The sequence below is a fragment of the Malus domestica genome, chromosome 04, assembly GCF_042453785.1.
Source record: "Malus domestica chromosome 04, GDT2T_hap1".
Lineage (NCBI taxonomy): Eukaryota > Viridiplantae > Streptophyta > Magnoliopsida > Rosales > Rosaceae > Malus > Malus domestica.
The window spans coordinates 2419527-2558530 of NC_091664.1; the positions used below are offsets into that span (position 1 = coordinate 2419527).

At 38.2% G+C, this 139004-nt stretch overlaps 15 protein-coding genes, 1 long non-coding RNA gene and 1 other non-coding gene across 24 annotated transcripts in view; 6 read left to right on the top strand and 11 right to left on the bottom strand.

The window, feature by feature from the left end:
* Window positions 1–295: 295 nt before the first annotated feature.
* LOC103400612 (uncharacterized) lies at window positions 296–3394 on the bottom strand. The gene is made up of 2 exons (XM_008339263.4): window positions 3043–3394; window positions 296–2442 (listed from the first exon to the last, which is right to left on the bottom strand). Exon 2 carries the CDS (start codon window positions 2403–2405, stop codon window positions 435–437), a length of 1971 nt encoding a protein of 656 aa, XP_008337485.1. The 5' UTR covers window positions 2406–2442; window positions 3043–3394; the 3' UTR covers window positions 296–434.
* A 3803-nt stretch (window positions 3395–7197) lies between these two features.
* Window positions 7198–15080, top strand: LOC103400610 (protein transport protein SEC23 E). Its single transcript, XM_070820404.1, has 12 exons — window positions 7198–8348; window positions 8463–8636; window positions 8980–9141; window positions 10643–10785; window positions 11450–11525; window positions 11653–11825; window positions 11946–12027; window positions 12719–12796; window positions 13204–13365; window positions 13482–13745; window positions 13834–13938; window positions 14253–15080. The coding sequence occupies exons 1-12, from the start codon at window positions 7593–7595 to the stop codon at window positions 14397–14399; spliced, it is 2322 nt and encodes a 773-aa protein (XP_070676505.1). The 5' UTR covers window positions 7198–7592; the 3' UTR covers window positions 14400–15080.
* A 607-nt stretch (window positions 15081–15687) lies between these two features.
* LOC103400691 (protein PUTATIVE RECOMBINATION INITIATION DEFECT 1) lies at window positions 15688–21928 on the bottom strand. Its single transcript, XM_008339355.4, has 9 exons — window positions 21386–21928; window positions 20625–20734; window positions 20353–20528; window positions 19439–19750; window positions 18028–18994; window positions 17212–17923; window positions 16856–17133; window positions 16104–16773; window positions 15688–15953 (listed from the first exon to the last, which is right to left on the bottom strand). Exons 1-9 carry the CDS (start codon window positions 21872–21874, stop codon window positions 15711–15713), a joined length of 3957 nt encoding a protein of 1318 aa, XP_008337577.1. The 5' UTR covers window positions 21875–21928; the 3' UTR covers window positions 15688–15710.
* A 1719-nt stretch (window positions 21929–23647) lies between these two features.
* LOC103400609 (probable phosphoribosylformylglycinamidine synthase, chloroplastic/mitochondrial) lies at window positions 23648–36972 on the top strand. Of its 4 annotated transcripts, none has more exons than XM_070820405.1 (4): window positions 23648–23957; window positions 24055–24118; window positions 24261–28486; window positions 36687–36972. In XM_070820405.1, the coding sequence occupies exons 2-3, from the start codon at window positions 24074–24076 to the stop codon at window positions 28455–28457; spliced, it is 4242 nt and encodes a 1413-aa protein (XP_070676506.1). In that variant the 5' UTR covers window positions 23648–23957; window positions 24055–24073; the 3' UTR covers window positions 28458–28486; window positions 36687–36972. The 4 variants fall into 4 exon arrangements, with proteins under 4 accessions (XP_070676506.1, XP_070676508.1, XP_070676509.1 ...); XM_070820407.1 differs by having other exon boundaries at window positions 36692–36972; XM_070820408.1 differs by having other exon boundaries at window positions 23661–23962; window positions 36692–36972.
* Window positions 36973–37695: 723 nt separating this feature from the next.
* LOC103415797 (70 kDa peptidyl-prolyl isomerase) lies at window positions 37696–41262 on the top strand. The gene is made up of 12 exons (XM_008354082.4): window positions 37696–38347; window positions 38454–38540; window positions 38790–39050; window positions 39149–39223; window positions 39317–39397; window positions 39500–39694; window positions 39785–39871; window positions 39961–40136; window positions 40219–40341; window positions 40445–40591; window positions 40684–40811; window positions 40929–41262. The coding sequence occupies exons 1-12, from the start codon at window positions 38143–38145 to the stop codon at window positions 41065–41067; spliced, it is 1704 nt and encodes a 567-aa protein (XP_008352304.1). The 5' UTR covers window positions 37696–38142; the 3' UTR covers window positions 41068–41262.
* Window positions 41263–42600: 1338 nt separating this feature from the next.
* LOC103415813 (disease resistance protein RPV1) lies at window positions 42601–48929 on the bottom strand. Its single transcript, XM_029100821.2, is given in 5 exon segments — window positions 42601–44108; window positions 44111–45433; window positions 45526–45834; window positions 45961–47047; window positions 48432–48929. Coding segments are annotated over 5 exon segments (4353 nt in total). The 5' UTR covers window positions 48632–48929; the 3' UTR covers window positions 42601–42674.
* A 1782-nt stretch (window positions 48930–50711) lies between these two features.
* Window positions 50712–56202, bottom strand: LOC103415796 (U11/U12 small nuclear ribonucleoprotein 35 kDa protein-like). 3 transcript variants are annotated; one of them, XR_011579875.1, is made up of 10 exons: window positions 54174–54551; window positions 53969–54066; window positions 53762–53813; window positions 53503–53573; window positions 53011–53101; window positions 52851–52926; window positions 52680–52758; window positions 52130–52507; window positions 51092–51261; window positions 50712–51006 (listed from the first exon to the last, which is right to left on the bottom strand). XR_011579875.1 is itself a non-coding variant. In XM_029100825.2 (10 exons), exons 3-10 carry the CDS (start codon window positions 54328–54330, stop codon window positions 52193–52195), a joined length of 939 nt encoding a protein of 312 aa, XP_028956658.2. In that variant the 5' UTR covers window positions 54331–54830; window positions 54980–55087; window positions 55527–56202; the 3' UTR covers window positions 51841–52192. The 3 variants fall into 3 exon arrangements, 2 of the variants coding, with proteins under 2 accessions (XP_028956658.2, XP_070676511.1); XM_029100825.2 differs by lacking the exons at window positions 50712–51006; window positions 51092–51261 and adding exons at window positions 54980–55087; window positions 55527–56202 and having other exon boundaries at window positions 51841–52507; window positions 54174–54830; XM_070820410.1 differs by lacking the exons at window positions 50712–51006; window positions 51092–51261; window positions 53011–53101 and having other exon boundaries at window positions 51841–52507; window positions 52680–52762; window positions 52851–52923.
* Window positions 56203–60878: 4676 nt separating this feature from the next.
* On the bottom strand, window positions 60879–70838 carry LOC103431518 (disease resistance protein RPV1-like). Its single transcript, XM_070820409.1, has 4 exons — window positions 70235–70838; window positions 68348–69437; window positions 67858–68211; window positions 60879–67765 (listed from the first exon to the last, which is right to left on the bottom strand). The coding sequence occupies exons 1-4, from the start codon at window positions 70735–70737 to the stop codon at window positions 64412–64414; spliced, it is 5301 nt and encodes a 1766-aa protein (XP_070676510.1). The 5' UTR covers window positions 70738–70838; the 3' UTR covers window positions 60879–64411.
* Window positions 61334–64295, bottom strand: LOC103445265 (disease resistance protein RPV1-like). Its single transcript, XM_070820928.1, has 2 exons — window positions 61738–64295; window positions 61334–61646 (listed from the first exon to the last, which is right to left on the bottom strand). Exons 1-2 carry the CDS (start codon window positions 64293–64295, stop codon window positions 61334–61336), a joined length of 2871 nt encoding a protein of 956 aa, XP_070677029.1.
* Window positions 70839–74758: 3920 nt separating the features above from the next.
* LOC103400617 (small ribosomal subunit protein eS8) lies at window positions 74759–77431 on the bottom strand. The gene is made up of 5 exons (XM_008339268.4): window positions 77257–77431; window positions 77096–77168; window positions 75910–76243; window positions 75260–75429; window positions 74759–75172 (listed from the first exon to the last, which is right to left on the bottom strand). The coding sequence occupies exons 1-5, from the start codon at window positions 77258–77260 to the stop codon at window positions 75088–75090; spliced, it is 666 nt and encodes a 221-aa protein (XP_008337490.1). The 5' UTR covers window positions 77261–77431; the 3' UTR covers window positions 74759–75087.
* A 2227-nt stretch (window positions 77432–79658) lies between these two features.
* LOC103400616 (cysteine proteinase inhibitor B) lies at window positions 79659–80338 on the bottom strand. The gene has a single exon (XM_008339267.4). The coding sequence runs from the start codon at window positions 80229–80231 to the stop codon at window positions 79860–79862; it is 372 nt and encodes a 123-aa protein (XP_008337489.1). The 5' UTR covers window positions 80232–80338; the 3' UTR covers window positions 79659–79859.
* Window positions 80339–81542: 1204 nt separating this feature from the next.
* LOC114824664 (U6 spliceosomal RNA) lies at window positions 81543–81646 on the bottom strand. The gene has a single exon (XR_003772937.1). It is a non-coding gene; the product is annotated as a U6 spliceosomal RNA (small nuclear RNA).
* A 2837-nt stretch (window positions 81647–84483) lies between these two features.
* On the top strand, window positions 84484–92545 carry LOC103400615 (kinesin-like protein KIN-12B). The gene is made up of 16 exons (XM_008339266.4): window positions 84484–84967; window positions 85852–85989; window positions 86070–86153; window positions 86253–86378; window positions 86478–86537; window positions 86631–86684; window positions 86773–86865; window positions 87445–87540; window positions 87709–87851; window positions 88359–88508; window positions 88603–88732; window positions 88827–90068; window positions 90170–90268; window positions 90356–90508; window positions 90612–91409; window positions 92037–92545. The coding sequence occupies exons 1-16, from the start codon at window positions 84671–84673 to the stop codon at window positions 92346–92348; spliced, it is 3975 nt and encodes a 1324-aa protein (XP_008337488.3). The 5' UTR covers window positions 84484–84670; the 3' UTR covers window positions 92349–92545.
* Window positions 92546–103262: 10717 nt separating this feature from the next.
* On the bottom strand, window positions 103263–106359 carry LOC103400618 (transcription factor bHLH77). Its single transcript, XM_008339269.4, has 8 exons — window positions 105040–106359; window positions 104725–104910; window positions 104541–104606; window positions 104354–104422; window positions 104183–104254; window positions 103845–104072; window positions 103668–103746; window positions 103263–103572 (listed from the first exon to the last, which is right to left on the bottom strand). Exons 1-8 carry the CDS (start codon window positions 105892–105894, stop codon window positions 103535–103537), a joined length of 1593 nt encoding a protein of 530 aa, XP_008337491.1. The 5' UTR covers window positions 105895–106359; the 3' UTR covers window positions 103263–103534.
* Window positions 106360–114386: 8027 nt separating this feature from the next.
* On the top strand, window positions 114387–115198 carry LOC139195119 (uncharacterized). The gene is made up of 2 exons (XR_011579758.1): window positions 114387–114633; window positions 114943–115198. It is a non-coding gene; the product is annotated as an uncharacterized lncRNA (long non-coding RNA).
* Window positions 115199–119388: 4190 nt separating this feature from the next.
* Window positions 119389–129646, top strand: LOC103400621 (DNA topoisomerase 3-beta). 2 transcript variants are annotated; one of them, XM_008339272.4, is made up of 15 exons: window positions 119389–119608; window positions 119760–119816; window positions 120842–120945; window positions 121531–121624; window positions 121717–121816; window positions 122400–122640; window positions 123616–123778; window positions 123861–123980; window positions 124954–125033; window positions 125706–125984; window positions 126737–126905; window positions 127212–127340; window positions 127454–127666; window positions 127928–128107; window positions 128877–129646. In XM_008339272.4, the coding sequence occupies exons 1-15, from the start codon at window positions 119585–119587 to the stop codon at window positions 129510–129512; spliced, it is 2589 nt and encodes an 862-aa protein (XP_008337494.1). In that variant the 5' UTR covers window positions 119389–119584; the 3' UTR covers window positions 129513–129646. The 2 variants fall into 2 exon arrangements, with proteins under 2 accessions (XP_008337494.1, XP_008337495.1); XM_008339273.4 differs by having other exon boundaries at window positions 119485–119608; window positions 121536–121624.
* Window positions 129647–134909: 5263 nt separating this feature from the next.
* Window positions 134910–139004, bottom strand: part of LOC103400620 (coatomer subunit beta-1) — a 7463-nt gene continuing 3368 nt past the window's right edge. For both annotated transcript variants that reach the window (XM_008339271.4, XM_070820412.1), the window contains 3 exons: window positions 137705–138214; window positions 136649–136734; window positions 134910–135565 (listed from right to left, as the gene is read on the bottom strand). In XM_008339271.4, coding sequence (XP_008337493.2) covers window positions 135361–135565; window positions 136649–136734; window positions 137705–138214 — 801 coding nt within the window. In that variant the 3' untranslated portion in view covers window positions 134910–135360. The remainder of the gene's footprint in view (window positions 135566–136648; window positions 136735–137704; window positions 138215–139004) is intronic.

Consider the following 139004-nt stretch of genomic DNA (forward strand, 5'->3'; position numbering starts at 1 on the left):
ATAAAAAATTTCCGAATTTGAAAATTGCGATCCGATATTATATGATTCGTCGAAAATCCACCTCTATGCCTGTCTGTTTTACTCTGTCCAAGGAAGTAAGACATAGGTTCAAACCTCAGATTTAGTCTCATTTGGGTCTAGGATTGTATCGGAACCCGCTATATTCAAGTTCGCCATTTCTTTTTTCAACATACCTTACCTTGATTATAGCGGGTTATACATTCCAATTCAATCTTAGACCGCAGCGTTTTTTTATCTCTCTGCAAAAATGCATAAAACTATCAAAAGAAGAAAGTACCAAGCAAAAGACTCAGGGATGCTTTTCTACTGAAAGGTTATCCACCAACAAGGAACACTGTAGCATCAACAGCAACATCAAATCCACGCACAATTTTTCGTCTTCTTTTTTAATTTTATTCATTGAAATACTTTGCTCACCTAGGGGAAGAAGAAACAAACTGTCTGGGTAAACTAAAAAGATCCTCTCCTTCGAATGGCGAAGTCCACTCTCGGGATGCCGCGGCTGATGCTTCACCATTAGCAGCTCCATCCTGCAGTCCCACAAAGGAGATGCCGTTCATGTTAGAGGAAGCCGCTCTCATTCCAGGCTGTGCACCCATACCAGTAGGCTTTGGATCATAAAAGTTGGGATTGCTCTTCATGATAGAAGGCAGTCCTGTCCACAGCCCATTGGGCCTTGGCGCAGACAGACCTCTATCCAAACTCCAGTCAATGTTGGTGTAATCTATCTGTCCAGATGAGCCGCCACCTGCGTTCCAGTCTGCCGGAGAAGCTGCCCCTGATGAGCCAACTGAACTCAACCCTGAGAAAAGTCCAAGGGAGGAAGCAGCAGCAAGTGTCGGAGATGCACCTGCCCTACTCCATAGATTATTCCCTCGGCTTGTTCCAGGGGATTCAGCTGGGCTGCTTCCAGGAACAAAATGCTGCTGCTGTTGCTGTTGATACTGAAACTGGTGGTACATCTGATTTGAACTCAAATTACTAGGGCTTGGACTTCTATTGCTAGGCATGTGGGGCATATAACCACTGGCCCTCATAATCTCAACACTAGTAGAAGGATACCAATTGGCAGCGGATCCAGGAGGCGATGAGCTCATACTGGTGGCAGGGGCCTGCTTTATATTGACAGATTGAGGGCGCTGCATCATAATAACCGGTTCCCTTACTGTTCCAGGCTGAAGGTTCTTCGACTCACCCCCTACAGCTACATAACGAGTTTCTGTCTTGACTGGTGGAGTTAAGAGCTGCAAAGGTGATGCCAAAGAATAGGAAACTGAAGGATTCGATCCCGAATTTGTCAACCTTCTCTCAGCCAGAACTGGTGTTGGTTGGGGTTTCGCCCACTCCAACTTTGGCTGTCCTCTCTTCAGAGGCTGCAGAGTTTTGCTTGCAGATTCTAAAGATCCTCCAACTGCAGCTGCTTGTTTTGTGTAATTAAAGTCCTTGTCATCCCTTCTTTGTTGTATAGTTGGAGGAGGATTGGGTTTTGTTTGTGGCCTCAAGTTATGGCTAACAGCAACAGGAAGCTTGCCATTAGAACCAGTTGGAGGATCACCAGTTTCTTCAGGCTTCAGTGATACAGAGGGTGATTCTTGCTTTGATGCTCTTAAGCTTTCAGCAGCCTTCTGAAGATCACCCTCACAGGCTACAATAGCTCTTTCAACCTCCTGCTTTGAGCACTTGAACTGTGTTTCCAAATCAGCAATCCGCTCAAGTTCTTCTGATATGTCAATTTTCAAATTACCCTCACCAAAGTTTTGATCCCTTGGTTTATCTGTATCTTCACCACCTTCAAAAAGCCATGCTACTGATTCCTCTACTCGGCCTTCATTCAGTATGAGAGCCATGGTTGCCCGTTCTTGTGAAAACCCCATTGCCACAAGCTGTTGAGCAAGTGCCTCAAGCTTTCTTGACATGAGATAACCACTGCATCGTTCATGCAACTCCTGAGCTCGCCGCTCTTTCTGTCGCTGATGCTTCCTCTCATTCTTCTGACGGATTTTCTCTCGCTTGTCATTGTCAGCTCCTGGCACTGCTTCCTGCTTGGTAGGAGGATTAGATGTCTTATCTTTATGGTCTTCCGACTCACCCGACCAGCTACCATTATTGGAAACAGAATCATACTCCACTCCGGTAGCAACAGAGCCCCCAGAATGGTCATCTGTTTCATCTATGTTGCGGAAACGACCATTGCTGTGAAGAGGCGACACAGAAGATGTTGGGGATAATTCAAGGGCATGGAATGTTCCTAAAAGTGGATTGTATGCACTAGCTGGGATCCCACTACCTGCATTAGCAGGCCCCGTCGAAGGCTTTATAGGTGTCTGGGTTTCTTTGCCAGCCTTCTTGTCCTTAGACTTAGATCTGGATGATGCTGGAGACATCTCCTCGAAACTTGAAAGCAAGCAAGCAAAGCAATTCCTGCAGCGTTTCAGATATAGGATTCATGCGTTCAGTACAAACAAAATTGTATCCTGCCACATGTTGTTTCTAACAAATTGTTCTACGAAAGTAGCATTTTGATACGAAACCAAAATAACCCATCACACATAAATAATCAAAGAATTGCAAACTTGAGTTCCAGTTACACTTTCTCAAACATTTAAGCAAACTTCCTACCAAACCCACATTTTCTTGGCAAAATTCAAGAACATTAATAAATTGGGTGCGAGAACCGATTCAAACCAATCAAATCCGCGGTCAATTTGAATTGGCATAGAACAAATCATGAATTAAACGGTTCAAATCTTAAATAAAATCCGACCCAAAACACCCAACTAGTCAAATTTCCATTTCTCGAACCAAACAATTGCAAAACCAAATCAGAGAATACCCCAGGCAATTCAATCACAACATCAATTGAAACAAAAACAAGAACTGGAATTCGTAAAAGCGGAATTCAATACAAATGTAACAAAAAACAAGAATTGCAATTCGTAAACAAGAAATTCAACAACAACAAACGACGGCAATTGAAGAACCAAAAGGAGAGGGCAGTGGGAATCGATTTGAGGAGCGTACCTCTCTGCGTTAGGTGATCGCCGTCGATCTCAAGAGGCGGTGCAAATCGGGTTTCTGGGTTGGAATGCAAGAATCTGACGCAATTGTGTTCAACGATTAAGGCGAATCAGAGGCCCAGATGGAGGGAGGGAGAGAGAGAGAGAGAGAGAGAGAGAGAGAGAGGGCGCAGCGGTTTGGGCGATGAGTTGGGGGCTTAGGGTTCGGAATTTTAATTTTTAATTTTAAATGTTTTTCGATTTTCTGGTTTTTTGGGTCAAGAGAAAATAGTTAGGGTTAAAAGGATCGGGAGACTTTTAAACTTTGGGGGAATGATTTGGTGCTTGGGTGCCACAGCGACAACCACAGCCACCACACCCGTTTCGGAGATTTTTTTTTTTTAATTTTATTTTCCATTTTAAATAACGAACTATTTGGTAGTTTTATTTTTACTTTGTTACAACAAACTTTTGAGTATTTTTTACCCAAACAACTTTTTTCTGCAGATATTATTTAGCCGGATCTTCCCAAAAATAAACAAAACTAGAATCACATTTATATTTTAATTATATTGGATTAATTACTTAGGCCAATTGGACATGTTTTAATTAAATAAGTTTGAGCTTTATCTACACTATTATTAAGAGAAGAGCCCTTGTTAATTTTTTTTCGCCAGCTTTTTTCAATTTTGCCCTCACTTTTGAATACATAATATGAGGAGGGCAAAATAGTAATTTTGTACCTTTTGACAAAATGACAACCATATCTCTTTTTTTACTATTTTACCTTTTTTTTTTTTTGAGATAATGACAATCATATTTTTCCAATTTACTCACTTTTGATGCACAATATTTACATAAAAAGGACAAAACAGTAATTATGTAATATTAAAAAAAATATGCACTTATTAAGAAAAATTGTCCACACACACATAAAGTGTGTGCTCTCTGCTAATTTAATTAAAAGGATCCGATGGCAAATGAAGAAGGGCTTGGCACATGGGATAAAGCGGAAGAGGATCCTCTCCTGAGCTAAGGATGGAGATCTTTCTAATTAGCTCATTTGGGCCGTTCAAATTTAATACAACTATTCCAAACAGGGGGCCGTCTAAAAATTATAATAATTGCAACCGTTGGATTAAATTTGAACGACCCATATGGACTGGTTAGAAGGATCCCCCTTCTGAGCTCAAGATGATCCTCTTCGAGATAAAGCCCATGGCGTTAGAACCTTAGTGAATAAGAGAAAGAATGCAAGAATGCAAGAATGCAAGTACAAGGATGATCTTACAAAGTGATGATCATGTGGCTAAGGATATATGTGAGTGATCTCTTTGCTGTCCTTCTTTGTTGTTTTATCGTTCGCAACCAACTGATATATAATTACGATAACATGTTGTCCGTTATTTATTATTTTTCTGTTGCGTATTTAATTATTCGAATTAAATATCTAAATAATATGCCCACAAAGCCAACATAGTGTGCACCCCCACCGCTTTATGGCCTGGGTGGTTATTATATTTTTTTGACGTCAGGCAATATTAGCATATAGTGATGGTCTTCTTAACATTACTCATTTTTCAAAATTTGTAGTATAAAAAATTGTGCCTAGTACTTAATAGTGTCTCCAAGAAAACGTCAAAAGTACAATGGGGATTGTTTAGACCAAAAAAAAGGTGGTTTTCTAGTACCTAAAGAGATGCCAAAATCCTGCATAGATTGACATTCTCCATTTTTTGCTGCCAATTTAAAATGCGATGTCAAAATACTTGTCCATTTTGCTGCCAAATTTAAATGCAGTGTCAAAATATTTGTCTCATTTTAATCTCACCCATAAATCTCTCTTATTGGGGGTGGAGGTTAGTTTTTTTTTGTTGCTTATTGGTTTAATTGGGGGCTGGCCTACGTTGTGGTAGGTGATTGAGCCCTTCGATGACCTTTGGGTGTTTGATTCTTGAGCCTATGTGGATAGATTTTTCTCAATGTTGCATCAAGAAGTCTTGACAGTAATCGTAAACGACTCTTGATCCTTCCATTCCTTTTGCAAGAAGATGTCTTCCTTCGTTTATCTTGCTTCGGTTTAAAGCAATTGGGTTGAGAGAAGTCTCATATTGATCGATATCTTTGGTGAGAAGGTCATTCCTCATTAAGAACGTCCATGTTAAAGACGGGAACTCTTGCGTTGATGGGTACTTATGTGGTGATCCACAGTCATAGGGTGCGATAAGCTCATAAGACTGAGTATGTCTAGCCTTATGGAGCATCTTGAAGAGCTTATCATATTGTTCTGGAGGATCTCATTTTTTTATTGCTATCTTGTTGTTATGAGTCTTTAGCTCTTCGACATTGGCCTAGAAGGCAAACTTCTTTCTTTCCTTCCTTCGCTGCCTCACACTAAGCACAAGAGGGGTGTCGTTCTACACGGTGTGGCTTCTTTCGTTATCCACGTTGGAGAGAGATGCCTTATCAAAAGAAAGTACACGAACAACCAAAATCAGCTTGACGAAACTGGTGGGAGTAGGAATAAGGAATAAGTGTCATTCCCACAAACAACGCCAAATGTTGATGCACAAAATCAACGAGACTTTGAAACAACGTAAAGTGTCAAGTTTGTAACATTCACTCAACTGCTCTGGTCACCTAGTGATGATAGTATGTAAAGAGATAAAGATAGGGAAGCAACACACAATATGTACGTGGGTCACCCTTAGTTTGGCTACGTCTATGAAGGAGTACTCATTAATAATGAAGGGTTTACACAAATACATAGGTTCAAGCATAATCATCATTAGTGGGTTCTAATGGCGAGTTTAAATAAAATAATGAAATTATGAATTAATTGTATGAGCATGTTCTTCTTTTATAGTTGAGGAGAGTCTCCGACTTTCGTCCGCAGTTGATGTAGGACTCCATGAGCTTTATTCTGATGTTGACATATGTCATTGATAAATTATTTTTAGCAGGATTTTGGAATAACTAATGAGCCTACAAGTGCTATATGTACTTATCTTCATTTGAAGAAGGTTGAAGGCTAATTCTCACAAGGTTGATAAACTACATAGGTTTGAATCTTTTGTCCATTGGGAAATTCCTCATCCGGATTAGTTTAAGCTTAATGTTGGTGGTTGTAAGAAGGGAAGTAACAATTCTATTGGAGTAGGTGGTGTTTTTAGAAATTCTGATGATAAATGGATTTATGAATTTTACGCCAATTTGGCTACATGTGGGATTCTTAGTGTTGAGCTATGAGGTTTTTACTTGGGCTTACAATTAGAATGAAGATTACGGATTAATAAATTACTTGTGGAATGAGACTTTGTAGTCACTTCATTTGGTGTTGCAAGCAGCGTGCAATAATCATCCTTTAGGTCCCCTTGTTTTGACATGCCTAGAATTTCTTTCAAGATCTTAGCAATGCGAACTTCAGCATGGTTGCAGATAATATATATATATATATATATATATATTGTGTGGCAAACAGTAACTATAGTCTTGATTTAGATTTAGGTAATTTTTCTTTTGACACTCCTTCTTATTCAGTTAGTTTTATTTGTAAAGATCAATTTGTGTTGTTCGGTCTAAATTTATTGTTGAGTAGGTTTGTTTGGGTTCTTATTCCATTTTTTTTTCAACCAAAAAAAATCCACATATTTCTTTATTTTTTCAATTACTAATTATTTTATCGTTAAATTTAAGAGAAAATTATAATAATGGACCCTCAATTTTAGAGAAAATTATAATAATGCTCACTCAACTAAAAATTCATGATTATTGGTCTCTTAACTCATCAAAACGTGCAGTTATGGTCATTTTCGTCAACTCTGTAAAAACTTATGTCAAAATGAGTCACGTGTCATGCACATGAGATTAGAATCAAGGGGCAAACATGGAAAAGTAAATGACAAAATTGTAGAAATTGTCAACTTTTGCCCGATTGGAGAAATGTTACATCAACTTTAATCCAATTGTGGCAATAATTCTTTTAGCATGTCTCGTTTTGACATAAGTTCTAAAACAGTTAATGAAAAGAACCATAAGTGCACATTTTAATGAATCAAAAGATCAATAATCATAAATTTTTAGTTAAAAAATCATTGCTGAGTAAAAATTAAAAAACCAATACTCCTTCATCTAAATTTTAACCCACTTAGTTTTATAAGGATACACAAAAACATTTTAATTTGACATCTGTTCGGAATAGAAAATGAATAACGGCAGCCACGCTCATACACACATACAATTTCGTATCATTCCTTGATTCAGATCATCCTCTCTCTCTCTCTCTCTCGATTGAACAGCCCCCTAAAACGCATCTCTTTAAACCCCATAACACATCCAGTTTCTCGACATCTCAGAGAGCCCCTCTCTCTCTCTCTGACCTGTGCGAATTGCGGTGACCCCTTTTCTCTCTCCTTTCTCGAGGGGTCGTCGCCTCCTCTCTTCACTCTCCTCCTCTCTCCCCAGAAAAAGGATAAAATTTTGAAAGAAAAAGAACCCAGAAAAAAAGGCTTCCAATTTCAATCCGATCAAACCCCAAAACCCCAATTCGCATTCAGGGAGCTGAGAATTTGAAAGATGTCGGAGATGGCGAACACAGACCCGGAAGGGATCGACGGAGTTCGGATGACGTGGAACGTCTGGCCGCGCACCAAGGTGGAGGCCAGCAAGTGCGTGATCCCACTGGCCGCCTGCATCTCCCCGATCCGCTCCCACCCTGACATCCCCACGCTCCCCTACGCGCCGCTCCGCTGCAAGACCTGCTCTGCCGCTCTCAACCCCTTTGCGCGCGTCGACTTCACCGCCAAGATCTGGATCTGCCCTTTCTGCTACCAGCGCAACCACTTCCCGCCTCACTACGCCGCGATCTCCGAGACCAATCTCCCCGGTGAGCTATACCCTCAGTACACCACCCTCCAATACGCTTTGCCGACGGATTCCGCTGCCCCTCAATCTCTGCCGTCCCCGGTCTTTCTCTTCGTGCTCGACACGTGTATGATCGAGGAGGAGATGGGATATGTCAAATCGGCGCTCAAAAGGGCAATTGGGTTGCTGCCCGATAATGCGCTTGTTGGGTTCGTTTCGTATGGGACCCAAGTTCAGGTCCATGAATTGGGGTTCTCTGATTTGTCGAAAGTGTATGTCTTTCGGGGGAGTAAGGAGATTTCAAAGGAACAGGTTTTGGAGCAATTGGGTCTCGGCAATTTGGGTCGGAGACCTGGTCCAATTGGTGGCGGAGGGTACCAGCTGAAGGGGGTACAAAATGGGCTTCCCAGTGCTGGTGTGACCCGGTTCTTGTTGCCCGCTTCGGATTGCGAATACACACTGAACACGGTGGGATTTTAAGTGTGATTGATTGGTTTCTGTATTTGTGTGTTGGATTCTAATAAATGGTGTTGTTGATTCTTCGGTTCTGCTAATTGGGTTTGAATTGTTGTGAATTTTCAGTTGTTGGATGAATTGCAAACGGACCAGTGGCCTGTGCCGCAAGGAAGCCGTGCTTCCAGGTGCACAGGAGTGGCATTGAGTGTTGCTGCCGGGTTACTTGGAGCTTGTGTGCCTGGAACTGGGGCTCGCATTGTAGCTTTGGTTGGCGGTCCATGCACTGAAGGGCCTGGCGCGGTAAGGCTTTAGAATTCTATTTTGTTTTCAATTTGGTGTTCAGGAATGCATGCAGATGTGAATCTAAACGTATATGATAACAAATGTTGACAGGTGTTTTTGGCTGCCTTCAGCTTCAGTTTAGCTTGCTTGCTTTTCTCTGATGATTTAACTTACAAATATTGAGTCTTTCTGGTCTTAAATTACTTCGGAAATTTACAATCGTTGTGTATTACAGTGTATGTAGGCATAATGAAGGGGATGGTTCTATTGGTGCTTATTATCACTTAGTTTTATATACTTCAGTGATGTGATTTATTCAAGTTTTAGACAATAAAGATACTGATTTACAAAAGTTATGCAGATTGTATCGAAAGATTTGTCAGACCCAGTACGCTCCCATAAGGATCTGGATAAGGATGCAGCACCATACTTTAAGAAAGCAATCAAATTTTATGAAAATCTTGCAAAGCAGCTGGTTAGCCAGGGGCATGTCTTGGACCTATTTGCATCTGCACTCGATCAGGTCTTTCTTTGTTTCAGCAATTATTCCTGTGGTTCTGGCCTTTTTTTTTTCCCAAGCATAAACTTTATCAGCAATTCAGTTATTAGGGCTTATGTTCTTGTTTGTGCATGGTTGAGCTGCATTAGCATCCCGACTGTTAACATAGCATTGTTGACCATCAATCAAATTTCCATTACTGTTGTTCATGGATTGCTTGCGTTTCTCAATCTGTATATCGCTTCTCTGAGGCATTAGGTGAACCATTTGTGATTCGATGATAGAATCAAATGAGCATTGTATTCAGCTTTGGACAATTCGACAATGCAACTTCACAATCATGTGATCGACTCCAATGCAGTCCTTAATGGCCTTCCTTGGATATTGGTGACTAGATTAAGTTCTTAAAATTTATCGCCGAACAGAAAAATTCCTGGTCAGAATACTGCTTGTTAGACTCACATTTGCTAATTTAGTGGGTTGTAATGCTTTTACTACAGAGGAAAGGTTTAATTGCAAATTGGAAATAGTAAGTTTGAAATGTAAAATGGTTGAATGCCAGGCCATGGCTTCTTCCTTATAGCTGTATGAAATCGCTAACTAAAGTAGAGCACCATTGGTACTGTGTATAGGTAGTCCATCAGTGGAAACCTAAACAAGAACAAAAGAGTCACAGATGTATACCTTTAGTTTGGGATCCTTTTTAAATTTGTCCGTGAGCTATTAAAGCTGCAAAGGATCAGATGCACTCACGTTTATATCTCAGAATATAATGTCTATTGATTTTTCTTTTCTTATGATAGTTCAGGGTTAAGATAGAAACACCACTTTTCGTGCCTCAATTTATGTTTCACTCTTTATTTGACCTCGGCAGATGATCGAGAAAAAAACAGTATATAATGGTAACTTAAAACTTCAAAGTGTGGGAAGTAAATTTTGAATTATGTTTGTTGAATGGTGAAATAGAAATATTATAATTATTGGAATGATCACCATACCCTAGTTCCTTTTCTTTTATAGGTTTGGTCATGTAATGTGAGTTCTCAGTGTGTAATTCATGAAATTTGTCTTAGTTCATTGCAGTATACACTCACACACACACATATATATATATATATATATATATATATATATATTTAACAGTCATTATCATCTGTTTTAACACTTCTGCTATAGGGTTTTCTGGAAAAATGTTGTTCTAATTCTGAGTAGAATTTTTTTTTCGTTTAATTTATTCAATGCATGTTAAAAATAATTCATGTTCTGTGTAGGACATAAACTCTAGGTTTTTTGAAACATACAGTGAGAATGCAAGGACATTTTTTTGGTGAATCTGTTAATTTTTCTTTTCAAGGAAATTTTGTTTGCTGGAATAAGAACTGTGGATATGTGCCTATGGTTCTGCAACGAATCTTAAGATATAATTAGTTTGTAAAACTAAGTATTCTTCATTTGTTTTTAAGAAATTTATGCACCTGGATTGTATTTTAATTATGCATTGACTTGAGGCAATTCATTTGTATAGGTTGGGGTTGCAGAAATGAAAGTTGCAATTGAAAGAACTGGTGGGCTTGTTGTTCTGGCAGAAAGTTTTGGTCATTCTGTATTCAAAGACTCTTTCAAGCGTGTTTTTGAAGAAGGGGAACAGTCGCTTGGCCTTTGTTTCAAGTAAGTGTAATAATCATTAAACATATCGATGATCTTTTTGTTCACATTTCACATTTTGAGTTCATTATAATTAGTTTGGCACTCAACTTTAAAGTTGTATTGCTGACCATTTAGCTGAATTTGACATGTTCTAGTGATGCTCCAAATGTGATTCTTGTAACTTGTTATTTTTGTGATACACCTTGAGCATAGTTATAGGAATGCAGCTAGGGCTTGAGAATCATATTCCTTGATTTTTGACCTTTAAGCTTGTAGAAGATGTGTTCAAATGCTAGCAATGATACTAGCTGGGTCTTTTCAGTTTCTTTTTCAATACACACGATTGTTTTTCTTGTCTTTTCCTTTTTCATTTTGGGTTGGTGGAAGAATCAAAGAATAGAGTGAGAAGGGGACCCATAAGGTAGTGTATGATTGTTAGCATTATAATATCTGAAGGTGAGTGGCTGCTTGGTATATGTACCAGTGGCCTATTTATCATTATATGGGATTCCTATTGCTTATACGGTCATATCCCTTAGGTTAGGTATTTGTACTCCCAATGCCTTTTTCATGTGCATTGACATGTTAAAAATTATTTTCCTTTTTTTACTCTTCTCTATGCTTTGACTTTTATCATTAATAAATTTGTGTTCAAACTCTAATTACATGACATTATTTGTTTCAGTGGTATGCTTGAGATCAACTGTTCTAAGGACATAAAAATTCAAGGGATTATTGGACCTTGCACATCTTTGGAGAAGGTTGGACAATTTGTTGATTTAGAGCTTGTATTTATATGCTTTTGTGGCATAATGTTTAGAGCCATTGAAATGTATTTGGTTTACATGTGTTTGGGGAGTTTGATGTTAAATTTTCTAAGCCTGGCAGAAAGGACCTGCTGTTGCTGATACTGCTATAGGGGAGGGGAATACAACAGCTTGGAAAATGTGTGGCCTTGACAAGAGTACTTGCTTGACAGTTTTCTTTGATTTGTCATCTAGTGATCAGTCAAATACACCGGGAACTGTAAATCCACAATTGTATCTGCAGTTTCTTACAAGGTATGCTTGAAGATTGTATCATGACCTTCAACGATGAAACATCTTATGGCACCCTTTGGTTAAATTTTTCTTGTTAGTTCTATGTGAAGACTGAATTTTGGGTGCTTTCTTAAATTGCAGTTTTCAAAACCCTGAAGGTCAAATGATGCTTCGAGTAACAACAATTACTAGACAATGGATAGATAGTTCAGTTAGCTCAGAGGTTATTTCAGTTTCTTTCATTTTTTTGTCAAAATATTTGTTTAGGTTGTAAAATAGTTTAGCCTTTGCTATAGCTGGTGAAGCTTGGTTCTTTTAAATTCACCTTTTTCCTTGGATATCATAAACACCCTTGTTCTCGTTGCATGATTGTGTTGTGACACATTCACACACATGTACTTCCTTTTATTTAGATAACCGAGCAAGGAAAAACTATTCTGCTTTCTCTTTTCCTTTTTAATATTTTTCTGTTAATCCTTTTATTAAGTCCAAGTAAGAGTTGGATAATGGAGAAAGAATACAAATGTTTGTAAAAAGGTATAATATGGTTTCATCATTGTGCGAAAATTGTGAAATTGGTTGGAGTGTGATGTATGAACAAGTGTGAGTATGCATTTTGAATAAACAGTACTTTTTATTTTGTTCTTAGTTGCCAATGTTTGTTGTATATCACCAAAAAGAAATGTATCATGTTCTAGCACATTGATTGGTTTCCTAGAGTTGTTGAATTGTCATTTTTCTCTTTGCTTATTAAAGCTGCTATCAAATAGTTGGCCATGTAATAGGAGCCTGAACCTTGTGTGGAATGATATGTTTTCTTCTTAGTTATATTTTCCTATGCTGCCAACTGATTATTAATTACTGAGCTTGATTGAAAGGATATCACTGACGCAGAGGGATCTTTGACTTTACAGGAATTGGTTCAAGGATTTGACCAAGAGACTGCTGCTGTAGTAATGGCAAGAAAAACTTCCTTGAAAATGGAGTCAGAGGTAGTTCACAGCCATTCTCATCTTCCGTTATCTACTTTTTCCTATTTGTTATGTTCATATCTCACAACTTCAGGTTAGAAGGTATCCTAAAGTTAAGGCCTAAATTTGATTGATATCAAATTCTTAACACAATTTATAGGTCTTGCTTTCTTAGTACGCCAATTTTTATCTCAGGACTGTTGATATATCAAACTTTTAGTCATTGTTTCTTTAATTTGATTGATAGCAAATTCTTAACAAAATTTATAGGTTTTGCTTTCTTATGAATATCTTAAGCTTTCACCCTTATATTGTAGATTACTTGTATTTTGTTGGTTCTTCACCGATGATTTTTTTTTCTTGAATTATTTTTCTTGTAATTTTCAAGTATAGAATTCTCAAAAAAGGTTTGACGTTGTTTCATATAGGAATCTTTTGATGCTACACGATGGTTGGATCGAGGACTTATTCGCCTCTGTTCGAAATTTGGTGATTATCGAAAAGATGATCCATCATCCTTTACTTTAAATCCCTCTTTCTCATTATTCCCTCAATTTATGTTTAACCTCCGACGCTCACAATTTGTGCAGGTAACCATGATTGCTCCTCTCCCTTTCATCTCTTTTGTTTTGATATTAATATTGCAAACTATTGCTAACATTTTATCTTTTTTCCCACTTTGGGATCTGAAATGGTTTGTTTGCAGGTTTTCAACAACAGCCCAGATGAAACAGCATATTTTCGCGTGTTGTTAAATCGGGAAAATATCAGCAATGCTGCTGTCATGATACAACCATCATTAATATCGTATTCATTTAATTCGCTGCCTCAGCCAGCATTGTTGGATGTGGCATCCATTGCAGCCGACCGTATTCTCTTGTTGGATTCATATTTTAGTATAGTCATTTTCCATGGAATGACAATAGCACAGTGGCGTAACATGGGATACCAGAATCAGCCAGAACACCAGGTATGAATGCTAAGTTTATGATTCCTGGACTGGTGCTGTGCAAATGTTGTTATTGTCTCAACTTACTGTGTACATATTTTGTTTCCAGGCATTTGCACAACTACTGCAAGCTCCCCACGATGATACACAATTGATTGTTCGGGACCGTTTCCCTGTCCCTAGATTGGTGGTGTGCGATCAGCATGGCTCCCAGGTTTTTAACTTTCTTAAAATCTTAGTTTTATTTTCTTGCTTCCCCAGTTGCACTGTTGATAGTTTTCATCTGGGCTCGATTTTAATTTGTTAGAACTTACAATTTAAAAATTATGGTAAACCGTTTGTGTGTAGAGTGCTAGTTTGGTATTTACTTTGTTATTGTTGGTACGAGAGGGCCAGGAGTAAAATTTTAATTTTTCATGAGTTAATCTTCGCTAGTGACAATTGTCAACTCTACTGCATTTCATGAGGGCAGATGAATTTGCACTGTATTCTGAACGCCTACTTATTTTCTACTGATATGCTCTGCAGGCAAGGTTCTTGTTAGCAAAGTTGAACCCGTCAGCAACATACAACAATGCGCATGAAATGGCTGCCGGTTCAGATGTTATCTTCACAGATGATGTAAGCCTTCAAGTTTTCTTTGAGCATCTTCAGAGGCTGGCAGTGCAATCTTGAGAGAGCCAGGTAGAATTTCGAATTCTGCAGCTATACTCGATTTTGGTGCGGGGAAACTTGGTTTAGATTTTCAACCTGCTCTCGTCATCCTGTTCCATTCAGTTGCTTTCCTTTATTTCCAATGTGTCTAAAAGCAAGAGGTCCGACCCCCCACATTCATTTAATAAGGGAAAAAAGCTCGCAACATTCTTTGGGGTGCGGGGAAGGTATTTAGTGCTTCCTTTTGTTAGAGTAAGGGACACGAAAGGCGAAATGTGTTTGATATATTTGGAAAGAAAGGTGTGTGACAGGAATTTGACTTAAAGAGCGAGCGTTCCTGCTTCGGTTGTGCAGCCAAGTCAGGAGGATATTTTGTGAGAACTTTCTTTACATTTTCTGCATTCAACGAGGTCAGGAGGTACTTTCTTGTGTGTCTTAATATTTAAGTTATATGCTCTTGTGGGTTCATGAAGCTTAGGCTGTATTTACTTTTATTTTTAACATATATTACGCCCAGAAAAGAAAGTGTTTGGATTCATTCAGGTTGAATTTGAGGGCATCAATGTTACCGGATATCTGCCGTTATATTGACTTCCCAATAGAAATGTCGTAGTTACAACAACAAAGCCTTGTTCCACTAAGTGAGGTCGACTGAAATGTTGTCGTTCATTTGCCAAATTTATGTGCGAACTGTTGAGCTCATTTCGTTTCCTCGATGTGAATTATATTTTGGTTGTTCTTTTGTTTTGTTGCCCTTTTTATGTTCTTCCATGGTGGTAGAACTTGATTCCGTCATCCTTGAATTTAAATATAACGCTCTTCAAGCTTTCCAGGAACAAAAATTCTGTGGTGCTCTGGGTTGCGATTAGGTCTTTGATTTTTGTATTTTTAATCAAAGATCTGACGGTTAAAAATCTCGTAGTATCTCACTCTGGTCGACCATAGAAAATCCTTCCAGGAATAGCAGCACTACGATGAGCTACCTCAAGCTCAGAGGTTAATCTGCTTTTTTTAACTTCCAACTTCGCTTTTTGACTCAATGCTAGACTTACCATATATTTGTACCGTATTTTAATACCATAAATAATGCTAGGCTTATTGGGTCAATTGACATGAAGAAATTAGACAAATGAGGTACTTCGAAGAATCACTGAAGTGGCTACCATTCAATCTAACAGTAATATGATTTTAGATTCGAGTGATTATTGATCGACATGATCTATGTGAGAAGGCCTAGAGATAGACGGTTAGATCGTTGAGAGCCCTACAAGGTAGCCCTGAGCTGAAGCTCACCATTTTCGCCAAGATGGATTCAGTACCGAAATAATTTTCTTAGCTTCCGTTCGTTTCTGTTTGAGTTTTAAAGAAAAGCTCTATTTCTTCCAACAATCTCTTATCCCCAACCTGTAATCCTCCTGGATCCCTATCTAGAGTCGACTCGGACGCCATCAAGTCGATGAGAAACTCACAAACTTCTCCCATGTCGTCCAGGACGGTCGCCGCCTTCGCCTTCTTTTTACCCTCTTCTCCACTTTCGCCTCGGCTGTTGCCGCTGTACTTTTGTTTTCTGCACACCTGCAATGTACCAAATAACTGCATTAACTCTCTTTCCACAGCATTTCGGGCTGCTGTTCGAAGTTTCATCTTGTTTCGTGTTCATTCTAAACCAACTGGAAAGAAGTATAATGACTCGAAAAATGCATGAGGAGAGAAAGGAATGGTCACCTGGAGCAACTGATTCACGCTAGCAATTTGTTCCGTCTTAAGGAACTCAGAGTTCAGTAAAGCTCGAAATAAAAGTACAATCTCTGTGCTCAGATTATGAGCTTCGAGGTTTTGAATTACTGCAGATATGCAAGAATCGTCAAATACAGACCTCATCCACTCAGGAACCTTCTGCCGTCTTAGCAATGTGACTGCGACATAAATTGCAGGCTTGTGAAGATTAATGAACGATTTTGATGCTAAGCTCGGGACGGCTAACGACATTGCCAGCTCTTCCACGATCATCCTGCTCCAGTTATTCTTTGTACTCGCACTTGTCCCTTGCATTCCCGCTGATTCCCACTTCAAGATCATTGATAGGCAGAGGCCACAGTTCATAGCCACTCTGAGGTCAGTGTAGAAAATAAGGCCTTCGAGGACAGCCGTTATAGACATTTGGTGCTTCATGGTGCATATAATCTCCTTCCCTGTTCTGTTCTGCTGATCGGACAATCTGTTAAACAACTCCAACAGGCAGTATGAAGAAACAAGTTTGACCGAACCAGATCCAAAATGCAATAGTCTGCAGAGGTCGTAGCAGTAGATTCCGATAAAGGAAATCGGCCGCACCCTATCTGGAGGATCAAAGAAATGTTTCCAGTCCACAATGCCAGGTAAAACAGTGTGCAAACTGGAGGAAATCAAGAAAAAAGAAAAGTTAGTTTCGAAAGAAAAATGCAATTCTATGGTTGAATTTAGTAGTAGGAACTGACCTTCTTAAAGAGAAGTAATTTAGTAGAAGCACAAAGATTAAAACTTCTCCAGAGCTCGTCTCCTCATCATGGTCAGCCAATGCCGGTCCCTTTAGACACGCTGCATGAATTATGCTATTGATTGCACAGACCAGAGAAGTACTGAGAACTATGGCTTTTGAAGGTGCCAGGAGCACTTCGTTGGAAGAATGGTGCAAAACTAAGGCAAGGATGCCTATTACTAAGAGACATTCATGATTCCACGCGTCTGGAGCTCTTGGAGTGACGATATTTATTAACTACGAAAGAAGACAAACTGTCGGATTTAATTCCTATTATGGTAACCCAACAGGTATCAGAAAAATTTAGTTAGTTACCTTCATAGTCACTGCAAGCCAAGATTCTTCATCAGAAAGAGTTCCATGGTGTACAGAGCATAAAGTTTTACATATTAAAACTAAGGCGGCTCTGGACATCTGTGGTGACTGCATATGAGTTGATTCGCAAAAGAGATTCTGGAGAGCATTTCCGATACCATGCAGGCATAACTGGTCTGAAACAGTTGGAAATATGTCGATGCTAGATGTCATTAGATTCAATACAGAAATTATGTCATGCTCGTGTCCTTTCTCGAGAAATTGTGTCAATAAGGACACCAAAAGTATTGCTGCATGATTATCTCCTCCGGCAATTAACTCTGCAATTGAATTAACATTTACCATACGACTTTTGTTTCCATGGACTATGATGTCAGAATCATTTGCTACATTCCTTCCACAAAATTTCAGAAGCTGATAAGACAATGGCCCGCTGATTTTCTCTTCTTGGAACAGCCATTTCAATGATATTGGATGAATTCTTGAAGAAGGCAAATTCCATTCAGTTTCACTTAACGTCTCGAACAGGATTCTTTCCGCTTCTGGACTGTGGGGGATTTGATAGTTAACCTTGGCAAGACCTCTATAAAGACCATAAAGATACACAAGCCTCATTACTGTGATTGGATCTGTGGCCCGACCTTGGAGATCACTACTGTTGACCAGAATATATTGCTCCAGAGAAGCTAAAACCAACTTATCATCTGCAAGTCTGGGGAGCAGAGTATTAAAGATGTGAAGAAAAGTAGGTTGCAGTTGTTAAATTTACCGTCAAACGTATAAAAATATAAGACTAGAAATCGAAAGTTCAATTACCTTTCATCATATAAGGAACTGGTGTATAAAATCAACAAGATGGCAGATTGGCAAGAAGATAATTCCAAATTACGGGAGTTCTTTTGCCCAAGTAGAAAGAGCAAATCAATGGGATCAGATGGGAGACATAAAGCCGCATCTCTAATGGGTTGCCCCGCGTCATTTCCCATAAGAACATCTACTAGTGAACTGAGCATAATATATACCCTCTGTTTCATGTTTTCTGTAGGAAATAAGCCAAGGCATCCAAATGACAAACTGAACCATGTGCTTGAAACCAGGCTGTTCGCAAGTTCCGCTGCTTGGTTATCGGAGTCCTGAAGCAGTATCAAATGAAATGTTTCCAGTACTCCAAGGACAGTATCCTCATCCATTTCATTGAAGTTGGTTACAAACCAAGGTAACAAATGTTTTGTACATACATTCACAACAAATTGTCGTATTTCCACTTTAGCAGATTCAGTAGAATTTCCTTCCTGACTGTACATATAATAAGCCTCCTTAAGCAGGAACAAGGAATGCAAAAGTTGACATGTATGCTTCTCAGAGGTACTTAGACAAGAAAAAACAGTGTGTTGCATTGCTTCTTCAATCAACGTTTGTAGATTCAAATTCGCATGAGCGGATGGAGTTCTGATGATAGATACAAGCACTGAGCAGGTCAATATAAATGTTTCCTCAACCATCCCCATCTCTCCATCAGAATGCTTTTTAAGCATCTTTGTTAGAGTAGGTACTAGCTCTGCTATATGAGAGGAGGATACCATTCCGGGGCAATCAGAAATGCAGTTCCAAATGAGCTTTAATGTCTGACTTTGAGCTGGATGGAAAGGAACATCGGCCACATAATTTAGTACTGGAACTAAAGTTGCAAACCCGACAAGAAGCCTCTGTTTGAAAGCTTGCTCAGCTTTTGATAAAATATCAAGCACCTGAACACATGATTTGACCAGTGGATCCTTGCATTCTGTTCATCAACAACACTTATAAGCTATTTTCATTTTTATTAAGGAAATGAAGTTTAACTAGGCTTATTAGCTGAAAACCAGTTTGTCAAAGAAGCACTCGATTTTTAAATATATTTAAAATGCACTTTTAGAAACTAAGATGCTTTGGGTTCAAGAAACTGGACTTTCTAAGGGCTGGACAGAATAATATTCATAAATAAATAAGACCATATAAAAGGCTTGAGCTACCTACGCTGAGAACAGTTTAAAACTTCTTAAATTCAGTAATTACTTTTGATCAATGCTGGTTGCCGACTCCTTCCTTAAAAGATAGTTTCTGGTTTCCTGATGGTTGGCAATACTCAAATGGCTACTCTAACATCCCGAAAAACATACAAGCTGACAAGCTCAGCATTTTAAGGACAGTTGTCATGGTTTTATTTGGCATGAAAAAATTTACTAACCGGACAACCTCAGTATCTCAAATACATAATCTGCAATGTTTTCTTCAAGTAGGGCTTGGAGTTCTTTGCCTGAAGTGCCTTCCCAGGACATGTAATGAAATAGTAAATCCAGAGTGCTGATCTGGACTTGGCTGTCTGTTGAAAGAAGTGGGCCTTTGATGGCCTCAGTAAATAAGACATTCATTGGATTCACATCTTTTCCTTGTTCTGCTACTTGCTCAAAGCTATCTCCTTCTGATGAATTCATGCTGTTTGAATCAAGTGCATATGCAGTCCCAAAAAGCCCTCTCTGCGTTAACACTGTCAAGAGTGCTGAACAAGTAATATGGAAAATAGTTAGTTGAGAGAAAACAGGATTGATACCAATGAGGCAATGTGCCTGCAAAGAGTAAACATTCTAAGCTGTATCAGGATGAATACCCCAAAGATTCATACATAACCCGAAAGGTTTATAACTTATACCTGTTACCGCTGCAGGGAGTCAGTTTTAAAGTCAAGTACTGTTTCTGAGAGCTGTAACATGTCTATCGTTTGTTTTAAATAAACTTAACATGCACAGAATCTTGTCATGATACAAACAGATTGATGAACTCATTAACTAGAACTGTTCAACAGTCGTTTGAACCAACAGATTGAACTGTTGAGGAGAAAAATTGTAAGGACCTTCACCTTCGTTGTGAAGATTTGGAATGAGATCAATAAGAAACAACTGTAGTGTAGCTTGGAGAGGACCTTTCCAGGCTTGGTGTCTACATATACCTATGTGCCTAAAAGGAAAACCTAAATTGACAGATAATGTAAAACGAGCTGACTAAAATGCTACTCATATCTTGCTGAACTATGGTTCTGTAAGGGCCAATGGACCCAACTTTTAAGGAACAGAAAGATAAGTAGCAAAGGAGTGGAAAACAGACCTACACAATTCAAGCGGACATCATCACTTTGGGTTTTCATGAGGGCCTCCAGAGACAAGTGCAATAGCTTGGGGCAAAAGGCAAATAAAATATCAGTTCCATCACCATCCTCTGATGCGTATTGCAGAACAGACACTTTGTATAGAACAAACAGGATTTCTCCCCGGATCTCTTCACTGTGTTAAAAGAATAGAGTTCAGAAATTGAGTTATAACGTGGTGAATGCGTTAGAAAAGGGAACATGCTCTCTTCCCGATTTCTATATTTGTTACCTTGGCAATTGAAGACCTGCAACGAGATTGGTAATGAGGCCATATTTGTCCCGAATGTGAGCATAAGGATTAGTCTGCTGGCAGTTTAACAGAACCCCTAAGCAGTGAAGCTGCAGTTAAAGAGTGAGTCATATGGTGTATGGATGCATATCATTATATTTACCAGGCACCTCATTGTGGACTCAACTATGATAAACGAGGGAAACCAAGTAGCCAAAATACATGAGAGATAAATCCACTAGTCATATTTCAAGGAAACACTAACTAATCCCCCATTTGAATTAGAAACACTAACTAATCTGTTAGGATTAATGAAATACATTTGGGTTAAGTGTCTTTGTTTGTAGTGCATTTGCAGTGATTTAGTGGTAGTTTTGTCGTGCTTAGTAGTTCATTTGTAGTGTCCGTGTAGTGCATTTGTAACGGTTCAGTCTAAAGTTCCTTCGTACTTCAAAGTTCCCGTCGTAACTTAGAACAAAGGAAAAATAAGGCAAATTTCTGGAATCTAACAAATCTAATTGAGTTCAATTTCACAAAACCGAAAAGTTCTAGCATTACCGAAAATTCTATCCAAATCTCGAAAGTAATTTGTAAGTTCCCACTAAAACAAACGAACAGAATAAATTTTGTATGCTGTTGGATTGGACAGTTTTCCTTTACTTTCTCAGCAACCAAACAGTAAATAAAGCATTAAAAGAGGTACATTTGAGTTAATTATAAAATCTAAAGAGATAATTTGATCGATCGGACGATGGAAATACCGTATAAACCTGACGGCGACTCCAGGCGAGGGAACCGGAAGAGAGGCGATCGGAAACCCTAGCGACGAAGTCAGCAGAAAGCGAGGCGCCGGCCAAATCGCAGAGAGCGGAAACGAGACGGACGACTTGTCGTGCGATGGGGTCGTCGTCGAAGGAGGAGAGAGCGTGAACGAGAGGCGAGACGAGGAAGTGAGAGTGGAAGGTGAGGAGAGATCGGAGGAAAGGGGGGTCGGAGATGGCCTGAGAGAGCTGAGAGAGGGCGTAGGACACGTGGACGGTGGGAGATTGGGGGTTGGAGATGAGGTTGGAGAAGCAGAGCAAGCAGATTGAGCCACCTTGCTTGGTTTGGAGGATGAGCGTGGATCTGTGGCCCTGCGAGCATGCAGTCGGCGACGGCGGCGACGACACCGCTGAATTGGAAACTTCATCTTCTTCTTCTTCATCGTAGTAGTGTTGAATCTGCTGTGACTGTGAGTCGTCGAAGTACATTTTGGCGAACAGTGTTTGAATTTTGGCGCCAAGAGAAAACAGAGGAATGAGGAGTGGGTGGGAATATGGCAAAATGGCCGCTCTAATTTCATATTTTACTTTATTTTCTACAATTTCACATTTTATTTTTCTCAATTGTTTTTTTTTAATTTTAAATTTACTATTCTTAAGGGGAGAGGAAAAGTTTGCAGCTATTACATTAATTTTTGGGATGGGTGAGTTTCAAATCTTTAATTGCAGAGTGTCGGCTGAGTCTAGCGGATGCGCTTGTGGCAGGTCAACTTCGGCCAAAAAAGTTCGGGATTTGTGGCTGGATCTAGATGTGGTTCTTTAACCTGCGACAAATCCCTTTTTTAGTGCGAGCATCGCTCTTTCCTTTGACTTGTCTTTTGTTGACGTAGGTATGGATAGAAACTCAACACCATATCCACTAGGATATTGGACCATATAAAAAAATTGGTCATATTTTTGTCAATTAAAAATCTTCCATAAGATTGAATAGTTCAAATGAATTGGATTGCAAATAAAATAATCTAGAAATTTATTAGAAAATTCATTGACGATAGCAAAAGATCTAGGCCTAGAAACGAGTTCCCACGACACGATCCAAGTTTGACGACCAAACCTAGAGTAGCGTTTCCCAAAGCCTGGATATTCCTTTCCCTAACCAATATAAATGTTGGATTTGATTTTTCATGACATTTTAATTTAATTATTGGATTAAAAAGTTTAATGTTTGTAAGGCAAACTTCAAAGGGTGAATTGAGCTTGAACCAAATTCAAGTTATCTCGTAAAAAGATAAAAGATGGTTGCGAGCGCTATGAGTACCATAGCTCCAACTCGGTTTGTTTTGTTGCCTTTTTTTTTTATACGTTGAAATGCCCATTATATACCTGAAAAATGACACTTCATTATTTTCCTATTCATTACCAAACATTGAAAAGAAAAAAAAAATTATTTCTCATTAATTTATTTCCAAGTATCAAATCTAGCATTTAGGGTATATATTCAATTGAGAATTTGAGAGATTTTAATAGATTTATAAATTCATAGATTTTTACGAAGTTTAACTTATTTGTAAAGATTTTATGTAAAATTTTGATTTAATTTCCTCGAAATCTCGGAGGTGTATTCAATTAGGATTTTGAGGGATTTTAATTCTTTTAATGAATTCATGGATATTCAATCATGATTTTAAGTGATTCTCTGTAATTCAATGTGTATTCAATCAAGATTTTAAGATAGTTTATTAAAATTCTTAGAAATGGTGTATTCAATTAGAATTTTAGAGAAATTTATAACATTCCAGGTGTATTCAATTAGAATTAGAATTTAAAAAATTTGGAAAAATTGAGGAATTGGAAGGAATTGATTTTGTAGTGTATTTTAAGTATTCACAAATCTCACATTTTCCCATAAGATTTCGAGGGAATTGAATGAAAATTTTACATGGAATATTTACAAATTAGTTAAACTTCATAAAAATCCATGGATTTATAAATCCATTAAAATCTCTCAAATTACTAATTGAATACACTCTCTCATAAGAAGATGTGAGATTTATGGATGCATACAATACACTATAAAATCTCTCAAATTCCCTCTACTTCCTCAACTTTTCCAAATTCTCTAAATTCTAATTCTAATCGAATATACCTAGAATGTTATAAACTTCTTTAAAATTCTAATTGAATACACCCGGATTCTAAGGATTTTAATAAACTATCTTAAAATTCTAATTGAATATCCTAGATTTATTAAAAGAAATAAAAATTCTCAAAATCCAGGTCTAATGGATGATAAAAGGGTTTCAATTTTTTCAAAAAGTAGAGTAGAATCAGGTTCTGTCTCGAGGATTGGTACTGCAAAAACTTCCCTAGCCTCTTAACTTAATCCCTCACCATCTCCATCGCGCCTCCAATCTCTCCCAAAAACCTTCCCCTGCTTTTTTCGTTCGGTCTCGGCCAAAACTTCTTCACCTGCTGCCGCCATGGCCGTCCAGTAATTACCAAACGGCCTTCTCTCTCGCTCGTCGGATACTTGTCGACTTCCTCACCCGACTGATTAGTAATCGAATTGAAGGTGAGGTGGGTTTTTTACTCTGCTTCTGTGTTTGTTTCAATGTAAAGCATACAGTTTTTTTGGAAATTAATTTTTTTATTTTTTTGTTTGTTTTTAGTTTCTTCAAGGTTGAGGTTATGGCCGGTGTTCGGGAAACAGCCGCAGCCGCCGAGTTCTTACAAGTAAGTATTCATTGTTACCATTGTTTTTAATTTTTTTATTATTGATATGAAAAATTGTAGCATTTTGGTATAAACTGTAGCATTTTGGTAGAAAATGTCGATCGAAATCGAAAGTTGTATGTTGTTTGGTTTTATTTGGCAGGGCACGAATAGGCAGAGCCTTTTTTTGCAGAGGAACTCTGTTAAAGGAAGAAGCCAGGTGCTTTGGGGCTCGCTTCACGGGCGAAGTTCAGCTCCCAGTTTTGGTAATAGGAGAGGTGTTTCTTTGAGGTGTCGTGCTCAAGAAAAGCCCAGAGCTGTGGTTTCTGGTGGTGTGAGCAGCTTGGTAGATGATGAGCAGTCAAGCTTGGTTGAGAAGCCTGCAGCTGAAGTTATTCATTTTTTCCGCATCCCGCTCATTCAGGAGAGTGCAACAGCTGAGCTTCTCAAGACGGTTCAGACGAAGATTACGAATCAGATTGTTGGTTTGAAAACTGAGCAGTGCTTCAACATTGGCCTTGACTCGCCGCTTTCCAGCGACAAGGTTTTGGTTTTGAAGTGGCTTCTTCAGGAGACTTATGAGCCCGAGAATTTGGGGACTGAGAGCTTTCTTGAAAAGAAAAGGCAGGAAGGGCTTAGTACAGCTATTGTTGAGGTTGGTCCTAGGTTGTCATTTACAACAGCCTGGTCTTCTAATGCTGTATCGATTTGTCGAGCATGTGGGTTGACAGAGGTGACTCGTTTGGAACGGTCAAGGAGGTACTTGCTATTCAGTAAGGGATCACTTCAAGATCATCAGATTAATGAGTTTGCTGCACTGGTTCATGATCGAATGACTGAGTGTGTGTATGCCCATAAGCTAGTTTCATTTGAAACGAGTGTAGTTCCGGATGAAGTTCGTCATGTAAATGTCATGGAGAGGGGTCGGAAGGCATTGGAGGAGATAAATCAGGAAATGGGTTTGGCATTTGATGAGCAAGATCTCCAGTACTACACTAGGCTATTCAAGGACGAAATCCAGAGGAATCCAACAACAGTTGAGCTGTTTGATATTGCACAATCCAACAGTGAGCATAGTAGGCATTGGTTTTTTACTGGCAAAATTATTATAGATGGACAGCCTATGGATAGAACTCTGATGCAGATTGTGAAGCGCACGTTGCAGGCAAACCCAAACAATTCTGTAATTGGCTTCAAGGATAACTCAAGTGCAATCAAGGGGTTTCTTGTGAAGCAAATGCGACCGGTTCAGCCAGGTTCAACATGTCCATTGAGCATAGCTACTCGGGACCTTGATATTTTATTTACTGCTGAGACCCATAATTTCCCATGTGCTGTAGCGCCTTACCCTGGTGCAGAGACAGGCGCAGGAGGTCGAATCAGGGATACCCATGCGACTGGAAGAGGGTCTTTTGTTGTAGCATCTACAGCTGGTTATTGTGTTGGGAATCTCAATATGGAGGGCTCTTATGCACCTTGGGAAGATCCGTCTTTTGCTTATCCATCAAATTTGGCTCCACCTCTGCAGATCCTTATAGATGCTAGCAATGGTGCATCAGACTACGGGAACAAATTTGGTGAGCCCTTGATTCAGGGCTACACTAGAACATTTGGAATGAGACTTCCAAGTGGAGACAGGCGAGAATGGTTGAAGCCAATCATGTTTAGTGGAGGTATTGGGCAGATTGATCACACCCATATAACAAAAGGTGAGCCTGACATTGGTATGCTGGTTGTTAAAATTGGAGGCCCTGCTTATCGTATTGGAATGGGGGGTGGGGCAGCATCGAGCATGGTTAGTGGCCAGAATGATGCGGAGCTTGATTTTAATGCTGTACAGCGTGGAGATGCAGAGATGGCACAGAAACTTTATCGTGTGGTCCGTGCCTGTATTGAGATGGGGGAGAATAACCCTATCATTAGCATTCATGATCAGGGGGCAGGTGGAAACTGCAATGTTGTTAAGGAAATTATATACCCCAAGGGTGGCCAGATTGATATCCGGGCAATTGTAGTTGGTGATCACACAATGTCTGTCTTGGAGATATGGGGTGCAGAATACCAGGAGCAAGATGCAATCTTGGTGAAGCCTGAAAGCCGCCACCTCTTGCAATCAATATGTGAAAGAGAAAGGGTTTCTATGGCTGTTATTGGAACAATAAATGGTGAGGGACGTGCTGTTTTAATTGATAGCTTAGCTATTAAAAAATGTGAATCTAGTGGAATCCCTCCCCCTCCTCCTGCAGTCGATTTGGAGCTTGAGAAAGTACTTGGTGATATGCCACAGAAAAGTTTTGAATTCCACAGGACGACTGATGCACGTGAACCACTTGATATTGCTCCTGGAATAACAGTGATGGATTCACTTAAGAGGGTGTTGAGACTTCCATCTGTTTGTTCAAAGCGCTTCTTGACATCCAAAGTGGACAGGTGTGTTACAGGTCTTGTAGCACAGCAGCAGACTGTTGGGCCCTTGCAAATTCCTCTCTCTGATGTTGCAGTAATAGCACAGACTTTTACTGACATGACTGGAGGTGCATGTGCCATTGGGGAGCAGCCAATCAAAGGTTTGTTGGATCCAAAAGCAATGGCGAGATTGGCTGTTGGAGAAGCACTCACAAATCTTGTTTGGGCAAAGGTCACTTCTCTATCTGATGTTAAAGCCAGCGGGAATTGGATGTATGCAGCCAAGCTTGATGGGGAAGGAGCAGCTATGTATGATGCTGCTACAGCTCTTTCAGAGGCAATGATCGAACTTGGTATTGCAATTGATGGCGGGAAGGACAGTCTTTCCATGGCAGCCCATGTTGCAGGCGAGGTTGTTAAGGCACCTGGCAATCTTGTAATGAGTGTTTATTGCACTTGTCCTGACATAACAAAAACAGTAACCCCAGATTTAAAGCTTAAGGATGATGGCGTGCTGCTTCACATTGATTTGGCAAAGGGAAAGCGGAGGTTAGGTGGGTCTGCTCTTGCTCAGGTTTTTGACCAAATTGGTAATGATTGCCCTGACATTGAGGATGTTCCTTATCTAAAACGAGTTTTTGAGGGAGTTCAGGACCTTCTTTCTGACGAATTGATCTCTGCTGGTCATGATATTAGTGATGGTGGGTTACTGGTCTGTGCCCTTGAAATGGCATTTTCTGGGAATTGTGGCCTTACTTTGGACTTGACTTCACGTGGGAAGAGCCTATTCCAAACGCTTTTTGCTGAAGAACTTGGTCTGGTTATTGAGGTAAGCCGGAATAACTTGGATTTGGTGTTGGAAAAACTGAGCAGTAACAGCATTTTGGCTGAGATTATTGGTCAAGTTAGTGCCACACCCTCAGTAGGGTTAAAGGTTGATGGGGTTACACATTTGCATGAGAGTACTTCGTTTCTAAGGGACTTGTGGGAGGACACTAGTTTTCAGCTGGAAAAATTACAAAGGTTGGCTTCTTGTGTAGATCTAGAAAAAGAAGGGTTGAAAGATAGGCATGAGCCTTCATGGGATTTGTCTTTCACTCCTTCTTTCACAGATGAAAAGTATATGTCCGTCGCTTGCAAACCAAAAGTGGCTATAATTCGAGAAGAAGGCAGCAATGGGGACAGAGAAATGTCGGCAGCATTTTATGCTTCTGGTTTTGAACCATGGGATGTTACAATGTCAGACCTTCTTAATGGAACCATTTCGTTGCATGAATTCCGTGGAATTGCGTTTGTTGGAGGTTTTAGCTACGCTGATGTGCTTGATTCTGCAAAAGGTTGGTCTGCATCGATTCGATTTAATCAGCCCCTTCTGAATCAATTTCAAGAGTTTTACAAGCGGCCAGACACTTTTAGTCTTGGAGTTTGCAACGGGTGTCAGCTTATGGCCCTTTTGGGGTGGGTCCCGGGTCCTCAAGTTGGTGGTGTGCTAGGTGGTGGTGGGGACCCTTCGCAGCCCAGGTTCATTCACAACGAGTCTGGACGGTTTGAATGCCGATTCACCAGTGTGGCAATAAAGGACTCGCCAGCTATAATGTTTAAAGGAATGGAGGGCAGTACATTGGGTGTGTGGGCTGCACATGGTGAAGGAAGAGCATATTTCCCCGACGACGGTGTTCTTGATCGTTTGCTTCACTCAAAGTTGGCACCAGTAAGGTATTGCGATGATGATGGTAATGAGACAGAACTTTACCCTTTCAACGTCAATGGCTCTCCCTTGGGGGTTGCAGCAATTTGTTCTCCAGATGGGAGGCATCTAGCCATGATGCCTCATCCAGAGCGTTGCTTCTTAATGTGGCAGTTCCCTTGGTATCCCAAGCAATGGGATGTGGAAAAGAAAGGCCCTAGTCCCTGGTTGCGAATGTTCCAGAATGCTAGAGAGTGGTGTTCTTGAAAAACAGTCTTCCTTTACGTACAAGAATGGTAAGTATTTCAGTGTTCTTTAGAGTTCTGCTTTATTTTATTTTTCTGCCTGTTACATTAGAGTTGTGTTTTTCTTTAGAGTATGCTTAGTGGCTGTGGAAATAGGCATTTAGATTTTCATGTCTGTCTAATATGCTTTTTGGACTCGATATTATATGGTTTAATTATTGAAATCGACAAATATGAGGGATAATGAGTTAGTTCCCCTTTTTCATCTCATGCAAAACCGAGCGTAGTGGCATTCTAGAATTTCATACAGTCGACCTCACTTAGTGGGATAAGGCTTGATTGCTGTGGTATGTATATAAAATAAGTTGGACAATTAAAATGCGAATCTGATGGATATCATACGTGGATAAGTTTTTAAACGTTACTGAGCTTCAATCATCTGACAACAACAACAACAACAACAACAAAGCCTTTTCCCACTAAGTGGGGTCGGCTATATGAATCCTAGAACGCTATTGCGCTCGGTTTTGTGTCATGTCTTCCGTTCGATCCAAGTACTCTAAGTCTTTTCTTAGAGTCTCTTCCAAAGTTTTCCTAAGTCTTCCTCTACCCCTTCGGCCCTGAACCTCTGTCCCGTAGTCACATCTTCGAACCGGAGCGTCAGTCGGCCTTCTTTGCCCATGTCCAAATCACCGGAACCGATTTTCTCTCATCTTTCCTTCAATTTCGGCTACTCCTACTTTACCTCGGATATCCTCATGCCCAATCTTATCATTTCTCGTGTGCCCACACATCCCACGAAGCATCCTCATCTCCGCTACACCCATTTTGTGTACGTGTTGATGCTTCACCGTCCAACATTCTGTGCCATACAACATCGTTGGCCTTATTGTCGTCCTATAAAATTTTCCCTTGAGCTTCAGTGACCTACGACGGTCACATAACACGCCGGATGCACTCTTACACTTCATCCATCCAGGTCGTATTCTATGGTTGAGATCTCCATCTAATTCTCCGTTCTCTTGCAAGATAGATCCTAGGCAGCAAAAACGGTCGCTTTTTGTGATCTTCGCTAGATTGCTCCGGTCATTAGTGTGGATAAGTATATAAATGAATAGAGATAGGAAAGCAAACACAAGATGTACGTGGTTCACCCAGATTGGCTACGTCCACGGAATAGAAGAGTTCTCATTAATTGTGAAGGGTTTACACAAGTACATAGGTTCAAGCTCTCCTTTAGTGAGTACAAGTGAATGATTTAGTACAAATGACATTAGGAAATATTGTGAGAGAATGATCTCGTAATCACGAAACTTCTAAGTATCGGAGTGTGGTATCGTCTTGACTTGCCTTATCTGTCTCATAGGTAGATATGGCATCTTCTCTGGAAGTACTCTTCCTCCATCCAGGGGTGGTATCTTTAACTGGTGGAGATGCACAAGGTAATGTATCAATTTCACTTGAAGCTTACTTGTAGTTTCAGGCTTGGTCAAGCGCGATACAAACCATGTAGTAGGAGTCTCCCAAGTCGCCGAGCTAGGGGATCTGCTGAAAGAGGTGACAGACAAGGTAAGCAATCAGAGCTCCGGCTGATTGTTCACCTTCTCCCCATCTTGCAGCAGCATGAAGGATAAAGAGAAGAAAGATGAGAAGAGATGATATGGGATACTTTTGCTTTTGAAGAAGTAACTTTCCACAGGCTTATTCTTGAACTGAGCTGGAGGGTTTTCTGGTTTCCTCCAGAGCCGACTGAAGAATTTGAGGGTCAAAACAAGTCCATCAAATCTAGAGTACGTTCGACCCTACTGATATGGGATACTTTTGCTTTTGACAGAGTAATGGATGTATCGGCACGTGTGCTGTTACGCTTGTCTCCACATGCTTCCTTATATCCTTCGCACTTGCCCTATCTGTTCCTCAAGCAGATGCGGTATCTTCCCTGGAAACATAAGATGTTGAAGATGAGTACTCGAGAGCAATGCCAGGTAAGTAATCAGGTAAGGGGTTCCAGGCAGTCAGTTCCTGGCTGGAAGCTTGATTCCAAGTGCTGACTGATTGCTCTCTTTCTCCTTGTCTTGCAGGTAACAACAAGGCCAAAGGAAAAGACAGGGAAAAAGCATGATATGGGATACTCTTGCTTTTAACCCTGATGATATGAGATATTCTTGCTCTAGTATAGCTTGTTTGCAAAGGTATTATCGGGGGGAAAGAAAGCTGAATATTTCGAAAGGCTTCGTTGGGAGTGCCCTTTCAGATATGAGGAAGGGTTGAACATTTTTGCAGGTCTGCCTGTCCGTTGGGGATGGAGGTCGACATATATAGGAGTCTCCCTAACAACAAGTAGTAATGCTATTCCTTTACCCTGCTTGGTCATAGCACGGTAGTGGGAGCTGCCAGCTTCACATGTTTTAACTCTGTCAGAGCACTTTGAAAAAGTGGTCTGTGGTATCTGGCTCTCGAGAAGTCTTCGACAGAATGCCCATAATTTCTGCAAAGCTGAGTGTGCGTGTGACAGGTGCTGACAAGGCTAGAAAAGAAGGTGCCTCTTCGATTTCTGAGATCGGCCCTCGTGGTCTCTGAGCAGCCCAGCTTTTGAGAAAGCGAGCGTCTCTTCGATTGATTCGGAGAACGATGCATCTTCGATTTTTAAGAAAGCAATCATGATGGGGGTCTGGCTCTCGAGATTCGGGGAGCAGTCACTTCGATTTTTGAGAAAGTAATCATGTTGGGAGTCTGGCTCTCGAGATTCGGAGGGCAGTGCCTCTTCGATTTTGGAGCAAGCAATCTTGTTGGGAGTGTTTTCTCGAATGTGAGTAAAGGTTGGGCATGTTTGCTAGTCTACCTTGCCACGAAGCACAGAGGTTGACACACAGGGATTTTCGAATTATCCAGCAATGGTACTGTTCCTTTACCCTCTCTTCGATTTTTGAGAAAGTAGTCATGTTGGGAGTCTGGCTCTCGAGATTCGGAGGACGGTGCCTCTTCGATTTTGGAGCAAGCAATCTTATTGGTAGTGTTTTCTCGAGTGTGAGTAAAGGTTGGGCATGTTTGCTAGTCTACCTTGCCACGAAGCACAGAGATTGACACACAGGGACTTTCCAATTATCCAGCAGTGGTACTGTTCCTTTACCCTTGTGGGTAATAATATGGTAGCTAGACCTTCAAAATTTATGGGTCTAAACTTTGTTAGTGCTGTTTCTTTGCTATTCTTTTACCTTTCTTGGTCAGAGCGATGTAGTGGGAGCTGCAAGCTTTACGTGCTCAATTTTGGCAGAGAACTTTGGCAAAGTTATCTGTGGTACCCATGAGCTATTGTTGCGTGTGGGAAGTGGGTGATTCAACAGTAAGATTCATGTGTTTTCTACTTCCTCAGAAGTCTTCGACAGAATGCCCATAATTTCCGCAAAGCTGAGTGTGCGTGTGACAGGTGCTGACAAGGCTGGAAAAGTAGGTGCCTCTTCGATTTCTGAGATCGGCCCTCGTGGTCTCTGAGGAGCCCAACTTTTGAGAAAGCGAGCGCCTCTTCGATTTCTGAGATCGGCCTTCGTGGTCTTTGAGCAGCCTAACTTTTGAGAAAGCAAACGCCTCTTCGATTTCTGAGATCAACCCTCGTGGTCTCTAAGCAGCCCAGCTTTTGAGAAAGCAAACGCCTCTTCGATTTCTGAGCAGGCGCCTCTTCGATTTCTGAAGATCCGTCGAGTGCAGATTTTTATAGGGGCTGGCATTAAGTTCCAAAGCACACTTGAATCTCCACCAGTAGAAGCTCCATTCTTGCACTTCTAAGATCTTGATTTGTCCAACCTCTTCTCTCTTCAACACCTTTGAAAATGTCTGGCCCCTCCGACCGTCGTTTTGACTTGAACCTTGTTGAAGAGGCAGCCCCGTCTTCTCCAGACAACATATGGCGCCCATCCTTCGTCTCCCCTACTGGTCCTCTTACTGTTGGGGATTCTGTGATGAAGAATGATATGACTGCTGCGGTGGTGGCCAGGAACCTTCTCACTCCCAAAGATAACAGACTACTTTCCAAACGGTCTGATGAGTTAGCTGTTAAGGATTCGCTGGCTCTCAGTGTTCAGTGTGCAGGTTCTGTGTCTAATATGGCCCAACGCCTATTTGCTCGAACCCGCCAAGTTGAATCATTGGCGGCTGAGGTGATGAGTCTCAAACAGGAGATTAGAGGGCTCAAGCATGAGAATAAACAGTTGCACCGGCTCGCACATGACTATGCTACAAACATGAAGAGGAAGCTTGACCAGATGAAGGAAACTGATGGTCAGGTTTTACTTGATCATCAGAGATTTGTGGGTTTGTTCCAAAGGCATTTATTGCCTTCGTCTTCTGGGGCTGTACCGCGTAATGAAGCTCCAAATAATCAACCTCTGATGCCTCCTCCTTCTAGGGTTCTGTCCAGTACTGAGGTTCCGAATGATCCCCCTCCGGTGCCTTCTCTTTCTGGGGCTCTACCGACTGCTGAGACTTCTCCTAAGCAACCCTTGTGAAGGCTCCCTCTTGTTTGTTTATTTTGACTCATGTATATGTACACATTTGTAGCTTATCGGGGATATCAATAAATAAGTTTTCCTTCATTTCAACGTATTGTGTTAAATACACCAAAACCTTCTTCGCTAAGTTCTTTGAATTTTCTTTTGTTGAAGCTTGTATGTTGAAGCTTTCTGAGTGGAGCATGTAGGTTGGGGTAGTGTTCCCTTAATTTCCCGAGTGAGGAAAACTTCTCGATTGGAGACTTGGAAAATCCAAGTCACTGAGTGGGATCGGCTATATGAATCTTAGAACGCCATTGTGCTCGGTCCTGTGTCATGTCCTTCGTTAGATCCAAGTACTCTAAGTCTTTTCTTAGAGTCTCTTCCAAAGTTTTCCTAGGTCTTCCTTTACCCCTTCGGCCCTGAACCTCTGTCCCATAGTCGCATCTTCTAATCGGAGCGTCAGTAGGCCTTCGTTGCACATGTCCAAACCACCGTAACCGATTTTCTCTCATCTTGCCTTCAATTTCGGCTACTCCTACTTTACCCCGGATATCCTCATTCTTAATCTTATCCTTTCTCGTGTGCCCACACATTCAACGAAGCATCCTCATCTCCGCTACACCCATTTTGTGTATGTGTTGATGCTTCACCGCCCAACATTCTGTGCCATACAGCATCGCTGGCCTTATTGTCGTCCTATAAAATTTTCCCTTGAGCTTCAGTGGCATACGGCGGTCACACAACACGTCGGATGCACTCTTCCACTTCATCCATCCAGCTTGTATTTTATGGTTGAGATCTCCATCTAATTCTCCGTTCTTTTGCAAGATAGATCCTAGGTAACGAAAACGGTCGCTCTTTGGTATTTCTTGATCTCCGATCCTCACCCCTAACTCGTTTTGGCCTCCATTTGCACTGAACTTGCACTCCATATATTCTGTCTTTGATCGGCTTAGGCGAAGACCTTTAGATTCCAACACTTCTCTCCAAAGGTTAAGCTTTGCATTTACCCCTTCCTGAGTTTCATCTATCAACACTATATCGTCTGCGAAAAGCATACACCAAGGAATATCATCTTGAATATGTCCTGTTAACTCATCCATTACCAACGCAAAAAGGTAAGGACTTAAGGATGAGCCTTGATGTAATCCTACAGTTATGGGAAAGCTTTCGGTTTGTCGTTCATGAGTTCTTACGGCAGTCTTTGCTCCTTCATACATATCCTTTATAGCTTGGATATATGCTACTCGTACTCCTTTCTTCTCTAAAATCCTCCAAAGAATGTCTCTTGGGACCCTATCATACGCTTTTTCTAAATCTATAAAGACCATGTGTAAATCCTTTTTCCCATCTCTATATCTTTCCATCAATCTTCGTAAGAGATAGATTGCCTCCATGGTTGAGCGCCCTGGCATGAACCCGAATTGGTTGTCCGAAACCCGTGTCTCTTGCCTCAATCTATGCTCAATGACTCTCTCCCAGAGCTTCATTGTATGACTCATTAGCTTAATACCCCTATAGTTCATGCAATTTTGTACGTCACCCTTATTCTTGTAGATAGGCACCAAAGTGCTCGTTCGCCACTCATTTGGCATCTTCTTCGTTTTCAAAATCCTATTAAAAAGGTCAGTGAGCCATGTTATACCTGTCTCTCCCAAAACTTTCCACATTTCGATTGGTATATCGTCTGGGCCTACTGCTTTTCTATGCTTCATCTTCTTCAAAGCTACAACCACTTCTTCCTTCCGGATTCTACGATAAAAAGAGTAGTTTCTACACTCTTCTGAGTTACTCAACTCCCCTAAAGAAGCACTCCTTTCATGTCCTTCATTGAAAAGATTATGAAAATAACCTTTCCATCTGTCTTTAACCGCGTTCTCTGTAGCAAGAACCTTTCCATCCTCATCCTTGATGCACCTCACTTGGTTTAGGTCCTTTGTCTTCTTTTCCCTTGCTCTAGCTAATTTATAGATATCCAACTCTCCTTCTTTGGTATCTAGTCGCTTATACATATCGTCATAAGCCGCTAACTTAGCTTCTCTCACAGCTTTCTTCGCTTCTTGCTTCGCTTTTCTATACCTTTCACCATTTTCATCGGTCCTATCCTTGTATAAGGCTTTACAACATTCCTTCTTAGCCTTCACCTTTGTTTGTACCTCCTCATTCCACCACCAAGATTCCTTTTGGTGTGGGGCAAAACCTTTGGACTCTCCTAATACCTCTTTTGCTACTTTTCGAATACAACTAGTCATGGAATCCCACATTTGGCTAGTTTCCCTCTCTCTATCCCACACACACTGGGTGATTACTTTCTCTTTGAAAATGACTTGTTTTTCTTCTTTTAGATTCCACCATCTAGTCCTTGGGCACTTCCAAGTCTTGTTCTTTTGTCTCACTCTTTTGATATGTACATCCATCACCAACAAGCGATGTTGATTAGCCACGCTCTCTCCTGGTATAACTTTGCAATCCTTACAAGTTATACGATCTCCTTTCCTCATTAGGAGAAAATCTATTTGTGTTTTTGACGACCCACTCTTGTAGGTGATCACATGTTCTTCTCTCTTCTTAAAGAAGGTGTTGGCTAAGAAGAGATCATATGCCATTGCAAAATCCAAGATAGCTTCCCCATCCTCGTTTCTCTCCCCAAAACCATGGCCACCATGGAAACCTCCATAGTTGCCTGTCTCCCTGCCCACGTGTCCATTTAAATCTCCTCCTATAAATAACTTCTCCGTCTGAGCAATTCCTTGCACCAAGTCTCCAAGGTCTTCCCAAAATTTCTCCTTCGAACTCTTATCCAACCCTACTTGAGGTGCGTACGCACTAATCACATTGATAAGTTCTTGTCCTAGTACAATCTTGATTGCCATGATTCTATCTCCTACCCTCTTGACATCTACAACATCTTGTGTCAAGGTCTTGTCCACGATGATGCCAACACCGTTTCTCGTTCTATTTGTGCCCGAATACCAAAGTTTAAACCCTGAGTTTTCTAGATCCTTTGCCTTACTACCAACCCACTTAGTTTCTTGTAGGCACATAATATTTATCCTTCTCCTCACCATAATTTCCACTACTTCCATAGATTTTCCCGTTAAGGTTCCTATATTCCACGTTCCTAAACGCATTTTGCTCTCTTGAACTCTACCCTTCTGTCCTAGCTTCTTCACCCTCCTCCGTCTAATAGGATCAAAGTACTTCTTTTGTGTGTCCCGTGTAAAGTTGATAGGAGCATATGCTCCCAAACAACTTTGAGTGGAGTCGTTCGAAAAGAAGTTTCTATGGCCCCCTTGCTCATTTAACACTGCATCCGGGTGCCGATGGAGATACAGCGACCCTTGCTCATTTATCACTGTGCTCGGGCCACACATTCATTATCATTGTGAAATTTTTGGAAACTAGGGTTATGATGCAGGCTCCCATTAATTGTGTGCAATTGTTGACCTATATTCGATGGATCTGGGGTTATCATTTGAATTAGGCAAAATTGGATTAATGGTCCTCGCAGTGCGAGCACATTCAGAAGATAGACCATTTGGTGAAAAAACTTAGGATTTAAACCTACGAGGGCTATCTCCCGAAAAAATACCCTATCACCATAAGGACCATTAATCCGATTTGGCCTTTGAATGAATTCTTTTTCTATAATGTTAACAAGAGCTTTAGCTGTTTGTTGAAGAGGATTTGAATCATGCGTGCTGTGGGGTGCTTTTAAGTTTTTGTTGCTGACATGAATTTTGTTTTCCTTATCATTATGGCAGAACAGATGACGACGATGATGACGGATCGGAATCTGTTGCATTAGCCGCGACAGCAGGAAGACCGGAGTTTGCTTGCAATTTTGTATGCTGCATCTTTAAGTTTACGAGTTTGCTTCAACTTGCATCGAATTCTCACTGAAGAACATGTGTTTGTTTCGTATGTATTTATTTTCGGTACACAGGAAGGGATTGAACCTGGCCTATCTTAACTCGAATCTTAATCCTCACCCTGCACTGCGTTGATGCTGATTAGTTCAAAATAAATTGCAGTGGGTTAAAGATCGAATTGTCGATATGGTATTGATATTATTTGTGTCGATGTTGCTGACAAAACGTTGCAACATGTTCATGATACATATTCAACATCGATACAACAACACCCGTGCACTAGGCTAGGACAAAGTACGGATTATGGTTTAACCTTTAAATAGTGGTAAGTCAGGAGCGTCTCCTTTCTCAAGTATTATCTTGGATAGAAGCATGTGGTCTCTTAATGGATAGGATGTTGGGTTTTTATTCATGCGTTTCGAGTTCGAAATTCTTGTATCTTTTTCACATTATTATGATAATTTTGAACTTTCCCCAATCGCCTAATAATAGTAATTTTTTTTTCTTTTAAATTCTTGGATAGAAAATTTAATTGCTAATTCAAATTGAAATTTAATTTTGTAGATAACAAAGTGTAAAAATACAATAATTCTGTAAATGACGCCTTATTGCAGTGGAAGAAAATATGCATTCTAGTACAAGTTTGATCTCCATCGATTCTCCTTCCCTAACATTTGATAATTTGATCTATTAAGTTCCAGTTTGGTATTGCTTGTTTTCACAAAAAACCTAATCCATTTTAAAATTAAATAGTAAAAAAAAAAAGTTTAATCTACTAAGTCCCAATTTGATACCGCCACAACCATACACACCATCATTACCATTACAACTGCCACTATCATCGATACCATTACAACTACCACTATCATCGATGTCGCCACCCCCCACTACCACTACAATCACAATTGTCACCTACCATTGTGTTCTTGTATTTACCAAGTCAGAGTTAAATAATTAAACGTCTTTCAATTTGTGTAAAAGTTTGTTGAGATGATCTTTCAATTATAACCTAAAATATATACGGTTCAAATTATGAACCGGATTGGAGCCCAAACTAATTTTTTTATATTTATTTATTTTTAATGGAATAATTATTTTTTTATTGCAAGACTGTATCTTAACAAAGTTCGTCAAAAATGGAGATAATTCTGGAACCATCCTGACCATGTCACGTTTCAGAACTCTCTAGACTCTCTCTCTCTCTCCTCTGCTTCTCTCTCTATAAATTCCATTGGCAAGCTCTCTGCATCTCCGCAATTCGAAAAAGCTCTGCATTCTCTTCACTGCTCTGTTTCGCGCTTGCTTATTTAACATCAAGCTCCCACTGCAATCCGGTCAGGAAGTTGCCATGGAAGACGACTTTGATTTCTCAGCTGCCACCAACAACCTCAACGACGCCGGTGACTTGGACCTTCCCGACGCCGAGGACGACGCAACTAGCCCAACTCTCAAGGTTGGTGATGAGAAGGAGATCGGGAAGAACGGCCTCAAGAAGAAGCTCCTTAAAGAAGGTGAAGGCTGGGACACTCCCGGCTCCGGCGACGAAGTTGAAGGTATAAATATATATACATACACACGCGCGCGCATACATACATATAAATATATGTGTGAGGTTTGATGGCGAGCGTTGGTACTAATTGGCTGGTGATAATTTTGCAGTGCATTACACTGGGACTCTGCTGGACGGAACGAAATTCGATTCGAGCCGTGACCGTGGGACCCCTTTCAAGTTCAATCTCGGACAAGGTGATTGATTCATTTCCACTTTATCATTGTTTTCAATTGTGTTCATATATATATATAAAGGGCGACTATAAGCCAACAAGGCTCTCGCTTTGTGAGGGTTGGGGAACATTTATCGCAGCCTTACTCTTGCTTTGTGAAGAGGCTGTTTTTGCGGCTCAAATTCGTGACCTTTCAGTCCCAATGGAGCAATTCTTGATTCAAGTCTTACTGAGCCCTTTTTTGGGTTATGATTCAATTGGTTAATTTCAGGACAAGTGATTAAGGGATGGGATGAAGGAATCAAAACCATGAAGAAGGGCGAAAATGCGGTTTTCACCATACCGCCTGAGTTGGCCTACGGTGAGTCTGGATCCCCTCCAACGATTCCTCCGAATGCCACACTTCAGTTCGATGTGGAGTTGCTTTCCTGGACGAGTGTGAAGGACATTCTCAAGGACGGCGGAGTTATGAAGAAAATTATCACCGAAGGAGAGAAATGGGAGAATCCGAAAGACCTTGACGAAGTGTTTGGTACATTGTCTTTCCCACACTATTTTCCAATGACTGAAAATTGATGAATGGCATTGAAACTCATTGGTTTCTTACACAATTCCTTGGTGGTATCTCAGTTAAGTACGAGGCTCGGCTTGAAGATGGGACTCTTGTTTCGAAATCCAATGGGGTCGAGTTTACTGTCCAGGATGGTTAGTTTCATGGCCTTATCTCATATGTTTACTTGCGACGCAAAGAATCCTTTTTTTCCGAAGAATCTGTGTGTGAAACCTCTTTGATTGCAGGCTATTTCTGCCCCGCCTTGGCAAAAGCTGTGAAAACAATGAAGAAAGGCGAAAAGGTCCTTTTGACTGTAAAGCCACAATGTGAGTCCTGTGCCCATATGCTTACTTCTTGATTGCTTAATTTATTGAGAGTATTCAAATTTTAATTCACAAGATGAAAACTTAACGGCTATAATTTTGTAGATGGATTTGGAGAGGCGGGCAGGCCAGCTATAGGGGATGAAGGCGCAGTGCCGCCAAATGCGACCCTTGAGATAGCGCTCGAGTTGGTATCGTGGAAGACGGTTTCTGATGTTACCAAAGATAAGAAGGTCCTCAAAAAGACATTGAAGGAGGGAGAGGGGTATGAGCGCCCGAATGATGGGGCGGTTGTTAAAGGTAATACTAGCGATGCATAAAATTTCGTAGGTAATTACATTCTTAATGTTCGCGGATGTTAAATTTTCTGTATTTGTTTTGGTCTGGCAGTGAAACTTGTTGGGAAGTTGCCTGATGGCACGATCTTCACAAAGAAGGGCCATGATGACGAGCCATTCGAGTTCAAGACGGATGAAGGTAATCATGTCCTTTCGACATCGTTTCTCTGAAACTATTGAGTTAAAATTCCTAAACAGGAAAACTTGAGACGTATTGATTGTTTGCAGAGCAAGTAATTGAGGGACTCGATAGAGCTGTGAAGAACATGAAGAAAGGTGAAGGGGCTCTTGTGACCATTCAACCAGAATATGCATTCGGGTCGACCGAATCAGCACAAGATTTGGCTGTGGTTCCTGCAAATTCGACGGTCCATTATGAGGTGGAGCTGGTCTCCTTTGTCAAGGTAAGTATGATATGTCCCCCTCGATGCAGTCCCCGTTCCCCGTTGTGAATTAAGCCGGACTAACTTACTTCACTGGTTGCAGGACAAGGAGTCTTGGGACATGAACACACAAGAAAAAATCGAAAGCGCTGGGAAGAAGAAGGAAGAAGGGAATGCACTCTTCAAGGCTGGTAAATACGAAAGAGCCTCCAAGAGATACGAAAAGGTATATCCGGTGGTCTGGCAAGAGTCTTGCCTCTTGCTTCAGTGAACAGATTTTACTTAGACGTTTATGGCAACTCATAAAAACCTCTAATTTTCGGTGACAGGCTGTGAGGTTTATCGAATATGACTCCACTTTCGGCGACGAGGAGAAGCAGCAGGCGAAGGCGCTGAAAATAACCTGCAATCTGAATGATGCTGCGTGCAAGCTGAAACTCAAGGACTACAAGCAGGCTGAGAAGCTCTGCACAAAGGTACAAGGCTCGCCGGTTTCCCATATCTCCGCGCAAGTGCGAGGGTAGCGTAGTTTGTTTCTCTTCTAATGTGTGAGAGCATTGATATGCAGGTTTTGGATTTAGACAGCCGGAATGTTAAGGCTTTGTACAGGAGGGCGCAAGCGTATATCCAACTTGTGGATTTGGACTTAGCAGAGCTGGATATCAAGAAGGCCCTTGAGATAGACCCCGACAACAGGTTCGTTGATGAGTTGTGTCGTTTTTGTTCGTTTGAGATGGTTCATTGATGAGTTGTGTCGTTTTTGTGTTTCGTGTGTCGATTAACTTGTGTGGGATTGCGGTTATGTGTTTTCAGGGATGTGAAACAGGAGTATAAGGTATTGAAGCAGAAAGTGAGAGAGTACAACAAGAAGGACGCGCAGTTCTACGGCAACATATTTGCAAAAATGAACAAGCAGGAGCCGGTGCCGATGACCATCGACAGCAAGGCTTGATTGAGGTTGTCATGTAATTGAAACAAAATTTGAGGTTGTGTGCATTTTTGAACAAGATTAGTAATGTAAAGCCTGGGATCTGTCAAAATGTTTGTGGCTAAATGTGCTTCTGACAGTTAAAAAGTGCTTGTAAATAAAAGTGCTTTTGCACCATATAAGCGTATTTGAGAAGTGTTTGCTTCTATTGTTTTTCAAGGTGTGTTCGACTTTCAAGAAATACCCTTCCTAAAGACGGCAGAAGCACTTGTGACCATAAAAGAGATCTGAAGACCTACACAATAGGAAAAAAAAAAAAAAAAAAAAACAGAACACCCGTTACCTGAGTAAGAGGTCCGGGGATGAAGCAGCATGATCATTTTTCAAGTAGAATACTGTCAGTGACGGGTTTAAAATGTCATTGAATTTATAAACACTTGTACTTGTGACCATACAACTCCTTTTTACTACTGTAGTAGAGTCACTTATACTTCTAAAATGTCATTGAATTTATAAACATTTGTTCAATTCTCGTCTTGTCATATTAATTTTTTAAAATTATTAATCGTCATCTCATCCATGTTTTGTTTAAGTTTACATACTAAATTTTTGAAATTATTATTAGTTATCTTATCCATATTTTGTTAAGTTTTTCAAGTCATGTGACTTGCACATAATTTAAATATAGAGTTATTTCAAATATTTTAATATAGAGAAATTATTTTGGATGGAAAGAGATAAGTGAAAGTTGTTTGTTTTTTTTATGAATGGCAAACTCTTAGATCATCGTATAACAGATAAATCAATTTTTCTTTCTTTGTATTTTTTGAGAAAATCTAGAATTTTTGTTGTGGAAGACAACTTATTAGGAGAGTGAGGTGTGGAAAAGATTGAAATAACCGTGAACACATGGTAATGTGCAATTTATTTTAGATGGAAAATTAAACGAAGGTTGGGTGAGAACAAATTAATGATTTTAAAAAATTGGCATAAATCGCTTAAACTTTAATTTATATGACATTGAAAATGTAAGTTGACATGACATTTGGAAAATTCCCCTTCTTCAAAAATATGAAAAACGAACCAAACAGAACATAAATTGGTTTATTTCGGTATTTAAATTGTTTGACCTTCATCAAACCAAACCGATCAAATCGATTCATATGGATGAAAACATTTACCCTGCTCGTGAAGGAGAATGTGTGGTTACATAGGCCGGCGGAGGAGCAGAGGAAGGCTCGGTAGACGGCGTTGTCGTGCGGAAGTGTGTCAGTAGCATCTATGCTTCCCGCCTGAATCTGATGATACGCCTCCGCATAAAACACCGCGTTTAAGTTTCCGTTCACGTTTCGTCCGCCCCCGCTCATCGTCGCATAATCTCTGTCTGTCTTCAGAAGCAATGCAAATTCATGGACAAACAGGTGGGCTTTATAGAGGTATTTTCTGGGCCCATTTTGTTTCCGGCACACATTTTTGTTTGCAACGTATTGACTCAAACGGGCCAAGAAAATCTGATGATCAGCCCATGTTTTCTCGGTTTTGAACCGAGGGAGCATATTGACTCAAAAAGTATGTGGGTTTTCAAATGGTTCCGACAACATAGAGAATCGAATTCATTACAATTGAAACCCTCAATTCGGTAAGTTCTGTGTCTCAAGATTTGGGCAGTCACTACGAAAAGTATATATCAGGGACTTGAGTTGATCGATACTGCATGGCAGACTTTTAAGCTTCAAGCAGCCTTTAAGGCTCAAAATCCGAAGCCCCGTAAGATTATTTATCGACGATGGCAGTTCTTCAATTGCAGTCCCATCCAAATAAAGCCTTTTGAGTTCTCACATAACTTCTGAAATCTCTAGAAACTTCTCAAGATTTGAGCAGCGAGCAAGTTTAAAATCTTTCAAAAACTTGAGTTGACAGATACTGCATGGCAGACTTTTAAGCTTCAAGCAGCCTTCAAGGCTCAAATAACAAAGCCCCGTAAGATTACTTATCGACGATGGCAGTTCTTCAATTGCAGTCCCATCCAAATAAAGCCATTTGAGTTCTCCCATAAATTCTGAAATCTCGGGAAACTTCTCAAGATTTGAACAGCCAGCAAGATTAAAATCTTTCAGGGACTTGAGTTGACAGATACTGCACGGCAGACTTTTAAGCTTCAAGCAGCCTTCAAGGCTCAAATAACAAAGCCCCGTAAGATAACTTATCGACGATGGCAGTTTTTCAATTGTAGTCTCATCCAAACAAAGCCATTTGAGTTCTCCCATAACTTCTGAAATCTCTGGAAACTTCTCAAGATTTGAACTCCCAGCAAGATTAAAATCTTCCAGGGACTTGAGTTGATAGATCAGTGGCAGACTTTTAAGCTTCAAGCAGCCTCCAAGGCTCAAATCACAAAGCCTCGTAAGATTACTTATCGACGATGGTAGTTCTTCAATTGCAGTATCATCCAAATAAAGCCATTTGAGTTCTCCCATAACTTCTGAAATTTCTGGAAACTTCTCAAGATTTGAACTCCCAGCAAGATTAAAATCTTCCAGGGACTTGAGTTGATAGATCAGTGGCAGACTTTTAAGCTTCAAGCAACCTCCAAGGCTCAAATCACAAAGCCTCGTAAGATTACTTATCGACGATGGTAGTTCTTCAATTGCAGTATCATCCAAATAAAGCCATTTGAGTTCTCCCATAACTTCTGAAATTTCTGGAAACTTCTCAAGATTTGAGCAGCCAGCAAGATTAAAATCTTCCAGAGACTTGAGTTGACAGATACTGCAAGGCAAACTTTTAAGCTTCAAGCAGCCTTTAAGGCTAAAATCACAAAGCCCCGTAAGATTACTTATCGACGATGGTAGTTCTTCAATTGCAGTACCATCCAAACAAAGCAATTGGAGTTCTCCCATAACTTCTGAAATCTCTGGAAACTTCTCAAGATTTGAGCAGCCAGCAAGTTTAAAATCTTTCAGAAACTTGAGTTGACAGATACTGCATGGCAAACTTTTAAGCTTCAAGCAGCCTTCAAGGCTAAAATAACAAAGCCCCGTAAGATTACTTATCGACGATGGCAGTTCTTCAATTGCAGTCCCATCCAAATAAAGCAATTTGAGTTCTCCCATAACTTCTGAAATCTCTCTAGAAACTTCTCAAGATTTGAACAGCCAGCAAGATTAAAATCTTTCAGGGACTTGAGTTGACAGATACTGCAAGGCAGACTTTTAAGCTTCAAGCAGCCTTTAAGGCTCAAATAACAAAGCCCCGTCAGATTACTTATTGACGATGGCAGTTCTTCAATTGCAGTATCATCCAAACAAAGCGACTGGAGTTCTCCCATAACTTCTGAAATCTTTGGAAACTTATCAAGATTTGAGCAACGAGCAAGTTTAAAATCTTTCAGAAACTTGAGTTGACAGATACTGCATGGCAGACTTTTAAGCTTCAAGCAGCCTTCAAGGCTCAAATAACAAAGCCCCGTAAGATTACTTATCGACGATGGCAGTTCTTCAATTGCAGTCCCATCCAAATAAAGCCATTTGAGTTCTCCCATAACTTCTGAAATCTCTGGAAACTTCTCAAGATTTGAACAGCCAGCAAGATTAAAATCTTTCAGGGACTTGAGTTGACAGATACTGCAAGGCAGACTTTTAAGCTTCAAGCAGCCTTTAAGGCTCAAATAACAAAGCCCCGTCAGATTACTTATCGACGATGGCAGTTCTTCAATTACAGTCTCATCCAAATAAAGCCAATTGAGTTGTTCCATAACTTCTAAAATCTCTGGAAACTTCTCAAGCTTCAAGCAGCCTATAAGGCTCAAATCACAAAGCCCCGTAAGATTACTTATCGACGATGGCAGTTCTTCAATTGCAGTATCATCCAAACAAAGCGACTGGAGTTCTCCCATAACTTCTGAAATCTCTGGGAACTTTAGCAAATTTGAGCAGCCAGAAAGATTAAGATATTTGAGAGATCTCAAATAAATGCTGCTTGGAAGACTTTGAAGCTCTATGCAATCTTTTAAGTTCAAAGTAACAAGCCCTGTAAGATTTTTAATTGACGAGGGCAGTTCTTTAATTGCAATCCCATCTAAATGAAGGTTTGAAAGTTCCTTCATGACGTCTGAGATCTCTGGAAACTTCTCAAAACTAGAGCAGCCGGAAAGAATAAGGCTTTTGAGAGATTTCATACAAATGCTGCTTGGAAATTTCCTCAGTTCTTTGCACCCTCTTAGACTCAAAACAAGAAGATTTTGAAGAGATGAAATGGATGGATGAACCTCAAATAAACTGTTACAATCTTCAAGGAATAATTCCTCCAGATTTTTCACCTCGGTTAAGTAGGGGGTTCTTTCAAGGTAATGAGAGTGGTTTAAATTGATGAACTTCAACCTTTCCAAATGCTGTCCAAATATCCAGGAAAACATGGATTACATAACAAAGCAAATGAGAAATTAGCCAATTTTAAAGAAAAATATGAAAAAGATGATTGTACCTTGGTTCCTTCCCAAAGTTGTTGGATGTTACTATATTGCATGTCAAGGTCAACTAGGTTGTTGGGGTGAAAATTGGATGGCAAAGACTTTAGGGGGCAGCCATGCCAAAAGAGACACCTCAACTCATGAGAAAGATACTTTAAGTCTCCACTCAGGTGTTGTATGAAATCATGGTCACTAAAGGGGTAATGATATTTGATACGGAGCAGTCTTAGCCTCGTCATTCCGGCAAAAGCTTCAGCATTTAAGTATACTTCTTCTGATTTGTTTGACAAGTCCAGGACTATGCTCTCAATAGCTTTTGTAGCCTGGATGGAGAATGGGGGAATTTAAGTAAGTGCAAATACCCATAACCTTAATTACGTATATAAAATAAATACATGTTTCTACACTAATTGCATATGAAAAGGACAGTATGGATGATTATATCTTACTATATTTTGAGTTAACACGGGATGAACATCTTCATAACTCCACAGCCTACTGCGTCTCCCGGGCTCTTTAATAGATTCTTGGCGGACAATTTCCCAACCCATTTCTTCTAGTAAATCATGCATCTCGATTGTGCCATCATCTGATATTGTTATGAGAGATCTATCAATTAGAACTCTTAATCCACTATTAGGATAGAAGCCACAACCGTCCAGGATATTTATTGCATAATCATTTTTCATTCCTTTAAAGAAACAAGCAATGTCCAAAAAAATGTCCTCCGAATCGTCCAGCCCATCAAAACTCGTTCTAAGCACATCCTGAATTCCCCTGTGTGGGGTTTTCCTTATCTTCTCTAACACATCTTCCCACTCGCGTACACTTTTATTATCAAGAAAAGCTCCCAAGACTTTGAGCGCTAAAGGCAAACCTCGAGCATATTCTATGGCATGGCATGTGAGATGTTTGTGGTCTCTTGTGGGTTGGTTTGTTCTGAAGGCATATTGCATAAAGAGGTCACGAGCTTCCTTGTCACTTGAAAACTTGGGCCAATATATTGCATCAACTCCGTTTAGTAATTGCACATCTCGTGTTGTTATAATAATTCTACTTCCGCAGCCAAATGAACGTTGCTTTCCCAGTAAGCCTTCAATTTGGTCTATATTGTCCACGTCATCAAGAACAAGGAAAACTTTTTTCTTAGCTAGTCCTTTCCTTATCATCTTGGAACCTTTATCCAAAGTTCCTAAACTTCGCACCTTTTCCTTCAATATTCTGGATAAAAGCTCTTCCTGCATATGTATTGCACCATGCCTGGAGAAACCTTCCTTGACATTTTCAAGAAAGCAGTAAGCTTCAAATTGACAAGCGATTTCCTCATAAACAGCTCTGGCAATGGTTGTTTTGCCTATTCCACCCATACCCCATATTCCAACAAAGCGAACATCCTCCGTGCCAAGACATAATCGCAAATTCATTTCATCTAGGTGGGAATCCATTCCAACCAAGCCATCGCCTTTACTTGACGACATGTGGATCAATTTATCAAAGATATCTTGTACAATTTCTTCAACAAGCCTTGCATCATCCCTGTGAAATTAAGAATAAATAAATAAAAGTTCAGCATTTCGTCTGTAAAGAATCAAAGCAAGTCTTGCTGCATTTGATAGTAAACAATAATACTGTAACACCAACACCAATTAAGAGTTTAAGACTGAACAAAGTAAAATTACTTATAATTTCACGAATCCAAAGTAAAATATGCATCCAAGAAATCCCAAATTAGGAAACCAAACTAATCAGAATATGAACAAAGTAGAATTACTTGTAATTTCACAAATCCAAAGTACAATTTGCACACAAGAAATCTTAAAGCAGGAAACAAAACTATAATTAGACTATGAACAAAGTAGAATTAACTGGAATTTCGGGAATCGGAAGTAAAATTTGCATGCAAGAAATCTGAAAAGAGGAACCAACTCTATAATTAGACTATGAACAAGGTATCTTAAATTTCAGGTAGACGGGCCATGGGCCCACTCCAACAGCATCGATACTGTCCTTACTTGGCCACCTGCTCAATCCGTCAGGTGTGAGGTTTTAATACAATTGAGGTTTTAATACAAAAGGTTTAGAGTGGGGTAATTCTATTTAAAGGGCTTGTTCTCAAGCCTTTTGGCCGATGTGGGACAGAGGAATTCTAACACTCCCCCACACGTCAGACCCCATTTTATGGGTCACTTTGCTTGGGGACCCACCCGTTCACGTGGTGGTACGGGCCCGTCCCCTGGCTCTGATACGATCTTAAATTTCAGGTAGATGGGCCATGTGCCCACTCCAACAACACTGATACTGTCCCCACTTGGCCACCTGCTCAATCTGTCAAGTGTGGGGTTTTAATACAAAAAACCTCAGTGATAGTTAGAGTGGGGTAATTCTATGTAAGGGGCTTGTTCTCATGCCTTCTGGCCGATGTGGGACAAAAGAATTCTAACAGTATAATACTTGTAATTTCGCAAATCGAAAGTAAAATTTGCATATAAGAAATACGAAAACAGGAACCAACACTATAATTAGACTATGAACAAAGTAGAATTACTTGTAATTTTGCGAATCGAAAGTAAAATTTGCATACAAGAAATCCGGAAACAGGATCCAAAACTATAAATAGATTATGAACAAAGTAGAATTAATTGTAATTTCGCGAATCAGAAGTAAAATTTGCAAATAAGAAATACGAAAACAGGAGCCAAAACTATAATTAGCTATGAACAAAGTAGAATTACATCTAATTTCGCGAATCGAAAGTAAAATTTGCATATAAGAAATCTGAAAACAGGAACCAAAACTATAATTAGATTATGAACAAAGTAGAATTACTTGTAATTTCTCGAATCGAAAGTAAAATTGGCATACAAGAAATTCGAAAACAAGAACCAAAACTATAATTAGATTATGAGCAAAGTAGAATTACTTGTAATTTTGCGAATCCCAGCCGGATAAATTGCAGGCTCTTGTAAGAGCTGACTTCCAGCTCTGCACCTCCGCCATCTCAGCCGCGGAGTCGAGTTCGTGTCTCGCAAACGCCTCCGCAAAACTCCTCTTGCGCTTGCGGACGTGAGACGGATCGACGTCGTAGAAGACGGGCACCACAGTCTGGCCGTCCGAGTCCATACATTCCAGAATTTGGACGAGTTCTTTGAGGCACCAGGTGGAAGAAGCATAGTTTGGAGAGAAAACTACGATCGAGACCCTCGAGTTTCGAATGGCTGTGAGGAGGTCGGAGAGGTGGTTGCCTTTTCGGAGCTCTTCGGCGTCGATGAAAGTGTGGATGGCTTTCTGGTCCAGAGCTCTGTAGAGATGGCTGACGACAGAGCTCTGTAGAGATGGCTGACGAAGGACCTGCGAGTGTCTTCGCCTCTGAAGTTGAGGAAGACGTCGTATGTCCAACGACGACGACCGGAGGAAGACGACGAGTCAGAAGAAGTAGAAGAAGAAGCCATTGACGGAGAATGATCAGCGATGAACAGAGGAGTGCAGGTCAACGAGCTTCGTGGAAAATGATGAAACGTAGAGGGAAGAAAAAAAATGTGGCATTTGTCGTAGTGAGTGAGAAGGTGATGGGCCGTGCCTGGGTGCGTTTGGTACGTAGGACGGGACGGGACGGAACGGGACGGAACGGGACGAGGCGTTCCGTCCCGCGTTTGGTGCGCCAAAATGGGTGGAACGGGCTGTTCCACGGGACAGATTTTGGGTGTTTTTGCGTCCCACCTCCCCCTGGAACGGGTTTGTTTCACGTCTGTGGAACACAATGTTTTACCATTTTAAGACAAATATACCCCATGTCTTTTTCAAAAATTACACCTTCGTTCCGTCCCGTCTGCGTACCAAACGCACCCTTTTTTAACATACGATATTATTATTATTATTTTTTTTTGTCAATTATGATATTATTATTTGTCTCACTATAATTTAACAATAATATGATTTAAATTCGTCTTTGGTATTACTGTACTTTAAAAAAAAAAAAAAACTATTCATGAGCTATGAGAATAAACAACGGTAAAATAAAGTTGTTGAGTGTTTAGTAAACTTTTTTTTGTTAAAGAACTCCTATAAAAAATATCAATGTATTAAAAAAGAAATTGCCAAAGAGAATAATGTAAGGACAAAGATTGTAATTTTGTAAAATATAAGAGGTTACACTTGCTATTTGAAAATTTCATTAAATGACCATTGAAAAAACCTTTTTTTTTAAAGCAAGGTAGACCATGTTTTTGCTTTTCTATACTTTTATACTGTCACTTGTCAGTCACTAACAGCAATTAAAAAAAACATTTTTTTGTTTTACCAAATTTACATTTGATGTTTCAAATTTTTTAATAAACTGTTTTTTTTTTTTTAAGCACAACAATCTCAAATGAGCGCGATCAGTTCAAGAAAGAACAAGTCACCACCCGAATCTCGACGGTAATACCAAAATTGGCGAGAGATTTGCCTCAAAATTGTCTCTTGCTATTTGGCTCTAATGGTACTATTCTATCTTTGTTTGTCCGCGAGAAGTCTTAAGTTTGATTTCAAATTTGATATTTGATTAATTTGCCCTCTAAAATTAATTTTTCGTCTTAATTTATATTTTTAAACTGAATTGTCTTACTTTGCCTCTAAAACAACTAAAATCGAGTCATTTCACCCCATTTTCGTTATGAACGTCAAATGAAAGGGCAGCCAAGACATTTCATGTCATGCTGATAGTAATGAGCCTTTGTTTGGTGAGGTAAGAAATTTTCAAACTGCCCTAAACCTCTAAAATTGTTAAATCTTTGCCAACATGGACACAAAAGTGAGGCAAATTCAGTTTCAAAAGATAAAGTGAGATTAAATCAGTTTTAGGGTGTCGAACCTTAAAACCACTGCCTATTTAATTATAATTAACTCATAGCATGATTTAGTCATGAGCCCTCCAATATTGTTTTATTGAAAGAAAGAAAAAAAAATTTACGTCTTGTAACTTAGTTAAAAAGTAATCACTCCACCGTGGTGAGAAAAATTGTGGCCTGCTTGTTTGAACCATCATTGTAACGACGAATTAATTCATGTAAAACATTCACATGGTAGGTCTTTTACCAGAATGGCATCGTCAAAAGAAACGGGATGCATTGCAGAAACTGCTTTCTTAGTCACATACTCTGCAGACAAGCATCGACGAAAGATTTGCATTAGCACACAGGCAACCAACATTAGCGCACAGTCGTTGATCAACAAAAATATCAAATGACATTGACTAGTGATTGGTCAAAAAACAATTGTCAAAATCTTGAAATACCGGATATGCCAAGCAAAACTCGAAAGATTTGCATTAGCACACAGGCAACCAGCATATGTCCTAGACAAATGAAAAAGGTTCCAGCTAAAACGGATCTCATCGAAAGCCAAAAAAGAAAGAGCTTCGTCGACAAACTGTTTATGCAGCAGCGCCAGCACCCTTTCCCTTCTTCCTCTGGAGCTTCTTCATGTAAAACTCAAGTTCCTTACCCTCCAAGATGTACCTGACGAAAAGTATGCAAGACAAAATAAGATGATGCAAACAAAGGAATACAACAAGAGAATAGTAACACGAGTTATTAGACCCACCCATCACATCTGCCACATTGGCCTGGACGGGAAGATATGCAAGCCAGCAATCTCCCACCTCCAAACTGCTCTTCAATATGGGGGTCTAGAGTGCGACCTTGCTGACGTTTCTCAAGTTTCCTGGCAACATGATTACTCTTCTATGCTTCCTCTGTAGTTCCTTCTCCTTCCTGCTTGTACATATAAAGATACAACTCGTTAGTGTGATAATGAACTATGTAATTCAAACTACCCTCACAAATCACAATGCAATTCAAGAACTATGCGCAGTTACAAGTCAGTGCAACCATTCAGAAGTGAACACTAATTTTCAGGCCAAGTTGTTCTACATTGACAACGATGATATGTAAGTAAGTAGAGGGTCAATAAAGCACATGAGGCAGTGATGATTAGAAGATTATGGCAAGTAGAGGAGGGTTAACTAACCACTGGACGAAACATAAATGAGTAATAAAACCCATTTAGATTCATTCAAGTAAAAAAAAAAATATATATATATATATATATATATTTCTATTTTGTAGTTTTTGATGAAATTATATAAATTTTAAATATAAACAGATACTTAGCAAAATATAATAAATTTACTTAAACCCGTCTAGTCCGCTTAGGCGCCTGCTTAGACCCAGCCAAGGCGCCTAGACCCCTCCCCGCCGCCCGATTAGGGCCAAGCGTCTTTTAGAACGAAGTGGCTGCTCGTGAAATGTTAACTTAAAGGTAGTTCTGTATCGTTAAAAGTATACACCAAGTTCTACTTTTGTGTGTGTTTCAAAATAATCGGCGACTTGAATTTCCATACATCCCATAAGCTCTTGTTCTAAATTTGAATGCACACAGTTGTACATAGCATGATCCCTACATTTCTAAATGTGAATGAGCAAAACGTGATACATATTGACACAATCAACCGACGATGGTGGAAGAAGTTGAGAGGGAATTTGTGAAGGAGAAAGTCAAGCAAATTGGACATTCTTTTTTCTTGTGTTTACGACTAGCTCATGAGTATATTGTGACTTTCGCGTTCCCGACGGGTCTTACGAAATCATGAGTGACTGCTCTCCTTGGTCTTCCATAACCCCTTGCTGCATCCAGCTGAAAATCTTAGTAGCGATCACGGCCGGTGGACCTCTCACGGTGACGGGACTTGTGCCTCTTGGAAGCACGCTCATCCCTATCCCTAGAGCTCCTGTGAGAGCGCTCTGCTCTGTCAACCGAGCTCCTGTTGTGATAGTGTTCTTCTGTCTCAGTTGAGCTCCTTACAGAACTGTCCTCTGGGTCAATAGATCTTTTGTAAAACCTTTCTTCGTTCTCCACAGGACTACTTCTGCACATGTTCGCTTCCCTGTCCATGGACCTTTCATGGGCACTTTCTTTTCTATCCATGGAGCTCCCTTTCCTTCTAGGTGGGGACGGGACCTACAAACACAAACGAGAAACAAAGACTCTGTGATAGAAGTTCCATGAGGAGACATCTGATAATGCTCGAAAGCTAAACAATCTAAACTGCTTTGAGCAACTGCTACTAGCTATAGGCTGCAGAATCAGGGAGGAAAATACATGGCTAATGGGACCAAAAGAAGAAAAATACCTGATAGGGTGACATGTATCTTCCTTCTGGTGGAGGTGGGATCCCAAGTCTCTCCAGCTCGTCATATGGGATTGGACGCCTGGCTACCAAGATAAATAAAAGGTAAAGAGTTGCATCTAATTCACTGCAAGTTTACGAAATATATTACATAATTAAGAAAGTTATGCATACAGGGGAGCTCGAAATGGTTTTTCTCGTCCTCCAAAACGAAGCTGTCCAGATTCCTTCTTACCACAGAAACCACCTCCTGGTAAAACAATAAAATCACATGAACTTGACCTCTATAGGCATATGCAAACTGAAGGTAGGAGAATACAAAAACTTCACTGACCTAATCTTCTTGGAATCCACCCTGGCATCAACTGCTGTCTGTTGTAATCAACGATAACTTTAGAATCATCAATCAAGGAATGGTGAGCTTCCTGCAAACAAGCAACTAATCTAAGCTCATCATAGACATGTTATGACTTATGCAGATCATATTGTCCCCTATTTTCTTTTCCTTGGCTTGCCTCGTCTATCCACATTTAAGACATTAAGCATACCATTACGAAGTATATTATCCAACCACCTACAATTGATATGCACATGTCTTTTCTCAGAAAACTAGCAAGCACAGCCAAATCAATTTAATTTTGTGAGAGAAGGACGTATCTATGAGAACAAACACCAATACCAATATGCTTGAAGCGAAATCCATCAACAGTACAAGAATGTAAAATTAGAATTCCCCGCCACATAGACATGCATCTACATATATGAAAATAATTGAAGAGATTCCATGTCGTATAGACTAGAGAGAGTGGGCAAAAAGTTGGAGCACCTTATATGCACGCTGCATCTCCCTTTCGGTTTCATATTCAACAAAAGCATATCCGCGCGAAGCACCAGTTACTGGAAAAATTGCACAAATCAAATTACAAAGATGGACTCTCATAGCATTACAGTGTCAAAAAAGTAGATAGAAACATAAAATTCTGCAAGCCAATATGCATACTATATTACTATTCAAGAGCATTGTAGTTGTAATGTTGTGAAATTTTGTACGGAGCTCGAATTCAAAGCAAAATTAAGAAGCTCACCAATGTGCCTGACCAAGCGCAAGTTTTTGACCTGGCCATACTTGCTCATAGCCTGAAAACCCAAGTTCAAAATTCGTTTTTAGACCAAGAACTTCAACTTAGTTGGGTTTCTACCGGTCACAGTTTAACAACTTTCTGCCTATTTCTTTCTTTTCTCAATTTTCTGGGCAACCAAACAGAAAGTGAGAGAGAGCGAGAGAGATGAACCTTGCGAAGAGTGCGTTCGGTAGTGAGATGAGAAAGGTGACCAACGAAGAGAGTACAATAAGGGTCGCCGAGGAGTTTGGGGTCCCCCTGGGGGTCATCTGCAAAAGCAAAAGAGTTACAGGGCCAAAGTATAATAAGAACAAGCAAGGGGGAAGAGATAAGAGAAAAAGGCAAAAAAGGAGGAGAAGAGAGAGTGTGTGGTTACAGAGGCCAGCGGAGGAGCAGAGGAAGGCTCGGTAGACGGCGTTGTCGTGAGGGAGAGTGTCGGTGCCGTCTATGCTTCCCGCCTGAATCGGATGATACGCCTCCGCGTAGAACACCGCGTTTAAGTTTCCGTTCACGTTTCGTCCGCCCCCACTCATCGTCGCATAATCTGTGTCTTCAGAAGACGAAGACGAAGAAGCAATGCAAATTCATGGACAAACAGGTGGGCTTTATAGAGGTATTTTCTGGGCCCATTTTGTTTTGGGCCCACATTTTTGTTTGGAACGCATGGACTCAAACGGGCCAAAAAAATATGATGATCAGCCCATGTTTTCTCGGTTTTGAACCGAGGGAGCATATTGACTCGTAAAGTACGTGGATTTTCAAATGATTCCAACAACATGCGGAATCGAATTCATTACAACTGAAACCCTCAATCCGGGTTCGAACTCCCATGAATGTATTTTGTGTATCGAGAGTACGATGTTGTGTAGTTCCAGGACTGTTTAACAAGCGGGATTAGTCTGCCATCAATGTATGGTGACGGCTATTATATCAGCGTCAACAAACTGTTTATGCAGCAGCGCCAACACCCTCTCGCTTCTTCCTCTAAAGCTTGTTTATGTAAAACTCAGGTTCCTTGCCTTCCAAGATGTGCCTGACAGATTAGTTTACGAAACAAAATAAGATGATGCAGAAAACAAATACAATCGAATGTATTAAAACGAGTTATTAAACTCAGTCATCAGCTCTGCCCTGCCACATTCGCATGGACGGGAAGATATATGCAAGCCAAAAATCACTCACCCCCAAACTGTCTTTCAATCTGGGGTTTAGCATGCGAACTTGCTGATGCTTCTCAAGCTTCCTGGCGACATTACTCTTCTTTGCTTCCTCCGTAGTTCCTTCTCCTTCCTGCTTGTACATATCAAGATAGAACTAGTTAGTGTGATGATGAAATGAAATTGTCATTCACCTCATGATAAAAAAACTTAACACAATCCATTGATCATGGTATTGAGCTTAAAAATTCTCATTTCCTCCATCTAAATTTTGTATATTAAGCATCGTGAAAGAAACTAGGCAATGGGAAATCCGGGAATATCAAATGCATTATACAGCACATGAGACGTGGAAACAGCCTCTTTGCTAAGCAAGTTGACTTGGGATCGCCCATTCTTTTTTATAAAGCACATGAGGCAGCGATGGTTAGAAGATTATGGCAAGTAGAGGAGGGTTAACTAACCACCGGACGAAACATAGATGAGTAATAAAACCCATTTAGATTCATTCAAGTAAAAAACAACAAATAAAATAAAGTGCATGATTCATCGTGGCAGCCAGGGCATCTCACCTGTGCACTCTCCATCATTCCATACCAAGCCTCCAAACTCGGGAATTGCTTGCCAAGACCTCGTAGTGAATGGGATTTTATAAGATGGCTATTGATTAGCTCTGGTGAAAATCAGGGTCTGATGCTCAACTTTAACATGACTTGAATGGAGAAACCGTGGCATTGTAAGTTGAAATTGCACGGTGAACATTAGTAACTGTTCTGCGAAGGATAAAACGAGACCCTTTGTATTCCTCTGGGAACACATTTGAAATCAGCCAGGAAGTTAATGTCCCCTGGACTAGCTATAGAGAGTGCTTGCAACTCCTGTTTGAGTATTTGGTAAAAACTGGGGGGGTTAGCCTTTGGTGCAGAGGAATTCCAGATGGCTTGAATATCATAAATCGAACCTGGGTAGAGAGCTCACATTGCATTTATGTTTTCACCGCCACGATCATCTGGAGTTGAAACTTCAGCTGCTGACATCTTGTAGAGGCTTTCATGTGTTGTCAAGAAAATAAGCTGTCATCAAGACAGATTTATTGCTGTTTTACTGTTTGAGGTGTAGTTAGCCTTGAGGAAAGCAGCGATGACACACATGAGGGCATGATATTGAAGTTCATTCTACGGTGGTCTGTTGGAAAACTTGACGCACCTAACTCTCCAGTCCAAGGAAAAATGTTCATCCCTGGTGCCCGCTAAAAGATAACTCAAAGGAGGAATTGCAGACAAGACAGCAAAAGTAAAAGAAGGTATTTTGGCTCAATCCCTCGATCCTTTAGAGGGTGCATTATCATTGATTTAAATAGTGTACAATGACTTGATTTACAAGTATAATTAATCTACAAAGAATACATAAAGGGAATGTTTTAATAAAACAGGGAAATCTGGAAATCATGATGAAACAGGAAACAATCCCAAGAGATCAGGAATGTATCATCCTTTACGCCCCCGCAAGCTGACAGTACAATCAAGTACAGGAAGCTTGGAAACCAGAAGTCGAAAACGAGGAAGAGAAAGGCCCTTGGTGAAGATGTCAGCAATCTGATCATGAGTAGAAAGATAACGAACATCAAGCTCCTTGCGAACAACCTTTTCACGAACATAATGGTAATCTACCTCAACATGCCGAGTGCGGGCATGAAACACCGGGTTGGAAGCAAGGGATATAGCACTGATATTGTCACAGAACAGTGTAGGACAATGGAGAGGAAACTGGAGGTCACGGAACAGCATACGAAACCATGAAAGAGTGGCAGCGGTGATTGCAAGTTGACGATACTCGGCTTCAGTGCTGGACCGAGAGACCCCATTTTGTTTCTTGGCACTCCATGAGACAAGATTGGAACCCAGATACAAGCAATAGCCCTCGGTGGAACGCCGATCATCAGGATCCCCGGCATAATCGGCATCGGAAAATGCCGTAAGACGAAATGAACCAGGCTTGTAGATAAGACCGTGAGAAGTAGTGCCGACAAGGTAACGAAGAATGCGTTTGACGGCGGCCCAATGAGTAGAAGTCGGCTGGTGAAGAAATTGGCAGACTTGGTTGACGGCGAAGTTGATGTCGGGGCGAGTGAGAGTCAAGTATTGAAGGGCGCCGACAACACTTCGGTATTCAGTAGGATCCGGCAGAGGGTCACCATCCTGAAGACTGAGCCGTCGCCCACTAACGGCAGGAGTAGGAACCGGCTTGGCACCATGCATTTTGGTGCGGTGAAGGAGGTCAGTGGCATACTTCTGTTGGGAAAGAGAGAGACCTGATGGAGTGCGGACCACCTCCATGCCTAAGAAATAATGAACCGGTCCAAGGTCCTTCATAGAGAAACGGATGCCCAAATTCTTAATGAGGGTGACAATATGAGAGGGATTATTCCCGGTGACCAAAATATCATCAACATAAATTAAGAGATAAATACGAGTTGAGCCATGAATATAGGTAAAAAGCGAGTGATCCGCGGTAGAGGGACGAAAACCCAAATCTTCCAAATGAGTGGAAAAACATTGGAACCATGCACGGGGCGCCTGCTTGAGCCCATATAAAGAACGACGAAGGCGGCACACATGATGAGGGAACTGTGGATCAACAAAGCCACGAGGTTGGTGCATATAGACCTCCTCAGACAAAGAGCCATGAAGAAAAGCATTCTGAACATCCAACTGACGAACAGGCCATTGAAACTGAACTGAAAGAGCCAAAATTAAGCGAATAGTAGAGTGATTGACAACAGGACTAAAAGTTTCACCATAATCAAGGCCGGGTTGCTGATGAAAACCATTGGCTACCAAACGAGCCTTATACCACTGAATAGACCCATCAGAATTCTGTTTAATACGAAACACCCATTTGTTTGGCAAAATATTCATAGAAGCAGTACGAGGAACAAGAGTCCAAGTACCAGCACGTTGAAGTGCATTAAATTCATCGGCCATCGCAGTACGCCATTCGGGAAAAGTGTTGGCCTGACTAAAGCAAGTAGGCTCAATACGACCGGTAGAAGAAATGGCAGCAGAAAAAACATATTTAGGAGGCTTAAGAGAAGCCGTTTTGGACCTGGTGAGCATACCATGGGAAGGAGAGGGCACGGCAGGTGGTACAGCAGCAGAGGGAGCCTCTGGAGGCGCATCAGAGTGAACGGCAGAGGGGGTGGCTGCTTGTGCAAAAGAAAGAACCCGCCTGTGAGGGTCACGGGAGTAAACCTGGAGGGCCGGCTGTGGTGGGTCGGATGATGGACGGGATTGATGAGTCTCCAAAGAGGGGGACACAACCACCGGTTGGCTGCTAGACAGTCGGGGGGCACGCGGAAGAGGCCCAGTGATTTCTAAAACAGGAGGAGGAGACGAGGCCGGAGAGGACGGGGCAAGAGAGCCAGAGATGGCCTTGAAAGGAAAATTACCTTCATCAAACACAACATGGCGTGATAAAAAGATGCGATTAGTAGAGATGTCTAAGCACCGATAACCTTGATGATTGAGAGACTAACCAAGAAAAACACATTTAGTAGAACGAAATTGGAGTTTATTATTATTATAGGGTCGTAGGTAGGGAAAACATGCACACCCAAAGGTCTTTAAAAAACTATAATCAGGTTCTTTAAGAAACAACTTTTGATAAGGAGACATAAAACCAAGTACTTTAGAGGGGAGGCGATTGAGAAGATAAACTGCTGTGTGCATGGCCTCAGCCCAGTAGGCAGGAGGCATCGACGCATGGGCCATTAAAGTAAGTCCAGTGTCGACAATGTGACGGTGTTTGCGTTCCGCCAAACCATTTTGTTCGGGATGGTGAGGGCATGAGAGACGATGATGAATACCATGGTGAAGAAAAAAATGCTTGAATTGATGACTAGTGTATTCGCCCCCACCATCAGACTGAAACATCTTAATTTTAGTGGAGAATTGATTTTCAACCAAGGTCTTAAAGTGAGTAAAAATATTAAAAACTTCAGATTTTAATTTCATGGGATAAATCCAAGAATAACGAGAGAAATTATCAACAAAAAGAACATAATATTGGAAACCACTAACAGACTTATTGGACGCACTCCACACGTCGGAGTGAATAAGCTCAAGAGGAGCGTGAGTAACAGACAAGGATGCAGAAAAAGGTAACTTAACACTTTTGCCTAAGGGACAAGAATGACACATAAAAGTATTGAGATTGAGGTTGCCAGAAACAGGCAACTTATTCGAATGCCTAGAAAAAAGAAATTTTAAAATGGAAGAAGATGGATGGCCTAAACGAGAGTGCCAGACATCACTACTAACACGAACACCAAGAAAAGCAGCACGACCATGAGCAGTCGGTGATGAAGAGGAAAAGGGATAAAAGCCATTGCTACTCTTGCCCGAAAAAAGAATCGTCCCCGTCTCCATATCCTGAATATAGAAACAAGAAGGAAACAATGTAATATAACAATTGTTATCCAACATAAACCGATTAGCAGACAACACAGAAGTAGAAGCATCCGGACAATGAAGAACATCATTAAGCTTGAAAGAAATATTATTATGAGAGAGAGTGGAGGAGCCAATACGGTTAATGGGCAAACCTGTACCTCCAACGACACCACCGACGGAATCACCACCACGATAATCGCGGGACTGAGACAAAGTATTGAGATCATTGGTGATATGCGAGTTGGCCCCGGAATCAAGAAGCGAAGGCTGGGAGTGCTGAGCAGTCAAGGCAGTGAGACATGAAGAAGGAGGACGACCTTCATAAGCCAAATTAAAGCATTGAGCACAGTCAAGAGCACCATGTCCAAAAGTATTGCAAATCTGGCAGCGAGGACGGGAGGAACCGTGAGATGGGGCTGGACCAAGAACCCCAGAAGTATTGTTGGAGCCACGGAAGCGAGAGTCGTCGTGCTGAGGACGACTACCACCACGATCGCGAAACGGACGGTCATGGAAACCACCAGCACCGCGATAGCCACGATAGCCGTCACCACCATTGTTGCGAGACCCATCATGTTGAGGACGACCACCCCCACGTGAGAAACGGCCAGAGCCACGATCGCCGCCGCGATCAGAAGAGAAGCGACCACGAGAGGCAGAAGAGCCGCGGGAGGCTACCAGGGCCGAGACGCTGGAGTCCGGCGGAGCAGGAGGATCAGCAAGGCGAAGTTCAGCAGCGAGAAGAAGAGCCTCAAGATCAGGAAGGGAGATGGGCTTGTCACGGGCCTGAGCAGCAGCAACAGTGTTCTCAAATTTGGGGCCGACATTAGACATGACGACCGGCACCATGTCATCAGGAGAAACAGGTGCCCCGGCAAGAGCCAATTGATCTGCAATACCATTGATCTTATCAAGAAAGTCAGAAATTGAAGAATCACCTCATTTGGTCTGGAAGAAAGCAGTACGAAGCTGAAGAATGCGACTTTGGTTTGTAGAAGCAAAACGCTGCTGAAGAGCAACCCAAACATCACGGGCAGTGGAATGACGAGCAGTGGCGGCGAGGGCCTGGTGACCAAGAGAGCCATTGATCCAAGAAAGAACAAGCTGGTCCTTCTGAACCCAGTCAGCATACGCGGGGTTGGGCTTGGGAGAGGCGTTGCCAGTAGCGTCGGACAAGAACGCCGAGGGGCAGATGGAAGTACCATCAACAAAAGCCAACAATTGACGACTGCGAAGAACAGGTAGCAACTGAGCCAACCAAAGAGGATAATTGGAAGAGTCAAGTTTGATGGAGATCGCATGAGAAACAGAAGGGAAGATGTCGGAGGAAGGAGTAGTCGAACTGGTTGAGGCAGCCATGGAGAAGAGTAGTAAGAATCCGAAAAAAAAAGACGTTAGTCACTGGCTCTGGATACCATAAAAGATAACTCAAAGGAGGAATTGCAGACAAGACAGCAAAAGTAAAAGAAGGTATTTTGGCTCAATCCCTCGATCCTTTAGAGGGTGCATTATCATTGATTTAAATAGTGTACAATGACTTGATTTACAAGTATAATTAATCTACAAAGAATACATAAAGGGAATGTTTTAATAAAACAGGGAAATCTGGAAATCATGATGAAACAGGAAACAATCCCAAGAGATCAGGAATGTATCATCCTTTACCCGCCACATCAGGCTTGAGAATTTCAGGGCTCGGAAATTGGGTCCTCTGAATGAAAATGCCACAAACAGGAGATGGCCAAACCCAACCCTTCTCCCAAGAAATGCTAGAGTTGCAATTGCTCTAGAGTTTCTTAAAGCATAAAATGAAACCCCAACGGTTCGGCCACTTGCCACTTCCCATGGTGCGAGTACCAACTGTGGGTATCCAACTGAGCAATTCGTAAGCTACTAGAGCCATGTCTTCCATTCCTAATCAAGCAGGACTACAAAAACCCATCTCCATAGCCCCAAAAGCAGCTACAGCCAAACTTTCCCAGAAATAGACAATCCAGCCCCAAAGGTATCAACAACACATTAACTCCATCAGCCACAACTCCATCAACAGGTTGATAGAAAATCAGATCTGAAGCAACAACCAACCGACCAAACTTAGTTGCACTCACATATTTGGTGGAGCACTGATTGCTCTCCTTCATAACTTCTGAAATACTTGGAAACTTCCCAATATTTGAGCAGCAAATAAGATCAAAGATTACAAAGATTTCATTCCAGTAATGCTTGGAAAAATCCAAACTTCTTTGAAATTCAAGAAACCAAGGTTTATAAGAGCTGTAACAGATCCAGAAACAACTTTGTTAATCAAGCATTCTATAATCCCTGAATATACTCTAAAATACTTGGAAGCACCTCAAGCTTTGGACAACCAGAAAGAGTGACATATTTGAGGGACTTGAGTTGACATATGCTGCTTGGAAGACTCTTAAGTTCTCTGCAGTCCTTAAGGTTCAAAGAAACAAGACCCTTAAGATTTTTAATTGACAACGGCAATTCTCGTATTGCAGTCCTATCTAAAGAAAGGTAAGTGAACCCTTCTGTAACTTTTGAAATCTCAGGAAACTTCTCAAAACTTGAGCAGCCAGAAAGAGAAACATTTCTAAGAGACTTGAGTTGGCAGATGCTGCTTGGAAGACTTTGAAGCCTTAGACAACCATTTAGCTTCAAAGTATTCAGCCCGGAAAGATTTTCAATTGACGAGGGTAGTTCCTGAATTGCAGTCCCATCTAAATAAAGGCACCAGAGCTCTTCCATAACTTCTAAAATCTCTGGAAACTTCTCAAGATTTGAGCAGCCAGAAAGAGTAACATATCTAAGGGACTTGAGTTGACAGATACTGCTCGGGAGACTTTTAAGCTTCACGCAACCTTTCAAGTCCAAAGTAACAAGCTCTGTAAGATTTTTAATTGACGACGGCAATTCTTCAATTGCAGTCCCATTTAAACGAAGACTCCATAACCCCTTCACAACCATTGAAATCTCTGGAAACTTCTGAAAATTTGAGCAGCGAGAAAGATTGACATCTCTAAGGCACTTGAGTTCCCAGATGCCACATGGAAGACTTTTAAGACCTCGGCAACCTTCTAGGTTCAAAGATTCGACCCCGGAAAGATTTATAATTGATGAGGGAAGTTCTTTAATTGCTGTCTTATCTAAACAAAGGTAAGTGAACCCTTCTGTAACTTTTGAAATCTCAGGAAACTTCTCAAAACTTGAGCAGCCAGAAAGAGAAACATTTCTAAGAGACTTGAGTTGGCAGATGCTGCTTGGAAGACTTTGAAGCCTTAGACAACCATTTAGCTTCAAAGTATTCAGCCCGGAAAGATTTTCAATTGACGAGGGTAGTTCCTGAATTGCAGTCCCATCTAAATAAAGGCACCAGAGCTCTTCCATAACTTCTAAAATCTCTGGAAACTTCTCAAGATTTGAGCAGCCAGAAAGAGTAACATATCTAAGGGACTTGAGTTGACAGATACTGCTCGGGAGACTTTTAAGCTTCACGCAACCTTTCAAGTCCAAAGTAACAAGCTCTGTAAGATTTTTAATTGACGACGGCAATTCTTCAATTGCAGTCCCATTTAAACGAAGACTCCATAACCCCTTCACAACCATTGAAATCTCTGGAAACTTCTGAAAATTTGAGCAGCGAGAAAGATTGACATCTCTAAGGCACTTGAGTTCCCAGATGCCACATGGAAGACTTTTAAGACCTCGGCAACCTTCTAGGTTCAAAGATTCGACCCCGGAAAGATTTATAATTGATGAGGGAAGTTCTTTAATTGCTGTCTTATCTAAACAAAGGTAAGTGAACCCTTCTGTAACTTTTGAAATCTCAGGAAACTTCTCAAAACTTGAGCAGCCAGAAAGAGAAACATTTCTAAGAGACTTGAGTTGGCAGATGCTGCTTGGAAGACTTTGAAGCCTTAGACAACCATTTAGCTTCAAAGTATTCAGCCCGGAAAGATTTTCAATTGACGAGGGTAGTTCCTGAATTGCAGTCCCATCTAAATAAAGGCACCAGAGCTCTTCCATAACTTCTAAAATCTCTGGAAACTTCTCAAGATTTGAGCAGCCAGAAAGAGTAACATATCTAAGGGACTTGAGTTGACAGATACTGCTCGGGAGACTTTTAAGCTTCACGCAACCTTTCAAGTCCAAAGTAACAAGCTCTGTAAGATTTTTAATTGACGACGGCAATTCTTCAATTGCAGTCCCATTTAAACGAAGACTCCATAACCCCTTCACAACCATTGAAATCTCTGGAAACTTCTGAAAATTTGAGCAGCGAGAAAGATTGACATCTCTAAGGCACTTGAGTTCCCAGATGCCACATGGAAGACTTTTAAGACCTCGGCAACCTTCTAGGTTCAAAGATTCGACCCCGGAAAGATTTATAATTGATGAGGGAAGTTCTTTAATTGCTGTCTTATCTAAACAAAGGTAAGTGAACCCTTCTGTAACTTTTGAAATCTCAGGAAACTTCTCAAAACTTGAGCAGCCAGAAAGAGAAACATTTCTAAGAGACTTGAGTTGGCAGATGCTGCTTGGAAGACTTTGAAGCCTTAGACAACCATTTAGCTTCAAAGTATTCAGCCCGGAAAGATTTTCAATTGACGAGGGTAGTTCCTGAATTGCAGTCCCATCTAAATAAAGGCACCAGAGCTCTTCCATAACTTCTAAAATCTCTGGAAACTTCTCAAGATTTGAGCAGCCAGAAAGAGTAACATATCTAAGGGACTTGAGTTGACAGATACTGCTCGGGAGACTTTTAAGCTTCACGCAACCTTTCAAGTCCAAAGTAACAAGCTCTGTAAGATTTTTAATTGACGACGGCAATTCTTCAATTGCAGTCCCATTTAAACGAAGACTCCATAACCCCTTCACAACCATTGAAATCTCTGGAAACTTCTGAAAATTTGAGCAGCGAGAAAGATTGACATCTCTAAGGCACTTGAGTTCCCAGATGCCACATGGAAGACTTTTAAGACCTCGGCAACCTTCTAGGTTCAAAGATTCGACCCGGAAAGATTTATAATTGATGAGGGAAGTTCTTTAATTGCTGTCTTATCTAAACAAAGGTAAGTGAACCCTTCTGTAACTTTTGAAATCTCAGGAAACTTCTCAAAACTTGAGCAGCCAGAAAGAGAAACATTTCTAAGAGACTTGAGTTGGCAGATGCTGCTTGGAAGACTTTGAAGCCTTAGACAACCATTTAGCTTCAAAGTATTCAGCCCGGAAAGATTTTCAATTGACGAGGGTAGTTCCTGAATTGCAGTCCCATCTAAATAAAGGCACCAGAGCTCTTCCATAACTTCTAAAATCTCTGGAAACTTCTCAAGATTTGAGCAGCCAGAAAGAGTAACATATCTAAGGGACTTGAGTTGACAGATACTGCTTGGAAGACTTTTAAGCTTCACGCAACCCTTTAAGTCCAAAGTAACAAGCTCTGTAAGATTTTTAATTGACGACGGCAATTCTTCAATTGCAGTCCCATTTAAACGAAGACTCCATAACCCCTTCACAACCATTGAAATCTCTGGAAACTTCTGAAAATTTGAGCAGCAAGAAAGATTGACATCTCTAAGGCACTTGAGTTCCCAGATGCCACATGGAAGACTTTTAAGACCTTGGCAACCTTCTAGGTTCAAAGATTCGACCCCAGAAAGATTTATAATTGATGAGGGAAGTTCTTTAATTGCTGTCTTATCTAAACAAAGGTAAGTGAACCCTTCTGTAACTTTTGAAATCTCAGGAAACTTCTCAAAACTTGAGCAGCCAGAAAGAGAAACATTTCTAAGAGACTTGAGTTGGCAGATGCTGCTTGGAAGACTTTGAAGCCTTAGACAACCATTTAGCTTCAAAGTATTCAGCCCGGAAAGATTTCCAATTGACGAGGGTAGTTCCTTAATTGCAGTCCCATCTAAATAAAGGCACCAGAGTTCTTCCATAACTTCTAAAATCTCTGGAAACTTCTCAAGATTTGAGCAGCCAGAAAGAGTAACATATCTAAGGGACTTGAGTTGACAGATACTGCTTGGAAGACTTTTAAGCTTCACGCAACACTTTAAGTCCAAAGTAACAAGCTCCGTAAGATTTTTAATTGACGACGGCAATTCTTCAATTGCAGTACCATTCAAATGAAGACTCGATAACCCCTTCACAACCATTGAAATCTCTGGAAACTTCTGAAAATTTGAGCAGCAAGAAAGATTGACATCTCTAAGGCACTTGAGTTCCCAGATGCTGCATGGAAGACTTTTAAGGCCTTGGCAACCTTCTAGGTTCAAAGATTCGACCCCAGAAAGATTTATAATTGATGAGGGAAGTTCTTTAATTGCTGTCTTATCTAAACAAAGGTAAGTGAACCCTTCTGTAACTTTTGAAATCTCAGGAAACTTCTCAAAACTTGAGCAGCCAGAAAGAGAAACATTTCTAAGAGACTTGAGTTGGCAGATGCTGCTTGGAAGACTATGAAGCCCTAGACAACCATTTAGCTTCAAAGTATTCAGCCCGGTAAGATTTTCAATTGACGAGGGTAGTTCCATAATTGCAGTCCCATCTAAATAAAGGTACCAGAGTTCTTCCATAACTTCTAAAATCTCTGGAAACTTCTCAAGATTTGAGCAGCCAGAAAGAGTAAAATATCTCAGGGACTTGAGTTGACAGATACTGCATGGCAGAATTTTAAGCTTCAAGCATCCTTTTAGGCTCAAAGTTTTGAGCCCCGTAAGATGTTTTATCGACGATGGCAATTCTTCAATTGCAGTCTCATCCAGATAAAGCTCTGAAAGCTGCTTCATAGATACTGAAATTTCTGGAAACTTCTCAAGATTTTTGCAGCCAGAGAGAGTAACACATCTAAGGGACTTGAGTTGGGAGATGCTACTTGGAAGACTTTTAAGTTGTAGGCAGCCCTTTAGGTCTAAAGTACGAAGTCCTGTAAGATTTTTAATTGAAATGGGCAAATCTCTAACTGCAGTGTAATCCAAACAAAGTTCTGAAAGATTCTTAATAACTTCTAAAATCTCTGGAAACATCTTGAGACTTTTACAGCCATAAAGAGTAACATCTTTTAGGGATTTGAGTTGGCAGATGCTGCTTGGAAGACTTTGAAGCTCCACGCAATCTTTTAAGTTCAAACTAACAAGCCCCGTAAGATTCTTAATTGACGAGGGCAGTTCTTTAATTGCAGTCCCATCTAAATGAAGCTCTGAGAGTTCCTTCATAACATCTGAGATCTCTGGAAACTTCTCAAATTTTGAGCAGCCAGATAGAGTAACATATCTAAGGGACTTGAGTTGGCAGAAGCCGCTTGGAAGACTTGTAAGCTCTAGGCAGCTAGTAAGGTGCAAAGTAACGAGCCCAGTAAGATATTTAATTGATGAAGGCAGTCTTCTAATTGTAGTTTCATCTAAATAAAGCTCTGAAAGCGACTTCATACCTTTTAAAATATCTGGAAACTTATTGAGATGTTTACAGCCATGAAGAGTAATACTTTTTAGGGACTTGAGTTGGCAGATACTGCTTGGAAGACTTTGAAGCTCTAGGCAATCTTTTAAGTTCAAAGTAACAAGCCCCGTAAGATTTTTCATTGACGAGGGCAGTTCTTTAATTGCAGTCCCATCTAAGTGAAGCTCTGAGAGTTCCTTCATGATGTCTGAGATCTCTGGAAACTTCTCAAATTTTGAGCTGCCAGATAGAGTAATATATCTAAGGGACTCGAGTTGGCAGATGCTGCTGGGAAGACTTTTGAGCTCTAGGCAGCCGGTAAGGTGCAAAGTAATGAGCCCAGTAAGATTTTTAATTGATGAAGGCAGTTTTCTAATTGCAGTCTCATCTAAATAAAGCTCTGAAAGTTGCTTCCTAACTTCTGAAATCTCTGGGAACTTCAGCAAATTTGAGCAGCCAGAAAGATTAAGATATTTGAGAGATCTCAAATAAATGCTGCTTGGAAGACCCTGAAGTCTTTTGCAACCTCTTAAGTCTAAAGAAACTAGCCCTGTAAGATATTTGATTGATGAAGGCAGTTCTTTAATTGCAGTCTCGTCTAAAAGAAGCACTGATAGATTCTCCATAACTTCTGAAATATCCGGAAACTTCTCAAAATTTGAGCAGCCGGAAAGAATAAGGCTTGTAAGAGATTTCATACGAATGCTGCTTGGAAATTTCCTCAGTTCTTTGCACCCTTTTAGACTCAAAACATCAAGGTTTTGAAGAGATGAAATGGATGGATGAACCTCAAATAAACTCTCACAACCTTCCAGGAATAAGGTCTCCAGATTTTTCGCCTCAGTGAAGTCAGGGGTTCTTTCAAGATACTGTGAGTGGCTTAAATTGATGAACTTCAACCTTTTCAAACGCTGTTCAAATATCCAGGAAAACATGGATTACATAACAAAGCATATGAGAAATTTGCCAATTTTAAAGAAAAATATGAAAAAGATGATTGTACCTTGGTTCCTTCCCAAAGTTGTTGGATGTTACTATATTGCATGTCAAGGTCAACTAGGTTGTTGGGGTGAAAATTGGATGGCAAAGAATTTAGGGGGCATCCATGCCAAAAGAGACACCTCAACTCATGAGAAAGATATTTTAAGTCCCCACTCAGGTGTTGTATGAAATCATGTCCTGCATGGCAAAGTTCCTCACAGGAAAGGTCTTCGTCATCATAGTATATAGAGTGGTTATGATATTCGATACGTAGCAGTCTTAGCCTTGTCATTCCAACAAAAGCTTCAGCATTTAAGTATACTTCTTCTGATTTGTTTGACAAGTCCAGGACTATGCTCTCAATAGCTTTTGTAGCCTGGATAGAGAATGATGGAATTTAAGTAAGTGCAAATACCCATAAGGCCGTAACCATATAATTACGTATATAAAATAAATACATGTTTCTATACTAATTGCATATGAAAAGGACAGTATGGATGATTGTATCTTACTGTATTTTGAGTTAACACGGGATGAACATCTTCATAACTCCACAGCCTACTGCATCTCCCGGGATCTTTAATAGATTCTTGGGGGACAATTTCCCAACCCATTTCTGCTAGTAAATCATGCATCTCGAGTGTACCATAACACGAGATTGTTACGAGACCTCTATCAATTAGAACTCTTAACCCACTATGAGGATAGAAGCCACAACCGTCCAGGATTTTTGTTACATAATCTTTTCCCATTCCTTTAAAGAAACAAGCAATGTCCAAAAAAATGTCCTTCTCTGAATCATCCAGCCCATCAAAACTTGTTCTAAGCACATCCTGAATTCCCATGTGTGGGATTTTCCTTATCTTCTCTAACACATCTTCCCACTCGCGTACACTTTTGTTATCAAGAAAAGCCCCCAAGACTTTGAGGGCTAAAGGCAAACCTTGAGCATATTCTATGGCGTGGCATGTGAGATGATTGTAGTCTCTTGTGGGTTGGTTTGTTCTGAAGGCATATTGCATAAAGAGGTCAACAGCCTCATCGTCACTTAAAAACTGGGGCCTATATATTGCATCAACTCCGCTTAGTAATTGCACATCTCGTGTTGTTATAATAATTCTACTTCCGCAGCCAAATGAGCGTTGCTTTCCTAGTAAGCCTTCAACTTGGACTATATTGTCCACATCATCAAGAACAAGGAAAACTTTTTTCTTAGCTAGTCTTTTCCTTATCATCTTGGACCCTTTGTCCAAAGTTCCTAAACTTCGCACCTTTTCCTTCAAGATTCTGGATAAAAGCTCTTCCTGCATATGTACCGCACCATGCCTGGAGAAACCTTCCTTGACATTTTCAAGAAAGCAGTAAGCTTCAAATTGACAAGCGATTTCCTCATAAACAGCTCTGGCAATGGTTGTTTTGCCTATTCCACCCATACCCCATATTCCAACAAAGCGAACATCCTCCGTGCCAAGACATAATCGCAAATTCATTTCATCTAGGTGGGAATCCATTCCAACCAAGCCATCACCTTTACTTGACGACATGTGGATCAATTTATCAAAGATATCTTGTACAATTTCTTCAACAAGCCTTGCATCATCCCTGTGAAATTAAGAATAAATAAATAAAAGTTCAGCATTTCGTCTGTAAAGAATCAAAGTAAGTCTTACTGCATTTGATAGTAAACAATAATACTGTAATACCAACACCAATTAAGAGTTTAAGACTGAACAAAGTAAAATTACTTATAATTTCACGAATCCAAAGAAAATTTTGCATCCAAGAAATCCCAAATTAGGGAACCAAACTAATCAGAATATGAACAAAGTAGAATTACTTGTAATTTCACAAATCGAAAGTACAATTTGCACACAAGAAATCTTAAAGCAGGAAACAAAACTATAATTAGACTATGAACAAAGTAGAATTAACTGGAATTTCGGGAATTGGAAGTAAAATTTGCATACAAGAGATCCAAAAAGAGGAACCAACTCTATAATTAGACTATGAACAAGGTAGAATTACTTGTTTTTCACAAATCGAAAGTAAAATTTGCATATAAGAAATACGAAAATAGGAACCAACACTATAATTAGACTATGAACAAAGTAGAATTACTTGTAATTTTGCGAATCGAAAGTAAAATTTGCATACAAGAAATCCGGAAACAGGATCCAAAACTATAATTAGCTTATGAACAAAGTAGAATTAATTGTAATTTTGCGAATCGGAAGGAAAATTTGCAAATAAGAAATACGAAAACAGGAGCCAAAACTATAATTAGCTATGAACAAAGTAGAATTACATCTAATTTCGCGAATCGAAAGTAAAATTTGCATATAAGAAATCTGAAAACAGGAACCAAAACTATAATTAGATTATGAACAAAGTAGAATTACTTGTAATTTCGCGAATCCCAGCCGGATAAATTGCAGGCTCTAGTAAGAGCTGACTTCCAGCTCCGCACCTCCGCCATCTCAGCCACGGAGTCAAGTTCGTGTCTCGCAAACGCCTCCGCAAAACTCCTCTTGCGCTTGCGGACGTGAGACGGATCGACGTCGTAGAAGACGGGCACCACAGTCTGGTCGTCCGAGTCCATACATTCCAGAATTTGGACGAGTTCTTTGAGGCACCAGGTGGAAGAAGCATAGTTTGGAGAGAAAACTACGATCGAGACCCTCGAGTTTCGAATGGCTGTGAGTAGGTCGGAGAGGTGGTTGCCTTTCCGGAGCTCTTCGGCGTCGATGAAAGTGTGGATGGCTTTCTGGTCCAGAGCTCTGTAGAGATGGCTGACGAAGGACCTGCGAGTGTCTTCGCCTCTGAAGTTGAGGAAAACGTCGTATTTTCGACGACGACGGCCGGAGGAAGACGGCGATTCAGAAAAAGAAGAAGAAGAAGCCATTGACGGAGAATGATCGGGGATGAACAGAGGAGTGCAGGTCAACGAGGTTAGTGGAAAATGATGAAACGTAGAGGGAAGAAAAAAATTGTGGCAATTGTGGCAGTGAGTCAGAAGATGATGGGCCGTTTTTTGAAATTTTATTTAAACCCACTTTCCACTTATATTAATTTTAGTTAAACTATCAATATCTTTTTAAATCTAAATTTACTACCTAAATTACCCTCACAAACTCAATTCAGTATGTTAATTTTTCTTTACACCCATTTTCAAAAGATAAAAATCAAAGTCAAAGCATACATTTTCTTCTTTGACATTCTCTACTTCCATCAAGTTTGTTGTATTTCCTTTCAAATTCTTCATGATTTAATAGAAATATAAATCGAAATCAAAAGAACTGATGAGAATTTGAGAAACTTCTTGTTCATTTGTACTGGGTGCCGTCAATTTTTGTAAGAGACCAAACATCTCTTCTTTGTTAGGTACTGAGAGTGCAGTATCCTTTGGAGGGAGTGTGTACTCATTAGTTTAAGTTCTCTCATTCTCTTTCATATTTGGTGTGTCTACTTATAATATATGGATGTAGAGCTATGTGGCCTTAAATGATTTTGAAGGAGTAAAAAGAGTTCCGGCGGAAATGGAAACACAAGACATAGAAAAATGCAATTGGTCAACATATAGTAACCTAGTAACCTGGCTGCCATCTATGTTAACGCAGAGCTTTTTGACAAGACAAAGCAACTAGCAAGCCCTCAAAAAGTCGGAAGAAATGATGAAACCCTGAAGTAATGCGAGACATACCATTTTTTTATTAGCATCCATGCCTGCACTTCTAATCTAGGTGAGGTCAAAAGGTGTGGAAAATGTTCAAGTAATATTTCCCTGCTACAAACAATATATGTTATCTTGTAATGCTTCAGGCCCTTTGTAAGCTAAACCATATTTGAGGGATTGAAATAATTGTTTGAGGAATGGGAGTCCATCTGCTTAAGACTTACATAGATGTAGGAAAATCATATCCTGAGATAGGCCAACAATGGCACATCGAATTTTTTCTTTGAGTTCATAAAATAAAAACTCATAAATCAGTTCATATTTTAGTTGGAGGATCGAAAACTTCAAAATCAATATCCATTTGTCAAAAAGAGCTTATTCTTTATTAGAGCATCTTAGGATTTTAGCAAGAATAGAGCGCAAGAGAAAGATTGCATGATAGTAATGGTTTGATTATTTGGAGTGGGTTTATTGATACATATTAGTTTTATTGTTAATTTTATCTTGTACTTTATGGTAATTATGCAATAGGATAAAAAAAGACACTTCACATTTAAAATTTAAGTTTGGTGTAAAAGAGGTTATACGGGTTCAAATAAAATTTCTCTTTTTTTTTTCTTGGAACATACAATATTATTTACATTAAGTGAAAGAGAATAGACTTAGCTAGTAATAATGTGATTCAAATTCGTCTTTAGTATTGTTCTACTTTACAAAACAAAATTTGTTTATGTGCTGTGAGAATAAACAATGGTAAAATAAAGTTGTTGAATGTTTGGTAAACTTTTTTTTGTTAAAGAATGTCTGAGTATTTGGTGAACTTTTATATAAAATTGATGTGAATATGTTAGGCTGCCTATGTGACTTAACCGAACTTCCCCTCCCCTTAGACCAACTCCAATGGTGGGTTAAAAGCTAAATTTCCCCATGTATTCCCCCCAAACACCACCCAACCCATGCTAAAACATTGGGTTAAAAGCCAAATGCCAAAGCTGGGCCAAATACCCCCCCCAAAATTCTCCCCCCATTCAAGTGGACTCGCTGGCACTTGGGCCAGTCTCGGCCGACCCACGCTCCAAACACGCGGTGGGCTTGCAAGGCTTTCCCGACAGGGGTGGGCCCCGCTGTCAGCTTTGTGTCGGCCAACATCATCATCCCAATGGCTATAATTTTAATCCAAGGGCTGGGCTTTAAGGATTGTTGGTTGATCCAACGGTCCAGGTTCAAATTTAATTTTTTTAGAATATGTTATTTTAAAATACATTGAATCCAACGGCTGAGATCGAATATAATCAAATCTAATGGTAAAAAAATAGATCTAACGGCCCAAATTTAAATCCAATGGCTAAAATAATTTAAAAATATATATTTAACTAAAATTCACCCAAAAATTCTATAAATACCTATGTATTTGTTCAAACATCCCCACAAAACTCAAATTTCTCCTACAATTCTTCCAATTGATCTTTCTACCATTTCTTTCCATTTCCAAATTGTTCAACATGGCAAGAGAGCATATTAGAGGTTGTAATTGGACTTGTGAGGAAGATGTTGTTTTATGCTTGGCATGAGTTTCTGTTAGGGAAGATGATGCAGTTGGCACAAATCAAAATAAGAAGGTTTTGTGGGATAAAATCATTGCAAAGTTTCAAGAAAACTGCAATGGCGGCAGGCAGGATGGTGGTGGTGTTTATGATCGGTGGAAGTTGAAAGTTTGGTGTTGAATGGTTGGTGAATTGAAAGTTAGGTTATGGTTGAAAGATTGGTGAAAGTTGAAGGCTTGCTGTGTGAAAAATTTCATAATTTTTCAATATTTATCATAATTTAAATATTTTTAGATTAAAATGTTCATAAAATTAATTTACGATAGTATACATATTTATTTATTTTTAATTTAATTTAAGAAAAAAAATAGTCTAAGTTCATTCTTTAATAATCATGGGCTAAAATGTTAAGCCAGAAGGGTTGAAGCAGAAAAACTATTTATGGGCTAAAAAATTTGGCTTTTAACCCAACCATTGGAGTTGGTCTTAGTATAAAAATATTGATGTATTAAAAAAAAATTACCAAAGGGAATAATGTAAGGACAAAGATTAAAAATTACACAAGCTATTTGAAAATTTCATTAAATGGCCATTGAAAAAAACACTTTTTTTTAAGCAACGGGCTGGTTTGGTATTGTTGTACTTTGAAAAAAAATTATTTCTGTTATGCTGTGAGATTAAGCTCATTTTTGCTGCTTCACATTTTCAGCTTTTTTTCACCCAAAACTGTGAAAATAAGCTGTTTTTTAGTGTTTACCAAACACATTTTTGAGCTCAGCTTTTTTTTATACCCACTTTTTATAAAAGCACCTCAGTACCAAACAAGTACGTAGACTTGCTTCTACTTTTCTATACTTTTCTATTGTCACTAACATCAGTTTAAAAAATAATAATAATAATAAATTGTTTTACCAAATTTTTTAATAAATAGTTTTTTTTTTTAAAGCACAACAATCTCAAATCAACCTGATCAATCCAAGAAAGAACAAGTCACCACCCGAATACTGACGATAATACCAATATTGGCGAGAGATTTGCCTCAAAATTGTCTCTTACTATTTGGCTCTTATGGTACTATTCTGTCTTTGTTTGTCCGCGAGAAGTCTCAAGTTCGATTTCAAATTTGATATTTGATTAATTAGCCCTCTAAAATTATTTTTTCGTCTTAATTTATATTTTTTAATCTGAATTTGTCTTACTTTGCCTCCAAAACAACCAAAATCGAGTCATTTCACCCCATTTTCGTTATGAACGACGAATGAAAGGGCTGTCGAGACATTTCATGTCATGCTAATAGTAATGAGCCTTTGTTTGGTGAGGTGAGAAATTTTCAAACCGTCCTAAACCTCTAAAATTGTTAAATCTTTGCCAACATGTACACAAAAGTGAGGCAGATTCAGTTTAAAAAGATAAAGTGAGATTAAATTGGTTTTAGGGTGTCGAACCTTAAAACCGCGGCCTATTTAATTATAAGTAACTCATTGTATGATTTAGTCATGAACCCTCCAATATTGTTTTATTAAAAGAAGGAAAAAAACATATACGCCTTGTAACTCAGTTAGTTAAAAAGTAATCACTCCACACCATGGTGAGAAAATTGTGGCCTGCTTGTTTGAACCATCATTGAAACAACGAATTAATTCACGTAAAAGATTCACATGGTAGGTCTTTTACCAGAATGGCATCGTCTAAAGAAACTGGACGCATTGCAGAAACTTCTTTCTTAGATCAAACAGCCCACAAACACCAAGATTTAGAGTTCATAAAACTCCAGATTGAATTGTATCCAAATCCACCAAACTCAACATTCACTACACCAGTTTACTTCGACTCGCACCACAAAGATATCAAATGACTAGTGATTGGTCAAAAAACAATTGTCAAAATCTTGAAATACCGGATATGCCAAGCAAAACTCGAAAGATTTGCATTAGCACACAGGCAACCAGCATATGTCCTAGACAAATGAAAAAGGTTCCAGCTAAAACGGATCTCATCGAAAGCCAAAAAAGAAAGAGCCTCGTCGACAAACTGTTTATGCAGCAGCGCCAGCACCCTTTCCCTTCTTCCTCTGGAGCTTCTTCATGTAAAACTCAAGTTCCTTACCCTCCAAGATGTACCTGACGAAAAGTATGCAAGACAAAATAAGATGATGCAAACAAAGGAATACAACTCAAGAGAATAGTAACACGAGTTATTAGACCCACCCATCACATCTGCCACATTGGCCTGGACGGGAAGATATGCAAGCCAGCAATCTCCCACCTCCAAACTGCTCTTCAATATGGGGGTCTAGAGTGCGACCTTGCTGACGTTTCTCAAGTTTCCTGGCAACATGATTACTCTTCTTTGCTTCCTCTGTAGTTCCTTCTCCTTCCTGCTTGTACATATAAAGATAGAACTCGTTAGTGTGATAATGAAATGAAATTACCATCCACTAACAAATACAAAGTGAGAACTGAAAAGGACGGGTGATAACATGAAAGCCTATAAGAAACCATTTATCCTTATTTCACAAACCATGCACATACACACCATCGCCTATAAGTTACTGAAAAAAACAGATGGGCCCTAACAATACATACCTACATCATTCGTGTTTCTATTATAACCAAATAGGACAGTGAGATTTGACATCACTTCTCAATACTTCTCTCAACGCTAACCTCACTAACCTCACCATGCAATTCAACAACCATGTGCAGTTACAAGTCAGTGCAACCATTCAGAAGTGAATACTAATTTTCAAGCCAAGTTGCTCATATTGACAATGATGATATGTAAGTAAGTAGAGGGTCAATAAATTATCCCGCCCAATGTAGCAAACAAAAGGTGTCTGAATTCACAAAAAGCTTACCTCTGGGGTATCCTTCTTAGCAACAGCAGACTTCTTCCTTCTGCCAATTTCAACTCCATAATGCTGGAGGTACCATTGCTTAAATGGAGCTGCATCCACCTGGACAATGGCGCCTTTCACCAGAGTTTGTGTTCTAACAAGCTCATTGTTTGAGGCATTGTATACAACATCCAGGAGACGGGTTTTGCGAGTAACGGCTTCGCTGCCCCACGAGAAGTTCCCAGTATCCAACCTGAGAGCTCTCCATTTGACATTGCCTCCTCGCACACGGATTCTCCTTACAGTCTTGTTGCTGGAGAGCTTAGTATTTGCAGGCTGACGGCCGAGCTCATACCTGGTTAAGTCCAAAGAATGAGATACAATTAAAAATTCATAACCTTACAATTGTCTATCTTGCAAGCAAAATCAACAATTTTATTCCCCAAAAATCCTAGATGGTTAAATTCCCTCTAAATTCCCTCTAAATTCCCCATTCTAGGCAATGCCACATGCACAGTACCAATGGGATTCAAGATCTACGCTAATTCAATCCTATTCTATTCTCTTCCTGGGAAGCCCAAAGGAAAACCTGTGATGGTTCATTTCACATTCTTTCTATCGATATCACTGCTTCGACTAAGCAAACAAATGAGAATGTTTAACAGGACTAACAAACTCCAAAATTCATTTACAGCAGAAACGACATATTGAAATTAAGATTCTTTTCAGTTTTATGCGCCAAAATTGTAAAACCTAGATACCATGAAATAGACAGAGCCATGTAGCAAAATTTTATACCTCACAAAAGCATACCAACCCAAAAAATCAAAACAGATGAAACTCGGTGTTTCAGCCTATAGAAATTCAAATAAAAAACACAAGCGAGACTTCAGTTGCATTTGTAGAAGTTAAGATACACATCACATTCTTTAAGACAAGCACTAATCATAATTACCACATAGAACCCAGTATTTAGCCTAGCAATCCAATAAAAGCAGGCACCAACATACCCACAAAAAATTGGAGAACACAACGAAAAACCCATAAATAATTTACGATTAATAACGGATCTTTTGCCTAATTACAGCATAACAAATCGATAAAACAAAATATTACAAAGGGCAAATAATAGAAAATGAAGGAAAATTAACAAGCAATCAAAGAGTAAAGCAGAGAGAGAAATGGAATTGAAGGTAGAAAGCATTACTTTCTCTTCTTCCTCCATGCCTTCTTCTTGCCTCCAGTAGCACGGCGCTTGTGCATCGAGTCACGTGAGATACCTGCATATTATCACATATACAAAACCGGTGACACACATACAGAGAGAGTGAGAGGAAAAGAGAGAGAGAGAGAGGGTCTGAGTGGTACCCATGGTTCCGGAGTGAGAGAGAGCTTCGGCGAGACCTCCCCCTCCTCCGCGCTTCGGCTAAAGTAAAACCCTGAAACCTTCTTTTTTCAAAAGCGGGTGGCTGTCAAAACCCTAGGGCGATTATACGAGCCTGAAGGATATTTTCGTCCTTTTCTGTGGCTATTTTTATTTTATTTTTCCTTTTTCCTTCTTGTGTTTTTCTTGAAAAATTGCATAAATACCACCCGACAATTTCGGACCGTTCGATAACTTACAAAACAAACAATCAAGTATTATTCCACTAAATAAGGTCGGTTGAATGATTTTAAGAATGTCATTGTGTGAATTTTATAAAATATTTTTCCGAGTAGAGATTTAGCGGGTGTAGTCAAACTTGGATTTGAGAAATTTGGAAAAATAACCAAAATTTGGACCCCATATAGAATTATAGCCATCATTTTAATTTTATTATAATTAGAACCAAACATGAATCGGTATTTTCCTATCAAACACGTTTTAATGTTCTTTTTTTCTCTCTTAAAATCATTCTCAAATTAAACCACCGCACATGTGTATAAAGTTTTTTAAAATCCTCTCAAATCCCAAGGGAAATTTGGAAAAATAACCAAAATTTAGACCCCATATAGAATTATACCCTTTTAACGATGAGGGAAGCAACTACGCCCACCATTACAAATATTAGAGTTGTAACCGCAAAACTCGTTTTGGTGTTATCTGATTCCAACACCTTTTCTTCTGAAAATCAACTCTGCAAACAGTTGATCTACAAAAAGCACAATCCTTTTTCTATAAATCTTGTTACAGATCAAAGCCCAATTTGATTTAACTTGTACTTAAATCCAATTTGATCTTCAACAAAGAGAAATGCAAGAGGGAAAGAAAGGGTGAGAGCTTATTGCTTAGTGGTTACCTTGAATAAATGATATGATTGTCTTCGGAAAACAAATTGTAACATTGCGTGAGGCACCAACCTCTAGGTTTTGTTGGGATGGGAAGAAGATGACAAAGATTGGGTTTTTTGAAAAATTTAGAAAAGTAACTGTTAATATCAGATGAAAAAATAACCAATAGCTTAATAAAACTTCTCATTAGAAATTGGCTGAGCTTTTGAGCTTTTTGAGAGGGCTGGAATTGTCTAGGTTGTTGAAGTGAGACTTTGAATTTGTTTTGTAAAAAGTGTTTAATCATAAGGGTATATTAGTACTTTTATATTAGATTTTGGTTATAATTATCATAAATTTAAAAGGGTAGCTATAATTCTATATAGAGTTCAAATTTTGGTTATTTTTCCAAATTTCCCTTGGGATTTGAGAGGATTTTAAAAAACTTTATACACATGTGCGGTGGTTTAATTTGAGAATGATTTTAAGAGAAAAAAAAGAACATTAAAACGTGTTTGATAGGAAAATACCGATTCATGTTTGGTTATAATATAAATTTTACGATGGTGACAACCAGTGCTTAAATTTTTTTTTGATAAAAATCCGATAAAGAGATGAAAATGAGGATAAATCATAAACATTAGAGAAATATTTAAGGTCTGTATTCGACTTGAATCTAACTTTTTAAACTTAAAAATAATTTGCAAGTTTTAGGCCTTAAAAACTTATGTGGTAAGATTATTTTAAAAAACTGATCTCAAAACTAACTAAAAAATATAGTTTTTCTCTAAAAACATAAAAAGTGAGTTTTTAAACTTAAACTCACTTTTTTTTTCTCTCCCTCATTTCCTCTTACTTCAAATCTATCTTTCTATCTTTTATTCTTTCTCTCTCCTCTTTTTTTTTTTACCTTTTTCGTCTAACCTCCAATCCGCTCTCTTCATTCTTCCGATTATTTCTTTCTCTCACTCATCTTCCTCTATCTCGTATAATCCTCTATCTTCTTTCTCTTTTCTTCAATCATCTCTTACTTTCTTTCCTCATCTCTCGTCTTTCTCCTTCTCCTACGACCTCTATTTTTAAATCTCTTTGTCTAGTTTAAGTTGTAAGATTTAAAATTTTTAAATCGCAAACCAATCAAGTTTTTAAGTCTTAAAGAAAACTGTTTTCAAAAAATGTTTTTAAAAAATGTTTTAAAAATGAATTTAGAATACTAAGATCTTTATATTTCATCCATTCTTTTTTTAAATCTATTTGCCTTTGCATTTTCAGTTAGGTAACTGAATTTAGGAAGGTGGAGGTCAATCCATGGTCTGTGGCTGGAGCCTGGAGGGGTGGTCCGGGTGGGGCATGTGCTTTGAGTTTGGCGGAGGCTGAGGCGGTGAGAGGTCCTTCTCTGGCTTGCATGGTGCACAGTTTCTTACACGTTGCACTTAGATAAAAACTTGCCAAGAAAGCGGATTCACGGATTCACAGTTCCGTGACGTTTCGAAAAGCGCGAAAACTTGCAAAGAAAGCGGTTCACGGATTCACAGCAGACCCCATTTATTGATACAACGGCATGAACACATTCCATATTTTACACAACCCAGATTCCCAACACAAATAACAAAACAAAAACCCAGAAACAAAAAAGAAAAATCAGATGGTTCGAGATTAGTAATTTGGTACAAACAAACACAGATTCGAGATCAAACATTTTGAATCCCAATTCGAATCAATCATTTGGGGCCGTGAGGGGCAAAGTTGAGCAATTGCTTGGAACGGAGCCACGGCTTCACCACCACCTCCGAATCGAACAACATGTGGACACCATTCCTCACCGCCGACACCTTGACGTAGTACTTGATCCCGGAAACCACCTGGCTCTGCGCCTCCACCACCTCCAAGAACTGAAGCTCTCCGCCGCCGTCCATCTTCTGGGTACCCCTCTGCCTGTTATACTCCTCTACCGAAAACCTCCCCAACTCTTGAACCTCCTTGTTCGTCTTCACGTTCTCGATCTCCTTCCTTCCCCCGAGCATGCCGCCGTACCCATTCGACGCGACGAAGAGGAGGCAGATCAGAAGGGCAAAAATCGGAACTTTCATCATGATTTTGTATTGTTTGTTGGAAATCAGGAAATTGATTCGATTTTGTTAGTGGGTTTTTCTGGTTTACGAAATTTGCTGTGGTGTGGTGAGGATTGAAAATGATGGCTTTGGCAGAATCTGGTGGGTCTTAGGGTGCGTTTGGTACGCAGACGGGACGGAACGAGACAGAACGGGACGGGACGGAACGGGACGGAACGAAGGTGTAATTTTTGAAAAAGACATGGGGTATATTTGTCTTAAAATGGTAAAACATTGTGTTCCACAGACGTGGAACAAACCCGTTCCAGGGGGGCATGTGGGACGCAAAAACACCCAAAATCTGTCCCGTGGAACAGCCCGTTCCACCCATTTTTAGCGCACCAAACGCGGGACGGAACGCCTCGTCCCGTTCCGTCCCGTCCCGTCCCACGTACCAAACGCACCCATAGTTATTGGACTTACCTTTGTGAGGTAGATCGTGGAGTATTTTTGTATAACATTTTCTTACTATTTAAGTAGTATTTGATATGGACAACCACGTTTTTTTAATTAATTAAAATTTTAAATTTAGTTTATTATTTAATAAACTAATAATTAAGAAAAATTAATTAATTAAATAATAATTATGGTATACAAAAAGTCTTTCTCCTTCATTTCTTTGGGTTTTGCAAATTTTTCGAATGATGTGGATGTTCACATTAGATGCCACTAAGGTGATATAGAAATATGGTATAACAACATGGTATGAATAACATTACTCAAAATTTTCATCGTGATCGGAACAAGAATAGTACATGTGTTTTTAATTTTCTTTTTTTTAAGTTATTAACTTTTTAATATACATATTCTACCATTTGTATAATAACATAGGTGGTACAACTCATATTCTTCTCACACCAAAAAATTTACCAAAAAATATGGGGCGTTTGGACACGCAAATTAAGAAGGTGGGGATTGTAACACAAACGGCATGCCGCGTCTTAGTTTGCTGGGAAATCGACACGTCGCAAACTACCTCCGTGTACACACACCGACTGGCACTGATCAGACGAGGGATAGAGGATTTGATGGGGGTTCATTTTTCTCCCTTCAATTTCTGCTTTTTGGAGAAGCCAAAATTCATGTCGTATAGTTTTCTGTTTTGTAGCTGCTTCACCGGATGATCATCTTTGCCTAATTGAATTTTCTGAAATTTTGTTAAGAATCAAATTAAAAAATATATAATTATGCTAAAGTCAGTTACTACGTATGAGCGCTTCTAATCTTAAAAGTATCGGTCACACAAATCCAATGAGCAAAAATCTCATATAGTGAACAAATTCATATTCACAAACAAATTTGGACAATTTTTCGTTTTATGCGTGTCATCTTTGTGAAGCTGCCATACTAATCTTTTATGAATCATCCAATTTTATCACATGTCCTTCGTAGAGGACAAACACACTTACTCTTTTATTGATAAATTATTTTACATAGTTATTATAATTGTGAAAGAGAAACTCGAACTGGAGTGTACAGTGAGCAAACAAACTATTATATAAGTCATTAATTCTATATAAATTGAAGTAGAAATTTATATATGAAGATAATAACTTCAAACATTTGGTTATTACATTTGGAAGTCATCACATCTGCCTATTATTGTTAACGAAGAACTTACTCGTGATGAATTCATGATGGTTGTGACATCGTGATCTAATAATATTGAATGCATAAATTTACACATACAAGCATAACCATATTTTGTAAAATCGAATCACATGAAGATAAACTCGTTTTTTTTTAATTTATCAATAATAGATTTTATTAAATTACATGTTATACTCGCCGCCGATCAGATTTAAACACTCGCTGCCATACAAAAATTCAACACCTTTATGTCATAAAGCACCACTTGCATAAACTCGTTTCATATAATTCAGTTCTATGTCCTACTGTTGTGATGCTTATCGCCTCGGGTCTCTGCAGTTGACGGAGCATAGAGAATGGGGGGAAGAGTACGGTGGCAGAGGCTGGTTTTGGTGTTATCTGTAAGACACAGAGAGTATGAGAGAGCGACACGTGTGGATCTAGTTGGGAGAGTGCAGCCACATTGGAGATTGCATGTATGCAACTTGCTAAGCTGCTGTGGACTGGAGAGGTGGAAGGAGTTTTTTTTATCAAGTAAAAGCCAAAAACACAATTGACAACATTCACGTGGGAGATATGTTCTGAAAAAGTTTGGAGTAGGTTCGGATTCGGGATTTGAACTTTGGAAAGTTCTAGTGCTAAATACAAATTTTTAAGAGGTTTTTATCATAAATGATATTTGAAATTGATCAAATTCATCATTTTGGTCCCTTATTTTCAAAATCAATCAATATTGGCTTTGATATTCACTACTACACATCAATTTGGTACTACCGTTAAGATTCCGTCAACTATTTTGTTATTTTGTATGTGAAACCTACAAATCCAATGAAATTGTGACATGTGGATTACACAAAATAAAAGTTTTTATCGCAAATGATCCCTAACATTGATCAAATTCCTCATTTTGGTCCTTGAGTTTCAAAAATCGATAAATTTGGTCCCTAACTTTCAATACCGCACATCAATTTAATCATTCTGTTAAAGTTTCATCAATATTTGTTGTCCAACTAATCTAATCATATAGCACCACATGGATTAACTATAAGATTTTTTTTTTAAGATTTAAAACTAAAAGTAAAATAAGAAACTAAAAACCAAAAGTAAAAGAAAAAAGAAGATCATCGTCGTCTTCATGAGGGTATGCTCAAAAGGAAAAAGAAGGCACACCACTAAAGTACTTGGCCTCCTTAACTCACTTCTCATTCTCTCTAGTTGGTTATAATCATAAATCCTATCAAATTTGAATTGAATTTGGATTTGATTTTATTGAATTTAGATTAATTTTTTTTTTCCAATTGGGGTTGTGGGATGTGAGAAAAATGTCAACGCATAATACTCTTTTTTTGGTTCACACTTAAAAAAATAGTTTCTTATGATTAATCAACGTTGAGCCATATAATTGGATTAGTGAGACCATATTAACAGAGGGAATAAATTGATGTGCAGTAGTGAAAGTCAGGGACCAAATTTATTGATTTTTGAAACTCATGGACCAAAATGAAGAGTTGGATCAATGTCAGAGACCATTTGCGATAAAAACCCTTATTTTGTGTAATCCACATGTCACCATTTGATTAGATTTGTGGGTGCCATGTACAAACTAACATAATAGTTGACGGAATCTTAATGGAAATACCAAATTGATGTGAGTCAGGGACGACATTGATTAATTTTGAAAGTGAGGAACCAAAATGATGAGTTTGGTCAATCTCCGAAACCATTTGTGATAAAAACTTATTTTTAAATACGAATATAATGCAAGCACGTAAAAATAATAAAAAAATAAGTTTATTAAATTACTAAATTTATTAAGTACAAATCAACATATATCGGCAAAACTTCAATTCAGTTAAACTCACAACCCAATTCATCCCTTAATCCTCCCCTATCTCCCTTCTGTCATCTTTCTCTGTCATGATTGCTTATAATTGATTCAATTTCACATCAATATTCCATTAGCTGCAAACACTGGTGAAGGAAGGTAGCTTTAATAATTAATCTTCTTTGGAACGCAGTTCAAAATTTCTTGCCAAAAATGAAAAAATTGACAAATTTTAATACTGAGAAAATGTTAGTAATCTTTTCATTTGAACATTTTCGTTCTACATTTTTGGTTCCCATTCTCGCCTTATAGTATTGCACAGTGACTAAACCAACCAAATCAGAAATCATTTAGTAAAATGATAGAATAGTTAACATTAAATTCAATTGAACTACAAAAAAAAAGAACGTTTAAATGTGTGACGCAGTGAGTTGAAGGTTCATTCACCAAATAAATCCATCACTTACAGTAGCCTCTTTAAAGTTAGCTCAAGTGTAATTAATAAATCTTTCTTGTGGTCAGGATCTTCTTTTTCGATCCACTGCATTCGAAAATCAGTTAGCAATTTAGCATTTCTATCTACCATGTATAAAAACCTAGTTGCAAGTTGCAAAGGAATCTTTTTTTTTTGTTCGTTGGATAATTGCATATGGATCCTGGACGTCCATGTATAAGGGAAGTAAATCAAGGGTCCATATGCGCATCGGGTTACCAAAAAACTCCATCACAACGCTCCAGATCTAACACAAATTCAAATTGCTTTTTTTTTTTTTTTTTTTGACTTCAATAAAAAAAGACCCCACCCTCACGTGCTTTTTCAATCTCCCCAAATCTCCCCAAAATTCAAATTTCCCTTTCTCTCTCCTCTCCAACGGCTACCCATCATTTCTCTCTCTTCCCTGTCTCTCTTCCCCCCTTCTCTCTCGCTCTTCTGTCCATCCAAACCCTACTCTCTCAGTCCCACCCTCTCTCCTGAAACCCTCGCTTTCTCTCTCTACATTTCTCGATGAAGCACTTCATGCAGCCGAGAAACACGATATTGAGGGAGACGACGGAGCCTCCCTCGTCGCCAAACCCTAGCTCCGTCAAGGCCAAGCCACCTCGGAAGCCCAAGGCCTCCAAGGAGAACACTCCGCCGTCCGATCTGAGCTCCATGATCTCCGATTCAAAACCTTCGCCTGCCGCGAAGTTGAAGAGCCCATTGCCGCCTCGGCCACCGTCGTCGAACCCTCTCAAGCGGAAGCTCAGCGTTGACTCTCAGACTGAAAACTCCGCCGCTGGAACCTCCGATTCTGGTGTCCAGGTACTTTCTTCTTTCTTTCTTTAAATTTTAAATTGATAAATTGCTAAAATCTGTTTGGTTGCCTAGAAATCTTGTGGGATTTGTTGAATTATCTTTTACCCTTTGAGTTGATATCGTTTGGATTTCTCCATTTTCGTATCGCCTACACCTCGATCGCTGTCTGTGGCACGTTGTTCTTGAATCACTTCTGCTTGGGCTCTGTAAAATCTTGTAATTTTTGTTGAAATCTATCTTAATTTGACTTGATATCATCGTTCCCTCCTATTTTAAAATGTTTACACCTCAACTACTGCCTTTGTTAGGTTTTGAAATTATTGTTTGGCTGCTGTGAAATGTAAAAGGTTAAGTAAACAATCTGGCATTAAGACTCAGAAGAATTAAAGATAATTGCGTTTTTACCTCAACCAGGGAGCGATTCTTATATGCTGACATTGAATTCTTATTGTTAAGCTTCACCACTTTTCAACATTTTTTGTTCGTTTTTTCTATATATTTAAATTCATAAGATTTGGCGAAATCTGTTTTGTTGAATTTTTATTTTGAGTGGATATCATTCCTTCTCTAATTTCAGTATCGTTACAGTTTGATTGCTGACTGCAGTTCATGATTATTGACCCACTATTGTTTTCTTTGGTTGCCGAGAAAAATCAAAATATAATGAGTTAAGAATGAGAGTGAATTAAAGAAAATGTCGGTTTTCCACTAAGGAGTGCTTCTTATATGCTAACCTTAGTCTCTAATTATTCTTTGGTTCACCACATGGCTGTTATTTTGCTTATTCTATTTTAAAAGGGGTTTACTGAAAGAAAACAAAATGAAAAAGGAATCTGCTAAAGGATTCGAAATAATCTTCTTTATTACTCTTCTTTTCTTAATATGTATAGGTAGTGGTGAGAATGCGACCACCACGAAAGGACAAGGATGAAGGAGATATGATGGTGCAGAAATTATCTAGTGACTCTTTGTCGATAAATGGCCAGACCTTCACGTTTGACTCGGTTTGCGACGCAGACGCATCACAGGCATGAACTCTTACAAAATGGTACTCTTCAATAGCTGATTTAGAGTAAATTCTTACCTTTTGTTGTGCTTGTCATTGCAGCTAGATATTTTCCAGCTTGTAGGAGCACCTCTTGTTGAAAATTGTATGGCAGGTTTTAACAGTTCTGTATTTGCATACGGACAGGTCTGTTTCCATTCGGTCTTTTGCTTCATTCTGTGTCTGCGCTATGTTAGGATGCTGATGCTATTTCTGTTATATATGTTTGGTTATTGAATTTATCAGACAGGAAGTGGAAAGACATATACCATGTGGGGTCCAGCCAATGCATTGATGGATGAGAATCTATCAAGTGATCAACAAGGGTTAACCCCCCGTGTTCTTGAGCATCTTTTTGCTCGCTTAAATGAGGTGAGCTTTAATTTTGTTCATTAGTACATTAAGATAACACCCTTTAAAGTTATATTGTATTATAGTTTTCCCACAATTTTTGGGAATTCATCTTTACAGGAGCAAATCAAGCATGCTGACAAAGAACTCAAGTATCAGTGCCACTGTTCTTTTCTTGAGGTAGAAGCATTATGTAATTATTCATTTTGGTTGACTGATTATTGGCCGATTGCCTCATAACTTATTTCACTTAATTTATCGGCTCGCTTGCAGATTTACAATGAACAAATCACAGATCTTTTGGATCCAAATCAAAAAAGCCTTCAGGTAAATGGAATATTTGTCTTTTTTAATCATCAACCTTTTGTACAGTATGTGGGCTGGTGTTCATAGGTCTTCTACATTATTTTTCCAGATAAGAGAAGATGTTAAATCAGGTGTTTATGTCGAAAATCTCACCGAGGAGTGTGTACGTACAATCAAAGATGTGACTCAGCTTTTGATAAAGGTTTGCTTTATTATTTCACCTGTACAGTATTCATAGTCTAAAAAGGTCGTACCCAGTGCACAAGGCTCTCGCTTTACGCAGGGTCTGGGAGAGGTGAATGTCGGCACAGTATTCATAGTCTAAGTGCATATAATAATACTAAGGAGAAACATTGTCAGATTACTTTTGAGCAAATCTGAACCGTTTCTGGAATACATATAGTTCTCTCTCAGGAACCTTTGTCTTTCAAGATGTGGAAATTTAGGTTTGTTTGTATTTTCAATAATACATCCTGATTATTTTTGCAATCTAGTAGCTCTCATTTAGGGTGGATTAAAATAAGGGAACTTGGAAGTGGTTGCGTTATGAAAGAAAGTTCTCAGGATGCAGATTACAACAAGGGAGAAGAAATATATAAATTAGAAGAGTCTCATGATTATTGATTTCGTTTCCGACACTTCAGATATTTATTCCCAGTGGCAATGCTTTATACATAATCAGATAATCTTTATAGAAAACGGCATTGTTGATGAATGATTGGAGCTTGGATAATTTTTTTTTTCTTTCAGGAATTCTATTATTAACATGTGCTTTATACAGGGTTTGTCAAACAGGAGAACAGGTTCAACTAGTATCAATGCTGAGAGTTCCCGCTCACATACTGTATTTACATGTGTTGTTGAATCTCAATGCAAGGTAATAACTGATTTTAGGACCTATGTGCAGGACGTATGAACATAATACTTTCCCAATGAACTTGTTCATCGTAATTTTACTTATGTGCAAGATTGAGATTTATATCTATTCTCATTTTGTTTCTCACTTATATCATCGAGTGAATAAAATGAACTTTCACTTTTGTAGAATGTGACAAATGGTATAAGCTTTAAAACCAGTAGAATAAATCTTGTTGATCTAGCTGGATCAGAACGTCAGAAGTTAACAGGGGCAGCAGGAGAGCGCTTGAAGGAAGCAGGGAATATCAATCGATCACTCTCACAGCTTGGGTATGGTCTATCTATCTTCTTTCATAGTTCCATTATAGGTGCATTTCAAGCTTTCTAAAAGTCCTATTTAGTATAGCTGTTATTTATTTGTTTGGTTGAAGCACAGAGGTTAATTACAGATTACAGTGATTTGTAATACCGTGGTATCAGTTTACTATACCTAAATAGGTCAAGAATACTAGCAAGTTTGAATTCTTTATCCAACACTTAATCCAAATTTTGAGCTTACACGCTTGACACAAAGCTGTGCTGAGCCTAGCTTTACCTGGCTAGAGTGCTGCATCATAAAGTTACACAAGGTTGATAGAGTGATTTGTAATACAGTGGTATCAGTTTAACTAAATGGCTAAGAATAATATCATGTTTTAATTCTTTATCCAAAGCTTTTTACTGAACTGAGCATGTCATTGAAATTTTATCTCCTCAGATTCAGAGTTTTGTTATTTTCGAGATGTTGTTCTTTTCTTTTATACTTTTGTGCTCATTGCAGCTTATTATTTGATGCAGGAACCTGATAAACATTCTTGCTGAAATTTCTCAAACGGGAAAGCAAAGGCATATTCCCTATAGAGATTCCAGGCTTACATTCTTATTACAGGAATCTCTCGGTGGAAATGCAAAATTAGCAATGGTCTGTGCTATTTCTCCAACACAAAGGTAGTGCTGCAACCCCTTTCTTCCTTGAAAGTAGCATTTAGCATTCTTTTTAATCTGTCTTTGTGAATTGAAAGTCACTGATCTAATCTTGCAGCTGTAAGAGTGAGACTTTCAGTACATTGAGATTTGCACAGCGGGCTAAGGCTATCAAGAACAAGGCAGTTGTTAATGAAGTAATGCAGGAAGACGTGAATCAGTTGCGCGAGGTGATACGACAGCTTAGGGTATGTTCTCTCTCACTATAGTTTGGAATATTGTGATTCATCCATTTACAAATTAAACATGTGAATCATCCCTATGTGCTTGTTAATTTGACAGGATGAACTACGGCGGATTAAGGCACACGGAAACAACCCAGCTGCTTCAAATGGGGGTCACAGTGCAGCATGGTTTCGTCAAAGTTTGAATATGCTAAAGGCTAGCCTTAAACCTACGATGACATTACCCCATGTCGATGATGACAGTGATGAGGACATGGAAATTGATGAGGAAGCTGTTGAGAGGCTTTGTGCTGAAGTAAGTAACCAGACAGTTGTCAGTGAAGCTAACAGAGCTGATGTGAACAGTGTAGAAACAATGAAATCACATTCACAACTTGTGGCTGTTGAAATTGGAAGCTCCGAAGGTCCTCAAAACCATGCATCTGGAAGTGGTTGTATCAAAGAACAAGGTGTTGATACAGATGTTAATATGGAAGAAGGAATCTCTGAACAAGAAGGGGACATGATTGTTGAATGTGGTACCAGCACCCCAGTTATTCCCAGTGCTAGTGCATCAGATATTCACAATCTTATAGAAGATACCTCCATGCCGCCTGTTCAGGAGGAAAATATTCTAAGGTCCTCCATTAGTGATTTTCTAATTGAAGAATCAGCCTGCAAAAGTGCGGAGAAAGGTTCCTCATGTGCAGCCTCTGATCCTCCTGGAAGCATGCCTGGCTGCCTTTCAGTTGCAGATGAATGCATTGGTTCTTCAAATGGCTCAGTTAACTGTGTTTCTCCATGCCTGAGCATAGTTCCATGCGACGCACCCCAAGTTCTAAAGTCTCCTACCCCCAGTGTTTCACCCAAGGTCAATGCCAGCAGGAAAAGTTTGAGGACCTCCTCAATGTTGACTGCTTCTCAGAAGGATCTTACTGGTGGGAGTACGTTAAGCCCAGACAGCATGCGCATATCTTTGGCAAAACCTGCAATAAAGAGCTCACCAAATGACCTATCTGCTCAAACATGTAATAACTTTTCGGCACCCACTGAACAGTTGGCAGCAAGCATTCGGCATGGCCTTGAAATTATTGGTAGTCACCGCCAAAGTTCAGCTTTAAGGAAGTCGTCATTTAGGTTTTCATTGAAACCTTCAGAGTCTAGGGTGATTGTGCCAGTTTCTAAAGCTGATGTGGGAGTACAAACTAGTCAAGAAATAGTAAAAGAAGGTTCAGTGGAGTTTATGTGTAGTAATTGCAAGAACAGGATGCAGCTAGAAGTTGAGGCCAATGAAATTATGCAATTGGTACCTGTTGATGGATCAGAGTCTGCTGACAAATCCAAGATACAAGTTCCCAAAGTAAGCTCAAGAGAGAAAAGCTGGATTTTCAGTTTTTTTTTTCCGAATTTTTTTTTATTCATTAGCAACAGTTACTTGACATTTTCCGCATTACTGAACAGGCTGTGGAGAAGGTTTTAGCTGGGGCTATTAGGAGAGAAATGGCATTAGAAGACATATGTGCCAAGAAAACTTCTGAAATTATGCAGCTAAACCGATTGGTAGGTTTCTCCAAATTCTCTGACAGCCATCCACAACAATTATTTTCCTCTATTGTTTGCTTGATGTTTTTTAGCTGTACTTTACAGGTTCAGCAGTACAAGCATGAGAGAGAATGCAATGGCATTATAGCCCAGACAAGGGAGGATAAGATTCTACGCCTTGAGAGCCTCATGGATGGTGTTTTACCGACTGAGGAGTTCATGGAGGAAGAGCTAGTGTCTCTCACACACGAGTATAAGGTATAAACTGTCTATGAAGGCTCCATTTATGTGTTTTTCTCTCTCTTTTTTTTTCCAGATCTTCTTGTTGTCTTTATGCTTATAGATTATCCATCACATACAGATTTTGAAGGAGAAATACGAGAATCACCCAGAACTTTTAAGGACAAATATTGAATTGAAAAGAGTTCAAGATGAGCTGGAAAATTTACGAAACTTTTGTGATATGGGTGAAAGGGAAGTGTTGTTGGAAGAGATTCAAGATTTAAGAAGCCAGCTACAGTATTATGTAGACTGTCCATCCACATCAGCCCGGACACGAAACTCTATGATGAAGTTGACCCATTCACGTGACCCAAATGTGGCCCCTCTCAGTACAATTTCGGAGTCAAATGAGGAAAGCTCTGAACATAAACTTGAACAAGAGAGACAAGAGTGGAATGAGGTAGAAAGTAAGTGGATATCTCTTGCTGAGGAATTAAGAATGGAACTTGAGGCTAGCAGATCACTGGCAGAAAAGACAATGCAAGAATTAGAAACTGAAAAGAAATGTGCAGACGAGCTCAAGGAAGCAATACAACTGGCTATGGAGGGGCAATCACGGATGTTGGAACAGTATGCAGATTTGGAAGAGAAACATATGCAACTGCTTGCGAGGCATAGAATGATACGGGATGGAGTGGAGGATGTGAAGAAAGCAGCTGCTAAGGCAGGAGTCAGGGGTGCCGAGTCCAAATTCATAAATGCTATCGCTGCAGAAATTTCAGCATTGAGAGTAGAAAGAGAAAGAGAGAGGCGATATCTGAGGGACGAAAATAAGGGGCTTCAGGCACAATTGCGGGATACTGCTGAAGCTGTGCAGGCTGCAGGCGAATTACTCGTGCGACTCAAAGAAGCAGATGAGGCTGTTGCAACTGCTCAGGTGTGTTGAAAGTTGTTTGTGTTTTGATGCTTTTCCGTTTTCCTCAGTTGAGATCCTTGCTTTCAGGATTCAAATGACTTTCCTTTTCCCTCCTAATTGGATAAATTGTTTCTATTTTCGTCCTTAATTTTTTCTTTGCAATTAAGTTCTGAATTTGATCTCAAACCATTTTCCTTGTAAGTTTCGTTACACAAGATGATGCAAAGGAACACTAATGCTGTTCTTTTTTGGTTTCCTTTGTAACTACCTGCCTAACAACTTCCCCTCCCTCCTTCAGAACGAGTTGCAAAGACCTGTAGGTTAATCGTAGTAACTTCCAGTCCAATTAGCCAGAACCCCAAATATGACACTTAAATTTACTGACAATGAGAGACTAATTGAAATTGTATTGAATTTTTTCTCTGAGATCAATACATGCAACCATGTTGAGCTGAGATACTGCATTTTGATGGAGAGTTTTATGTTTTGAATCATTTCAGATACGCTCTCTATCTTTTTCGTTTTCATAGAATTCATTCATGTTATCTAGTAAACTCTTGACAATATTAGCTTGCTCTCTCTCCTTCCTCCATTTATACGGCCTTTTTCTTGTATTTGATATCTTATGAAACTTCCAATAACCTGCAGAAGCAAGCAATGGAGGCCAAGCAAGAAGCAGACAAGGCTTACATGAATATTGAAAAACTGAAGAAAAAACATGAGAAGGAGATCAGCAGTCTTAATGAGCTCATTGCCGAGTCTCGTTTACCCAAAGAAGCAACCCAACCTGCTTATGACGGTTCCAATATGGCAAAATACGATGCAGGTGAGCCCCATAGCTTAAGTGATCAAAGATGGAGGGAGGAATTTGAACCATTCTACAATGGGGAAGAGGGCGAGTTGCGGAAACTCGCCCAACCCTCATCATGGTTCTCTGGTTACGACCGATGCAACATATAGAAATCGAATTTAGTGGTGATATATAGTGTATAAACTTAAAACCATTAACATTTTGTGTCAAATAGCTCCATTGCATGCAGGTCATCTGGTTGTGTACCAGTTCGACCATTTCCATGAATTTTTTTTCACTGCACTTTGTGTTCTGTATCAAATTCTTTCATAAGAGATGAATGAATGAATGGTTGTATTCTTTTTTATCCAGTTATGTATGATCTCTTCATGCCCAATCTTCCTAGTAACACAAAATCTGTTCACTCCTTTTGGTTCAGAGTATGTACTAGAATGTGGATATGCATAATAACTGCCAATGCTGCAAAGATAAGGGCAATGTGACCAAGAAATGCACAGTCGCTCACCCCTGGATTTGATATCGAGGAAGCGGAGTAAACGGGTGTGCTTTTAGTGTTTTAATCTCAATCTCTGGGGTCGATTATAACGTTACATAGCATTCGATGCTACCTGTTTGAGCTGTTAGATTTGATTTTGACAAACTGGTAGATCTATTTTAATCTCATTCACTCATTTTCCGCATCACTTAGCATTACGTACCATTGAAGAAAAATTGAAACATTTGATATTAAATCTAAAAATGGATGAACCATGAATTCCTATTAACTAGGTAACTAAGAGAACTAAACTCAACGAAGAAATGGGAGGCTTTGGAAGTTTGGATATGGTGAGTACCAATTGACGAGGCAATCTACTTGGGCAAGGGATCCTCTCCGGATTCCTTTCTCCTAATCCACCACATCAAGGAATCCGTGCCGTTGAAATTTGATCTAACGGTTACAAACAGGGGCCAACTCTAAAAGTTATAATAACTTTAGCCGTTTAATCAAATTTCAACGGCACAGATTCCCTAATTTGGTGGATTAGGAGGAAGGAATCTGAAAATGATCCCTTTCCATCTACTTGTTACATACATTGATAGGGATTTGGATCCCATCCAGATCCAAATTATGGGGATCCTAGATATCCTTATATTTTAATCATTTATCGTGCATCGTGCGATTATAAATAATTTGAATTGTATTATTTAAAATTAAACACAAATAGTAATTAACGAAAACAACCGCATGATATACGATGAACGGTTAGGATGTGAGGATCCATAAGATCCTCATCCTATTGATAGCTACACGTATATGTGTATTGTGTGTATGCATATAATTTTTTTTTTCCAAAAGTTGAGGCTAAAATTATGTTTTTCTTTTCAAAATCATGAGCATAAAACAACAGAAAGTAGAAGCAGTAGAAGCAGCTCTATCCACGCTTCTAATAGGAAGCGGGTGAACAATGCCAATTAATAAAACTTTTATATTGACAATCTTACTCCATCTCTTTTTTTTTTGCTAAAAGCATTTTTAGCATTATAGTTTACCAAACACTTGTTTTTTTTCACAGTTGTTTTTTGTTTCATAGCATAGTAGAAACAGTCTTAAAAAAAAGCACAACAATTCCAATCTAACCCTAACAGAACAAAACTCAACCAAGAAATGCTAGGCTTTGAAAGTTTGGATATGGTGGGTCCCAATTAAGGAGGCAACATACTTATTACATACATGGAAGCTCATAACTGTTTATTCTCATAGCATAGTAGAAATAGTTTTTTTTTTTAAAAACACAACAATTTCAAACTAGCCCTAACAAACCGAAGCTCAACCAAGAAATGCTAGGCTTTGAAAGTTTGGATATGGTGGGTCCCAATTGAGGAGGCAACATACTTATTACATACATGGAAAGCTACATGTACATGTGTATATGTGGATTGTGTGTATGCATATAAAATTGGTGGCTTTTGGTGGAAGACTCTGGGCTGCTCATTCAATTTGTTTGGTAATTGGTGTGGGTTTGGTCTGTCAAAAGGACAAGGGGGCAATGTTCAAGTGGGTGAAAGAAGCATGTCCATGCCTGTGGGAAATGGGAGGGCACAACCATTTACTAGTCTTAGCTTGTTGTGGAGACCATAAAACAAGAGGGTTTTTTAGAGGTTTGTTGTTGCCTTGTCTCTCTCTGACATCTGTCTATCCCTACCACTGGACCTTTGCACATTTCAGACCTTGAGCCTGGGGATATAAGGCAAACAGGTAGGCCTCAAACCCTAGCCATTGGTTTAAACCAACTGGAAAATAAGTACATATTCTTCTTTCATCTCTTTTTTTTTTTCAATAATTAATTGTTTTGGCATGTACCCTTGTTTATTAAATGTGCGTTTGTTACATTAGACTATTTCATAATGGACTAACTTCAAGAACTAAGTTCGACTGTCTTATAACGGACTAACCTGGACTAACTTTAAGGACTAAGTTGGACTGATTTAGAATAGACTAACCTGGGTTAACTTAGTAAAACGTTTGATGCAGTATCAAACAACAAGCAAGATAATAAAATTTATTTCTTTTTTTTTCTTTTTTTTCTTTTCTTATTCTAGAACTCTCTCTCCCTCTCGCAAAACCTCTCTCTCTCTCTACACTCTCCCTCTTTTCCCGTCCAACTCCCTCTTCCTCTTCTCACAAATAACAAATCACAAATCCCAAATTTCACAACTTTCTCACAAATCGCAAATTTCACAACTTTCTCACAAATCCTAAATTTCACAACTTCTTCCCAATTTCACAATTGAAATCAAAATCGCTACCAGGTCTCATGTACTCACAACGACGCACTCGAATTGATATTACCCAATGGCGCCAATGACAAAAGCCCCAATGGTAATTGGGAATTTGGTAATAGTTTTGAGATAAAGATAAAGACTCTAACCACCAAGATAATCCACCACTTGTTGTTTTTAGGGGTTTAAAAGTATTAGTTTTGAGAAAGTTGAAGCCATCGAAAGTTAACAAGCCAAATGTGTTCGCCAATTTATTTGTAAATTGTTGGCTTTGTGTTACAACTAAAAGTCTGCAGATTTTGCATTTGTTTGACACTCTAAGATGGATCTACAGATTTTGCATTTGTTTGACACTCTAAGATGAATATCATAATTACCAGAACAAGGTCTAACAGATTTCAAACTCAAAGATGACAGATACTTGGCTCATCGAAATTGTGGAGGAACTCCTCAAATAGTTTGTGGTGGAGCCACTAAACTTCATACTTATGATTGGAATCGTTTGGATTAAAAACATTATATAAAAATTATCTCTTAAAAAAATTAATTGAAATTAAAGTCCATTAATCAATCAATTGTAGCAAACAAATTGAGGGTTTGTAATATATTAAATTATCCTTTTATAGATAAGTTCTTTACATAGTGATTTGTAACAGAAAATTTCTTAAATCAACCATGAACAGTTTTTGTGTAGAAATTTCGCCACAATATTGCGGAGCCTAAAATCACCTCAAAAGTTTGGTTTAATGTTAAAAAAACTTGGTTTAAAAAACAAGAAAATGAAATATGCTAAGGAGACTCTCAAACTGAAACTCTTTATGAATTCTCTGTCAACTCACCGTCTAACGTGAATTCTCTTGTTAACATTATAAAATATGTGCCCAAAACATCAGACGACAAAAAGTCCGTAAGAAAGTCACACTTTCGAAAGACTCCCCCCCTTAACATTTCTCAAAAAGTAATCAGTGGCATGTCATTCTCTTGAGGCCATGGGATGTTGGGGCAGAGTAATGCTATTTGATATTCTTTCATTAAATTGAGATGACCATAAAACAAATATAAAATAAAATAAACAAATAAAAACACAAACACATGAATCATTCCCAACCATTTTTCATAAAATGGAAACAATCAATTAGAAGGAGAGAAGAGGACTGTCTGGAAATAAAAGTTTTGCACTGCCCTACAGGTGGGTAGACAAGGTGTGGGTTTTGTCTAAAATCAAAGTCTAATCCACAATATTTTTCTTGTGAAATTTTAGTTTCACAGTCTCTTCAATCACTTCTTTTTAATGAAAAAATACAGATGATATTGACAAAAAAGGAATCCTTGAAACTCAGTTTCAACGTTTTCAATCAACTGAATAACTAAATTCCTCCCAACCCTTCAGCTACTCTCAATCTTGTAAAATGAACAAACTAATGTCGATTAATTTGTCTTTACCTGTAAAAGATCTTAAGTTTGAATTTAATGAATACCAAGTATAATAATATCATCGTTTAAAAAACATCAATCAATTCCTTTCCTTCTAAGCAATAATCTGTCATATCTATCTCTTTCCAATTATAAGACCAACAAGCAGTCATCAGAATCATCACCTTCATTGTTGAGTCACTCAACCAACCCTGATAAGGTTTTGGTACAAATATAATTGGCATTGGCAAGCATGGAAAGGAGAAAGAGAGTTTTAACGAAATACTTCCGGTATTGTTCATTTTTAACAAAAAAAATCATATTTTTACCTTTTCCTGATATTGTTCACTACACCTCCATTTTCATTAAAACTAAAGTTTTTTTGGACTTTTCGTTAGTTTTCCTAAGGAAAAATATTTTCGGAAACACGGCTCAGTACATTAAATGTCATAATACAAGTGGTTGAATTTTTTTTCAAATATCCAATTACTTGTATTATGATACTTATGGCGCGTTTACTAATCCGTAATCAAATTGAGAGGAATTGGATTGAGGGAGAATTGGATTGAAGAGGAATTGAAATGAGGTGGAATCAGAATCAGATTCCTGTTGAAGTTGTTTACTAAAACTGTCAGGAATCGGAGTAGGAATGATGTTGAGTCCATATAAGTTGTTTACTAATTCATTTCAATCAGAATGAAAACTAGGTTGATTACTATATTGCCCTTACATAAATAAATTATTTTCATACTAATTAATTTAATTAAATTCTTAATTAAATTTATATAATAAAATTCATCTATATAAGCATGTATAAATAGGTTTTATTTATTTATTAAAAGATGGCAAAAATGATATTGAGTCTATATAAGTTGTTTACTAATTCACTTCAATCGGAATGAAAACTAAGTTAATGACTACATTGCCCTTACATAAATAAATTATTTTCATACTAATTAATTAAATTAAATTCTTAATTAAATTTATATAATAAAATTATCTATATAAAAAAATATAAATAGGTTTTATTTATTTATTAAAAATGACATAATGAGTGTCAAATGAAGGGCAATGTTGGGATAATAAGAAACAAGTGAGGGCATAATTGGAATAAAAGATGCATTCCTGATTCTCTTGCCCTTAGGGAATTCAAATACCTCACAAAACTAGGGAATCCGGTTCCTCCAATTTCAGGAATTGGATTCCTTGTTTCGTGTGGGCTCCACCACTTTTTTGATTCCTTAATATTTAGTAAACACCGGAATACTCCGTAATCGGAATTCAATTCCCTTTCTTTATTCCGATTACCCTTACGTAAACATGCCATTAGTGTATTGGATCGTATTATTGGCACACTGAAAATCTCTCGATGTAAAGGTGTAAACTAGTGCTTAAAGAAAGGCTTAATGGCCATGGTTGGTGGTGTAAAATGATAGTTTCCAACTGGCCACCGCCACTGTTGATCCCCAACCCTAACCCCACATCAAAGGTCATATACCATCCAAGGTTAAAGCTTAATGCTTCTTGAGGTGAAGGAAAGAGACATAAAGGGTACTCATGCTCTAAACAAAAGAAAAACGAGGGATGGATAGAGAGTAGAGACCTAAAGAGTAGGAAGACTATTAATTTTCGGGTGCAACGGTAACATTATATCTGCTATTTTACTAAAAAGTAACGTGCTATTACTATATAAAGATCAACAATATATAGAGATCGACAGTGTACTTATCAATTAAATTCTCTTGAGGAGAAAGAAAGAGACATAAAGGGTACTCACGGTCTAAACAAAAGAAAAACAAAGGATGGAGATCTAAAGAGTAGGACTTATAATTTTCGTGTGTGACCATAATACTTATATCTACTATTTACTGAAAAGTAATATGCTCTTATAGTATAGAGATTAATAATGTACTTATCAATTAAATTCTTGGTATGATTCGAGTGAATTGAAAGTCTAAGATGATGAACCACAATAAGTGACCCAATAAAAAAGTGCAAACAACAACTCCTTAAGGAAAAAAAAAACAGGGAGGTCCTAGGTTCGATAAGTTATTATTTGCTTGATCGTGGCCATAAGTAAGGTGGAATTCCCAACTAGCATTTTACAGGCACAAAAAGAGTGAATAAGTGTGATTCGGCACCAATTGTCCCCCTTTTAATCATGTATAAGATAAAATTGAGTGTATTAAGTTATAACCCCACAAAACAAACACATAACATCTATCTTTCCAAATCAAAATTCCCTACAAAAGTAGTGAGGACCCATTACTCTCACTATCACTAGGGTCAGTTAGTTGGGAGTTCTTCCTAATTTAGTTGATAATTTGGACCACTGAGCAGTAAAAATTTGTTCTCCATGACTGATCTCCACTTACATCTTACCACGTGTTAAAATCATAACTAAAATGAACGGGATCGTGTGTGTAAAATCTAAATCAATACAAGTGATTTGAACACAAAGCAAAACATGGTGTGTTTCATAGGAATTGCAATTATCAGATGGGTTGGCTGGGCTGGGGCCCAATCAAGGAGGCAGGTCTCAATATTCCTTTTTCTTCTCTTTTTTTAGGGTTTTTTTTTTTTTTGGTATAATCTTAGAAAATTCTGTCGAACATGCCTTCGTATAGTCTGGTATGAACTTGAAGATGGTTCATTAGGGCACGCATGAGCACTACATAAGTGATGGGTTTGAACCCTACGTTATCTCTCCCATTTAACCAACAATGTTTGACTATGTGAGACGTGATAAGGAAAACCAATTAAGAATCACGTTTAGGGATGACTTTTAAGCATCAACGATCATAGCCTATGTTTGAGCCATATGATTATAAGGATCATTATCTCTTGGAAGTCTTGTCTTATCAGGTTCTTCTAGGTTGATTTCGTCGGTAAGCCCTTCCAGGCTCGCAGAGTCTTTCTTGGGTGCCTTGATTTATGTGTGTCCATCACGAGAGGCGTCGAGAGTACCCTAGCCTGCCAGAAGTATCTACCATACTATGCATGATTTACGAGGAAACATCCCCTCTTGTATATAATGTTAACCCATACGAGAATTAGGTGCTAACCAAACCCTAAGAGCAACTCCTAATCAACGAAGTCTGCTTTGGTACACAATTAATGTCATCCCTTCTACGACCAGTATATATTTAGTTACCATAAAACAATCATTAAATAATAAATTAGTTTCCAAGTCATTTGATAACATTAGTTAAAGCTGGTTTGATATTGCTGTACTTTGATAAAAAAACTGTTTCTGTTGTGCTGTGAGAATAAACTCATTTTTGCTGCTTCATGTTTTCAGCTTTTTTTTTTCACCAAAAACTGTGAAAATAAGCTATTTTTAAGTGTTTACCAAACATCTTTTTAAACTCAACTTTTTTTATATCAACTTTTTATAAAGGCATCTCGATACCAAACCAGTACTTAATCATTTTTTGCAACTTTTGCTAAATAGTTTGAGAAATAATTGACTAGTATTCAACACCAACTTAATTAATAGGATTCAAAGACTTCCAAGCAGCACAATATCCAACTCGCTCGCCACCTGTCTAAATTATTGCAAGGACTTCGCTATCGTTTGTACCATAAAGAAGTCTTTGCCTTACTTCTTTGACGGTAAATAATATTCGGACATTCTTTTTATCTTTTTGCATACTGTTATTTATTTATTTATTTTTATTGATTCTCATTTTATTGATTTATTTTAAGATTATATATGAATAAGATTGTGCAGAAGAGAAAACGGATGTGTGAAATTTACTTTTTTGTGAATCGTCACCATCACAAATAAGTGTCGTATTCACATTCTTTTGAATCGAACTTGAGATTTTCTACAACTAAATATAGACAACTACCGCTAAACCAAACACTAGTTGGTTGAAAGAAAAATTAGTTTGAGAGATTAATCCAACATGCAAATCACCCACCCCTTATAATCTAGTAGGTTAAATCATTTTAAGCATTTTTTTGTTTCTTTCACAAAGTAGTATAAATTCCTACTCAAAACTGTTAGTTGCTGATTTATAGAATTTCGTGCTTATAATCAGAACCGTTCATACTATAAATTACTCTATGAAGATCGTCTCAACGAACAATCAATTAAACTAAGTTCGTTTAGTCATCGAACTGTATAAAAACATACGAACAAAATTGATAAAAGCATTGCTAACCTTCTATGCATTTGCTACAATAAATTGACTAAACGATCTTAATGTAATTCATTTTCTACAGAGATAATCTTTATGTGTAATCCATAATATGAACGGTTCTGATTATAATTACAAAACTATGTAATTTGAATATAGTTTTGAGTAGTCAAACATTGTCTAATTTTGTTGAAAAAATGTGAAGGTTACTCCAACCCTTACCTGGACAGCAATGACCAGGACTGGTTAATTGAATCATTTGTTCGGATGTCACTGTCGATTGTTCGTGTCAGTCAATGTAGAGGTCGATCAATGTGAATAAAAATCCAGGCTTTGTATATTACTTTGAAAACAGTTTACCAAAAGTAATATACCCTTAATTAACGAGGTGCATCGATAGATCCATACCAAACTTTTAGGTACAAAATCCTCCACCTCCACCGTCACTTATGATAAGATTGAGCGAGGTCATGATAAGACCGAATTCGTTAATCCATGATCTTGAATTCCATTATTTTCATACGACAGTTCATTTTTTGTGAAACGCCGAACTGGAAAGATTCACAAAAACATTTCAATCTCTTTTTAATCACCATCTTATAATTCATCAATACTAAAAATCGAATTCCGATGCAACGGTAAATCAATGAATGCTGCATGGATTCACCGATTCCATAAGAAGACAAGTAAGAATTTTTAATTTAAAAGAAAATATGATATTTTACTTTACATGATAACAATTTAGCGTCTATACAAATAAAATCAAGTCCTTTTAGTGTCATATAAAAAAATTGAAAGAGAGTAAATGATGTAATAATTTGTAACTTTAAAAGGGGAATGTATGTAATCGAGCATGTCACTACAACTATTGTTTTTCTTAAAAAAAAAAAAAAAAAGATTAGTTGGTGGTTTCGTCATTCATCTTTTAGGAAGCTAAAAAATTCACAGATGTATTTTAACCACTTTGTGGCCATCATCGTGTGATTCATCACATCATGAATCAAATTCAATACGTGTCATGTAAAATACGAACCCGAAATTCGTCTCATTACTACTATTGTTAAGGTTACTTAGTAGGTAAATAATGGCTGGATTTTACTAGACAAAGAGCTAGCATATTGCAGATATCTTTTGCAAATGTTTGGAAACTGGATTTTCCAGACAGGCTTTGATTTCTTTTATTTTTTTCCTTTAAAAGGGTGACCAGTTTGTGGCGAAAACTCAAAATCACGATAATTCATCATTTTAGAAATCGAAAAAACTTGGGAAAGTATTTCAGTTTCGAGAGACAGCCTTTGATGGAAAGTTGCTTTTATCTTTGGGAGGGCATCAATCGACGTCTCAAGTTCCTCTTCTTTATTCCTTTTTTTCTTTCCACTTGTTTATCCATTTAGATTTTCTTTCCATAATTTTCTAAAGTTGTTGGGACTGTAAAGTTCTCTGTGATTCCTCAGCCAAGTCAGAACTTCACTGCTGCCAACCTGGGCCACCGGTGTTCCTTAATTTCATTGCTAATTAAAAATAATCAAACTTTGAATAAAAATAAAATAAATAAACATGTAGGAATTAAGAAAATAACAATCTACTTGTTTGGTTTGATTTTCTGGCCAGTGAATTCCAAAGCTCTCAAAGGACTTTATGCTGCAGCTAAGAAATACATTAATTTATTTATCTTATGTTGGATTAAGTACATTTTCTGCCATCAAACTTTTAGGGTCTGGTTTTAATTTTCTCACTTTACACTCTAATCTTTTAATATTTAACCAATTTTACTTTATACCTTATCTTAGGTTAATCGTCTAGTTAACCGTTATTATTAAGAGAAATGATTTAAAGAAGCGGGGAGGAGAACCATCACGGGATAACCTAGTGGTTGAGAACAAATTTCAGACCTGTATTCCACGTGGGACGTCTTGGGTTCGATTCTTAACGTTGGTGAATCGCATGATGGTGGCCAGGGAAGACTGAAATGCCTTTGTGAGTTTTTAAGGCCTTGAAAAGATGGACTGATGTGGCGAAGTCACCAACCGATCATTTTTTAAAAGAAAAGGTAGAAAAAGGGAGTTTCTTAAGGTATAATGTGATAGTAAGAGAATAACCTGCAAAGTCACTCACAACAGAATGAGTCTCGTGTAACGTATTGTCACGTTAGGACTTAACGATTAATAAGACAACATCCCTTAAGACAAAAAATAATTCTTAATCATGAGTTGGACTTAAGACACCATCTGTCCCTACTTAACAGCTGTTAGGCCACAAGTTACGCAATATAAGTAATTTTAACAATCATAATAAGATTATTATATAACAATTCCGTTAAAATTGTGGGCCCCGTCATCAAATTATCTCCTTTCCAGTTTCCAGCACACAAATGAAAGCAACCCTGAGAGAGAAGATGGGTAGGGGCAAATGCAAGACAGAGAGATCAGGCATTCTCCAATCCTATTGGTTGTTGAAATGGTGGTTCCTAGCCCTTGCTTTTTCACTTTTTCATTTTTCAATCCATTTTCCCATCAACCAAACAGGGCATAAGATTCTCCCAACAAAAGGAAAATTACAAAGAATTTACACACAAAATAACATGAACTATGAAACACAATGATAAATGATTTCCGCACACTATGTTTTTTCTTGTGCGCACTTCTTGCGCTTGTTTCTGTTTGTTAATTCTTCTTTGAGTATTCAATTTAATAGCCGAAAATAAACAGAAATGTGCAGAGAGAGAAAATGCGTCTTGGAAATCACTTCCCGAACAGAATACCAGTAATAATATTTATCAAATGGTAAGTTTTTACCCCTCCAACACTCATGCTACCGTGCTACATAATCTGAAAAATTGGTCTTATAGAATTGTTGCAATTAGTACTAGAATTTACATCAAAGTGGAATTCTCCAAAAGAATGAGTTGCTGAATCAATCTGCCAATCATGTTGAAAAGAAGAAACTGTTATTTTCCTCCAGGGGCTAAAGATCCACTCAAACTGGAACTGCTCTGTATATACAGTTAATTCTGTTGATTAAAGCTCTACTTTCATCTGAGCTGAAGCCCCTGAGCCTGCAGATAACACAAAATGATGGATTAAACGTTGAAACATTCGATCCCGACGATCTGACGATTGCAGGTTATCTTATAAAAGTTTACTTAATTACCATGAAAACTCTCCTGCTGAATCTGGCCAAAACCCATCTGCACCACGCTTTGGAGGTCATCCTCGAACAATGTTGGCATCTGGAATATGAATTTTTTTGAGTAAGCCTTGAGAAAACGAAAGCGAAGTAAAACTATTTCATAAAGATTTACTGAGCCAAGTTTTTTCGGTTAATTACTTGAGATGCTGCTTCACCAAATCTGTCAAAAGCAGGCAATTGCATGCCGTGACTTTGACGCAGTGCGGAGTTTAGAGGGTTTGCTGGAAATTGTGTGTCTGTCGCACTAGAGATGCCGCTGCTATGTAAAGGCGGCAGTTGCTGGGGCTGGTATCCGAAAGGGAATGAAGGCACAGAAGAATCTAACTGGTAAAGCGCATTTTGTAAAGATCCACGAGACTGAATGATCTGAAATTTGCGTTGGAATATATAAAGTTAAAGTTGGTAACTACTGGCAAATGCATCAGGATTCGGGATCAATTCCATGTAGCAAAATAGTTGAAAAATCGGTAACTTACATCCTTTGACAGAAGAGCCTCCATGTTCAACTCCATCCTCGGATTCACAGTTGACAACTTCATAGAAAGAAACTGAACCAACAAAAATTCAACCAACACAATTTAGCAACAAAACTAAGTGTTGCGATCGCAAAGTAGGAAAGGTTGAACACTGAGACGATCTGAATTTACCTCAACCTGGCACTGCAACGACTGCACGTAGTTTATAATTTCATCTAGCATCACTGCTTTCCCGGTCACCTGACATTTTTTTTCATTCATTGTTCAATTTAGTACTAATTCTCATTGTTTTCGACATCAGTTTCAGAACGAGTAATTAAATCACTTAATTAAACTCAAATATGAATAATTTAGGTACCTTGTTGCAACCAGGAACAAGATCTTGAAGAAACTTCATCCTTTCGCTAATTTTCTCTCTTCGAACCTGACCAGGTAACGATGATAAACAGGATTTAGCAACAAAAACTTTAATCCAAAACCAAATTCCAAAACAAAAAAAAAAAACACAAATCCACAGAACAGAGCATTGAATTTAAACATACCCTTTCTGCAAGACTATGGCTATCAGTGGCTTGACCCCTTCTGGCTCTGACATGGATGTAGTCCTTTGGAGCCTCAGGAGTCTCTGAATTGGCCTTTGTCTTTGCCTTTGAAGTTTCCTTTTCTTTCCCAGAAGCTTCATCATTTTTGCTTTTCTTGGCATTTGGTTCTTCTTTTTCTGCCACAACCTGCAGAAAAGTAGGTTCACTCATTATTTTTACAGTTTTACAAACAAACAATTCTCTACAGAAATTGGAAAAAAAAAAAAAAAAAGGGCAAAAAATTGGACAATTGGTGACAGAATTTAAAGTAATTACCTTGGCATCTTTGACAGGGTGAGATGAAGAGGAATCTTTGGCTTTTCCTCTTGCAGCAGATTTTCTTTTCCTTGAATTGGTAACTATTTCAGCTTTCATACTCAAATCCCCACCTGGGATCTGCTGAGAAACTGATGATCCCTCCCTGGAATCACCCAACTCACCATTTTCCGGCGTGGAGGCCCTCGAAAACCGGCTGATGAACTTCTTATCAGGAGCTGAATTCCCATCAAGGGGAGAGCTTTTGTTGGTTTCTTGAACAGCAAGTTGAGATCCAGCAGCAACTTTCAGTGATTGGTTGCTGGAAACTCTCGAAAGCTTGCCAGAGTCAATCCTTGCCATTGATCTGTAGGCCAATTCAGCTTCATTCAAGTTGAATTGGCCACCAAAATTGCCACCACCACCACCACCGAAGCAGGAAAATCTTGCAGCCCTCTCAACAAATCCAGGGTCTGCCTGAAATTGAGCCAAATTTTCAATTGGCAGACTGCCTCTCTGTGAAGAGTTCAATGGGGTGCTATAACATGAAGTGTTAGTACTACTGTTGTTGTAGTTGCTAGAAATGTATGAGTGTGGAGATATTTCTCCTGAATTGGAAATGCTTCCTAATCTTCCAATTAGTTCTCTAATCATATCTCCTCCCTCGCCGCCGTTCCCCGCGGCGGCGATGGGGGAAGAGACAATGGAGCTCAAGGCAGACTCAAAAGGATCGGTCTGATCCAAGGAATTGTCCCAATTGGCATTAAAAAAGGAATTGGGAAGTTGCTGGGGAGCACAATTGAGCTCATTGGACTGCATTTCCATGGAAAAACCTGAAGGGTTCCAAGTGGGTTTGGCTAGGCTGTCCTTTTCCATGGAATCAAAGAGGGTTATGGAGCTGAATCCAAGAAAAAAGTGAAGATCCAGGTGAGAAAGTAGGGAGTGGGAAAGAAAACCCAGAAATTTCTTGGGAAAATATTCAAGTGGGTGGCTTTGTTTGAGTACAAATAAGGAAGGAGAGAGGTTGGAACTGTGGTTGCTGCTATCAGAAGGACAGGGAATGAGAGCTTAAAATGTGGAGGAAAAAGGAAAAGGAGAGCTTAAAAGAAGGTGGGGAGTGAAAAGAGAGCCAACAGAGGAAGAGAGCGAGAGAGAGAGAAGGGGTGGGGGGGAGGGGGAGATGAGGAAAGTGGAGATGAAGCAAGGCACATAAAAGAAAGGAAATTTCTGTTTGACCTTTCAAACATTTAGTAAAACAATGAGATATTTATAATCATTTTATTTATCATTTTTCTAGTCCATACGTATGTGATGAAAATATGCTAATGTTGAGACGGGAATTGACAGTTTTTTACAAGTTTGCGGAAGAGGGAGTGAGCATGAGGAATCGGCCAATTATAATGTATTTATAATATTTATACGATGTATTTATAGTTACAACCGTGTATCAGTCGGTGGACCGTTGAATGGGTGGGAATGCAATGACATCAAGACCTCACTCAAGTCTCAACGAAAGAGAAAGGTCTCAATCTTTTTTTTTTTTTTTTGGATCTAAACAGTTTGATAATTTTTTATTTTTTTTAATCTAAACAGTTTGATAATTTATTTTCAAAGTTGTGATCCATAAGTCAAGACCTTTCGAAATCATATTTTACACTTTACTTGTTAAAATGTCAATAAAGCTTTGCAACCGACATACATCATTAAGAATTTAAGGAAATCTCATTTATCAAGTGCAAAACTAAAAGTATATGGTAGAATAACATTGTAGAAGTGTATTTTGATAGACAATGTTGTTAGACTGTTAATCTAACTATTGATCATAATAGTATTTTTTTTTTTCCAAAAATTTAGTCTTAATTAGTGGCGGAGCAACTAAGGAAACAAAATGGTTCTTGGCCCATTCTGCCTTTTTTTTTGCTAGTATAACAGTGATGATGTTACATATAAGTCTAATACCTTAAAATTCAAGTGTGTTCTCAATCCAAAATTTGTTCCGTTCCAGGCCAGACCTCTTTTCTCTCCATCCCTCTTATTGTGGTGCAGTCTTTACTTCCCCTTCTTATTATTTCAACTTTTCTTTGGCTTTAAGTTATATTTTTAAAAAAAAATTCTTGCTTTTTTTACCTCATGTTTGAGTTTATGGGATTATACAATGTTTTCAGTTCCATCTATTGAGTTTAGGTATTTCAATTTTTATGTAAATCACTCCAATCTCTCATGAGTTCAAATTACCTATATATATGTGTGTGTGTGAGAGAGAGATCCCCTATACAAGAAATTTATGTCTCTAATCTTAATAGAAGTTGTAATTCGAATACGCCAACGTTTTACACAATATTTTATAATATAAACACATACTTACTAAACAAATCACTGTCACTCTGTCACTGTTTGTTGGTGTTAATCATCAATGATTAATGCACCTAGGATTTGTTTAATCTTTCTCATGGATTCATAGTTAAAGACTAAGCTATGTAATTAGTGGAATATTAATTCATTATAATTTAACTGATCTTTCACTTTTTAACCTTCATTTGCCAAAGTGGTGGGACCTCTTTGGGTTTGTGTTGTGCATGTGGATTCGTAGTGGGTAATGTGGACAAAACCTTTGCACAGATCTACTTGTCCAAAAGTTATTGAACAAACAATCTGAACTACTTAAATTGAATTTGACGATTTCTATTGATTTATTTTGCTGGCCTATCTCATATAAATCATGGGTTCCGATCTCTCACAAATCAAGAACTCAAATTTCCTAATTCTTAAGCTTCTAACATTAAGGTCCAGAAATGATCTAAATTCGGGTGATATGTGGAGATCAAGACAAATATTAATAAACTTTTTAACTTAATTTTTTTCTGGGTGGAATATTTTTTCAAATCCAGTTTTAACGACTTGTGTGTGGTCCACATTTAAGGAATTTATTCTCCCCCAACCCCTTTTCATTCTGTTCAGAATTATTTCTATCCAACTTGAGTTAAAATCAAGGGTGCTGGATGGAGTGGGCCAGACAAGATACAGCCCACCAACTCCTTATACGGCCCAACAAACTAACAGATCAGTACTGTACAAAAGATCAGATTTTTTTTCCATTTTTTTATATTAAGAGGATGATGACCACTTGCATTACGACGATGTGAGAAATCTTAAGTTCGATCGGCATGAAAAGCGAGCTTAATATTAAATTATTATTAGCCCACCGTATAACTTAGAGAAACGCTCCATATCCATCATCGTTGTATCTCTTCACTAATAAACTTTTTAGGTCTGCATAGCCCACCTCTAGCATTACAGATATTGCCCCAACTTACCACTTATTGCTAGATGTTCCTTTTTATCACAAGAGGCTTTAGTGACAGTAAAGATGGGATTCCCATATATAAGTTGTATATTATTTTGTTATTTGTCCGATGTGTATAATTTATGTGGCACCACTATATTGGATTTGTGAGCCCCACATATGTACCACATCTAATAAAATAATTGACGAAACATAAACAGAAGAATCAAATTGATATGCGGATGTGAATGTTAGTGACAATATTGTGCGATTTTGAAAGTGAAATATTTGCGATATAATTTTTTTTTTTAAATAACTGAATGACAAACAAAGCATTTTTGCCATTTTTTGCAAGATTGTAAGGGAATTTACAAAACACTACTCGAAAAATTAAGGTATTATATAGTTCAAATTTTATTAAAATATAATAAACTTTAGTTTGAAAAAAAACATTATAAGTTTTATGTTATAGTTGCCTAGTGTTCACAAGATTTAAATTTGAAGTCTTCCCTACAAAGTAACTTATGGGTAACCCTTTCGTTTTCATTTTTTAGTTTTTATTTTATTGAAAATTGAAAACTCATTTAGTATTTACTTTCAATTTTTTAGCTGTCTTCACTCAAATGTAGTTGTCTCTATTGTGCCCGAGGAGATGTCAAATTTAACTCATCTCAATGCGAGAGGACGATATAATTTGTAATGAGTTCGTTACCTAATTATGACTTACCAATTATTGCGATGTAGCTTTGTTATGAAACATCAAGATTAAACATTACACTATCATATCTAAGGGACTTGACTAAAAAAAAACAATCAAACTAAGACATATCGTACCATACATGATGCAACATAATTAAACCGTTTAGATCCTCATTTTATGAATTTATATATGGATCTCAACTAATGTTTCCAAAAGTAAAAACTATGAAAAGAAAATCTGTGTAATCCGCGCAAATTTTTAATATTGAATAATAGTTAATCATTGATAAGGGTGTTTTAAAAACTCAGGTTGCTTCATTTTTTAAAACTCAGGTTGCTTCATTTTTTATTTTTTATTTTTTATTTTATCAACAAGTTGCTTCATATTTAAAGTTTCACTCAGTTCACAAATCATTAAAAAAAATAAAGTTTGATTAAACCACACATAACCATATGTATAATTAAAGATGCTAAAATTAGTCAACCGACGGATCTTTGCACCCAATCCCAAAACGATACTCTTATTATTCTTTTGTCAAAAAAAAAAAAAAAAAAAAAAAAAAACCTACTCTTTGCTCAACTTGTCGTGGTAAAAAAGCATGCATGCAAGTATACATACGTAAATGAATTAATAAAGTCAGGATTTAGTTGATTGAATTGATAATGTCGTTTTCTTTCTTAAATTAAGGCTTAGGTTCGAATTTCGTTACTATCAAATCTTTTTAGTTAGTAATTTGTAAAAACTAAAAGAGAGACTAAAATCTCTCTATAAGTTCTCAAATAAACTTATAGTATGTCATTGCTCTCGAATGGATAGTCTCCCTTCCCCTAAAATTTTATTTACCAATAAAAGAAAGTCAAGGTTTAATCAACTTACTATAGAAATTAATATTACAACTGTTATATCTCACACACACACACACACACATATGTATATATATATATATATATATATATATAGACTTGATAGGCATCTACCAATTCTTGTGAACATATCAAAAGTTTATGCCTGCATAAGTCGGCAACTACTATTATTTGTAGAGACTTATCGAGAGTGGATGTAGGATACTGTACAGTAATGTTGAAGGTGGCCAAGACTTTTCAACTAAAGTATTTCATCAAGCACATGATGCGCACAATATAGTTGCACCCAAGAAGCAAAAAGGAAAGACAAATATGATAGAAGAAATAGAAGAAGTAGGAGAAAGATGTAATTTAGTTTGCCTTAGTTGTTTATAGGAGTCAAATACACTACGCAAACAAATATATATATGAAGTTTTTAAAGTTGTTAGAATTAATTAAGGACAATCAATGACATTATGCTGGCTCCGCCTTTGTATATATGCCGCCCACCCTATAGGATATATACCTACTGTATCGGACCTTGAAGCTACATCCCGGCCGCCCACCATTCCATCAGTCGACTATCCTCTCTCTCTCTCTCTCTCTTAAGTCTCTCTGTGGGTGTAAACACCAAACCGTGTGTTGTGTCCAAATTTTCAAAACTTGATATGAAAAAATAAGAAAGATGCCTCTGCAGTGTGTCGGCGAATATAAATTCATGCAATGCAGAGCCTTCTCTTTGATATAACGTGACCTTCAATCATTGATGCACACATTCATATGCACCTCCCTCCTCCATAATATACAGTTTTATATTCTCAGAGAAACGTGTGTCGGTTTCTGATTGGCTCCTGGGGCACGATGGTGCAAGTTCATTAGACTATATAATTTGTTAAATTATTTTATCCCTTAATTAAATAACAAGTAATATATAAGTTAACAGTTAGCTAGCAGTTGTTTTAGCTTTTGTGCTTTATTTACGTCGTTTTACAAAGATACAAGTAACTGAGTCTTCCAATCCAATCAAGCTTTGAAGGAATCAACACACACACACACACACACACAAACTTATACTGCAAGGGAGGAGGGGTGGTTAGGTTAAAGTTAGGGTTAGGGTTTGATCGATAATTAAGCTTAGCACTTTGATTATAATATGAGTAATGATAGGGAAATTAAATTTGTAGACAAAATTTTGAAAATTAAAGGACATGAAAGTTTATGATTTATTTATTACTTATATGTTGATAAATGTATGTACTTATTCTTATTAGTGATACATCATTTAGTTTGCAAATTTAGTATTCCTAGCATTACCATTATAATATCGGTTGCCTCGTAAACTTTTTATTTATTTATTAAGTTTGAAGCAGTTTGTGTTTTTACATTATTTTTATGACAATTTAGTTTGTTTTTTCAATTCGTTGGTAGGTTTGCTTTTCTTGGAAGAGGGGTCAATATTCGTTTTCAAGGAAGCTAGCTAGTTGATGATCTATTGTCGGCCGAAAAAGAAAAATGCAAAGGAAATTTTCCTAAGACTTTTTATAGATTTTTTGATACCTTACAGAAAGTTTATGGAGAATTTCACTTTTAATAAAGTCCTCTTAGAACTTCTCTAACAAAAATTAAGTACTCAGTATTGAGAATGAATCATACGTTGATGAGAAGAGCGATCTTACCTAGGCTTATAAGTAAGTTGGGCTACTCCTATATTGTCAATTGCTTTTATGGTGGAACCCCAACTTTCTTCATGGTACAATAGCAGGTTGTCCAACGTGTGAAGCCAAATGGCCACACTCGCTCCACGTCATCCCGTTGTGTTATCCACGTGTTAGGCTTGAAAATTCGTCACATGTGAAAGAGTTTGTTGAAGATGATTCTCACATTAATAAGAGGATGGACTTTACATTGGCTATAAATTAAGTTGGCTACTCCTTATATTGCCAAGCATTGCCAAATTATTTTGAGAGTCAAGTAGGTTATTGAAATTTCAAGTTCTCCCTTGTTGAGTGGGACAATTTTTGGGTTAAGGAATGGAAGCCTACGTTACGGGTTTAACAAAGAGCCTAGCCCACAGCATAGCTACAGTCAGAATTGGGCCTTGCCCAGTTGATCAAAAGAGTGGCAATTCAGCTTCTGAAGGCCCAAATTTTATTTTTTACTTTGATAGGAATTCTATTTCCTTTTTGTCGAAAATTAATATAACGTAGTAGAATAATATAATTGTTTTATTTTTTATTTTTTTTACAAATGATATTATCTACTCTAGAGGAATGAGGAGTAGAGAGTTTAAATTTAGAAGAGTGTTAAAATTTTAGAGTCTATTTGGTACTCTACTTGAATCCAACTTTTTTAACTCAAACACTTTTTAAGTTTAAGACTTTAAAAACTTGTTTGGTAAGACTATTTCAAAATACTGAATTCAAATACTTTTTTTTTATCTCTTCTATCACAACAAAAAATTTAGGATAAAGTACAAAAAACTACCTCAACTACTGGTGTCACGACACTTTCATACCTTATCTTTTAAAATTGATAATGTCATACCTCATCTTACGAATTTGTGTTAATGTTATATCTTCCGTTAACTTGGCATGAATTTCTCAATTAAATGATGACGTTACTTGATCCGGGACCCATTTTCTATTAAAAAATTATTAAAATATTATTAAAAACTAAAAAAATCATTTTATAATTTTTAAATATTAAAAAAAAGTTAAAAAAAAACCTCACTTCGTCCCTTCCCCAACTCTCTCTCTTCTCCACATCTTCATCTTCCTGCTTGATCTTCAACCAAAAAAAAAAAAAACAACACATCAACCCCCCCCCCCACCCGAAGTCTCTTTCCCCCTTCTCTCTCTGCTTCCCCATCTTCATCTTCCTGCTTAATCTTCAACCAAAAAAATAAAAAATAAAAATAAATATTTGAAAACCCATCAACCCCCCCCACCCGAAGTCCCTTCCCCCCTCTCTCTCTTCTCCCCCATCCTCATCTTCCTGCTTAATCTTCAACCAAAAAATAAATAAAATTTTGAAAACCCCCCACCCGAAGTCCCTTCCCCCCCCCCCTCTCTCTCTCTTCTCCTCTATCTTCATATTCCTGCTTAATATTCAAACAAACAAAAAAATTGAAAACCCATCAACCCCCCCCACCCGAAGAAGAAGAAGACCCCCCCATCTTTATCTTCCTGCTTAATCTTCAACAAAAAAAAAACAAAAAAAGATTTGAAAACCCATCAACCCCTCCCCACCCGAAGAAGAAGAAGAAGACCCCCCCAACAAACCCAACCCTCTGCAAGCCAGAAAGAAGGAGGAAGAAGGAAGAAATAAATAAACAAATAAATAAAACCCAAACCAAACCCAGTTCCTCCCCCCCAAAACCCAACCCCAAATCCACCATTACCACCCCATCACGAAGGTTTCCCGATTCCACCTCAAAGGGATCTAGGTTTTTCCTGGGTTTTTTTTTTTTTTTTGGGTTGCAGGTAGTGGGTGCGGGTTTAGGGAAGATGGGAGGAGGGAAGAAAGGAAGGGGGTCGGGGAAATTCGCGAGTTGGGGGAAGATAAATTGACTTTTTTTTCTTTTCTTCTTCTTCTCTTTCTGGGTTGCAGGAAGGGCGCTGGAAGGGGAAATAAGATGAAGATGGGGGTGAAGAGAGAGAAGGGGGGTGGGGAAAGGGGACGGGAGGGTTTTTTTATTTATTTTATTTATTTATTTTTACTTTTCTTTATTATTTTAATATTTAAAAATTATTAAATGATTTTTTTTAGTTTTTAATAATTTTTTAATAGAAAATGGGTCCCGGATCAAGCCACATCAGCATTTAATTGAGAAATTCACGTCAAGTTAACGGAAGGTATAACATTGACACAAATTCGTAAGATGAGGTATGACATTGTCAATTTTAAAAGATGAGGTATGAAAGTGTCGTAACACCAATAGTTGAGGTAGTTTTTTGTACTTTACCCAAAAATTTAAGGACATCAACGTAATTTTAGAAAACAAAGTTTTGCTGTTTTTTGTTTAAGCTTCATCTAAAGATGATTTTATCATCTCTAATTAAGAAAAAAAAAACTCTCTCCCTCTCTCCCTACTCTCATGTTCTATGTCACTATTTTCCGCTCTCCTTCAAATTTTAAATACAAAAGTAAAAAATTTCACACACGTTGTATGTGTGTGGGGCATATACTAGTATTGATGAACAAAACCCAAAATAACTAAAAAAAACCAAAAAAAGAAGAAACGAGGACATTGAATACATAGTATACGTTGTAACTGCTGCTTTGCTAGCTCAAAAAACTAGGTTCAATGAATGTAGCCAAGATATAGTGATATACATCAACTAACGTTACTTATCTGAGTAAATTGTGTCACTCAAATAGTTGGTGTAGTTGTCATGTATCAGTCAGTGACACCCTTTAAGGCACACTAATTCTTGCATTCCTGAAAACTGACAATTCCAGCTATAAGACCTTCCTTCCTCTTTTAAAACGCAAGTCTTGCCCTCACACGACTACACAACGCAGAGAAACAGAGAGTGAGAGCTTTTGATAAGGAAAATAGTTTGAATTGAGGATCGTTACTGGTTCATATTATCATTTGAAAAGATGTTTCCAAGAAGAACATGGTCGCAATTGTTGTTGCTGAAGTTAAATCCGACCAAAAGTAGTATAAATAACGAGCATATGGTTCGCGAGAAGCTGATTCTTTTTTTGTTCCATTTGTTCTTCAAGAACCAACTTTTCTCGCGAACCGCTTGTCTCAACTAATCTCCCTCCGTCTCCATGTCGGGTAAGCTATCCTTTGCCTTGTGTCTGTCTAGTAGCTTTTTCATATTACATATTAATTTTTGGGCTTTCTCAAAGGAATTTTTTTTTTTGGAAATAAGATATATTCATAAAAAGGGGTGTGAGGAATAAATTGACATCGATGTCTTTTTCAAACTTTGATTAAGGAGTTTTGGTGTCATCATAAATATTATATTTATTCAATTTATAGGTCATTATTTTATTTTTCAAACCAAAGTGCTAAATATTGAATTCAAAAATTTATTATTTCTTATTTCTTTTAGTTAATTAACATTATAAAATATTTTCGCAGGTTTTGGCCCAACCACGGCAGCATGATTTACAATTATGTTGGAGATACATGGATTAATATTCTGTTGTTTAAAGGTGATCGGGTCAAATCCTACGTGAGTGATTCATGCACATCTTTACAATATATACCACCATATCATGATAATTCATTCAATTAATTTCTTGTTGGTTTAACATTTTTGCAAGTTGGTCAAGCTAGAAGGGGTATTGTGTGACAAATAATACATCTAACAATGCACAATCTTGTCGGTTTGCGCGCCCAAATTTACCTTATCATCCTTTGCAAGATTTTGGGATTGAATTGTTCGTTGTACCGCGAGTTATAAAATATCTTAATCAAACAACATAGAACACCTCGGTCAACCTTGGCTTTATAGATGTAAGACTTAGTAAAAATAGTCTAGATGGTGTCTAAGATGAAGAGGATTATCAAACAACGGAGTATGATAACATCAACATTGGTACGGCAGCGACTCGAGCCAACAATTAAGGTCACATCAATGTTGTTATCATTCACCGTTGTTTAATGATCTTTCTCAACTTGAGTCCTTGCCACACCAATGTTGTTGTTTTCATGCTCCGTTGTTTGATGATCCTCTTCATTTTGGACACCATCTAGATTATTTGTATTATGTCTTTCATTCATAAATGCCAACGTTGACCGCGATGTTCTCTGTTGTTTGATTAAGATACTCTATAACTCGCGGTACAACGAATTCAACCCTAAAATCCTGCAAAGGATCATAAGGTAATCTTGGGTGCAATTGGACGAGATTGTGCAATGTTGGATGCATTATTTGTCACATAACATCCCTTCTAGCTCGAAGAACTTGCAAAAATGTTAAACCAACAAGAAATTGATTGAATGAATTAACATGATGTGGTGGTACCTATGAATAGTCTTAGATTCAAATATCATGGATATATATTCGGTACCAATTTATTAACTTATTTTTAAGTGTAAAAATATTATTGTATATCCACAATGTAATATGAATGGATAGTTTCTTTTTGAGCTTAAAGGACACTAAGTTATACACATGTCAAAATCACAAATTTCTTGGGTTTTGAAGGCTTGTAAAGATATTACTCTAAATTGTAGTCCAAATTTTCTAGGTGTATATATGGATCGAGTTCTGATTAGATCAGCCTAGATCGAGAAGAAACTATATAAAAATCTTGAATGCTAATGTAAATAGTTATGAAAATGCCAAATTATTAGAGAGACGGACTAAAGATTCATTTTTAACAACACCAATATTATCCTTAAATTGTTAATTACCACCTGCACAGTTTGACAGGTGTGGGGTTTTATAAAAAAGACCTCGATATTAATTGGATGAGATTAAGATATTTAAACTCTTCTTTTCTCAGAGATATGGTCTATGTGAGATATTTTCATACGTCCCCTCACGTGGGACCAAATTAATGGGTCACACGTGGAAGATCCATATATACATCGGCAATCACGTGGAGCCATGGGAACTCATCTTACATGCGGGGCCAAGGGAACCCACACATCATGTGGGAGTAGGTGCCCGCTCTCTGACTCTGATATCATGTCAAATTATTAGAGAGATGGGCCAAAGATCCACTTTCAACAACATCGATATTGTCCCTAACTTGTTAATTACTACCTACATAGTTCGACATGTGTGAGGTTTTATTACAAAAAACCTTGGTATCAATTGGAGTGAAGGTTAAGATATTAAAATTTTTATGTTTTCAGAGATAAGATCAATATGAGATATTTCCACATAAAATACAACCTAGATATGCTCATGTAAACCCGTTGATGAGCCCCATATCTCACTTGCACGTGAATTATGTTCTAACAGACTTCATATACACACATGCAACCCTAATACATACAAATTAACCACGTACTAACCTTTTTTTTTTTGGAAGAAAGGCAAAAGTTTTATTGCCAACAAAACTTTACAAAACAGAGGCCAAAACAAATATACAAAGGCAACACGGGCCAAAGAAGCCAGTGGGATGTCCACTAGCGACAGTGCCAATGAAGGCAGACCAAGAAAGGAAGGTGGTGAGAACACCCGAGCCGGCGTGAACACCGAAACTCTACACACCCTCTCGATATACCGCAACAAATCGCGGTTAAAAGTAGTTGCAAGCCGGATTTGGAATAATATTGATGAATGACGAAGCCAAGTTAGAAAGAACGAAGGAGTGAAGATGGAGGGATAACAGGAAATAGAGAAAAGAAAAGAGTGGTTCTGAGGACATTGGCGAGTAGGATTTACGGTTTGTGGGTTGGAAAGATTATTCTGGAGGGAAAGGCTAGCAAGGGGAAAACTGTAGCAGGAGGAAAGGAAGAGAACACCAAAAAGGAGAAAGTGAAGGCTGCCACCGACCATAACCATAGCTAGGGCCGGCGACTGAACGGAAAACCTTAATTTGAAAACCCTCACACAAGCGGTGAGAACAGCTCTCAGAAAGAGATAAACCCTCACACAAGCGGTGAGAAAAATAGCCAGTAGCTTAAACAATCCCACGTACTAACCTTTTTAGAGTGCTTGCACTTCTGCATTTTTGGGCCTTGCAAATTTAAGATGCACAACATCTTCATCCACTTGATCCTGCCGTGCAGTGCAGCATCACTTGCTGGAGCATTTTCTTGTTCAAAACTCATAAGACTTTCGAGCTTTAACAGTTCAGACTTGGCTATAGCACGCGATGAGTTGTTATTTGCACCTTTGATACGATTCTTTGTGCTGTATGAGATAACTCGCTGTATTGAACCATGGAGGATGAGGTTGGATTACTCAAATTTGCTTCCCCATATGCATCAAAATCAACATCTCGTCGTCGAGCATCAGTGCTCCCTCTCTTCAAATAATATTCAGGTGGTAAACTCGACAAGTCTAACCCCCTGAAATTCAAATTTTCTGCAAGTATAAGTTACCAACTGCGTAGAAGGGTTATATGTAAGTGACCTCACTGTCCGATCCCCTGAATTCTCATATATATATATATATATATATACACTCCGTGTTACTCCATCGTCACCTTCTAGTTCCAACCTTAAATCTACAAGCTTCTGAAACTCCGAAAACACATGTTTCAAGTTGTTTGCAGCATTTTGAAATATATTCCACAAGCAAAGCCGATGGTGAGAATCAGTTAATACTTGACTAATTGCAGCAGCAATCGCAGGGCCTTCATCTGTTGAAGTGGTTTCCGGCTTTTTTCCTCCCATATATAGCTCGTAAAAATACATTGAAAAAAAACCCAAACGTATAATATTACTATGTTCTTCGGTGTCGCTACAACATTTCAAGACGAATTATTTTTTTATTTTTTTGTCAAAAGATGAATTAATTTCACTCTCGTGATTTTCCATATGGTGGCAAGCAGCATAATTCAGAAGAGAGAATTTTATTTATTTTCCTTAAAAAAACAAAATTAATTATAGATAAAGTAATTACAGAAGCCACAATACTACGATTCATATTGCTGAGATGCATATCACCATCCAATACCTACAACTCACTATTGGTATATGAAGAGCAATACAACAAGTGATATATATAGCCCCTTATGCAAATGGATTCCCATTTTTTTTTCCAAAACATAGGGATAGATGTGGGGCTCACTCTACATCGAACTTTAACTATCCAAACCATCTATTTTGTAAGTCTTGATTTATAGATCATCCTTGCAAAAATTCAATTCATTCCAAACTCATTTGCCTATTTAATTATCAAGATAAAATTTCATTGTTTCTTATATAACAAGTATTTGTTAATTTCTTTGAACTCAATTAGATGTCTTAAACATTTATGATTTGGCTAATATTTTGTAAGGATGATCTATGATGTGCAACTTGAAAAATAGACAATTAAAATCGTTAAATTTCGATGTAGTGTGGACCCTACAACTAATTCCAATTTTTATAAAAAATTAAAAATTCCTTCCCCTAAATTTTTTCTATATATATATATACATATGTATTATTATTATTTTTTTTATTAAACAAAGTAACTAATAACCCGACAACAAAGAAACTAATAATGTCGTGAGTTCAAGTGACCAAAAAATATCAGACGAGTAATAGAATATAATCAACAATGAATAAATCACAAGCGCACATCGCGATTTGAGAAGGGTGGTACTGATGGAAAATGATTCTTGCCAGATCTTTTTTACGAGGATTCTAGGTATCTTATGATCATGATCGTTCATCGTTTATCACGCGATTAAAAATTATTTTAAAAATTAAAATTAAACATAAATAATACCTAATAAAAACTGATCGTATCATGAACGATGAACGATCACAATTACTGAATCCTTGGATTCCGAGGAAAATGATCCTCTGTACTGATAACGGTCACCACATTGAATGGGACGTGAGCAAATTCGCACTCGAAAAAGCCATGACCCACATATGAGGCATGGGAACACGTTTCAGTCGTTGGATCTAAAACAACTCAATCGTACGGCCGAGATATAAGTGAGACGGAGACCTCACTGGCGCTTGAAAAACAGGCGGTCGGGTCGAGTGAGCTGCTCCTCCCTCAAGGCTGAAAGTTGAAACAAAACCACCCACCCACCGCCCCTTAAATTGGGTCAGACTGAAGCTCTGTAAAGCTCAAGATTCAAAATTTTCAATCAAAAATATGGCTTCCAACAAAGTTTTAATGGTACGAACGAACACTACACATACATGTATACATATATATGTATATACATCTCTCTCAATATATAGACATACAAGATGTATGATGATTCTGTGCGGAGCCTGCAATTTTGTCTTTGATTCTCCTTTCTGTTTGTGCTTTTACAATTTTGCAGGTCGCCGAGAAGCCGAGCATAGCTCTTTCCATAGCCTCCGTTCTCTCCCATGGCCAGGTATGCCCTATCTCTCTCTCTCCTGCACTCAAAAGCTCACGTTTTGAAACCCTAGCTCCAAAGCTCTAAAGCTCCAAGTTGAGGACTTTTTGGATGCTAATAAAATATAAGAGGCAGCAAAGAAGCTGGAATTTCAATTTTTTTTTGTTTTTGTTGGATGAGCATTTAGATGGAGTAAACTCAGCTAGAAATGAGAACTGGGCTACCCCAATTTTTATTTTTCAGTTAAAGAACATGGTGATTGATTTCCGTTCTTTTGTTCGGGCATGAAATTGGAGGGTGAATTATTAGGATGATTTGGTTTTAGTGGCATAGAGGTGCTTAATTCTTCCATAAAGTAGAGAACTTTTACTTCTAACTTCTAAGGAGGGTTATTAGATGCTTAGCTTCGATGTCGGTTATAGGATCCGTTTACAGAAATAGAGGGTAAGTGAGTGTCTATTCTATTTGTTTTGGATGGCAATTTAGCTTAAGAGATAAACAGTCGGAGGAGGGCGAGATGGTTGCTCCTTATATTGACTCCTTTACCTGCATTTATACTGTTGGGCTAACTTTTTTTATTCTTAAATGGATAACTTACACGTTAAAGTGAAACTTATAAGAAGATAACAAAGTCAGGCCTCATTACGTAACAGAAAGTTAAAAACTGAGTTTAGGACCCATGAGCCTCAAACTACATCCGGTTTCAGCATGCCTGCAGAATATAAAGAAAGTGGGCCTTCGAAAACTTGAGAGAACACATATAACCTAACCAGGAGTTTACTAGCATCAAGAGAAAACAACTGAATAATTTCTGTAATGTGGAGTATGCCAATAAGGTTCTCATTGAAATTATGGGAGGAAAATTAGTTCTTTGGTTTATGGATGTGCTTATTTCTTGAACTTAATGTACCCTGTATCACTTTGACACATTTTTTTTTCTTTCCATTTTCATGCTTTATTCTAAGTTCTGCTTGTAAGAATCATAAATCCATGTTTTTTGCAATGATTCATTTTGACATTCAGCTCATATTTTCATAATACAGATGTCTACAAGAAGGGGTAGTACGGAAGTCCATGAATTTGAAGGAAAGTTTCTTGGAGTGCATGTGCATTTTAAAGTGACATCAGTTATTGGTCATGTGTTCAGGTCCTTTTCTCTCTCATCTCTAACAAGAAAAATCATCTTTGGATACTCCCTGGTTATATGATGTGATGATTTATTAAACTTTGTTTTAAGCAATGTCATTATGTCAAATACTGTATGGGGTTTAGATTAGATTTTTCTTTATTCAAATCCACTAGTTAACTTTGTTACCTTGTTCCTTCTGCTCTCGTTCTCTGTAAAGAAATCCTTATTCATATACTTATTAACCTTTTCTTATTTGATATGTGCTCAAATGTGCCATGTCCTTAGATGTTTTCGTATTGGTCCTTGCCCATTCCTAAGTGGATGGAACTCCATGGCAGGTTATGGGTAGGTTCAGGTAGTAGGTTCTATGGTTGTCATGATATACCTGCACCCCAATTAAGTACTTTTGAAGTAGCTTCAACATGGTTTTGGATGGATTTCTCCTTTTGTTTGTCTTATTGATTTAACCAGTATATGTAATTACATTGCAAATCTAGCAATCGTCTCAATGTTATCTGGCATAATTGTCTAGCTTTATGCACAAGTTGAGTAGTTTATTTGTTGTGTTTCTAACTCGGTGCCTTTTCTTCTTTCGAACTGTAGTGTAGATTTTCCAGAAAAATATCAAAATTGGACATTGACTGATCCTCTGGATCTTTTTCAAGCTCCAGTTCTCAAGACAGAAGCAAATCCAAAGGTACAATTTTTTTACCCTGCGTCCTCTTGTGGATTCGTAAAACTTTTTCCTCTGATTCTTATGTCATTTGTTGGGATGACCTTGGTGTAAAGGCTCACATTCGCAGACATTTAAGCCAAGAAGCTCGCGGTTATGGTAACTTGGTTTTGTGGTTGGACTGTGATCGTGAAGGGGAAAACATTTGCTTTGAAGGTATCTCTCCCATTCCCTCTCCCTATCAGTCTCCTCTCTCTGCTTCTCTATCTAATACTTGTTAATAAGTTTGTTTTCTCTTGATGTGGTGTGTATTTATTGAATTCAAATTTATCATTATTGTTATGACATCTGGGAAAAGAAAACAGTAGGAATATGTTAGGGTAAACCTTTTTTAATGAGAGAAAGGGAATCTCGAATGTATTTTGTAATTGATATGAAATAGGGAAGACTAGAAAATTGATGGCTAATTTCCATTGGCGTTGATTAACAAGAGAATGGAAAAGTTCATAAAAATTCTAGACTGACTGACAACACATAGCAAGTAAAACATATATATTTCCTGCTCAAACCTTGTTTCAGCCTATACTTGTGTTTTGTTCGTAACTAGGAATGCTGTTGTTAATTTGTACAATTGCAGTCTTGTATGCTAATCTGTTACTAATTATATTCAACTACTCTGAGATACTTCTACATGTAATTAGAAGGGTGGAGTTTAGAAACTCATTTCTTATGTTCCCCATACCTACACAATAAATATAATGTTGGTATGTCTAAGGGGCACTAAATTTTTTTATTGCAGTTATCGAGTGTATTGGCCATTCAAATGAGACTAGAAGAAAGATCTATCGTGCTCGGTTTTCCTCTGTTACTGAGAAAGATATTTTGAAGGCCATGGACAACCTTGTTGAACCTAATAAAGACGAGGCATTGTCAGTAGATGCTCGGCAAGAGATAGATTTGAAAGTTGGAGTTGCATTTACACGATTTCAAACACACTTTTTCCAGGGGAAATACGGAAATCTTGATGCCAGAGTTATCTCGTTGGTTTTCTCTCTCATTTATGTTAACGAATTATTATTAATACACTGTTTGGCTTCCAGTCCGTTATGCATTTATCTGATTGAAGCATAGAACTTGTATCTTGTGAATATATTGCATTTCCTTGACCGATCTTAAGATATTTTGCTCTAATTCAGCTTCTTGTTTGTGCAATTGCATATCCGTATATGTATGTTGGTCTTCTATGTTAGTTACCTTCTTAAGGCCATCAAACCTTTTGCTGTGTAGAGATCTATGTGATTGTGTTATAATTGGGATCATTTATATCCTAGAAATTTTATGCTGTAAACAAAGGCCACTATATTTGAGCACTGGAAAAGTTGTAATGAGGACATCTGTTTATATTTTTATATTCTTCTTTATAATAGGAATTTTACAGAAAAGAAAGAATAGCCATACAAACACAGCAAACCAGAAGGCCACCTGGTTTTCCCTCAAACTTTACTAGAATGGAGAAACAACAATGTAACCCTCGATCATAGCAACTACAACAAACATGTATACTTACCAAAAATGAACACACTTAAAACCTAAAAGCCAGCTACCTCCAGTTCTCTGCCTCCCCACTTTAATCCTAAAAGCAACTGCTATTCGTCTTCCTCACCGCTGCCTTCAACCCCCTCTTTCTCTGCCTCTCTGCCATCCTCTTTCCTCATTCCTCTCCTTCATCCTTGGCACAGAGCCATGGCTTTTTTTTGTTTGAAAAAGGAAAGAACCTTAAAAGAAATAAAAAAGTTCAAGGTAGATGTGGGTAAAAGGGGAAATGTAAGGATTGACGCCAAAATGGGCAGAGTTTAGGAAATTTTTATTTTTATCTCAATGTTCTAATAGTGCATGGGGGTTCTTTATAATTCTATTCTATCATTTTGCTTTTATTTGTGATTGTTTTTCCCACGTTCCATTTTCATCTCAACAATGAACCATAGACTAATCAAAGCTTAATGTTCATTTTTCAGCTATGGCCCTTGCCAAACTCCGACCCTTGGATTTTGCGTACAGCGGTATTTGCAGATAAATACATTTAAACCAGAAAAGTTCTGGGTCGTACGCCCATACATAATACAGAAGGGCTACGAACTTCAGCTAGAATGGGAACGTAACAAGTTGTTTGACTTCGACGTGAGGCCTTCTTTACTATAAACTCTCTCCTGTCTTGACGTCCCTTTCATTGATAATATATTTTAGGCTTTTAATGTTGCAGGTTGCTGTAATGTTTCAAAAATTAGTAATGGAAGATGGAATGCTAGTAGTGACTGAAATAATAGAAAAGCAGGAAAGCAAAAGTCGTCCATCTGGGCTTAATACGGTCAATCTTCTGAAGGTCAGATAAGTGCAAAGAAATAAAAAAGACTAAAGATTGATGATTGATGATACCTTTTGTTTACTAATATCATGTGACCAAGTTTAGTGATCAATTTATATAATACTGGACATTGCATGTTGGTCGCTTACACACTTAAAAAAGACTGCCTAATAAAGGAAAATATGAAGAAGTAGATGGCTGCAGATTACAAAGTTTATCTTCGTCGTGTGTTAGATAGTTGCATGGAAAGTTCAGCATAATTTTCATACTGACCTCAGCTAAAAAAAGAATGTACAAATTAGATTCTCCCCAGCCCTGTTTTGTGCTGGAAATAAAGAGCTACGAGGTCGTAATTGGCCACTTCACAATTTTGGGACAAAATATAGTCATTGGACCCAGATCCCAATTTCCCGAATAATTATTTTAGAAGCTAAATATTTTAAGAAATTCATGCTGATAGGCAGTGATGTAAGGTGGATTAAAGTAAAATGGTAGTAATGATTGTGTAAGTAAATGTCAGTATTGGTTGTTTGAAATTTTATGTAAACCTGAAAAAGAAAAAGTGCTCTTAAAGACAACCAGTCTTATTACAACTCCTAAGTCAGTTGATTTCTTCTTTCAAAATTTCAAAATAAAAGAAAATATTGTAATAATTTTCACCTAGAAGAGAAATGCGATTGTTCTGGATATCTTAGTTCGTTGGGTTGGCTTGTTTGCTAGTGTTGTAACTTGTCAGTGCAGTATTAGCTTGAAATATTATAATGAAGCAATCTCTTAAATCATTATCTAAGTTCAATTTCAGTGACCCCATTAGAAATTTGAAATTAAGTTAAAAAGGTCATTCTTAAAAGTTCTCTAGTTTCTATTATAAACAATAAAACATAAAAAGGATTAATCAGTTTGTTCAAGTTCTTTGTATATGCAACGAGATAATTTCATTTGGCTATTGAAGTACATTGACAAGTTTTACTTTTTTAACTTTTTAATTCAGGTTGCCTCAAGTGCACTAGGCTTTGGACCACAAATGGCTATGCAAGTTGCTGAACGCTTGTATACTCAAGGTTTCATCAGGTAATTGTTGGAATTCTCCATCTGATAAATAAATTTCAAGAAAATTCTTCATCCAGGACAGTGAATATTACAAATTAGCTATTGAAGAAACATGGACTAGCGAAGTAAAAAGTAAATTTCACCATATGAATTTTTGAGAAAAATAGAATTGGAGGCTTTGGAGCTTTGCTTCCATCTCATAACTTTACATGGGAAGAGGTCTGGGAAACAATTTATTCAAAAGTCCTCCCATAAATGTTCAATACCACACCCATAATTTGTTAAAATTGATACTACTTTATTTACTATGCAAAGTATTTCAATGATAGAACAGTATTTATTGATAGACAAATTTTCAGGTGAATGAATTTAAGGGGATATTCTAACATTGTTATGGTTCTAGACTTTCTATGTGAATTGGTGTTCTAAGATCTTAGTATCAAGTGCTATTGTTACAAGTAGTGTGCCGTCCAGGTTTTTATTTTGTAGAATTTCATCTCATGGAGTTGCTGGTTGAAGTGGTAAACTGTAAACCTGACACCCTTCATGCACATCAGTTACACTTAGCTTCAACCATTAGTCTTGAAGTGTGCTTATTTCAACAAATTTTATTTTTTCTTTTCTAATGCCAAGTTTCTTTTGGTTCGAGGATTGTCATAGTTGTCTGACTATTTTCATATGCTGATTCCCTAGCTATCCGCGTACCGAGAGCACAGCTTATCCATCTTCTTTTGACTTTAGAGGCACACTTGGTGCACAAGTAAATAACCCAACATGGGGTGATTATGTACAGAGGCTGCTTGCTGATGGTTATCAGAAGCCACGATCAGGGACAGATGTAGGTGACCATCCTCCTGTCACTCCGTTGAGGTCTGCAACTGAGGACATGCTTGGAAATGATGCTTGGAGACTATATGAGTACATTTGTAAACACTTCATTGGGACTGTATCTCCTGACTGCAAATATGTAAGGTAAAGGTTTCAGTGTTCACTGTTTTCTGTTAGATGACCTGACCAACTACATAATTGGAGTTAATTTAGACTTGATTGGATGTCTGTTTGCTGTTACATCTTGTTAATGTATGTAACTCAAAAGGCTGAGCCCATTAATTTCACTATATCAACTTAAGAAGCATAATGATTTCCACCTTGTATGCCTAGAGCATGTGTTTACTTCATTTTCTTTATAATGCGATAGTAGTATTGACTATTGAGTGAAAATAAAAAATAAAAAATCATACTAATGTTATGACCAGAGTAACCCTTTTTAGTTGGCTAGATGGAATTCCAGTAATGAATAAGATCGATATATAAGAATTGGGGGAAGCTGTTTTTCACCCCAGATGCAGTGTGAGATGGCTTATTTCTGGTCGATACTTACCTGGCCTGGTTTTAAATGGATTTTGTAGCTGGTGGGTGAAACCATTGATTCAAAGACGTCAAACAGAGATGATAAATTATTTTGAAGTTAAATTGTGGTTACCTTTTTAGTGAAGTTATACATCATGTATTGCTATATCTGGTTCAAACTTCGGTTTGTGGTAGGAAATTTATGTAAGCAATGTTATAAGCTTTCTAGTAAAGATGATACTTTGTTTGAAGTTGCTTAAAGTTGACCTTATTAGTTTGATATTTATTACTTTTCTAACATCGTTTATGAGACAGATATTATATCCTGAATATATAATGTGTTTATTATTTTGGTTTTTAAATGTCCACTCCAGAACAAAGGTAGATTTTTCTATTGGTGGAGAATCCTTCCATTGTGTCGGGCAACGTGTTTTGGTGAAAGGATTTACTTCTATCATGCCATGGTTGGCAATAAATGAGAAAAATCTTCCTCAGTTTACAAAAGGGGAGAAATTAGAAGTTTCAACAGTGGACCTTCATGAGGTAGACGTGCATATTCTTCAAATCTCACTTCTATTCAGTTTTTTATTTCATATTTTTTTGGTAAGTCTCCTCAATTGATCCAATATCTTCTCAGAATCTGCATTCTATTGGATTTTGTTTGAATAGTTTCTTCATTTGATCGGGTCTTCCAATCTTTTGCTGCTCCTGAAGGAAAGGGAAATGCTCTTGTTTGAGATGTTTGGGAATAAGGGGAAAGCAAGAGAAAGGGTGTAAATAGGATAATTTAGTAGCATGGTGTGATTTGGTATGTAATTTGGAGTTTTGAATCCTTAAGTTACGGTGCAGGGGTTGACTTCACCTCCAGATTATCTTAGCGAGAGTGAGCTAATTTCCCTTATGGAGAAAAATGGAATTGGCACGGATGCTTCAATATCTGTTCATATTAACAACATATGCGAGCGCAATTATGTGCAGGTTTCTATTCTCTTTCTTTTCTATAGGGATTTTGTTTGTTGTATGGGAGTTCATACAAATATATTTTAAACTGCATTTCAATGAGGTGGTTCTGCTATACAATCAATTGGCAGGTACAAGCTGGCAGGAAGTTGGTTCCGACTGCCTTGGGTATTACTCTAATAAGAGGCTATCAATGCATTGATCCAGATCTCTGTTTGCCAGATATTCGCAGTTTCATTGAGCAACAGATTACTCTTGTTGCTAAGGGTCAAGCAGATCATTTTCGTGTTGTGCAGCATGTCCTGCAACAATTCATGCAAAAATACAGTTATTTTGTCAAGCAGGTTAGAATACCGTATCATTTGAAATATGCCTACTTTACAGCTTGCTTGATGATTTAGCTATGTTTGTACGGCCAATTATTTGTGAAGGGCTTGTTTATGTTGACCTTGCCAACTTGGGTTCGGTAATGAAACCTTGTACTCAAATACTTTGGGCCACCTTGAATATGTTGCTTTTCAGCCTCCTTATTAAGCTCTATGGTTTATTGGATTACATTGCGAGCTTCGAAGTTTGTATGATCCATTTTCTGCTACATGGTGCAGATTGAAAACATGGATGCATTATTTGAAGCACAATTCTCTCCCCTTGCTGACTCAGGACGAGTTCTCAGTAAATGTGGAAAATGTCTACGGTACATGAAGCATATTTCCAGCCAACCTTCGCGGTTGTATTGTAATACATGCGAGGAGGTTTATTATCTTCCTCAAAAGGGTAGCATAAAGGTATACTCTGTTAATTGATGTTCTTTAGTTATGATTGAAAAGCGTCAACCAAAATTTTAATATGATATGCATAACAAATTAAAATCGAGGTCGGTAAATACCCATTTTTGTATTCTAATCTTTTTTTATGGAATATAACATACAGTTTCCAGGTTATACTGGCATGCCTTTCCCTTTTTGACGATATAGAAGTAATAGATTTACATAAATGTTAAGATTTAAGAAAATAGACATTGAAGTTATAAAGAGTGTAAACTAGTGAGACTCTAAATACAATTTTTGCATAAAAATTGAAAAAAAAAATTATATGAAAAAATTACGAAGCAAAATAATATACATTTTATTTGAATATTTAAACCCTTGCACCAAATATATACTTTTGGGCTGAGTACTCTCACTTTAACAAAAACAAATGTATACGAAGGTGATACAGATAGCATCTTATCCTCTAGAAGCCTAGGCCTTGTGTCCGACCAGCAGATGCATACACTCCTGTGAGGCACCTCCATTGTTTGTCCTGGCTGTTCAGGATGGAGAATCGACATGTGCCCTTAGGGATTTGTTGGGTTGATGACCCGGATACCCCAGTTACAGTATAATATGTATAATACAGGATTGGAAGACTAACTCTATATATTCCCGCATCTTGAAGCTGGAAAAATGTACAAACATGACCTCGCTTCATCTTTTAGTTTTCAACATTAGTTCGAATATATGGCTCAAAATTATGAACTTTATCGTTCATCATCCAGAATGCCTTTTTTTGCAGCTCTACAAGGAAATTACTTGTCCTCTGGACAACTTTGAGCTATTAATCTGCTCCATGCCCGGCCCAGATGGCAAGTCATTCTCTCTCTGCCCATACTGCTACAATAGTCCTCCATTTGAAGGTATCGACACGCTCTTTGGTGCTGTAAAATCTGGCCCGTCTGGCAAGCTGGGAAAGGGAGCCGGCATGCCATGCTTCCTCTGCCCACACCCCACATGTCGGCATTCTTTGATAGCCCAAGGAGTCTGTGCTTGCCCGGACTGTAGTGGAACACTTGTTCTAGACCCTGTGAGTGCTCCCAAGTGGCGGCTCTGCTGCAACATGTGCAATTTCCTTGTCTTCCTACCCCAAGGTGCTCACCAAATTTCCACTACTCGAGAGCGGTGTCCAGAGTGCGACTCCACAATCTTAGAAGTGGATTTCAATAAAAAGACGACACCCTTGGAGAACGGAGAGACCTTGTACACTGGTTGCATTCTTTGTGATGAATTGCTCCATTCACTAGTGGAGATGAAATATGGCAAATCGTTTTTCGGATCAAGAGGAAGGGGCAGAGGAAGGAGAGGTGGACATAGGGGAAGAGGGCGAGGTGCGGGTAAGAAGGTGGATCCCAGAATGAGCTTCCGGGATTTCTGAATTGTACCAATCTTGTCTTCCTTTTTTGTGGTTTGTAACTGCCATCGTTGTTTACATTGTTCGGATAATGCTTTTAGATTTTGATGGCTGTCTCGAAATGGAATTCGATTGCATAAATGAATTTTCTTAATCTACGGTTGGCCTATATAATAGCGGATTTAAGCACGATAATCGCGGTTGAAGGAGCTAAATTTCGTTGAATTTTGTAACACCCCGAATCGGCATGACGTTAAATTATATTTCTCTCTAAATGTATTTGACTTAAAATGGTTAGAATTCCATGAAACAGCAAGGTAGTTGGAAATAGAAGGAATATAACCTTTGGATGGCAGTTTTGATTTTATTTTTTTTCCCTTCATTTTTCTTAGCACAAACTCGTAAAAGGAGAAAAATGAAATTGGGGTTCGAAGAGGAAACTAATTAGAGATTGAAGGAATGTAATGAGAAAGGTTAACGAGATGATTGAGGTCCGATTTATTGTGATTTTTTTAGAGTACCAATTAGTGATTTAAAGAGGGATTGATATTACATATGACGTTGGGTTTCATGCTATTATTTTGGAACTTGATGTTAAAGGCGTTGTGCATTAATGCAGCTGGTGTTCGTCTCGGGAACTGGATCCTCTCCGAGGCAAACCCTTGGGATCCTGCTGAGTGACAAACACAGAAATCCAACGGCCTGTGTTTGTCGCTCAGCAGGATTCCGAGGGTTTGTCTTGGAGAGGATCCAGTTCCTTCGTCTCGATAGAGATGACAGTATTTTAAAGGACGTTAATGATTTGAAGAGTAGGTTCAATCTTTCTTACTTGCGGTGACAAGTATTTATCAAATATAGCCAAATATTAGCCCTTAATTTCAAAAATGTCAGTTTTTATAAAAACTTTCAAATATATCCAAAATATCACTTAAATAGACACAAATGCCCTTAAACTTTAAAACCAAATAAATTAGAAAAACCAAAACCCTATTAGATTGATATTTTGGACGGCAAAACCTAAAAAATGGTGGAGATACAGTGAAGGCATCGGCTACTGTGGAGACTTTGTGCAACCCTAAATGTACGAAGGTGAGTGTAGATGGTTAAGTTTTTCATTCTTCCTAGCCTATGTTCTCTTTGCTTATGTAGTTTCTTCTTTCGGTTTAATTTTATTGAAGAACGAACTGTCAATGAGTTGCCTCCTGAAGGGATGGTATGTGATGATGTGCCTGTTAATGTGCAATTTGATGAACCCAGCTCTAACCAATCAAATGTTCACAAGGGTACAAATATTGTACATGAATCAAACAAGGCAGACCTGTGCAATTCAGATGGAGATATAGTTGTAGGCCAATTGTACGAGACTAAGGAGGATTTTAAAAAAAAGTTAGGTATTCATGCTATGAAGAACAATTATGAGTTCAGAGTGGAGAGATCAAGCAAAGAAAGGTTTGAAGTTGGTTGTGTCGGCGATGGATGCAAGTGGAAACTATTTGCTTCTAAATTACAACAATCATCATAGTTCAATGTCAAAAAATACATTACTATGCACTCATGCTCATTAGACGTTATTAATTGCCATCATCGACATGCAAGTAGTTCTCTTATTGGTCAATGCATAAAGTCTAAGTACGAGGGTGTATCACGACTACATAGACCACGTGACATCATAGAAGATATGAGGAATGACATGAGTGTGAGTATAAGTTATGTGAAGGCTTGGAGAGCTAAGGAACATGCATTGGAGTTGGTTAGGGGATCACCAGAGGAATCTTACTTGTTACTTCCAGCTTATTTTGCTGTGTTAGAAGCTAAAAATCCAGGTACGATAACACATATTGAAACAGATGAGAATAATCATTTTTTGTACTGTTTCATGTCACTTGGACCTTGCATAAGAGGATTTAGAAGTGTTATTAGGCCGGTAATAGCGGTTGACGGGACATTTTTAAAGGGTAAATATCTTGGCACTTTGTTGCCACATGCATGGACGGCAACAAACAAATATACCCTCTAGCATTCAGAGTTGGATATTCAAAGAATGACGCATCATGGAATTGGTGTTTGACAAAATTACGAGAAGCAATTAGGGAAATTGATGACTTGGTGTTTGTTTCTGATAGACATGAGATCATTCGGAAGGCTCTCTCAAATGTTTTCCCCAATGCCCATCATTGTGCATGCATATTTCATGTAAGTCAAAACATTAGGCACCATTTTAAGCATGAGAGAGCACACAACTGTATTTTACAGCTGCTAAGGCATATCGAATCCCTGAATTTCATCGTCTTATGACAGAAATATATAAAGTCGACTCTGAGGTGGGTGATTATCTTAATTCGGCTGGATATGAAAAGTGGACTCTTGCATACTTTGATGGAAAACGGTACAACATCATGACAACAAATATTGTTGAATGTCTCAATGCAATCACCAGAGATGCTCGAAAACTACCTATCACACGATTTCTTGAGTATTTAAGAATGAACATTCTCTAGAAGTGGTTTTAAGAGCGTCGAACTGAGGCATCCAAAATGAATACACATTTGATAGATTGGGCAAACAAATTAGTGCGAGAAAATAACAAGCAAGGATTATCATTACACGTATTTTGAATTCACTTAAATAGATTTTAGTTCAATTTGTCTATTTAATTTTGGTACACTTTCATTTGTTCTCAAGTTTTTAAACTATTTTTACCGATTCTTATATCCCATCTGTAGCTTTATCCATCACTGCCATGTTTAGTAAAGAATAAATGTATGTTTGCAATGTAAAAGGCTAAAGTAAAAAAAAAAAACTAGGCTTTGACAAGAAAAAAGTTAAAAACCATATCTTGTGATTTCCAACGTAATTGCTGCTATGATTTTATATAATTGCCTTTGTAGTTTTATGCAGCAGTTCAGGGTATTCATCCACTTCTCTTATAGATCACTAATTGCGAATTGCTTTTGTTGTTCTTATGCGGAATATTTTTTTTGGTTGTTTAGTTGTTCTTTTGTTTGAGTAATATATATGTATGTGAACATGCAGGTATCGCCCATTGCAACCAACTCATTTCATGTATATGATGGATCTCGTATTGAAGTTATTGTGAATTTAGAGGAAAAAAGTTGCACATGCCGACAATTTGATCTTGACTAACTCCCTTGCTCACATGCTTGTGCTGCATGTAGACACCGACAACTTTCATGTTATCCTATGTGTTCTCATTATTATACTACAAACTCCTTGGTCATTGCCTATGTAGAAGCTATATGGCTAGTTGATGATCAAACCGATTGGATAGTAACTGATGATGTGAGTGAAAGAATTGTCCTACCACCAATTACACAAAGAAGATATGGTAGGCGCAAAGAAGAGAGGATCCCATCACGTGGAGAAGACAAATCAACTCGAAAGTGTTCAAAATGTGGTTCAAATGGCCATTATAAACAAACTTGTAGGAATCCCGTTCTACTTCATCCTACTTTGTAGAACCCTTTTAAATTGGAGTTTTATGAATAAATATTTTCTTTTGATCATTTTATTGTTTATTTTGGTTGTACGTACAATTCTTTAAATTTCTGACAATTAAAAATAATTACTTTTATTTCTTTACTCTAATAGTTCACTTTTATAACATACTAAAGTGTTTTCTGTGAACCATGTGAGAAAGAAAGGTTTCCTTGATTATCTATTAAAATAAAATTGAGAGAAAATTTTTGCTCTTCGTTTGGAAAAGAAAAGAAAAAAAAGGAGAAAGTTTTAGTTAGAGATTATAGCATAAGAAGTGTTAAGTCTAACAATTAGTTATTTATATAAATTAAGGGTAGTTATGTCTATTTAAGTGAGATTTTGAATATATATGAAGGTTTTTATAAAAACTGACATTTTTGAAATTAAAGGTTAATTTTTTGTTATATTTGATAAATTCCCGTCGGTGACAGCGACGTGAATGCAACATTGTAGTTTATGAATTAGCGAAATATGGACTTAGCAACGGAGGTTTTACTATTTGGGTGGAGTAACCGCTCTGGAGAACGATAATTAATTGTAATTGGCGAGCAAGATGGTTAGGCTTCCTTTATTCTCAGAGGTTTTTTTTTTTCAGTCCCATTTTACGGCCCCAAACTTTCTGTATGTTTTATGCAAAATCTCAATTTCTATATAAAATAAAATAAAAATAAAACAGTTATTAGAAGGATAAAATCAGATGAATGAGGCCCAATTTATTGCCATTTTCTGGTTAATTTTCGCCTGTAGGGTAAAACAAGGAAGAAAAACAAAGAGGGGATAGTTTTGGGTGATTTTTTAATAGGAATTGTTTTGGTATTACGCGGGAATGGGTGAGGCGTTGATTGGGAGAAATTTTTTATTGTGAACGGAACACAGGTAGTACACTACTTGTTTTTATATTAGTGGAAATATTATTGTTTTTATTAATTTTTTAATACACATATCTCACCATTTACATAGTAACACGTGGTATATCATCCCATGTTCCAATCACACTGAAAAATCTATCGTTGATTGGGAAGAAAAAAGGGGAAGAGTTCTCTCAGGAATGCATAAAAATGTATACGACAGTTAAAAGGAATGCATAAATGTTCTCTCATATGCAAGGAAAGGAAGGTGAACTATGGGCTCGTTTGGTGAACCGGACAAGATTGGTTATTGTATTACAATATGGTTAGGCTAAAATTGAAAAGGATGGGTTGAGATGAGACACTTGTCTAATGTTTGGTGTAAGATACTTATCAAATTTTCTTTAAAATGTTTTTCATATCCCAGCCTATCCAATTGACTTTGTTTACACTATACGCTAGACAAGTATCTCAACCCATCCCTTCCAATCCTACCCTAACCAGTCTGAAATACAATAACCAATCATGTCCGTTCCACCAAACGAAGGTATCGTTTGGTATGCATACGGGACGGGACGGGACAGGACAGGACAAGACGGAACGGAGAGGAGAGGGAGCAAAGATGCCTCCGGATGGAAACAAGGAGGAAGGAGACAAAGAGGTTATAATTTTGTGTTCCACGGAACGAGTCATTCCAGGGGATGAGGCGGAACAAAAATTCAACCAAAATTCGTCCATTGGAACATCGCATTCCACCCATTTTAAGCGCACCAAATGTGGAACGGAACGCCACGTCTCACTCTGTTATGTCCCGTCCCACGTACCAAATGGTACCTAAAGGAATGCATAACCAGGTGATATCTATCTTGTATTGATTGGACGAGGGATTTGAGTACTGTCACCTCAGTCATATCAGGGAGTGTTGCGTTTCATAAATAGCATGAAAAACGAGTTTAATTGAGCAAGCGGCATGCATTCGGCATTTTTCTCTTAACTGTTTTGCAGTCACGTACTGAGTTGTACTCATTTAATCAAATCCTCGAGAAACCTACCGATACGAAAATTCGATTCTCAATGGCTGAACAAATAATGTAATGGTTTCTAAGCATTCTGAACAAACAGTAATGTTGAAATAATACATACAATTGAATTTCATGAAAGATTATCCGAAAGAAAAATGACTCACCTCAACGGAAGCAAAACGGAGTACTGCTGCGGTTCTGGCAGCCTCTCGAATAAAATACATGCCTAAAATGAATCCCTAAGTTGAAAATTTAAGATGTTTGCGACGAGTAACCCTTCAACTTGAAGAGAATCACCGGCACAAGTTGCAGCTTATGACGTACCAACCAACGGAGTGAAAAGGAACAAAACTTGCATTCAGGAGGAGAGGCATGATTCAAATGCATTATTGAAACCGCAAATGATTAATAAGCTCTGTCAGATTTGTTTATTCTTCAAAATCACAGATTCAGATAGAAGAGTACCACTGTACCGGTGTATGTATGTTCAACTGCAACGTCTTTTTAACTAGCTCCCTTCTGCTTGAGAGTAATCTTGTCGCCCAAACTGAGAGCAATTCCTTGGGTCTTGCTCCTTATCCGGATATAGCCGCTAAGCTTTCCATCTGTTTGCTTTTCAATGCTAACATTCACCAAGGCGTCCTCTCCAAACACACTCTTCGCATACAAGTTGGCAGCCAGGAATCCACACTCACCATCCAGTGCCGACCTGAAATCAGACAGGATGATGTCAGAGACAAATACAAATGTTTCGTGAGAAAAACAAAACGATGTATTAATGACTAGAAATGTCCCGATAAAAACTCAAAGCACAAAGGAAAGATACTATTCTGTTTTACTGGACTCTTGATATGCGGGGAAAAACAGGAAATTATGTCAGACAGTTGAACCAATTCGAACTGATGAACAAGCATGAAATCATAGATCAGCTGGACTTCAACAACATTGAGATCTGAATTGGTTCATGCAAGCCAACACAACCAGACCCAAGCTTGATCACACATCTTATAGCCCAAAGAAACGAAAAAAATCTAGATTTATGAAATCCAACAATTATTTATCTGCTATAAAGAACAGAAGCCGATTATATCTGTCCTCATCATCTCTATCTTAAACTAAATAATGCGAAAAATCATCAGTCTAACAAGATTGATATAGCAAGCCCAACTAACTCCATTGAATACTCAGCCCCAGCACAATGCATTCGACAATGAACATGAACCATTACAGGAAATTTCGGAAACTTGGGGCCTGTTCGGTATTCTATTAAAAAACTTTGGTAATTTTCAAAATCAACTTGTAAATTTTTTTATTACTCAAACTTGTTTGGTATGGAATTTAAAACTATTATGAGATCTTAAAAATCAAAATTTAAATTTAAAAAAAAAAAAAAAAAAAACAGAAAATTTGTGTTTTTATGAAATAGATTTATCTTTTGGAGTCGGTCTTCAATCCAGTTTTTAAAAATGGGACTACCAAGTACCAAACAAGTATTTGAGGTAAAAACTGAAAAACAGTTTTTGAGTTATAAAACTTGGGACTCAAATAGAGTACCAAACAGGCCCTTAAATCCTTTTCCTATTTACAACATAACTTCAACTAAATAACATGGAAATCAACTTCAGCGATAAGCCTAGCATGAGCGGTTTAGCCTGGAATCACAAATTCACAATTTTTTTAATGGTTAACAGCTTGCAGTAACACCAAACTAGGTATGATAGGGTGTGGACATTCTTCTCACTGAACCCTAATTGTAGTAAAAGGAATTCTAGCAGTGGAAAGGACGACTTACGGTGCAGTGAGGCACTTCATGTTGGTTGATTTCATGATATGGTCAAGAAATTCCTTCTCATGTTGAATTACAGTGTTGACAGCAACCTGAAACAGAACACAATGTCATCAAGATTTAACTCCATTTACTCTCATAAAGCAAAAACAAAAATGGAAAATTAAGACCATTCACAGTTGCTCAACTAGATACTAATTTTGAATTAAATGAAATGGAGCCTTTATGAAAAGGTAGAAGCAAGAAACTGAACTGAATACGGTGATCTGAAATACAAAGCAAATCAAAGATCTCAAGACAAGATGAACACACTGCATAAGTCCATGACCAATACAAATTTAAGATCAGCTCGCAAGCCATACACAATACATTAAACAAGATATCACTAAATTAGTAAAGTTTACTTTGATTGGTTAATATATAAAAAACAAACAAGAGTAACAATGAGAGAAAAAAGGCAACAACGTCAGCTTAACATTGAATGAAAGAACACTTTTTCCCTGCGTAATGAAAATTTCCATGAACTAGAAAGTTTCAACCACCACATCACTTCATATTTAGCTATAACATGTGTCACAGAACTTAAAGAGATTAATTGCAGAAAACTTGATTCTTCCTTATCTTTTATCAGCATGTACATATATAATATCATAGGCGCTGTTCAGTGTATGCTGCAGGATTCATGTATGTGTTATGTATTCACCTATTGGCCCACTAAGTACAGTATTTTTATATTCCCTAGTCGTTCCATATCCAACAATATGTGTGTCACTAGAGACTAAGACACTAAAACGAGATATAGGAGATGAGGGAATAAAAGATCCACCAATCTATACATGACCGATAAACAGATACAAAGAGATTGACTGAGTTCAAAAGGGAGAAAAAGGAAAGTATGACAAGACAAATTCATCAAACCAGAACGGTGAATACAATTTAAGATTTGATAAAACAGTAACAGAAACATTGCTATGCCCCCAAAACTAGTGGTGATGGCAAAATTTATGCAAGCAACTTTATTATTGGTGTAGGAGAACGGTGACAGAAAGGACTGCTGCATACCTTGTTCTCCCACTCAAACTCTGCCCACATGGTCCTGAAAGCTCCATCACTACAAACAGCAGGAGAGATGTAGTCCATTATGTCGATATGAATGTCATTGAGGACGACAACTGTACGCTCATGCACATTCGAGGTCTCATAAACAATGTTTCCAAATATGACTCCAGTCTCAGTTGACGACACCTTGATATTAGCCTTTATTTGCTTACTAGATTCAGGAGCTAGAGTATAATTCTGTGGCCGCTCAACAAGCTTAAGATCACCCATGGTTGCCAACTCTAAGCACAAGTTCTGTAAGGTCTCTTTGGTACGATTAATAACTGTGACATCAAGGACAATATCATAATGATGGACAGTCACATATGCTTCGGCATACACTGGGTCGCTAAATCCAGTGAGTTGGATGATTCGGTTAAGCTTGTTTGCATCATCCCCATCTTTGACAAACTGTCCTGTAGCACGTTTTAAATCATCTTGAACCTCATCTTCCAGTTCTAGTTGGCTCATACCCTTCATTTCAGATGTAGAATGGAGAATTAATTTAAATATAATACCAATCCAATACGCACGTATATTTAAGTTTAACAAAATATCAAATTTAGCTATCACAAACCAATAAAAACCAAAAGATTCGAAATAAGACTAAAGGCTTGTTTGAAACTAACCTAGACCTGACTTAGGGAATAGACTCCAATGAAAACTTAAGCGTGTAAGCAAATTTCATACGAGACATAGAACTAAGACCATGATATATCCTTGTGAAAGATAGCAAGATAATCAGCATGTCGCTCAAAAGGCATGAGCTCGGCAGACGAAGAATGAGGAAACCACATCTCATATGATACATTTTGACATAAGCAATTGTATTCTATAATCACTGTAAACAATGGTACATTTGTAATCATTCTAAACAATTGTATTTTCTATTAATATAATTTATCCATGTGGCAAGGGTGATAAAGTCTCCAAATATGACACATCATCAATGTACAATTCCCCTGACAGTCACCCAACGACGGCCCATATTGTCAAAATCTCACAAGGCAAGGGCGATAAAGTCTCCAAATTGAAACCACAGGTATGAACATGCACCATCAGGGTACTAAACTGACATTAACCCTTAAAAAATGCCAAAACTAACAGATAAGCAACCATACAGTGTAGTATACTAGTACATCACAAGTTATATAAATTGGTCAACATAAAAAATTGAAATGACAACAGTGAAAGTCAGGTCCAGAAATTATTGTCAGACTTTACAGAATTTGCAGATACGGTTAGACATATATAACGGATAACA

Excerpts from the sequence above, each read along its gene's own strand:
- LOC103400612 (XM_008339263.4), bottom strand. The coding sequence starts at position 2,405 with ATGTCTCCAGCATCATCCAGATCTAAGTCTAAGGACAAGAAGGCTGGC.
- LOC103400610 (XM_070820404.1), top strand. The coding sequence starts at position 7,593 with ATGTCGGAGATGGCGAACACAGACCCGGAAGGGATCGACGGAGTTCGG. Across the intron at positions 8,349-8,462 it reads GCGAATACACACTGAACACG|TTGTTGGATGAATTGCAAAC; the intron begins GTGGGATTTTAA and ends GTGAATTTTCAG. Across the intron at positions 11,526-11,652 it reads CTTGCACATCTTTGGAGAAG|AAAGGACCTGCTGTTGCTGA; the intron begins GTTGGACAATTT and ends TAAGCCTGGCAG.
- LOC103400691 (XM_008339355.4), bottom strand. The coding sequence starts at position 21,874 with ATGTACTTCGACGACTCACAGTCACAGCAGATTCAACACTACTACGAT. Across the intron at positions 20,735-21,385 it reads GTCGCCGTCAGGTTTATACG|CTTCACTGCTTAGGGGTTCT; the intron begins GTATTTCCATCG and ends CTTTAACTGCAG. Across the intron at positions 17,924-18,027 it reads AGTTCCTTATATGATGAAAG|ACTTGCAGATGATAAGTTGG; the intron begins GTAATTGAACTT and ends TCTGCTCCCCAG.
- LOC103400609 (XM_070820405.1), top strand. The coding sequence starts at position 24,074 with ATGGCCGGTGTTCGGGAAACAGCCGCAGCCGCCGAGTTCTTACAA. Across the intron at positions 24,119-24,260 it reads CAGCCGCCGAGTTCTTACAA|GGCACGAATAGGCAGAGCCT; the intron begins GTAAGTATTCAT and ends TTTATTTGGCAG.
- LOC103415797 (XM_008354082.4), top strand. The coding sequence starts at position 38,143 with ATGGAAGACGACTTTGATTTCTCAGCTGCCACCAACAACCTCAACGAC. Across the intron at positions 39,398-39,499 it reads TTTGACTGTAAAGCCACAAT|ATGGATTTGGAGAGGCGGGC; the intron begins GTGAGTCCTGTG and ends ATAATTTTGTAG. Across the intron at positions 40,592-40,683 it reads CTGAGAAGCTCTGCACAAAG|GTTTTGGATTTAGACAGCCG; the intron begins GTACAAGGCTCG and ends ATTGATATGCAG.
- LOC103415796 (XM_029100825.2), bottom strand. The coding sequence starts at position 54,330 with ATGAGTGGGGGCGGACGAAACGTGAACGGAAACTTAAACGCGGTGTTC. Across the intron at positions 52,927-53,010 it reads GTGGATTCCAAGAAGATTAG|GAGGTGGTTTCTGTGGTAAG; the intron begins GTCAGTGAAGTT and ends TTGTTTTACCAG. Across the intron at positions 52,759-52,850 it reads AAACCATTTCGAGCTCCCCT|GCGTCCAATCCCATATGACG; the intron begins GTATGCATAACT and ends CTTGGTAGCCAG.
- LOC103445265 (XM_070820928.1), bottom strand. The coding sequence starts at position 64,295 with ATGGTTGTGAAGGGGTTATGGAGTCTTCGTTTAAATGGGACTGCAATT. Across the intron at positions 61,647-61,737 it reads GTGCTTCCAAGTATTTTAGA|AAGTTTGGATTTTTCCAAGC; the intron begins GTATATTCAGGG and ends TGAATTTCAAAG.
- LOC103431518 (XM_070820409.1), bottom strand. The coding sequence starts at position 70,737 with ATGGCTTCTTCTTCTTCTTTTTCTGAATCGCCGTCTTCCTCCGGCCGT. Across the intron at positions 68,212-68,347 it reads CCGTGTTAACTCAAAATACA|GCTACAAAAGCTATTGAGAG; the intron begins GTAAGATACAAT and ends TTCTCTATCCAG. Across the intron at positions 67,766-67,857 it reads AACTTTGGGAAGGAACCAAG|CGTTTGAAAAGGTTGAAGTT; the intron begins GTACAATCATCT and ends ATATTTGAACAG.
- LOC103400617 (XM_008339268.4), bottom strand. Across the intron at positions 75,430-75,909 it reads CTAAGAAGGATACCCCAGAG|GAAGGAGAAGGAACTACAGA; the intron begins GTAAGCTTTTTG and ends ATGTACAAGCAG. Across the intron at positions 75,173-75,259 it reads CAATGTGGCAGATGTGATGG|GTACATCTTGGAGGGTAAGG; the intron begins GTGGGTCTAATA and ends ACTTTTCGTCAG.
- LOC103400616 (XM_008339267.4), bottom strand. The coding sequence starts at position 80,231 with ATGATGAAAGTTCCGATTTTTGCCCTTCTGATCTGCCTCCTCTTCGTC.
- LOC103400615 (XM_008339266.4), top strand. The coding sequence starts at position 84,671 with ATGAAGCACTTCATGCAGCCGAGAAACACGATATTGAGGGAGACGACG. Across the intron at positions 84,968-85,851 it reads CCTCCGATTCTGGTGTCCAG|GTAGTGGTGAGAATGCGACC; the intron begins GTACTTTCTTCT and ends TAATATGTATAG. Across the intron at positions 90,069-90,169 it reads CCAAGATACAAGTTCCCAAA|GCTGTGGAGAAGGTTTTAGC; the intron begins GTAAGCTCAAGA and ends ATTACTGAACAG.
- LOC103400618 (XM_008339269.4), bottom strand. The coding sequence starts at position 105,894 with ATGGAAAAGGACAGCCTAGCCAAACCCACTTGGAACCCTTCAGGTTTT. Across the intron at positions 104,911-105,039 it reads ACCCTGTCAAAGATGCCAAG|GTTGTGGCAGAAAAAGAAGA; the intron begins GTAATTACTTTA and ends ACTTTTCTGCAG. Across the intron at positions 104,255-104,353 it reads CGTTGCAGTGCCAGGTTGAG|TTTCTTTCTATGAAGTTGTC; the intron begins GTAAATTCAGAT and ends TTGTTGGTTCAG.
- LOC103400621 (XM_008339272.4), top strand. The coding sequence starts at position 119,585 with ATGGCTTCCAACAAAGTTTTAATG. Across the intron at positions 120,946-121,530 it reads GTTATTGGTCATGTGTTCAG|TGTAGATTTTCCAGAAAAAT; the intron begins GTCCTTTTCTCT and ends TTCGAACTGTAG. Across the intron at positions 126,906-127,211 it reads CAACAGTGGACCTTCATGAG|GGGTTGACTTCACCTCCAGA; the intron begins GTAGACGTGCAT and ends GTTACGGTGCAG.